Source organism: Bufo gargarizans, chromosome 4, assembly GCF_014858855.1.
Source record: "Bufo gargarizans isolate SCDJY-AF-19 chromosome 4, ASM1485885v1, whole genome shotgun sequence".
Taxonomy (NCBI): Eukaryota; Metazoa; Chordata; class Amphibia; order Anura; family Bufonidae; genus Bufo; species Bufo gargarizans.
In genome coordinates, this window is record NC_058083.1 from 9511933 (window position 1) to 9618145 (window position 106213).

A 106213-nucleotide genomic window follows, 5' to 3' on the forward strand; every position below is an offset into this window, starting at 1 on the left:
GGAGGAAACCGAGGCCCGTCAGTAAGTCCGCTGTCCACTGCAGGTGTTCTAGCAGACCCCCCTGGACTCGTGCAACAGGAGGATGTCGTCCAGGTAAACGATGAGGCGAACGCCACGACTCCTCAACCATGAAACGACTGGACGTAGCAGCTTGGTGAAGCACCAAGGAGCTGAAGACAGCCCGAATAGGAGACAAGTGAACCTCCAGATCTCTCCTCTCCACCAGAACCGGAGCAGATCCCTGGAGAGAGGGGCCACTGGGACCGTCAGGTAAGCATCCTTTAGATCCAGCTTTACCATCCAGTCCCCAGGAGTCAATAGGTCCCGAAGGAGGTGAATCCCTCCATCTTGAAATGACGGTAGCGTACTACCGTATTCAGGGCGCAAAGGTTGATGACAGGTCTCATCTGACCTCCTTTTTTCTGAACAAGGAATATGTTGCTGATGACGCCCCACTCTGAAGGAGGGGCCCGCTCTATCGCCTGTTTCTGCAGGAGAGAGCACAGCTCTGTCTATAAGTGCGCGATCTGGGTATGATAGCGGTATAGGCGGGGTGGAGGGAACCAGGCACGGGGACCCCGTGAGTTCTATGTGGAAGCCCTGACCATGGTCAGTACCCATGGATCTGACGTGATGAGGCCCCAAGCATGAGAAAAACGTTGGAGTCTGCCCCCTACACAAGGTACCATAGAATCCCCAATCTGGGGAAGACTTACCCAAGGGTCTGCTAAAGTTGGAGTTGCCTCTGAAAGAGCAAGATCGCCACTGGCCTCCTCTGGTTGAGAAGAAGGGTGAGGGGTTACGCTGTTCCTGGAAGGGAGGTCGCCGTCCAAAGGAACCTCTTCCTGCGCCACAGGCCTGAAAGTTTGCACGGCCGGACAGGCGGCCCCTGCTACTGCCGGCCGATTAGAGACCCGACCCTGGAACACCCTGCGCATAGATGACTGTGCTTTATCTAGCGCGGTGAAGGTACCAACAAATCGGCCCATATCCTTTTAAAGGACTCGCCGAATAGGAGCCCCTGGGCGTCTTTACCGCTTCCGTGAGTGCCAAGTTGGACAATTTGGGGTCGATTTTGAATAAAATGGCTTTGCGCCTTTCAATTGCCAAAGAAGTGTTGGTGTTTCCGGCAATACAGATTGTCCTTTGGGTCCAACCCCGTAATTCTTCGGGGTCTATTGGGGAGCCTTCCGTTCTAGCAGCCTCGGCTAGTTCAAAAATCTTGGCCAGCGGGCCAAAAATATCTAGCACTTTATCCTGGCAGCTGCGCAGAGCTGAGTCCAGGCCCTTCTTGGGGTTCCAACCAGTTTTGGCCAGGAATTGTGACATTTTGGGGTTCACAACTGGTGTGTCACACACTTTGTTGGGGACTGGTGGCCTGGGCACTCGACCCTAAGCTTGTTCCGTGATTCACAGCTTAGAGGGTGACGCACCCAGTGCTCCAGATAATTACCCACATGTTCAGTGGGAAGCCACTCCGCCGATCTAGGGTGATGCAAGGGTTTCGGGATCGAACATAGGTTCACCCGCTGAATCTAGTAGTGCATTAGATCGGTTAATGGCGGAGGAGGACGCTCCGTCCTTGGCAGAGGAGGCCGCAGTAGCGGAGACTGAGGGGCCCTGAACTGGGGGAGCAACATCCTCCTCTGACACGTAATCCGCATCCGCAAAAGCCTCCTCGTCCGATACTCTGTCCGAGTCAGACTTATTCGGTGATTGCGCTCTAGCGCACTTCCATGTTCGCACCCGTTCTGCCTGGCGTGATGAGGCTCTTTTTCGTGAACTATGCACGATATCTTGGGTGGCAGGATGCGCACCAGTCAAGGTCTCCTGTGGTACAGGAGGTTCATTAAAGGTAGGCTGCGGTGTGGTAGTGGAGTCTTGCAGAGCAACTATAGAAGGCTGAGATAGTGCCTGAGTAATACTCTGTGATAAAATACTAGACATGGAGCCCATGGCCGCCATGATGGCATCTGACACAGAGCGCTGCAGGGCAAGCGCCTGTGCATCAACCTCAGGGGTTCTCTGACCCTCAGGAGAGGAGGGGGGAACATTGTTGGTGGGATTCTGGGTAGGGCTACACATGGTATCTATCACAGAGGTAAATTACCTAAAATATAGCTTTTAATGGAAAATATTAATAATTACCATAAATCCCTCACGTGGGGACAATAGGAACAAGACAGACAAACACACCAACACACGTGGGCTGGATCAAGGACAGGTGGGAAGGATGGTATGACAGGGAAGGGCAGGCCAGAAGGGTCCCTAGTATCACTCTAAGGTGTCCCTTACTTATGCTCAGCCCAGAGATGCACCCAGATGGTGGGAGCACTCTGTCCCCGTACCTGCCCTATCTGTCCTTAGAACAGCCCTAGAACACACAATAGACCCTTATGGATGCCCAGGTCATATAATGTAATAGAATATGAATACCAAAATGATTGACAAAATTCAATTATGGGTTCTCGTCTTGATGCGTTTCCCCATTAGATTTGGTTCGTCAGGAGACCACTAGAGAAAAACCAATGCAGTGTTAGCACACCGCTATGTCAATATATATACAATCCACACAAGGAAAATAAACCAAAATACTGGAGCACCAAAGAAAAAACACCTTCAAACCGCCTGACACACGGCCAAATATACAAAGATAATGCAGCAGACAGGATGATGTAAAACCAAAGCATGCAGCAAACGAGTACAGACATCCACCTAGAAATTAGTAGGTCAACGGTGCTGTATTTGTCAATTAGGCAGAGCATGCAGTGGAAGGAAATACCTATCAACTCCAAAAAGAGATAAATCGTGCTGTACTTATCTTTGAGAAGTGTGTCCAGGCGGTTTGGGGTGCTCCAGGGGGCACTAAGATGAGGCTCCAATGTGTATATCTGCGCCATTACATTTAAACCCTGAGTAGGAGGTTCCTATCAACGCTTCCCCCAATCAACAATGAGGGCTATGTCCACATGATCTATCCTGCAAGTCTTTACTCAGTAAAGGGAGTTTATTATAATGAAATATAACATAATGGTAAATGGATCCCCTGAAAATATAATGATATATAACATAATAGGTAAATGGATCCCCCCAAAAAATGGACCTGGTACTGGTAGGGCAAGGAACTATATATGAACTTACTATTCATAAGAGGTCCAGGTGGAACGCACGCCGAGCGTCAAAGATGGCCGTGCGTTCCACCATAGGCTTACTAGTAAGATGTATAAATGCGCCGCCTGCGTTGTTCCGACGTGTGGAACGCACGCCAGGATCTAAATGGCCGTGCGTTCCACCGTCCAGGAAGCGCCGCCTCCACCGCTCCTCAGCTGAGATTACTGTGGAACGCACGCCGACGTCAAAGATGGCCGTGCGTTCCACAGCACAGGATACATCCGGGGCACAGGGTTATCGTGCCTGGATCAGAAAGCGCTGTCGAGGAATGCACAGCACGATATATGGGCACCTCCCATGCAATTTAAATAGACGGGGCCCCTTAGAGAACTATCAGAAATAAATAAAATGTTCATATATAGTGGTAGTATGTAGATATGACAGGGTCCCATATAAGTTGTTACCCCTACAATATAGTTCAAAGTAGAGGGGGGACCATATTTAATCAAATGGAAGTAGGATTATTAAAGTATATTGATAAACACTTTTTATAAGTCATTAAGTATGACAAACTTCAATATATATATTATTATTATCAGATATGTAAAAGTCGGTATATGCAGGATTTAGAATATAAACGATGTCCTATCTAACTAAAGTGCAGAGCCCCAACTCGGGGGGCGAGTGACAGAGGCGTATCTGTCCATAGAAAATAGCGGGGTAATACTGGACCCTAACGAGATATTTAAAGGGAACCTGTCACCGGGATTTTGTTTGTAGAGCTGAGGACATGGGTTGCTAGATGGCCGCTAGCACATCCGCAATACCCAGTCCCCATAGCTCTGTGTGCTTTTATTGTGTAAAAAAAAAACTATTTGATACATATGCAAAATTAACCTGAGATGAGTCCTGTCCCTAACTCATCTCACGTACAGGACTCATCTCAGGTTAATTTGCATATGTATCAAATATTTTTTTTACAAAATAAAAGCACACAGAGCTATGGGGACTGGGTATTGTGGATGTCCTAGCGGCCATCTAGCAACCCATGTCCTCAGCTCTATACACAAAATCCAGGTGACAGGTTCCCTTTAAAGAGAGTTAATGGCTACTTGAATGTCGATGCCGTCTTCAAGATAGTAAAAGATATAATGGGTCTGTATATTAAGGCAAACCCTAAGATGTGTATATTTGACACTTCTTGTGTCGATGTCGCTTTCTGTCATTTGAGATAAAGGGGACGAATCCCCTATTAAACCGAGAAGGAATGCTGAGGTCTGCTAAAGAAAGCAGGTGAATGTGAGCCGCTCATTCAGGCCACTGGTGTCTGGGACCGCAGTCGGTAGATCCATTCGGATTCCTTTGGAGGATCCTGCGGTCCCAGTCTCCTTTTCGCGGGGAGGGTCTAATCAGCTCTAGTGCTGAAAATTTGATGAGTCGGGGGTCCCCATTATGATACTCCCACATATGATTGGCTAGAGGGGTGTCCTTTTTGTTCTTTATGTCATTTAGGATGTTCTGGGACACGGTTCCGGAGCTCCCTAAACGTTTTCCCCACGTAGTCCCTTTTCGTCAGGTGCACTGAGCTAAATACACCACTCCCTTACTGCGACCGTTCACGAAGTCAAGGACATCATATGTTTTCCTGTGACCGTACAGATGTTCTGTCTGAGTTCCGAATGTTGCGGCACACCAGACAGGATCCACACCGAAAAGTACCCAGGGGCTTACGAATCGAGCCAGGTGCCCCTTGAGTGCGGGCCCTGTATAGTGACTGTGAACAAGTCGGTCACGGAGGCTCCCTACCGCGTCTAAATGTAATATAAGGTTTAGAATAGAGTTTAATCCGCCACGTCCGGGTCCATTAACAAAATGGGCCAATATTTGCCAATAATGTTCCTCACTTCATGGCTCACATGGTATCCCTGCCTTTTGTATGGCCAAAATAGGGGGCACACTGGAAGGCTAGTAATAATAATAGAACCTGTGAATCAAACTGCTATAGATATGAGCGCCGAACGGGCAGGGGACCGGAGCAGTGCGCAGGAGCCGGGGGAATGCGTGAGACCGGAAGCGCTGAGGGGAAAAGGAAGCCGGACAAAATCCCGCAGCATATAGGCCTGTAAAATGGCCGCCGAGATCTCGCGGCCCGAAGACACACTGGAAGCGCTCACTGGAATGGCGCCGTGGCAGCGTGAAGAGGAACAGAGGCCCCGCCTCCGGCCACCGAATTAAGAATGAGGATCGAGGTAATGCAGGGGGGGGGGGGGGGGTGGGGGACGCCACAGAGGAAGGCCTCCGTAAGAAACCGGGAAGCGCTGTGACCGGGGTGCACAGAGCGCAAGGGAGAACATACAGGGAGGAACATGAAAAATTAAACACATAAAAACAATGAAATATGGGTCGAAACCCACATAGGGAGCGCTGCCTGCAAGGGTTAGTCACCCTGGTATGGAGCAGCGCACAAGGCCAATTGTAAATACAAGCACAATAGTAAGAGATAACAGAAACTATAGGTGCACTTAACTGGTGCAGCAGCAAAGAAAGAGGAAGAGCGGCCTATTATAGGGGGCCATAGGGGAGGGCCTTGGTTACTATGGTTGTTTCCTGTATGTAAATTTTTTTCCCTTTGCTGTTATTGGTGGACAGTAAAGAAGGAGAAAGCAATATGAGCCTCCGTGTCTTGCTGTAAAAACTGAGTGTAACGTGATCTGCCCACAAACAATTGAAATGTTTCATTAACACAAATGCTTTCTATATGTCATACTTTACTATGTATTTTAGTTTCAGACTTTTTTGGACAGGTGGACAGCCGGCACGTCGGAGGATAGCTCTCTAGCCGTGGAGTTGTGATTTGTATCAGCGACTCCACGGTAGGTGGTAGTTATTTGACTATCCTGGTGAGAAAGAGTGTGTCTCTGTTTCTTTACGTGGGCCCTTTTTACCTCTCCATCCGAGCGCTTACCAGTACTTTTTCAACTCAGGTGGAGAACCTGGAACCACCCTGGCTTGCCCGGACCGGACAGACGACGTCGGACAACATGTGAGCGCACAGCGGTGTGAAGAGCCACAACCTTGGAGAGTCCTCTGATGCCCTCTGTTCTGTTTGATACTATGTATTTTTTGTTTTGACCCTTGTTTTTTGACAGGTGGACAGCCGGCGCGTCGGAGGATAGCTCTCTAGCCGTGGAGTGGGATTTGTATCAGCGACTTCAGCGGTAGGTGGTAGTTATTTGACTATCCTGGTGAGAAAGAGTGTGTCTCTGTTTCTTTACGTGGGCCCTTTTTACCTCTCCATCCGAGCGCTAACCAGTACTTTTCAACTCAGGTGGGAAACCTGGAACCACCCCTGGCTTGCCCGGACCGGACAGAAGACAGCAGACAACATGTGAACGCACAGCGGTGTGAAGAGCCCACCTTGGAGAGTCCTCTGATGCCTTTGCTCCATTTTCGACAAATTACATTTGCTGTAACAATGTCAGGAACAAAAAAAAATATATATATATATATACATATCATTATATATTTTGATATTTTTTTTATGTAAGTACAATATTTGAGTATTTTAAAAAAAAATGTGTATAGGAATGCACTACTTTTTTTTTTAAGTTGTTGCAAATTAGATACAACATTTATTTATTAAAATAAACTATATATAAATATCTATGACTTTTTTGGACATACTTTATATATATAAATAAAATTTTGAAGGCAAAAGATTTTCTTATGTGAAGAATGTCCCAAAAATTTATGTGAGGATTGGTCAAGGCTATGAGGGGCTATGGAGGAGGCCTTGTTAATAAAAAATAAACATATATTTATATATAGTTATAAATATTTTGGGATATTTTTGTTCTGCTACACTAGTGTATACAGGTAGTATGACTTAGTGCTCTTTTAAACAAACGTTTTTATGGTTCAGTTTACAGGCCGTTTACTGCTTTCTGTAGACGGTCCGTATACGAAAACCATTCCTTTTAATGGGTCTGCGAAAGATGCGGACAGCACTCCGGTGCTGTCCGCAATCCGTCGCTATATTCCGTGGCCCTGCAAAAACAATGCGACGTGTCCTCGTCTTGTCCGTTTTGCGTACAAGAATAGGCCTGTTTATTATGGGCTGCCCCTTCAACAATAGCGGCTAGCACACAGGCTGCATCCCGTGTTTTGCGGATCTGCAAATTGGCGAGCGTGAAAAACCACACGTTCGGTTTGAAAGAGCCCAAGTATACATTTCCAAAATATTTTTAGGAAATGAATTTATATAGTAAATAATTTGTAACAATAGTGACATAGGTTCTTTGGCTGTTTCATTATATTTCACTAATCCTGTTCGTGTTATTGTTATTATATAATAAAAATAAAAAATTCCAGTAAAGGTTATTTTATTAGTGTCATCAAAAACAAAGAAATACAAATGAATTTTTTTTTGGGGGGGAAAGCAAAATAGATACATAAAAGAATCTCTAGGAGAAACGTGGTCGTCGCTGTTACACCTATAGGCTGTGATCATGGACTCTATGTTGCGTCCACTACAATTTGATTGACAATACCCTGATTGATAACATTTTCAAAGTATGGCCATGGCAATCACAGCGTCAAACGCATTGTAGTTGCAGAAAGAGAGCAGAGGTGTAACGACTACACAGCTGTTGCTAATAGAGCTTATTGCATGTATTACAACATAATTGTTAGGTGTATTTCGGACACATACGATCATGGAACCAGTATACATGGCTTCATCTAACAAGTGCACACGTAACAGGTCAGCCAGTGTAATAGGTTCAATTCTGATGACAGATGCCCTTTATCTACTCCATGGCAAGATACTCCGCTGGCTCTTCTCTATACATCAGAAATCCACAATAATCATGCTCTGGGTCGGGAAAAACTTTTCTAATGACGGAAACAGCACAAGATGGAATTGGTCTTCTTTTGTCCACGCCCAGATAGCCATGTATCCAAGCTGTGAACCCCCGATAAGCCGTTTTTCTGAGTAGCCTATAATACATTTTCAAACACTCTAAAATGTTATTTAAAAAAATTATCATGTAGTTTACAGACAGTTGTATAGAAACTGAAATGCCAGATTCAAGTTTTTGGATCAATACAATAATATAATCAAAAGGGAGTGAGAGGTCAGATCTGAGGTATGTCTGCGCTCTTGATTACATGAAGTAAACACATAAATCAAAGAGGATAATCCTAAAACATAACATTTAATTCAGTATGGCAGATAAAATAATCCTAAATATAGTGTGCGAAGACAAACATTGGGATACAGGGTTAATAACCGCTAATCAATAATACTAATGATAATCCCAAGTGAAATAAATGAAATAATTGGAGTGCACGGCGGCACAGAGTAACCAGCGTGTCCTACTGGTACCCAGGGACGGTCATCAGATGCTACACCACACGCTGTGTTGATAGTTGCTCATCCTGTATGGATATCCGGATGAACATCAGGGAAAAAGAAAAAGGATGGCAATAATACACATCTGTACATGGTCCCTATGCGGTCCCTATAGCTGTCTAGCCAATCAGCCCTGATACTAAAAATATGGTAGCAGCCTGACCACAGGGCACTCGTCCTTATAAGGACGACCCCGTCTGGAACCTGTCCCTCAATCTGGAATTCAATATGTCCCTAAAATTGCATGAAAAAAATCCCTACACGCATGTTTCACGCTGCCAGGACATGGAGCAGTTCATCAGGGCAGATGAAAGAGAATCAAAAAGATCGTTCTCTAGATGAAATGATCGATCTTACAGACCAAAAAATGACACGGTCAGTCAGCTGGTCTTGAGGTATGCCAAGATAGTCGGATCCTCCGTGGGCTACCTCATAGATGAGAGGTAAAGGAATAATGCAGAATATGGGTAGATATGCCTGCACATGGGATGTCAACTAACCTGGCGTTCCCTCCTCGTTAAAATAACTACCTGGTTCCCGCTGTTGCCACATGTAAGGTCCGTGGCCAATGAGCGCACCCGCCAGCGCGGCGCATGCGTCTATCGCAGAATCGGAACGAGGCCTGGAACGCAGGAAAAAAGTGCCTGGTTGACCTAGCACTCCTGCGCATGCGCGATCTCGCACTGGACATTGCGAGATCGCGGTAGCCGTCCAAGACGGCGAAAATAATCTGAGGCAACTACAATATCGAATGCTTCATAATATTCGATGGTGGAAAAACGATTGGACATTCGAAAATCCACCCGAATATTTTGAACCACGGTCGGTTCTAATTAGAGGTATTTGAGGCTAATCATCCAATAATGGATAAAATCGACTATGAACAGTGATACACACACAGAGACAGATCACTGTGAGTCAGTACCAGAGATACTCTTGTATCTAAGGGAAGGTCTAATCGGTGGTAAATACCAACCAATGAACATAATTGATGGTAAAATGATGAAACAATGAAAAAAATATATCAAGTGGATGACAGAGACAGTGGCCCCGGGCAAAATACTGCCGACTTAGAGGGGAGGGGCATTATAGGTCAAATGTAGCCAAATGAGCTGGTGGAGACGGTCACCAGAGACAGACACTCGTCTACAGGAAACAGCTATAATTCAGCTGTTCGTTGAGACCTGTCGGAGTGACCGTCTGTAGAAGGAATATCCACGTGACTCGCGCTGTAATAGGATCTTATCCCAATCTCCCCCTCGTTTAGGGGGGCTAACAGCTTCGATGCCCATGACCTTGATGACCCTGGGGTTCCCTTGATGAAACTCACATATGTGATGGGCCACAGCAGTATCGCGCCGCTTTTCTATATCCAGGAGATGTTCTCCTATGCGCCTGCGTAGCTCCCGTTTCGTTTTGCCTATGTATTCTTTTTGACAAATACATGTTATTTTGTATATAACCCCCACAGTCCTGCATGAAATAAAGTCTCTGATGTTGAAGCTGCGTCTGAGATTGGTGCTGTAGAAAGTTTTACCAGGATTGATATTATTACAAGCCACGCAGCCACTGCATCTGAAACTACCCACAGGGCGACGACTCTGCTCCACCGGCTACACCAAATACCTGGCTAAGTGACTGTGTACCAATAAATCCTTAAGACTTTGGCCTCTTCTGAACGTCACCTGTGGGTATTCATGCAATACATCACGGACATCTAGGCCCATCAAGAGGATAGGCCAGTGCTGTGCCAAAATCTCTCTAGATTCCTTGGCAGAGCCATAAAAAGTAGTGATGAATCGTACCTTCCTATCTTTCTCCTGTTTCTTCTTCGGAGTCAGTAGTGTGTCTCTAGGAGTATTGGCCGCCTTCTGGAAGGCCCCTCTCAGAACTTTGTCAGGATAGCCCCTGGCCCTAAATCTCTGTCGAAGATCGGCTGCCTGGTGTAGGAACTCATGCTCATCAGAGCAGTTCCTGCGCAGGTACTGCCCATAAGATATGCCTCTCTTTAATGGCAGTGGATGGCTACTCTGCCAATGCAGAACTGAATTAGTGGGCGTTGTCTTTCGAAAGATAGTTGTAGAGAGCTCCCCCCAGACTTACAATAATATGTTGAACCGTCCTTTTGAAACATTTAATAACCTGTTCAAATCTTTGTCAGGCGGTGGATGCAACACTTGACCTATTGACCTCATCGACACCTCCACTTTTCCTCGATCTTGACAGAATTGATGAAAGTAATCATGTTCGATTATACATCCCATTTCTTCTAAATACGGTTCTATATTTGATACTTCTTTGTAGCATATTGATTCGACTGGCATTGGCATTGGTTCACAATTGTTACAAGTACACCATAGCTTATTTCCAAGTCTGTAGTATGACTCTTCAATTTCAACGTTGTCCTCCGTGTTTGAGGAACAAGTCGGGTTTTCAGGAAAACAGGGTTCGAAATTGTCAGGACAACCATATTTTTCTTGTAGACGCTTCTTTATCCATTCAAACTAGACATGACAAAAATAAATTGGAGACAAAAGCAAAATGCAAATCTAATAAATTTCTTACTTTTTCAGCTCTAGTTGCTGAAGCACACGGTGATACTTGTTGCGACGCACTATCCATTCTTAAACCTATTTTGACGAGTATCACTACAAGTCCAATTTATTCCTGGTATTCAATCGCAGAGGCCAGAATTCCATGTAATTAGGTGTGTGTAACAGTAGTAATGTGATGGTCGATGGGGTTGTTAGTTCTGGCAATACCACTACTGTCCGATAGATAATATGACTATCAGCAAATCAGTGGCGTAGAGTAATTTCTAAAACTTATGATTGCAAGAGGGCAGTTGTTGTGAAGCGTACATTTCAATAAATGTCTCAAAAATAGCTACTATGTATTTGCTCAAAATAGTTGCAGACCTGAGGCAGCAGTAATGTGACAGAGGCTAAGATGATGATTACTAGTGTTGATCACGAATATTCGAATTGCGAATTTTAATAGCGAATATCGGCACTTTGAGAATTCGCGAATATTTAGAATATCGCTAAATATATTCGTAATTGCGAATATTCGATTTTTTTCGAAAATATCAGTTTATGCGAATTTTTATGTGAAAATTTGTATGCAAATTTTAATGCGAATTTTCGCAATCAAGAAAATAATGCCTGGAGATTACGAATTTGCGAATATATGGTGAATATTCGCCCGAATATTCGCGAAATATCGCGAATTCGAATATTGCCCCTGCCGCTCATCACTAATGATTACAAGCTGGTAAACACAGCTTGGAATGAAGATTTCAAAGACACCAGAAGTAAAGTGATTCCTCCATCAACAAGTTGTCCGAACAGCTTGTCTGGGTGTCTGAAAATCGCTTTTCGAAGCAGGAGGGTAAACCATGGAAGATTATGATAACAGGTGGGGCCCCAGGGCTTTTTTTTAAACCAAACCCCCCCCCCCTCCCCCCCCCCCCAAAAAAAATGACGTGGGGTCCCCCCTAATTTTTCTAACCAGCCAAGGGTTAACCAGCAGCTGTGGGCTGCCATTATCAGTGTGAGAAGGTCCATGGTTCTCACAGCCACCCCAAGAGCAAAACCATAAAATAAAATATTTTCACACTTGGCGGCAACCTGGCTCTTCCCGGAACCCCCTGGGGCTTTGGGTACCGGGGTAATTGTCTTGGGGTTTTACTGTCAGCACAGTTATGACACTATACCACACACTGGCTGACAATAAGACCCAGTAATAGTGATAGTAGCGTCTGGACAGATGCAGCCATTACTACCACTGCAAGTACTGAAGAGCAAGAATACAAGTAGCCATGTCTGAAACAAGTTTATTGAAATAAATACTCCCCAACGCAAGCCCCCGTTGACCATTTTAATCAGTTATTTAAAACTTTACTATTTTCTGCTCTTCCTCCACTCAGATGCAGTCCAAGTAATAATCAAAAAAAATAAATAAAAATCTGTGGAGTATGCGATCTATTACATGAATTTAGAAAAACATATGGTCAGACAGGGAGACAGTTTTTGGGAATAAACAGACTAGAATTGGTTACGCCATCGCCCTGCGTAAGATGAAATAGTATAAATGGCTTCCTCAATCAAGTGTTCCTTGGTGGTGAACGTGTTTGGTTGTTGTGGGGTGGAGTATAACCCCCATCATGCTCGTTGCCATAGGGGTTTTGGTGGGGGGAGTATAACCCCCATCATGCTCGTTGCCATAGGGGGTTTGGTTGTTGTGGGGGTATAACCCCCATAATTCTCGTTGCCATAGGGGGTTTGGTGGGGGGAGTATAACCCACATCTGTGACAGGTTTCAGAAGTTCTGAAAGATTATCTACGCATTAGTGATCTGACAGCCTCTTTTGGTTTCACTTTGTCTGTGTGTTGCTGGTATGTCCACACCTGTTCAGGAGAGGATCATGTGACCTTTACCTCGCCCTATTTAGTCTGACTTTTCCCATCACTCCTTGCTTGGGATAGCTTCATTTGGTCTTGGAAGAGCTGGAGTGTGGTTCGTGTTGAAGTCCTGTTCATCTATCATCCTCTTAAGTTAAGTGTTCCGCTTGTTGTGTTTTGTATTCCCCCCCCCCCCCCACATTGTTTACTAGGCCTCAGTGAGACGCTAGGAAAGGAACGGGTGGTCTCTGCCCTGTCATTATCTTTAGGGCATCTGAGGGTCACCAGGTTTTCTAGGTTCCTGTGTATGGGTATTTCTACCATCGAGAGGTGCCCATACGGATAGGAGTTAGGGTCAGGAGCAGGGTTTTATAGGTGGTGACCCTTTTCCTTCCCTAGCGGTGAGGCCTAGTGTCTTTCCCCTTTTTTCTTGTTGTCTTTTGGTGTACTCCCCTACTACATCGGTGACACCATCATGCTCATTGCCATTAGGGGGCTTTCTTGGGGGGAGTATAACCACCATCATGCTTGTTGCCATAGGGGGTTTGGTTGTTGTGTGGGGAGTATAACCCCCATCATGCTCGTTGCCATTAGGGGTTTTGGTGGGGGGAGTATATCCCCCATTATGCTCGTTGCCATACGGGGTTTGGTTCTTGTGGGGGAAAATTTGCCATACAGAACAAATGCTCGTTTGTCTAGGGGGGTACATTTAAAGATTGGAACAACTTGCTCATTGTCTAGGTGTGTTTTACATACTTACCTACAGGATCCGGATGCTGCTGCTGCCTCCGACTCTGCTCCAATGCTCGCCGTGGGAATCCAAGATGGCGCCGGCTCAGGATGGATGAAATTGCTCCAGTTCTTGCGAGAACTGGAGCTTCTTCTCCCTGGCTAAGAGCGGAGCGCGCTGATTAGATGTGCTCCGTGCCAGGGAGAAGAAAGACACGCCCGGGAGAACTTTTGCAAGCCTGCCCAGTTTAGCCGAATGGCTCATTAGCATTGAAGGCAGGAAATATTGCGGGGGCCACCGCGGACAAACGGGGGCACTGAATGCAAAATGAAGAACTGAATAAGCACCACCGGGGGCTGGCAAGTAAGGGTATATCTTTAGTTTAACTTGCATTTTCAGGTGAAAGGTCCTCTTTAACACTAGTTGTTGATTTGCCACAGAGATACTTAAAATGTAAAGAAGACAAACTCATTCCAGTAGCTAAATACCTATAGGTTGAACAAAAACACTATCAGATTTCAGAATGGGAATGCATAAATAAACTTAAATTCAATAAAATTTACCTCAAAGTTAGGTCTCATGCACACGACCATGCCGTTTTTTTGCGGTCCGTGTCACATGCACGTCGTGCGACAAATGTTGTTGTGTAGACCTAGCCTAATAATATTACAGGCTATAGCTACTAGAGATGGGTCGTTGATTCAGGGAGTTATTCTGATTGGAGTCGGGGGGAAAATTGGCTTCTACCTCACAGTTTTTTTTTGCCTTCCTCTGAATCAACTTGCAGAATAACAGGCCGAACTGGATGGACAAATGTCTTTTTTCGGCCTTATATACTATGTTACTATATTCCTATGAGACTGACATTGAGGCTCCTATAGGAATACACAAAGAAACTGGTTTCCTGTCTACACATAAGATGCTGTGTTATTTGGAAAGTGTTGGTCACATAACATGGCTGAGGATCAGAGGGGAGGTTATAACTCACAAATACAGTCATTGGTAAGAAAATTGCCTTCACTACAGTTTACATCATATACCTTTCTAACAAGTCAGAGAATAAAAAAATTGTGGGAGTGCTTCTTTAATATTTTTTATTGGGTCACCACCTAGCTATTTTTAACAAACTCCACCCCAGTGAACTTTAGGCCTCTTGGGTTCATGTTATGGCTGTGTTTGAAGTGAAGTGACACTCTATGTGTTTCTAGGCCCTTCTTTTTATTTCTAATATGTTCTTAAATGTGTGTTTATAATTTTCTTAGTTTGGCCCACATACTGGAGGCCACATGGGCACTCCAGTACATAAACCACTCCAGTATGTTCGCAACTTAGAAAAAAAATTGAAATTATATTTGTTTTTTGTATTTGCCTTTCTGTGGTTGGTTTTTTCAGCCAGTGCAGAAACCGCACCATGTGAACGATCCTTTAGATCCTCTTTCATTTTAACTGCTCTGTATTTACTCCTCACTGTAGGTGCCTTGGAAAATATGACAAATTTTGGGTAAAACTCTGGCCAATCACTGGAGCATTTTTCAGAACCTTCCAATTCATTTTAACTATCCATTTGATTTGTACATGGTTCTCATTTTATTGTGTGATGAAAACATAATTGAACTTTTCCTTCCCTATTTATTGTTTCTGTCAGAAATCCCAAGTCTTGCTGGAAAGTTGGATCTTGATAGGGAGCCTCTTTCAAGAGGTGACGCTAGTGAGATGGTTCGCTTCCTTAGGACATACCTCTTTGCATACACTTCTCTGCTTGAGCACCGTTCCTGTTTCTTTTTGTATGCAACATCGCCCTCTAGTGGCCAGATCTCGCTTCTACAGTCCATAAAATGAATGAGACTGGCATGCCATCCTGGCATATCATGTCACAGCCAGGGGTGGATTGGCCATAAACTCTACAAGAAAACGTCCCGGTGGACCAATGCCTATGGGGCCACCTAAGTCCTACTTTTAGCCAACCAGTGGCAGTCTTTAGGAATTAATTTTGTGCTGCTGGCGGCAGTATATTGAGATGCATTGTGGTATTTTTTGGGGTGGTATAATGTGCTGCAATATGTTATTGCTAGTCCTGCCCTCTGTCAGTTTGGACCCAACTACAAAATGGGGCCACTTTTAGTTTTTTTCCGGGGCCACTTTACGTTCCCAATCCGTCTCTGGTCAAAGCATCAATGCCACTAATTACTTAGGAATAGTTGTGTAAGGATGTGGGGCAAGGGATATTAAATATATTACTCTGCATGTGTAAATCGTATAATTACTGCAATGTCTCACTTTGCTAAAATAAGGAAATAGCTCGCTCTCCCATGTCCAAGGATAGGTGCTCTAGTCCAATTGAATCACCCTTCCAATGGTAATGGTTCATATCTTGCCTATAAGTTAGAAAGTCCATAATCCTGGCCTAATGATAATAGAATCATAAATATTGATAATAAAATCGTAATCAAGCCACTGAAGAAGGGGAAAGCACTACCCGAAACGCGTCTGGTAATTATAGACTGTATTCCATGTCCGAACAAATGTGGAAATAGAACATATACGAAAATTTAATAAGTCTGAAGCGCTTCAGCAAACCTTAAAGAAATCGGATAATTACGATTATACAATTCAAATTTGTTCCCGTGAGATGTAAAGTGGATTACGTGAACCGCCAAAACTGAGCACAGCGTGAGACACCGAGACCGAGTACAGCCGCATCATAGGCTGAAACTTCATGCTGAGACCTGATCCTTCCACTTGTCAACATCGAATATACCAATACCTTTTACAGTGTCAGGTAAGCCCACTGAAGTGGGACACCACAACTGGCTGTAAGTAATCTATCAAGCGGGCATATATTAATACAAATACCTACTTAAGGGACATATCAACACCAAACCAAGAGTATAATCTGCATCCTTGTTTTTTTAAATATATATATATATGAACCTACTATAACATTTCTACAATTGAAGATATACTGCGAAGTCTACAAATATACTGGACTATACGTAGGATATATACGGAGTGACTTTTTACTATATATTTTAATATATATCTTACCATACATCTGGGTATACTTACCTATATACATGTTTTTAGTCTGTATATTTTAGTATTGTTTTAAAGGTGTGTTTTTATTTACTAGATTTTGCAATACTTTAATAAATATATATTACATCCATAGTGTATCCATGTGAATTACCTATGTCAGAGTGCCAGTCCATTTCAATACTTTTAATGTCTCACTTTTGTCAGTAGATGGCAGCAAAGGACAACATGCTAAAAGTCTACATGGAGCTGCCTATAAGGCCTCATGCACACGACAGTTTTTTTGTTTTTGTTTTTTTGCGGTCCACAAAATTGGGATCTGTTATCTGTTTTTGTTTTTGTGTGTCTTCCGGGTTTTTTTTGCGGACCGCAAAAAAACAAGGAATGTAAAAGAAAAAGGGAGATTTAAATATCCCCACCCAGGATACTGGTATATATGCTGGTCACCTGAGTTTTGTTTGGTGGCCATTTTCTGTAGTCTTTACAGGGTACAGAGGTTCGTTTGGTTGCTTGGCTTTGTTGTTCTTGTAAGAGGTCGCACTGCACTGGCTTGTTTATCGGCGATGGGGACAGCGCTCCCTTTTCTTGGACAAGGAACCGAGTAGAAGGCGGCGATTTTGGGTCCATCCCATTGTTTCCCAACGCTACTGGAAAGGACACTTTCATACCCTCTACCAAGATCTTCGGCAGCATCCCGAGAAGTTTTTTTTCGTTCTGTCGGATGTCATTGTCTACATTTGATTGCTTGCTGTCGTCTCTACGTACTGTCCTTACCTTCATGGACACCAATATGAGGCGCAGCATTTCTCCTGAGGAAAGGCTCATTGTCACGTTGAGGTAAGCTATATCTTACTTATAGTTAAAACAGTAATGTGCACTGCTTCTGTCAGGAGGAACATGTTTGGGAAAATGGCTGCTGTTAGACATGTGCTAATGTTTGCTGAAGTTAACTTTTTTTGTCCATAATATCTTTGGCCCATTGTCAAATATATTTTTGGTGTTAAATCCCCGACAGATAACATGGCAAGATTAAAGGAAGTCGTGTATTTTAAACTGGTTTACTATTTGTTTGTTTGGCTAATGTCATCATCATGCAGAGTGTTCACATCATCCTTTAAGTCGCCCATACATTCTGCATGCAAATGGCGTAAACACAGTTGCTCTAGCATAGCTTGTGTGAGTAGTGCGCACACCCCAATTTCTGAAAGTGTTTTGTTCATACACAAAATGACATTAGAAATGTTATTTATAGTAAATTTACATAGATAGTTGTACCCATATGTCTCATATCAAACATTAGACAAATCATATTGTATGTTACCTTTTTTAGCTGCTTACTGATATTTTATTTTTCAACAGATTCCTTGCAACTGGAAACTTTTTGCATCCCTGCATTTTTGTGCGTCACACTTGCCACGTCATCTGGCACCAACTTCGAGAGACTGTGATGCCACAGCCCAAGACGGACGATTGGGTTCTGATTGCTGAGGGCTTCAATCTTTCTGCGCAGTTTCCCAACTGCATCGGGGCAATGGATGGCAAGCACATCCGTGTGAAGAAGCCGCCACACTCAGGGACCCGATTCCTCAATTATAAGCAATATTTTTCTGTAGTGCTACTGGTTTATAATGGTTAGTATCGGGGCCTGTGGAAGCATAGCAGATGCTCGCATCTTTACTGCTTCTAGAATGGGTGAGCGGCTTTGTGCCAACCAGCTTGCCCTGCCTGAGTCCAGAAGACTGCCCGGATATGCAGGTACGCCGGCTCCATTTGTTATCGTGGCCAGGGCCGTCTTTACCAAGGGGCAGCTGCCTCTTGAGCCCTGCTAGCCACTGCCCCAGGTGTCAGGCTGTCAGCTACACAGGGGGTGCTGCCATGCCATGCCTGCCGGCACTAAGTCCAGGCATCGTACTGTGTTAGAGCTGTGATCTAGGACCTTAATGACATAATCACCATGTGACCAGTAACCTAGCAATATTACTGGTCACATGGCTATGAGGTCATCACAGGTCCTAGCAGGAGTGTTGCTGCAGGAGAAGTTTACCTTATCTGTGGAGCTTTTTTTTGTGAAGATTACATCAGAAAAAGGTGACGGGGCTGTTATGCTAATATACTGTAAACTACTGTATAGTGGGCGACTGTATACTGTGGGGGGTCTGTATACTGTGTGGGGGGGGGGGGCCTGTATAGTGTGTGTGGGTGCTGTATAGTGTGGAGTGCTATACTGTATACTGTGAGGTGTTGTATACTGTGGGCTGCTATACTGCATACTGTGTAGTGCTGTATACTATAGGGTGCTATACTGCATACTCTGGGGTGCACTGTAACACTAGGATGAGCCGAGCCCTGGTCTCCTTCCTGCAGAGCGGTGCCCACGTCCAGCCTGAGCCCAGCTGCCCAGAGCACTGATCCTGAGCCGCTGGAGTCTTCAGAACTGGAAGTATTTACAGTAATGTAGATTGTAAGCCCTCACGGGCAGGGCCCTCTCTCCTTCTGTACCAGTTTGTAACTCAACTTGTTTATGATTAGTGCATGTTATGCGGCCCTTCCCATAGCGTGGTTTGGATGTCAGGAGGCATATTTTCAACTACCGGTTGACTCGTGCCCGTCGGTTTGTTGAGTGCGCTTTCGGAATACTCTCTAGCAAGTGGAGGGTGTTTATGTCATCCATACAGATGGATCCGGAGAATGCTACCCTGGTGATTCAAGCTTGTGTTGTTCTACACAACTTCACCAGGATTCATGAGGCTTCCTCTTCTGTTGACATGGAAGATTTTCCTACGTCATCAGGTTTGCCATGGCAGAGGGACGCTATTCGTGGCAGTGTTTAATTTTTTCTACCTCATTTTTTCTTAATTTTGTTTAGTTTTTAACAGAGAAAATAAAGTTTGGTTACTAGAAGCATTGTGTGTGTCTATATAATGTTTACATTTGGTGAAATGTGATATATTGGATCTCAAGCTATAATCTAACACAATAAAAATATTACATTCTACATATATTCCTGTAACATCATATTGTTTTTTTGAAAAATAACACTAAATTCGAAGTGGGGGTAGGAAAATGTATATGTGCAACCACTTGGGTATTAATATTTAACTCAACCCATTAGTTTTAGTGTGTTCATGCATTTGTGCCTTTTAGTGTCGACCAATATTATGTTAGATTTATCCCCGTACAAACAGATGTTTTGACTTCCCCTGATTCCTTTGGCCTATATAATCTGTATTGCTACTTCACCATCAAAAGGTTGAGTTGTTTGTTGAGCCCCGTCCCATAGTTATTTTGTTTGATTCGAGCCACTATCGTTGAACTTTATGAAAAAGTGACACAAATATTTACAAATCAAATAATTCCCTGATGGCGGCCCCAGAAGTAAATGAGTTTACAGGCCTAACCTGGCCAGGTTGTTGTGCTGCATGAGTAGAATGGGAAGGGGGTTGGTTGGGCTCTTGTACCACAGGATAAGCTGGCACAGGGCAAGGTGGGCCATGGGGTTGTGGTTGTGTGTAGCTGGGGGCATGCTGCGAGGGTGCAGACATTATTTGGCAGCGTAGCGTATTTATTTGGCTTACAATGTCTCCCTGGTATGGGGATGCAAACATGTCTAATAACATCGCCAGTCCTGCTATACACGCACTATACTTTTCTGGATGAACACGCCTCAGTAACGGCGCCATCCCCCTCAGCATTTATCCCGTGTCTCCACTGCTGCAGTGCTGTTACAGTTGCATTGTTTTCATTACCACATTGCAGGAATTCCTCCCGTGTCTCCACTGCTGCAGTGCTGTTACAGTTGCAGTTGCATTGCTTTCATTATCACATTGCAGGAATTCCTCCTGTCTCTCCACTGCTGCAGTGCTGTTACAATTGCATTGCTTTCTTTACCACATTGCAGGAATTCCTCCTGTCTCTCCACTGCTGCAGTGCTGTTACGATTGCATTGCTTTCATTACCACATTGCAGGAATTCCTCCCGTCTCTCCACTGCTGCAGTGCTGTTACAGTTGCATTGTTTTCATTACCACATTGCAGGAATTCCTCCCGTGTCTCCACTGCTGCAGTGCTGTTACAGTTGCAGTTGCATTGCTTTCATTATCACATTGCAGGAATTCCTCCTGTCTCTCCACTGCTGCAGTGCTGTTACAATTGCATTGCTTTCTTTACCACATTGCAGGAATTCCTCCTGTCTCTCCACTGCTGCAGTGCTGTTACGATTGCATTGCTTTCATTACCACATTGCAGGAATTCCTCCCGTCTCTCCACTGCTGCAGTGCTGTTACGATTGCATTGCTTTCATTACCACATTGCAGGAATTCCTCCCGTGTCTCCACTGCTGCAGTGCTGTTACAGTTGCAGTTGCATTGCTTTCATTATCACATTGCAGGAATTCCTCCTGTCTCTCCACTGCTGCAGTGCTGTTACAATTGCATTGCTTTCTTTACCACATTGCAGGAATTCCTCCTGTCTCTCCACTGCTGCAGTGCTGTTACGATTGCATTGCTTTCATTACCACATTGCAGGAATTCCTCCCGTCTCTCCACTGCTGCAGTGCTGTTACGATTGCATTGCTTTCATTTTTCGCGAAAACGCCTATGAGTCAAAATATTACGTTTAAGAAGTCACAAAAAGGGGACTTGTGACTATTTTTACGCCAAAACCTGGTGTAAATCTGTGTTTACATCAACTCTGTCATCTTTCTCCTGGAAGTCTACATATGGCCACTGGAGCGCAGCACAGACACAGAGAAGATCGTAGATTACATTTATACAGTCTCCCACAGTTCTAGAATGAAGGGGTCAGCGGGTGGACTATATGTAGCACACCGCCTCAGGTTACATGAGGTGCAGGTGATCGTCCAGTCATCACATCATCCCCTCTGCCTCCTTCGTCACTGTGTGGTCCAGCCCTGCCCCCTCTCCTCCTCATGGCACAGTCCAAAGCTAAACAGCCAGGGGCTTCCTCTGGGGGATTAAAGGAAAACACAAGAGCTCCTGGTAAATGTGACAACTCGGAGACTGTTTACTACGTAGGACAATGCGTATTCCAGCTGCTCCAGGGGCACTGCTATTACACTGGGGCCAGAGTACTCCACACTGGAGCATCAGCCAATCACAGGAGGAGAGACGGTGGCCAATGCAGGAGGAGAGGCAGCCGGCCAATCGCGTCGCTCCTTACAGGGGCCTGCACGAGCAGCAGTTTACTCTGCACATAATCCCCTGTCACTGAGCGATGAGGCTGCAGCCACTGATCCCAGTCACTCAGGAATGGGGCAGAGCGCTCTCCGCCTGAATCCCCTTTGTGTTTGGATATTACGGCACAGTACGAGGCGTAGATAGGAGCCCGCCCTGTGGTGCACATCTGCAAGGAGCTGCTGAGCGTGCCGCTGTGGACGTGCTCAGTGCACAGCAATAGGTATGTGGCATGCATTATTTATCACCCTGCTCCTTGTGCTTCCTCTCCTCATGCACCCCTAGGGTGGCCACTGGCTTCTGATAATGCTGGACATCACAGGCCACGCCCCTGACTGCTAAACCACACCCCTGATTCCACCAATCCACGCCCCTGGAAGAAGGAAGGTGAGATGGGGGCAGCCAGGGTGCTTCTCTCTCCCTCAGTCAGCCATGTCGGAGGACTCTGGTGACTGACGGGGGGGGGAGAAAAGCCTCAGTCAGTCAGTTTGTAGTGGCAGCTCATGCTCAGATAGCACAATGCTACTGTCTGAGCGTGAACTACTGAGAAAGGAGGATATCCCTGCGTCAGTCCGGGCCCTGCGCCAGACGGAGGAGAGGGAGCCAGGAAACCGGACTTCTGTCCACCCTATGCACCCCTGATACACAGTCTGCACCCATGTATTATATCCAGGCTGGGGTGCCCTCATTCAGAGACCTGGAACAGATTACCTACGGAATAAGCCTCATCCCTCATGTTATTCCTCCTGTCAGCCTGCATGCAATATATGCGACAGGGATTTCCATCATCTGCTCCCCACATTCACCCCCCCCCCCCCCCATGCTACGTGGATACGGTGGTGCAAACAGCTGGCAGGTAAATGGTTAATTGCCAGCCTATGGGGAATACCGGACGCCCGCTGTAGGAGGGCCCTGCTCTGACATATAAAGGGTTTCCCCAGCAAAGTCTCCGTTCACATGCGAGAGGAGAGCTCTTCTCACGGCTCAGTTTTCTACAGCACAGATATGCCACCTGGCCTTTTCCTAGGTGTGAGGGGGTCCAGATGGGAGCCCCCCAATCATGTCCTGTTTACTTGTCTTTGGTTGTAAGAATTGTGCCTTGTTGTGACTGGAGCGCTCCTGTCATGCCACCATACGTAGAATATCCTCGCTCGTATGTCACTCCTTAGGGCAGATGTCAGGTCAGGAAACCAGCACCAGCGCGATTATAGCCCTGTGTTTGCATGGAGTTTGTATTTCGTCCTCACCCTTTGTATTGGTTTCATCCAGGTTCTCTGGTTTCCCCTCGAACTCCAAATACATAGGTAAATTGCACACCTTTTATAATTAGACAAGTACCCAAAACTCATGGGTGTAACCAAGACCCATGGGGCCCCATAGCAAGACTTGGAAAGGGGCCCTACTCCACCACCACCAGATTCAATAGCAAGTTTAGAACGTGAGAAGCTTATGATTGTGTTGTTTTCCCTAATGCACAGGGATAATGCACACAGTGATGTCACAATAGTGGGATAATGTGCACAGTGAAAGGGGTTGTCTGATCACAGACAATGGGGGCATATCGCTGGGACCCGCACCTATATCGGGAATGGAGCCCCACAAGGTGGTGGCTGGAGGACTCAGGTCTGGCCACCACTAAGTGCTCTCCCAGTACAAGTGAATGGGAGCGCACCACACATGACCAGCCACCGCTCCCATTCACTTCTGTGGGCCCGACGGAAATAGCCGAGCCAGTCCTATTTTCCCCCATAGAAAATGGATGGAGGGCGGCTGTGCATGCGCAGTGCACCCTCCAACACTTTCGGAGCTCTGTTCTTGATATAGGTGCAGGTCCCACCGGTGGGATCCGCACCTATAAGACAATTGGGGCATATCCTAGTGATATGGGGCATATCCTAGTGATTTCCTGCGGCCCTCCAGCTGTTGTAAAACTACAACTCCCACAATGCCCTGCTGTAGGCTGATACCTGTAGGCTGTTAGGGCATGCTAGGAGTTGTGGTTTTGCAACAGCTGGAGGGCCACAGTTTGAGGATGCCTGGAGTAGATGATCGCAAACACTCAAGGCTACTTAGGTCTCTTCATCAGGCATGGTACAGGACAATATCTAAAGAGTCACATTTTTATAACAAAGGGACATAGGAACAGTATAGTAATAAGACAAGTCATTGTGAAACAACTATCACTATGGGGAGAGGAGTAAAGAGTAATACCAGTAAATATTACAGCAGTTCAAAGATAAGGAGTGTGAAAGATTTATTGTCCTCTGTCCTGCTAACTGACATGGACGCACATGCTCAGTTCCATTCTTCAACTGCCAGCAGCTGGAGCGGAAAGGACACGCCCCATGAGCTGGCAGTTTGAAATCAATCTAGCAGAGCAATTGCAGCAATGAATAGGGAGATATTTGGCTCCATGTGAGGTACACGGCTGGTTCTAAGTTTGTTAGAAAGAGCCTCTGGTGTACTATATGATATTGGGTTTTTATTTTTTATATTACTCATGGGAGGACCCCTTTAAGTATATCACACTTGTTGTGGTGCAGTGAAAGTAACGGGGATCCTGTATTCCTGATGTTTCTTGGGAATCTTTATCTTGTCAGTGGTCATTGTGTATGGATAGGCTGAAAGAGGCTCTTGTCAGCAGGATCAACCCCATTAAACCTGGCATACTGCCTGGTAATGCTAATTAAAACTACACCTTTCCTTTGTCTGTATGCTAAACAGCTGCAGAGATATCTGTGGTTTTATTCATATACAAATGAGAAAGCACCAGGAGGCGAGCCTGAATGCTTGGAGCACTGGTTTCTTACACCTCCTGTGCTCTGCACACTCCTCCTCCACTTGATTGATAGGGCTTGACGTAAGCATGCTGAGGGCGGAGCTGCGTCTTAGCATCTACATATCATATACACTACCTACTGTAGCCTTGCCACATTGAGATAAGCACAATGTATTATAAAGACACCAGTATATGTGTTAGCTTTATGAGTATAGAAAAGCCATCCTTCTATGTGTAAATCCTATAGTTTAGTGATAAGTGCTTGGTTTTGCATGCAGAGACTCCAGGTTTGAATCTTGGGTTTTTTCCCTACACATTTAACCCATAAAAAAATTCTATATCCTTAAAGGGAACCTGTCACCGGGATTTTGTCTATAGAGCTGAGGACATGGGCTGCTAGATGGCCGCTAGCACATCTGCAATACCCAGTCCCCATAGCTCTGTGTGCTTTTATTGTGGAGAAAAAACTATTTGATACATATGCAAATTAACCTGAGTCCTGTACGTGAGATGAGTCAGGGACAGGACTCCTCTCAGGTTAATTTGCATATGTTTCAAATGCTAGCGGCCATCTAGCAACCCATGTCCTCAGCTCTATACACAAAATCCCGGTGACAGGTTCCCTTTAAGATATTGAGAATAATGTTTTTAGGCTTAAAAAGCTAATAAATAGTGCTTGTTTCTTTATAATCATATATTGTGCCTGTGAATAAACTAGTAATAAGTTTCAGGTTTCTAAGAAAAAACATTATTCTCAATATAGTAAGGCCTTTTATTGTTATTATATGATTATAGCCTTTTATTACAGATTACCGTATTTTTTGCCCTAGAAGACGCAGCGGCCCATAAGACACACCTAGGTTTTAGAGGCGAACAATAAGAAAAAAATATTTTTCATTAGCCCTCAGGTCAGAACCCCAATATTAAATCAGACCTCAGCTCATAGTTCCTATCAGACCCCAATGTGAATGACCCCCAATCAGACCTCAGTTAAGAGACTCATTGCCTCTTAGCAGCCCCCATATGTGCTCCCATGCCACAGAAAACTTAAAATAAAAATCACTTACCTCTCCTGCTCCTGGATGCCGCCGCTCCTCACCTACATCGCGATCCTCTTCCTCCTGCTGTCGGTTGTGCACAGCGTGAGATGACAGAGCACACTCACGCTGTGCGCAGCCGAGGACCAGGAAGGGGTGAGTACAGAGACTTCACTGCTTCCCGGTTCTCATGAGCGCTTCCAAAATGGAAGTGCTTCATTAGTATTCACCCCATAAGACGCAGGGGCATTTTTTCCCCCACTTTTGCATCTTATGGGGTGAAAAATACGGTAGTTTCATGGAAAATTCACCAAAGTTCTAAAAATTATATATATATTTAACATAAAAACATGATTTAACCAATAGGTTATTTTCTGATGACACATTTCCTCTAACACCACCTTCTACACATGCTGACATTTGGTTAGTGAGGGCGCCTACACATGGGGGGATTTGTCTCCCGGTTCCTGTACTTTTCGAAGCATGTGCTGTATAATGTCCTTTTTTGTAGACTTTCTGGAAGCCGTCTTGTTGACAGACCAGCAGTAATCTCCGGCCTCCAGCTTTAGGAGTACTGTAGTGTGGGTCTGTCCGTTGTCTTTGTGCTTCCTTAAAGTGGTCCGATGCGTTCATCATGACTACTCCGCCAGCTTTGTCTGCTGGATTTATTATAATTTCCTTATTGTTTTTCAAGGATCGTCTTCCCGGGTACTGATGTTGGATTGATGTTTCTGATTTGTGTCCCGGATGGTGGATTTTATCATATGTCTAAGGGCCCATTCTTACGATCGAATATTTCTGTCCGCATCTGTAATTTTGTGCAAAGGATGCGGATCCATTCATTTCAGTGGAGCCACAAAACATGTGGACAGCATGCTATTGGTCCACTATAGCGGAGGTCATTATTCTAACTGGGGAGGGGGCACCAAGAGGGCATTGGTACTACAAGCGAGCTTTTTCTTTTTTTTACTGGCACACATTAAGGGTACTTTCACACTAGCGTTGTTGGAATCCGGAAGGCAGTTCCGGCAAGCCGTATACAAACAGCTTTTTTTTTTTTTTTCCCGGATCCGGTGATAACAGATCTGGTATTCAAATATCAAAAGTAAAACTAGCCCCTGCTATATCCCGGCGCATGCGCAGACCGGAAAACCGGATCCGGCAATTTCCAGAACACTTGGTACTAGATCCGACATTAATATATCTCTATGGAAATGAATGCTGTATCTGGCAAGTGCGGTAGCATTCTGGGATTTTGTCCAGTCAAATACCGTACAAGGTACGGAACGGAAGACATCCTGATGCATACTGAACGGATTGCTTTCTATTCAGAATGCATTAGGACAAAACTGATGTGTTTTTTTCCGGTATTGAGACCCTATACCTGAAAAGAATAACGCTAGTGTGAAAATACCATAAGAGGCCTTTATTAGTACTGGGGGCACTATAGGGGGCATTAGTACTACTGGGGCAGTATAGACAGGCATTATTACTTCTGGGGCATATTATGGGGGGTTTATTTCTACTGGAGGGTACTAGGTGGGTGTAATTTCTACTTGTGAGCATTTTAATGGATTTTAGTGCTGCTGGAGACACTATATCAGGGGAAAATTTACTACTGGGGGCAAACTGTGGGGGATGTAAGGCTGGGTTCACACCTGAGCGTTTTACAGCGCGTTCCTACGCGCTGTAAAACACTCAACAAGGAGAAACCAATGCTTCCCTCTCGGCATGGTTCTCACCTGGGCGTTCTACAGCGCGTACGATCGCGCTGTAAAACGCCCGACGCCACAAGAAGTACATGAGCTTCTTTGGGGCGTCTTGTCGCGCGTTCCCGTACATAGACTTTCGGGAACGTGCAACCATGGGCGTTCGCTTGTCTCTGTATGCGCAATTGCAAACGCCCGTACAATCGCGCATACAGAGCGCTCCATCGCGAACGCTCAGGTGTGAACCCAGCGTCATACTACAGAAGGACACTGTGGAGGAACAATAGGTGGCCATGGAAAGAAAGAAAGAAAAAAATGATATTATATATATTTTTTTTTTTTTTACAAAGTTGCATTTATTTATTTTGTATTAAAACACAAGAACAACTTGTAATCGTACTGACCCATAGAATCAAGATAACTCGGTTTTACTACATAAGAAATGCTGTAAAAATGTTTTTTTTTTCCCCCATTAACACACCATTTGGAATATAAAGATATAAAGTATATGTTATAAAGGGGGTTGAGTCTGACCCAAGGCAGTGTCGGAAGCTGCTACCGTGTGGAAACCATACTGTAACAGGGATGCAAGAAGCTCCGCTCCCCCCCGGCGTGCCCCTTGTAATTCCTCCCTGGCTGTGTCCACTGCCGGCCTCTCAGTATGTTCTCACCGTCTCCCCCTCCCCCAGATGGCCTTAAGAGCTTAATGCGTCCTCCTTGCTGGGTGATAATGCAACAGACTTATCGCCTGCCATGATAACCCACCTGCCTGTGACTGCTGGGATAGGCCGAACTTAAACCTGCAGTGCCGTAATATGTACCAAAAAACCCCCCCACACACACACAAAACCATAGTTGGAGTAAAGGGGAGCAGCCACAGCTAACTCCGTTAAACCAATACAGTTACCAGTGACTGTCGCTCTCTTTTCCTCCGTTTCTTGCTTCCTGTTTGCTAACGACACACTGACCAACAGCGAGCATGTAGGATCCCAGACCAGAACCTTCAGGGGCAACTCGCCGCCAGCTGTGACATTTGGAAAACAAATGAAAAAATGGCCAGGCAACCAAAAACATTGTACCAAACAATTGGGAAGGGAGTGGGGGATGTTTCTCACGTTGCTGCTGAGGTAAGATAACTGCCCACCACTGCTTAATAAAATGAGCCAGTACGGCTCTTGCATTCGCCCGCTTAACTACCTTATTCAAATTGCTTAATCCCCGCAGTCCCTACCACCTTCCCTATGCGGTTCAGTGGCCACACTACTGCTGGGATAGACCGAACTTAAACCTGCCATATTTTGTACAAAACAACCACAGAAAAACCATAGTTGGAGCAAACGCCACAAAAAGATTGCAACAACATAAAAGACACAGGCCGACGACAATCCGGAGACGTGCTCCTTCCTCCAACATTTGACAACCTGCTAGACAACAAAAGCCTTACTAACATTGAAGTGACCAATTTTAACGTGGAAGCGATACCAGAGAAAGATTTAACCACAGCCGATGCAGAATACTTTTTCAGACATAAATGAGCCAAATAATCCAACGTCACCTGCAAATGACGGGTATCGTTGATGGGGAACTGCGATCTGGCAAAAAGCAACCAACCTTCCCAAGCCTAGCAGTGACTCTTCCACGTAGAGAGTGCCACTAAATGCTCAGACTGACAAGTGTGTCTCGACTACCTCCCACAAGTATTCTGGGCAGGATTCTTCTACTGCACGCGCTGTTGGATGCAATTCCTGAAACGTAAACTATGTAACACTAAATGACGCAACAAAGCCAACACTGGCAAAGAACTGGAAGTCAAAGGCTCCTTCTACACAAGCGAGAATTCCACGCGGGTGCAATGCGAACGCATTGCGTCCGCCTTGGAATACGGACCCATTCATTTAAATGGGTCTGTGTACATTAGCAGTGGTTTTCACACATCACTTTTGCGTTGCGATTTTCACGTGGCCCGATAGAAGTGGATGGGGCTGTGTGAAAATCACATCCGCAAGCAAGTGCGGATGCGATTTTCACGGATGCTTGCTAAAAGATGTTTTTGTAAACATTGAAATTTTTTTATCACGCACGTGCAAAACACAGTAAATCGCATTGCACCCATGCGATAAAAACTGAACGTGATTGCATTAAAAACTGAATGGCTTTGTTTGCGAAATTGCACAGTTTTTAATGAACGCATCCGGACATAATCTAGACACACTCATCTGCAAAGGGCCAAAGAGTTGATGGCCTGAACGACTGCCAAATTATCTAACCAGAAATGGATACGCTGATATGCCGTACTAGATCCCCAAAGCTCCACTGCAACAATAGGAAACATTTCCAAGAGAGTCAGGTTCTTGGTCGAACCCAACTGAAACCAGCCAAGGGACATACCAGTCATCCCCAAAAATTTTACCCAAAGCTGACGCTCCCGGCTGCATCAGTGAACAATTCAAGTTCAACGCTAGAAACCTCTATCTCCTGACACACCGCCCGACCGCTGAAAGAAGCCAGAAAAGCCTGTCACACTAACAAGTCATCTCGCATATTGTTAGTCACCCTGATAAAATGATGCGGAGACCAAATCCCTTGCGATGCAAAATGCAAATGCCACGAAAAAACCCGACCTATGGGAATGATCTGACGTGCGAAAAGCAGCTGAAGTTGTTTCAAAGTGATCTTTTTTGCCACCACAACCTGACTGATATTAATCCTCAAACGCTACAAATTTCGTAAGATGAAAAACCATATCAGAAGAATTTATCTCAATACTCAAGAAAGACAAACTGGTGCAAGGGCCCTCAGTCTTGTCCTTAGCTACTGGTACACCAAAACGCCCCATCAACCAACGAAAACACTGCAGCGCAGACTCCCGTTTTCCAAGGGCCCACGAATAAGAAATCATCCAGATAATGAATAACTGAATGAACACACTCCAAAAGGAACTAAATACTTTAAAGTAACTACAAAAAAAAAAAATAGAACAGCCCATGGAAGACAGGTGTCTTCATAAAACTCCTATCTAAACGACAACCCGACAAATGGAAACAACTATGATAAACTATGGCAAACGGAAGGCAGATTCTATTTCAGATTTGGCCAACAACGCATGATTGCATTACGGACCAACTAATACCGCAACATTGAACGAGGTCTAAGAAACTGCCACAGCATCTTTTGGGATGTCATTATTCACTGATTCCCCTTTGGGAAACGACAATTGATGAATCAATCAAAATTTGCCCTCCTCCTTCTTAGGACAAGCCGAAGAGGAGAAACCCACAGGTTAGGATATGGCAGCTCCCTAAAGGGGCCCACCACGCGTCGACACAAAACCTTGTCTCACAACTTTTCCCAATCTCAATATGGTCGTTGACAGAACGTAATTATCAGATAAAAACCATGCAACTGACAGCTCATGAGGAATAATAAAAAAAAATATACTAAACCCTTCACTTAAGAGCCCTGCCTCTCGCTTCCAGGGGTAGACCTTTACCACTTCTCCATTGCGAGAATGTTCACAGGCGTTCTCTGTCCTTTTCACGCCACCTACTTTGGCAGATTGCCTAGACCGTCAGAAACAACACACACAGAGGAGTGAGTGCCTCCACAAATGGAGCACTCGTGTCTAAATTTACAGTTTGCCAAGAATCGGCAATGACCTTCATTGTAGAGCCAGTAGGCTCCATTTGGACGATGGGCCACGGCCCCGGGAGACCCTCCCGAGACCATGGTTCCCGACTTAAAAGGACAGGATAGTTTTTCCAGAAAACGCTTGCAAATTGCATGCGTCAGGGTAGCAAAACCCTGTAACCAGTTACCGAACTTTTCGCTGGCTTCACTGTCTTATCAGACCCTTTCTCAAAGGAGCGCTCCTTGTCAACAGTTGCCTGGTCAACCGAAATCAAAGACCAGATATCAACAAACTTGTTTTTACGAATCCAAAACCTGATTTCAGGAGACAAGTGAGTACCAAGAGGGGACACACCGCAGAACATTGAATCACGAATGGACAATCCGACGGCAGACAGGGTATTCTTCGTAAGCTGTGGCAAAGCTGAAAGTACCATACCCATACTCCCTTCCAACTGTGCAACCACAATTTTTAACACCGACACTAAGGCCTTCTGCACACGAACGTGTGCGCCCGTAGTCGTGCTGCGGGCCGCAATGCACGAATACTGTCCGTGGGGCAGCCACTGCGGTTTGTGGACCCATTAACTTTAATGGGTCCGCGATCAGGCCATTCCGCAAAAAGATAGGACATGTTCGATCTTTTTGCGGAATGGACGTACGGGACGAAACTCCACGGAAGCACTCTGTAGTGCTTCCGTAGGATTCCGTTACGTGCTTCCGTTCCGCATATCTGGATTTGCGGAGCCATTCAAGTGAATGAGTCCGCATGCGGAATGCCCACGGAACGGCACCCGTGTATTGCGGGTCCGCAATATGGTAACAGGGCACACGCGTTCGTGTGCAGGCAGCCTAAATCCACCTGAGAATTTTCTGAAGTACACCAAGCATGTGCACAAGACAACTCACCGACAGATGGCATTCCTCGGCTGAGAAAAGGATTGCCGGAGCCGGTGACTGTGCCACACCAGGAATGCCAGCCACAGGAAGATTACGGTAGGACTCTGCCAATCGCTGAGCGTCTCCCCGTACTCCACCTTCTCCGATTCCTGCTACTAGAAGCTGAGCCAGAAACTGAAGAAGAGGATGATGAGGACGAATCCCCAAACGAAGATGATGGAGACCTCCTGCGAGAAGAACGGTGATGACTTCCACGTCAAGCACTGCGGGAACTCCTATGACAGCTTCTTCTGGAATGACTTCTCTTTTGCTCGGCTTGCTCAGATCCTACAACACAAGAATTGGAAAGGGGACGGGAACTACCTGCGCTGCCTACATCATGGACACCAGTACCAGTCAGTCCTCCAAGTGAACCAGGTATAACATAAGAATGATTAGCCTGAATTGGTGCAGGGGGCATGCAATAACCTGTGAGCCAGCAGGGGGCTACCTGGACAGCCTGACTGTGCAGCCACACTTCACCTGAGGCTTCCCAACACAGGCTCCACAGTGGAAAACAGCCCTCCCCATATGGCTCTGCAGAGCTGTTATAACAAGGGTTAATTCCTCACCACGCCCCCCCTCCCCTGCACTCAGGGGAAATATCAGTGAAAGGAGCAGTGAAGACAGCCTGCACACTGACAGGCAGCGGAGAGCTGGAGATCTGTGTAGGAACAGAGTCATTGAGGTCACTGTGGAGAGGGGGTTGGGCATCACTAGATACAACTGAAAGAGTCTCACAACTTGTTCCACTTACCAGCCCAGACACCAGAGCCGGGACAGCACAGGCTGCAGCTTGTATCGGGACCTCTCCTGCTGAGGTTTGGAGCTACCATCCAGCTCTCACAGCAGAGAGCACAGAACCAGAGGAGCTATGTGCTTGCTGCTCCATCTGTGCAGGACAGGCAGGCTTTCCTGAGCACTCTGACCAAGGTTCAGGGCTAGGGCTGAGTCTATCAGGCAGGCGAACAGCCGGTTGTGGCCTACCTTGTTGTGTAGGAAGCAGAGCCATACTAACAGGATCTCCAGAACCTGGCGCTAAGACTTCCTGTACCCACCACTGCTGCTGAGGTAAGATAACTGCCCACCCGCTATCTGTACTGCTTTACTGTAACCCCACCTCAATCAATTGAGCCAGTACGTCTCTTGCATTCTCGCTCAACTACCACATTCAAATTGTTTAACCACCGCTGTCCCTGCCACCTTCCTCATGCGGTGCAGTGGCCACATCTCTCTGCAGCAGCCGATGTTCTGAGATATTTTCCTACCCAGCGAACTGAGTATGCTCAGTACAAGTGAAGTCCCCACCCATTATATTTGGTAGGAAAATAAATGAGCACCAAAATGACTCACAAAAGTGAGTACCCGTGCAGAGCCAGCACGTGTGGTAAAACACCAAAAAAGAGAAAATAGGGCTCGCACTAAATAGTATTATGAATATATAAATTTTATTAGTGTCTCCATATGAGACAAATCACAATTAAAACACATAGGAAACAATGGATGGTGAAAAATGAGCACACAGAATGACATGGAGCACAACCAAATTACTAAAAATGGCAAATAGATACAAAAATGAGTATATAGATATAGCACTAGGTGTGCATGTAAATCAAATAGAATGTTAGTAATACATATAATCAGGCAAAGCTATACAGGCTAGGTAATGATATCATACATAGTGAAACCAAAGTCTGCATATAAAGTGACCAGTGCACATAGTCAGAATAGATATATAGCCAACGCTGAGTAAATCATTATAACGCCATAAACCAACTACCTGTATAGTGCTCCAGCAACCCCGACGCACGTTTCACGCAAGGCTTCTTCAGGGGGAAGTGTGTGAGGAAAATAGCATAGCTATACATGTGGTAAATTGCTGCCTATGATATTTTCCTACCCTTACTATATTGAAAGTACAGTATATTAATAATCTGAACTTCTTCAGTAACCCTTTTTAATAATGATCTCAACTTTTTTAATTCACTGCTGTATCTAGTTTACTATTTTGAAAGTATAGTAATGATCTCAACTTTTTTATTCACCGCTGCGCCGTGCTCGCGATCTGATGCGATTCCATTACATGGGTTCCTATTATGATCGCACCGAGATTTACCAACCGGCCCAATCTGGGTGCGATCGATTTTTCACTAAAAGTCCGTCGGATGCAATCACATGCGATTGCTTTTTGCGAAACGATGCGATTTCATTACATGGGTTCCTATTACGATTGCTCCGAGATTTACCAACCAGTCCGATCTCGGTGCGAGCGATTTTTCGCTAAAAGTCCGTCTGATGCGATCGCATCGCATGCAATTGCATCCAACGGCACTTGCCATTTTTCCACGATCGAGCGATTATTCACTGAAATAATCACTCGATCGCACGGGGATTGTACCGTGTATGGCTAGCCTATGTAGTATCCTACCCTGTATTATTTTGCTACCTGATTGTGATATGTTCTTACTCTGTGATGGTGGGGTAGGAAAATATCTTGGCATGTTATATAGAATTCATCCTGCGATATTTTCCTACCCTTATCTCATCCCATGATATGTTCCATGAAAGGTGCATTTCAGTTATCACTAGTGTTGATCACGAATATTCGAATTTCGAATTTTTATTGCGAATATAGGTACTTCGAAAATTCGCGAATATTTCGAATATAGTTATATATATTCGTATTTTTGAATATTCGATATTTTTTTTCCGATATTTTTTATTTTTGAAAAAATCGGCAAGGTAATGATTGTGTAATATGCGAATTTTCGGAATCAAATTTTTATTGCAAATTTTTCAACTTTTAGACAAAGAAGATTATAGCACTATATTAGCAAAATTGCTCTATATTCGTTTTTTTCAAATATTCGCTATATTGCTATATATTCTTGTTTTAGAATATTACAAATATTCGAAAAAACTAAGTTATAGCAATATAGCGAATATTCGAAAAAAAAAAAACTAATATAGAGCAATTTAGCTAATATAGTGCTATAATCTTTGTCTAATAGTTGTAATTTTTTTCTCATCTGAAGTTCAGATTGGAAAAAAATTACAACTATAAAAAAAATTATAGCACTATATTAGCTAAATTGCTCTATATTCGTTTTTTTTCGAATATTCGCTATATTGCTATATATTGCGAATATTCGAAAAAACTGTTATAGCAATATAGCGAATATTCAAAAAATCGAATATAGAGCAATTTAGCTAATATAGTGCTATAATCTTTGTCTAATAGTTGTAAGTTGAAAAATTTGCAATAAAAATTTGAATACGAAAATTCGCATATTACACAATCATTACCTTGCCGATTTTTTTTTTTTTAAAGAAAAAAATCGTGAATTTTCGAATATTCAACGAATATTCTAAAAAATATTCGCGAAATATCGCGAATTCGAATATGACCCCTGCCGCTCATCACTAGTTATCACATCATGTTTGCTACATCCTGCAAAACACTTTATATGATTGAAATTAATTAGGACACATGTATCTATAAACTTTCTTTTATTACAAATTCCCATAACAAATAACAAGGTAAAAGTAAAAAACTTGTTTGGCCACGTGCAAAGTCGTTTTAATTGGGGGGGGGGGGGGTCTTCCTTATCTGAGGCATAGAAACTGTCAGAGGGAAGATCTGTCCGCAGAGTCCTGTCCGATTGAGGACCATGCATGCCACCCCTCAATTACATTTCTCACAAAAGAAGGGTTGCTCTGTGTCCTTCAGTGCAGGTGCACATTCAACATGGGTCCATCGATTGCATCTGTCACATTGCACCTAAAATAGAAAAATGAAATCTATTATAGGCTTTGAAACCATGCACAGACACATTTGTTACATACAAGGGCCTCATGCACACAGACGTTTTTTTTTGCAGTCCGCAAAAACGGTTTCCGTTGTGTTTTCCGTGTCCGTTTTTTCTTCCGTGGGTCTTCCTTGATTTTTGTAGGATCCACGGACATGAAAAATTAAAAAAAAAATCTAAGTCAAGTTTGCCTTTTAAATTATAGGAAAAAACGGACACGGATCACGGACGCGGATAACAATCTTGTGTGCAGCCGTGATTTTTCACGGACCCATTGACTTGAATGGGTCCGTGAACCATTGTCCATGAAAAAAATAGGACAGGTCTTATTTTTTTCACGGACTGGCAACACGGACGCGGATGCCAAACGGAGCATTTTCAGATTTTTCCACGGATCCATTGAAAGTCAATGGGTCCGCGGAAAAAAACGGAACAACGGCCGCGGATGCACATAACGGTCGTGTGCATGAGGCCAAAAGCAGCATTTATTTTACAACATTCTCAAATCTTACACTTTAAAAGAAAACAAGTACAACTGTTCATTCTGAGAATTGTTGTGGAGTGATGTGAAGACTAGTAAGTATTTGGTCAAAAGTTGGCATAGCACACAATTAGTTTGAATATATTTACTAAAACAGTGGTTTTAAGTACCCTATCCTCACACATTACACACACTCCAACTTGGTAAGGATCTTTCTATCCTGTTCTGACAGATTGAACACATTCTCTAAAATATATACGGGTCATGAATTTATAAACTTTTTTTCACAAGGTTTTACGTTGCCCCCTTTTTGGGATTTTATATAAACAAAGTTAATTTATGAAAACTGTTTTTGAGTACTTTTTTCCTGCATGATGACTGACAAATGTTTATTTGTGATCGTATCGGCTAGCAGATAATGAGCCCTAACCTTAGCAGTGGGGGTGTGGCGGAACTGCTTATGTGAGGATAGCCTAAAGGGGGCCACCTTAGGAGGAGGATATGTGAGTTGAGGGCTGTGGGTGGGAGGGTGAGATGAGCTGAAGACCGCGTCGTTTCAGAGCTCACTGCTCCCACCTTTTGTAGCTGCCGCTGGCACCTCCCCTCACACAAATGCAGTGTCTGCCCCGCCTATACTTGTGATCGGATCGGCTAGCAGATAATGAGCCCTAACCTTAGCAGTGGGGGTGTGGCGGAACTGCTTATGTGAGGATAGCCTAAAGGGGCCAAAAATGACGAGTGAGACCCGGATGGTACAAAGGACTCATGTTACGGACTTACAGTAATAACTTCTGGAAAGCACTAGACATTTCGGAGCGTGGATTAGGAATGTACCTGGTACAGCATGAGGACTGCCAACGACCTAGTTTCTTTATGATGTGTGCCGGGGTGCCATTTGTTGATGCTTTCGGAGCCGCGCCTATCCTAAATGAATGCCCCATGATTGACCGCGGGTTTACCTTCAGCTTGGGGAGGAGGATCCGTACATGCTTTAGAAAAACTTGAATATTGAGGGGAACGGAGCCAGGAGCTAGTAGGGGAGACTGAGCCGGGGCCTGTATGATGGTGTCAGACCATTCCCGTAGGACCGCTACCAGGCACCAGGCATTCCCGGTGGGGAAATATCTCACTTTTACGGTTTCCCCCGGCCGCGCCGTTATAGAATGCTGTAGGGAGAGTGAGAATAAGGAACCCACCTGGACGAGATGTCCCTTCTGGAGGTAACCAGGGGAGGAGCCAGAGCATGTGAATTCGCAACCGTAGAAGCTGAGATATATCGCTGTCTTGATGAGTAGACTGGTATGGTGTCCGAAAGGCTCGTTGTCTAGCATGTGAGACAGGGATTTGAACATTTCTCCTGTGATGGGTTCCCGTGACGCCTTGGGTCTGACCGTTGTACATAGAATCCCCTTTAGGATGGCTTTGATGGGGTGTGCCAAAAATAACGATGGTCTGTCGGGGTACATGCTGTACCAGAAATGCCGGTTAGGTATAATTTGATTGTGCTATGGGACAGTCTGAGAGTCTTGTGGCAGTATGCTATGAATGCTAGGATGTAAGACACATGGTCTAAGTGAGATTGTGGAAATAGGCGTTGGAACGTGATGAAGTGTCCCCAGGCCGTGTTGTAATTCCTCTGCGTGTTTTTGGACAGTGACTGATTAATGAGGGACCTAGCCACTTCCAAGTGGTGCCTCAATCCATGTGGAGGAGGTTGTAAGCTGGTGTTGGAGTCGGGAATGGGTCTGCGTCTGGAGAAACCTGGAAGAAAGACTGCATGCTAAGTCTTGACAAGGCATCTGCGGCCAAATTTGCCTTCCCGGCAATGTGCGCAACTTCATAGTTAAAATGATGTTGTAATGCCAACCACACGAAGCGCCTTAGGAACGCCATTACCTGCCCGGATGCTGATCTCCCTTTGTTGACCAGATCGACCACTAATATGTTATCAGAAATGAATAGTACTGTCTTGTTGGACCAATGACTACCCGAGGCCTGCGCTACTGCGACTATAGGGTAAATCTCGAATAGAGGCGATGACCCTGAAAACCCCGGGATGCTGGATACCTCGGCCGGCCATGCGCTAGATATCCAGTGCCCACCATAAATTGCCGCAAACCCAACCGATGATGAGGCGTCTGTGTGTACGACAGGAGAGTTGTTGGAGACCATGGGTATGAATAATGAGACTCCGTTCCAGTGTGTCAAGAACTGATCCCACATTACCAGATCTGCCTTGGCCTGGTGATCGAGATGAATGATCGAATTTTGATCTGCTGCCTCGGGCAACAAGCGAAGGAGTCTGGAGATTAATGATCTACCCTGGAGGATGATCCTCATGGCAAAATTGAGCATCCCTAAGACACTTTGCAGATTGACTCTGGACGTGACCCCCCCCCCCAGCCGCAGGTACGTGAAGTTCCCTGAAAACCCGTATCAGAGTATTGAGGTCAACAGGCGATCGGGACTGGGGTTCGATCAGCAGGAAATCATCTAAGTAATGTATGACGTGGCATGCATGGAATTTGTGCTGCAAGATCCAGTGCAGGCACTTGGCGAATTGATCAAAAAGCCATGGACTAGATCTAGACCCAAATGTTAACTTGTTGGCGAAATAATAACTACCCTCCCATTTGACTCCGTGCCACTGCCATAACTGAGGTGATATAGGGAGGAGTTTAAAGGCATCCGTGATGTCAGCTTTGGATAGCCATGCTTGTTTACCTAAGGACAGAATGACTTGGATGGCTTAGTCTATGGAGGAATATTTCATCGAAAATTCTTTGGCTGGAATGAGCGAGTTGAGACTAGGCGTGGATAAAGAATGGGGCGCTGACAAGTCATAAATCAGTCCTTTTTTTATTAGAAAACTTCCCAGTGACTACCCCTATGTGGTTGATCCTGAAGGTTTCAAACGGGGGTTTGATGAATGGACCAATGAGGTATCCCTTGCCTAGCTCAGCCTGAATCAGCTGCGACACCACCTCGGGTTGTTTAAGGCAGATTGCAGGTTCCTACATTCGAAGGAAGCCTGGGGAATAGCAACCTGTCCCGTGTGAAAACCTGATGAACATCCACCAATTACAAAATTGACCCATGCTGTGTCTGGATGACCCGACAAGTGACGCGCAAGCATATCAATATTAACTACGCGTAGTCATACGGGGTTGTTCCCTTTCTGTGGGCAAGCGATGCGGGGGTGTGCCCTGAAGCAATTTGCGCAAAGATGCAACAAGCGGCATTGATTGTAGAAGCAGCTGCCTGCATTAAAATTGTTGCAGATCTGCGACTTCCCCAAATATCTAATGGGCCGACCTAACTTGTCCACCCCCGTGGCTGTTTTGGACTGAAATGCATCCGGGGAGTTTTTAGGGATGGGAAAGTCTTGCCGCGCGCTGGCATTGGTACACCATTCTTCTGAATGGGAATAAGACCCGCAATTGACACATGCCTGCGATTTCAGCCCGGCGAAGTGTCGACAGAACAGCTCAGTGTCCACGACTGCCCAATCCACGGTATGCTGGAACTGGGCGAGTAAGGCGGACGCTTTGGCGGAGAACGAACAATGATATTCGTAAAAGGCGGTGCCCCCGTACTTGTGACCAAGGTCCACCACCTTATAGAGGTACAGATCTAGCTCTTCTCTGCGTGTTGGGGGCACTGAGCATATAACGTCTCTATATAAGCTGAAAGCTAGAACGAATTCGGTGACACTGAGCTTCCTGTTCAATCGGTTGTCTCTCGATTTCAATATGACAGACACTTCGCCGCATGCGATCGTTTTGTTGTCTGGTACCTCGTGGGTGGCTATTAGTAATGTCCTTATCTAGAATGTCTTTCCTCAGATTAGCAGGAATGAAGTGAGACGGGATTATGCTGGGGAAATTGGACACCGTGCCGGCGGAAGTAGATGGAACCACCGGACCCTGACTGTCATCAGTGGGATTGGATGGCCTGCTTTCGATGACCTCGAGTCTGGCCTGAAAGCTGGACATGGAAGAGGCCATGTTATTGATGGCTGCGTGCAGCTGACTGATAGAAGTTTGTATGGTGTTCATGGTGACCACGTCTTGGCTGGGGCCCGACTCCGCCTGTAGGAGACGAAACAGTTCGGCCTTCCTGGCCGATGCGGGAAAAGGGATGCCTCTTCGCAGGAGTTCTGCTGATAGTTTTGGAATGGTCCAGGATCTGAGGGAATGGGAGTGATCCCTCTCAGACAGTAGATCAAGACTTCGCTGGGAATCGACCGTGCCTTGGCTCCTTTGATCCTGTGATGGTTCCATCTAAAACATTGTGAGACATAAAGGCCCTGTTGCCCGAATGTAGCCCTCATGCATGCACTAGTGTGCCCGGGAACTAATCACCTGTGAAGTTCTACCAATTGTGCGCCCGTACTAGGTGGTGACATGGAACATGGTGAGTGGGGTGACCCAGGTATCAACTGCAATGGATGCGACGTGACATGAACTGATGGTATGGCGTTTTTTTTTTTTTATGCGCCTGTAGTCGTGACAGGACTTAAGCTGAGTCCTTAGGACGTGAAGGACCGTCTTTGCCTGTGGACGTGACAGGACTTAAATCGTGTTCAAGATCGTGTGGGACTGACGTTTGCCTGCAGACGTGACAGGACTTAAATCGTGTCCTGAGTGCGTGATGGACTTATGGTGCCTGAAGACATGACAGGACTTGATTTTTGGATCCGAAGGCGTGACGGACCTGTGCGCGAAGCGTACTTAGTTACCATGTGATGACAGACGGAGATATCAGACTGCCAAGTGATGGTGATGCAGAACTAGCGCCCCTGTGAAGAGGGGGTACCAATGGTTGGTATGGAGGACCCGAAGCTGTGCTGCCCCCCTACGGAATTGACCCCTATGTGGAACTGTCATGCAACAGGGTAATGTCACCATCGCCGGCATTTCTTTCTCTCTCCCCTAGACCCCCCCTAGAATTTTTTATTTTTTGTTTTAACTTGAAAATTAGCACTAAGACTGCCGCCATGTAAAAAGAGAGTATTCTTGAATGATAGAGTCCCAGATTAATTGGTGCCACGACCCTACCATCCCCAGACAATACCTTATGACACACACAACAAGCACTCCTGTGAAGATGTCGATCTGACCGCTTGCGACAACCTGCAAATGAAAATATGTAAAGAGGCGAGTTGATGCGCCGAAAGGACTGGGCGTGCGTGCCGGTGATCAAGCTACCTGCCGGTGAGTATGGCCGTATGCGCGTTGTGGCCTGCGCTGTCTCGCCCCCCCCCCACTTACCCTCCGTGTGTACCGTTGTACCGCCGCTCACCTAGGCTGACCGCCTTATACTTACCCACCGGAGGAAGTTTCGGGGAAGTCGCGCTCCACGCCGACGCCTGCGCAGAAGAGCCCCGGAAGTGACGTCATGGAAGTGCTGAGATGAGCTGAAGACCGCATCGTTTCGGAGCTCACTGCTCCCACCTTTTGTAGCTGCCGCTGGCGCCTCCCCTCACACAAATGCGGCGTCTGCCGCGCCTATACATGTGCATGAGACAAGTTTGTTTTTACACATTGCTCGCCATATACACTCACCTAAAGAATTATTAGGAACACCATACTAATACAGTGTTGGACCCCCTTTTGCCTTCAGAACTGCCTTAATTCTACGTGGCATTGATTCAACAAGGTGCTGATAGCATTCTTTAGAAATGTTGGCCCATATTGATAGGATAGCATCTTGCAGTTGATGGAGATTTGAGGGATGCACATCCAGGGCACGAAGCTCCCGTTCCACCACATCCCAAAGATGCTCTATTGGGTTGAGATCTGGTGACTGTGGGGGCCATTTTAGTACAGTGAACTCATTGTCATGTTCAAGAAACCAATTTGAAATGATTCGAGCTTTGTGACATGGTGCATTATCCTGCTGGAAGTAGCCATCAGAGGATGGGTACATGGTGGTCATGAAGGGATGGACATGGTCAGAAACAATGCTCAGGTAGCCCGTGGCATTTAAACGATGGCCAATTGGCACTAAGGGTCCTAAAGTGTGCCTAGAAAACATCCCCCACACCATTACACCACCACCACCAGCCTGCACAGTGGTAACAAGGCATGATGGATACATGTTCTCATTCTGGTTACGCCAAATTCGGACTCTACCATTTGAATGTCTCAACAGAAATCGAGACTCATCAGACCAGGCAACATTTTTCCAGTCTTCAACAGTCCAATTTTGGTGAGCTTGTGCAAATTGTAGCCTCTTTTTCTTATTTGTAGTGGAGATGAGTGGTACCCGGTGGGGTCTTCTGCTGTTGTAGCCCACCTTTCTTTCCCATTCTGACATTCAGTTTGGAGTTCAGGAGATTGTCTTGACCAGGACCACAACCCTACATGCATTGAAGCAACTGCCATGTGATTGGTTGACTAGATAATCGCATTAATGAGAAATAGAACAGGTGTTCCTAATAATTCTTTAGGTGAGTGTATATTGTGCTTGTTCTTGTTAGACGTTTTGTGCTGCACTTAGTACAATAGTCATCAACATTTCCTATGAAAGTAAAAGAGATCAAGTAGATTTTGAAATCGTAACATATTTTTCCAGGTCATATATAGCTGATCAATAGGGTACTGACCTGTGTATGCCACTAATGTACAGGCAATCTGCATCCTCGCTTTCATGATCTCTTCTGATGATGTTTTCACATTGCAGATTAAACCCGCCTCAAGGAAATGTTCTGCCCAAAAAATGATCAGTTTGCCAAAGTCAAGAAAACATACACCGCCACAAAAAGTGTATTTTCCTCCAAACACAGTTGAAATAGGAAAATATTGATATTAAGGTTTATGAGGTACAGAAAGTCATGGACACAGGGTATGTGACAGGAAAGTGAAGAAGAGAGAAAGGCAAGATGAAAACTAAAAAAAATACAAAAAGCATTAGTAAAGTAAATTGTTGTAAATGCTGCATAATGCGCAGACAATAAAGAGAATACAGATGAATTAATTTAAATATTCAGTACATTTAAATGAAATAAGACTTCATTACCTTTAGTATTAGGACACCACAGCTACTGCCATCTATTTGCAACTCATGCTCCAAAGTATTAACTGTCCATTTCTTCCCCGTGCTTGGACAGCCTCTATTTATTAGAAAGTTCCTGGACAATTCATAAATATTTTAAGCACGTCTAAAATAAAAATTCTACACGGCAAATACAATTTCACTTACCTCCAGTTACAGATAAATCTCCTCTTGTATTTGTCCTCGTTTCCTATGGGATCCTTTAGCAATAACGTTTTCTTTGTTAAAAGAACAATCTGAAGATATAGAGCAGTTCAAGCATGGTTAGATCATGGAAATGTGATTTAGATGCTAAGGTTACATCCAAAAAAGAGCAGGAAGAACAGCTTCAGCTAAAGGAAACTTTAAGGCAGTTCTATATGAGATTGTACTGTAGACTTACTAAAATTATCCAGTGTGCTGTTGTATTAACAGGACAAATCCAAATGGATTCCTCTGGTAACTTCATCTGAAGGTAGGAATTAAGGAGAAGATTTAACCAACAATTTTTAGATATTTGTCACCTTCACCTTTAAGACTATTTTTAGGAGTTAAAAATAAACCTAAATAGATCGATTATAAAAATAAAATTGCTACATCTCCCCTTTCCAAAACGCCTGAATTGCCCAGTAAACAATGCTGGCGACACACATGCGCTCATATGGTAGATGGGTTTCTGTGAACGAAAATGCACAACAAATGTTCCGAAAACGCATCCTTACTTTGGGTTAGAAAATGCAAAAAATAATTGCAAAAAAACAATATAGTTAAGTACTGTAAGCCCAATTTCTTACTTCATCTGTCAACCAGTTGCTGTTTTCAAGGGCTCTAAAATTTATCATCGAGCTTATACCAGCCAATTATTGCCTCCAGGCGACCTGTATCTTTCTTGCTCCAAAGGCTTTTTACTTAAAAAATAAATAAAAAATATTAAGTTAGCATTGGAATGCTGTCATGTTCACATCAAATAATTTTTAGGGCCAACACCTAATGCTGTGTACACAAGGGCAAAAAATGCGTACAAATTTCTACTTTTGGCTCAAAAGTATTTGTTATATAATGTGTATTTTTCTCACCTTACCGAAATTTGAACGCTCAGCTCGTTCACACAGACCAATTTGGTTTTTTTGCCAGGTCAAGACAAAATTATAGGGTTTGTAAAGGGCGCATGAAATTCTGCAGAGATTATCAGTGTGCATGCTCACATTATCACTGTACTCGGAAAAGAGAGCTAAGAGAGCTTGTGGTTTTCTGGGTACCACATTTCGAAAACGGAAGAAACTCGTGCACATTATATTGCCACTATATAGTAAAAGTTTATATGATTCTTTTTCCACAAGTGTGTACTAACCATAAGTTCTATTAAAAAAACAGGGCCAACGGGGCCTCTGTTCATGAAAATAAAACACCTTTGGCTTCTCTGTGGTCACATTGATCCACCAAAGCTTTTTTTTCCTCCATGTCACAACATTCGGCACAGTTGACAATTTGCTGCGTCAAATCTTCGATTTCTTGACTTTCACTACTTACTGACAACGTATGTTGCAGAGGTAAAACCTCTTCAAGATTAGTTGACGTTATCTCAGAAGACCTTTCTTTTCTCAACACACCACTTATTTCTTCCAGTTTTTGTTCAGGGATGTCTTTGTCATTCAGGGGCAGTAAAGATCTTTTATAGGGTTTCAGATGTGAAATGTTGAATGAAGTCTTCAATTCCTCACCACTTTCATTGCACAGTTTAACATTTTTGCTCTTGATTTCTGTAATTGTGTATGAGCCAGAGAAGTCTGCCTCCATTCTTCCACCCTTTCTCCCCTTCTTCCTCATATTGTAAAGGAGTACTTCATCCCCAATTGTGTACATTAGATTACTATATTTTTTAAGAACCTTCTTTATATGTGCCTCATTTTGTCTTTCTTGGGAATATTGCATATTGTAATCAACTTTGGCCCTGACCTGTTTACTTTGTTCTAATTTTGACTGAAAAAAACCTGTATAATCTTGCTCCTTTGGCAAAATAATTGAAGCAAGCTAAAGTGAAAGAGAGTATTTGTTTTACATTGTAGTCAGGACAAAATTAGGGGGGAAAAATAAGAATAAAGATCTCCATTACATGTTGCTAAGCACAATAGTTATGAACATTCTGAAGTATACTAAAACTTTTAAGTTCTATTCCAGAAATTGTATATTTTGAATAATAAATAACCTATGGATGGATATACCAACACCTTTCAAAAACCATTCTATATTATCCTTTGTGGACCTTTACTTTGGGCACAATCTGAAAGGACTATCTCCAAAAAAATAAAAAATGTTTGCATTGAACTGTCCTGATGTGGCACCTTTCCATAACTGCTTATGTAAGTGTACAACACCACAGTCCGCTTTCCTTCAGGGTAATCCTGCTGTATGACTTGCCCATTAATGTAAATCCGCACTCACCGCATGTTCAATACATCTGAGTCTCCACAGACTTCCCCTATGGCTACTGATTATGCTTGGACTCTGGTGCTTGAACTCTCCTTTAATCCATCTCTAGCTTTCTGTGCATCCCTATAGTCCATACGAAAGTTCCGCACAGTTTTGTAAAAGTCTAAAAAGTTTATTATCAAACCATCACATACAACTCCATCTGACTCGGAGGTCCCCTCTTATGCGTTTCACCTACCTGGTGGGCTTAAACGTAGAGCAATACATAATCGTGCGGTATCTGCATTCTCTGAGTGTGGTCTTAATGAGAAAAGGAGGTCAGTGCCTACTATAGCTATGTTGGCTGGGAGCAGTCCATCCCCTCTCCGCAGTGACAGCTGAGTCCGGACAACTTTCATAAGACATCAGAAGTTGATGAAGCCACATTCGGAAACCCACAACCTGATATCATGTAGGCCATTTCGAGGGGTGGTGGGTGAGAGGGGAAAAATGAGTCTAGAAATCTTTTTGATTAATTTTTTATAAAACATGTATTTCTTACAGGAAGTTCAGTTGATACTGCCTCTCTCCCATAGAGCAGAAAAAATTGACTAAATTTGGTCCCTGTATGGATATTTTGGACCGTAGTGAAAAAAGGGTGGCATCTAGAAACACATCCCAATCATTTTGCTGATTGTTCACTATTTTTGGAAGGGCTCTAAAAAGGCAAAGAAATATAATCAACTATACTGATGGATAAATAAATAATTTCCAAAGGTTACGTTAATGTAATATTTTTACCGCTTTATATTATCATTAGTTTTTTCATCCAAGCCATTGGTTTGGGGATGATATGCCACAGACATACAACGTTCTATTTGCAGAATTCTGCATAATGTAAAATTGATCTGGAAAAGACAAAGTGTAGTAAATAACTTTTTAAGGCTCTGAGAGCAGGTTTGAAAAGGACAAATACAATCAGTCTTTATGGAAGAACTACAATGTTTCTAGGGCCCTCTCTCCTTCTCTACCAGTTTGTAACTCGTCTTGTTTATGATTAGTGCAATTGTCTGTATTATGTATGTATACCTCTTCTCGTATGTACAGCGCTATGGAAGGAATGGCGCTTAAATAATAATAATAACCTAAATCCCCCATTCAAAGCAGTAACTTACTTCAGTAACAAATTCTCTGCCTTGATCAGATAAAATCCTCTTCGGGCATCCACGCCTATAGAACATACTGCATAAATTCTGAGCCACTTCCACAGCAGATTTAGTTTTTAAAGGATATGCTTCAACCCATTTTTATTATTAATCCGTTGCAGTCAATATGTATTGATTACCATTTGAAGTTACTGGGAAAGGACATGTTCGATCTATCCCAATAAGTTCCCAAACTTCGGAAACCTGCAATCATAAAACATTTGTATTGTCTTTTATAACGCTTTCATAATGCCATAATGCAACCAGATCTGCTTTCCAAATTGTCTTAAAGGGCAACTAAAAGTAAAAATAAAACAAATAACACCATAACACACACACATAAAATACATATAAAACATAACTGCTTGGTCCCTATTTTCCGCTGCCCCCTCCACCCCTCCGTACTGTCCGGTCTTCGTGCCCCTGGACGACGCCACCTTGGATCCATCGATGTGTCACTCTCCCATCGTGGTCCGGCCTCCTTGTCTTCGGCTTTTTCCGTGGTCTTCGCTCACCATTCACTGTGAATGAGAAAGGGCGGGATTGCGAGGTAAACACACTGTGATCCCACCCCTTGCCATTCATAGTGAATGGTGAGCAGTAAACCACGGGAAAAGACGAGGAGGCGGGACACCGACGGGAGATTGACAGGCTCATCTCCCATCGTGCCTTGCAAAGGTTCCCAGAAACTTTTGAAAGGGCCTAGGCCGCTCGAGACGGGGGTGGGACCAGCAGCTAAAAAACTGCATATCTTGATCAGGTTATTTTTTTTTTTTTTTTTTTTTTTAAATTTAAGGATACATGTTTTGCTTCTATAGCTTTAGGTGCCCTTTAATTTTCACACAGACAAAATGCTACCCAAAAACAGAAAAAAAAAATTATGGGGACTATCAAAATATTTTGGCACAATATATCTGTGTTTTGAAGATAAAACTCTACAATATAATGTCAGTATTATTATAGTTTAGTGTTATTGTAAACTATTTTAAACCTTTTCTCGAGCAAACCATATTAAAAAAGCCACAAAAATAACTTTTTATATCCAAAGTCATGCCAACCCCCAAAAAACGGGTGGTTAAAGCTATTGTGGTCTTTGTAACACCACAGTGTCCACTTATAGGGGATGCATGAAATTTTTTGAACAATTTCATTGCCTCTATTTGGGTTCTTAGAACTCTCCTCTTGGATCCATAATAGACTTCATCCTCTGTATTATGACAGCATACAAATATTGACAATGATTAACAAATATTCTCACACCCCCAGCCTGTCCCCATCTTAACCAAGTAATTGAAATACAGACCTAGGAGGTGAAATTTTGATGCATGACGTCTTAGACTCTGTCGCTGTGACTTGTTAAATCCTTGTGGATATGAACCGCTCAGAAGCAGGTTGTAAACATCATCATACTTCTCCATGGCTGCAATATAACAACATATTTTTATGACAATTATAAATAGCTAAAGTCAAGTCAATTTATTTACGAATACGCAATATATTTATGTGTTTGTTTTTTCACTCCCTAAATTACAAACTGTATTTATTGTGGTGCAGTGTTCCTGTGGGTGTGAGGCTATTGTATTTTATATACTAAGCTCCAACATACAACGGAGCGCTGTACAATAAAATGGGGCTCACAATGTAAGATGTTGGGGAAGAGAGTATACAATGGGTAGGGGAGATGGAACTGGCGAGCTGGTGATGTTAAGCTCCTCTGCGGCGCTTCCCCCGTGATGCTCGCACGATGACAACAAGTCGCGGGCGCCACAACCATGGATCTCTCCGGCGTCAGCGATCCCTAGGATATGGTCCCACGCTAGTGATGGCTGTTCGCTGTCCTCCACGGATAGCGAACAGCCACACCGTTTACCTGTCCCTAGGCGCGTCATCACGATGAATACAGATACAGTCACGGGGAGCAGGGAAGTTCCGAGAACAGCCGCCGGGGGCCTTCATCGGAATGAAGCGCCTTGCGTGGCCATCGCGGTGTCGGAGTTCCGGCAGCCGGTCTTCAGACCGGCTACCAGGACAGGCACAGGTAAGGGCTCACCTGTGCATCGCCGGACGGCTTCACACAGGTGAGTCTACCTTTACTAATGATGGCAGCCCACATGTGTTCAACTGGCAGCGAACACAGATGTTCGCTGCGGACCGACAGTCACTAGTGATAGCGTAGGATGATGTGGGTCACAATGATCGCGTGAGCCGCGCGCAACTATCGTTTGTCACTTACCGGTCACGTGATCATTGCTCTGTCTGTATGGAACTTTAGGAATAAGAAGATGAGTAGGCCAGACTGAGTAGGGGGTTTTCAAGCTTCGTTGGAAGTTTTTGAAACTAATTGGACAAGGGAGTGACTTTCAGAGAGTAGGGGGGCCCCAGAGAAGTCTTGAAGCTGCGTGTGATGGGCCTGCATGTGATGATGTTATAAACCGGGACATCATTAAAAGAGCTGGTGGCTCGGTTAGGGGTATATTTATGTACAACGTTGGAGATGTAACAATGATGGGAGTTGTGGATTGATTTAAAAACAAGGCACAACACTTAAAATTTGATTCTCTGGACATTTTGGGAGTCAGTGTAGAGATTTTCAGAGAGGAGCAGTAGGTGAAGAGGAGTAAACAAGTCTCGCAGCAGCATTCATGATAGACTGGAAAGGTGAGAGTCGAGTTAGTGGAATACCAGGTAGGATGGTGTTGCAGTAGTCAAGGCGAGAGATGATGAAAACATGGAGCAGGACTTTGGTGGTCTCTGTGGATAAGAACATGGCATATATAAAGGGGGACTCTCAGGGGCGTAGCTAGAAATGACTGGGCCCCATAGCAAAAAAAAATTATGGGCCCCCCCCCTCCCGGATCTCCATATGTGTTTTGCAGATCCGCACAAAACACTAACACTGGCAATGTGCGTTCCGCATTTTGCGGACCGCACATCGCCGACACTATATAGAAAATGCCTTTTCTTGTCCGCAATTGCGGACAAGAATATGAAATGTTCTATTTTTTCAGGAACGTAATTGTGGATGCGGGCAGGACATAGTGTGTCCCCATAGAAATGAATGGGTTTGCAATTCCGTTCTGCAAAATGCAGAACAGAATTGCTGACGTGTGAATGGACCCTTACCCCTACACCATGCAGTACAGAATGCATTATAAAATCCATACCCCATCCCATACAATATACAGTATAGTTCATACACCATGCTGTACACAGTATAATCCATACACCATGCCGTACAATATACACAATAACCCCACAGTGTAGGTTTTATACTGTATGGTGTACTGCATGGTGTATAGATTATACTGTAACTAGAGTGTTATGGGCCCCAGTGCAAACTTTGGAATGCCCCCACACCCCCTATTTTTACAAAGAGGTGTTAGATTTTCTTTACACTAAGGGCTCTTTCATACAAGTGGAGACGTTTTGGGTAATCTGCTGAGTGAAAGAGAGCCAAGCCCCGTTCCGGACAGCAGAGACACGCAGCACTAACATGATTGATAATTCTCTTTGCCTCCCTGTGATCTTTTTACTACACAATCGCTGTGAGATAAAGTTGCCAAAGTGATTTTGCTCCGTGTCTCTGCTGTCCGGAACGGGGCTTGGCTCTCTTTCACGTAGCGGATTACCCGCAAAGGATTCGCTCGTGTTAAAGAGCCCTAAGCCCACTGCATGGCTACACTCACCCAGTCCTAATAAAATCTGGTCCTACCTCATCCAGGCTGTCGCTGGCGTCGGCGTGATGTCCGCTGGATCCAGAACAAGGTCCCTGTGGTGAGAAAAAAAGAATAATCACATAAGGAAGGGATGGTGACTGCCCCTCTGAAATCGCCAGCAGGGGGCGCTGTAGTTATGCCCAGATACTGTATGTGCCCCTCACAGTAGTTATGGCCAGATATGTTCCCCTCACAGTAGTTATGCCCAGATATGTGCCCCTCACAGTAGTTATGCCCAGATATGTGCCCCTCACAGTAGTTATGCCCAGATATGTGCCCCTTCACAGGATCTGAGAACCTGCTGCTGGAGATTTCTGAAGTCGCTATCTTCCAAGAGCAGGCCTCCGAGGCTAAAGTGAGCCGGGCAAGCTCTATTATGGCATAACAGACATTTAATAAACTGGAAGATGCTCAGATGCTAAGCACAGAATCTGGGGCCAGGATGTACTGGACATCACTATGGCTACAAGTTACCAGACGTTGGGGATACTCTCCATAGGCTGCAACTAAGATAAAACTAGGAACATTCATCCTGAAGCTAGCATGGTGGTTAAGGCTACTTTCACACTTGCGTTTGATCGGATCCGTTCTGAACGGATCCGATCATATTAATGCAGACGGAGGCTCCGTTCAGTACAGATCCGTCTGCATTAATAACTTAGAAAAATTTCTAAGTGCGAAAGTAGCCTGAGCGGATCCGTTCAGACTTTCAATGTAAAGTCAATGGGGGACGGATCCGCTTGAAGATTGAGCCATATGGTGTCATCTTCAAGCGGATCCGTTCCCATTGACTTAGGCTACTTTCACACTAGCGTTCGATCGGATCTGTTCTGAACGGATCCGATCATATTAATGCAGACGGAGGCTCCGTTCAGAACGGATCCGTCTGCATTTTATTGGCATATAAAAGCTAAGTGTGAAAGTAGCCTCAGACGGATCCGTCCAGACTTTCAATGTAAAGTCAATGGGGGATGGATCCGCTTGAAGATTGAGCCATATTGTGGCATCTTCAAACGGATCCGTCCCCATTGACTTACATTATAAGTCTGGACGGATCCGCACGGCCAGGCGGACACCCGAACTCTGCAAGCAGCGTTCAGGTGTCCGCCTGCTGAGCGGAGCGGAGGCTGAGCGCTGGCAGACGGATGCATTCTCAGTGGATCCGCCTCCATTCAGACTGCATCAGGGCTGGACGGAAGCGTTCGGGTCTGCTCGTGAGCCCCTTCAAACGGAGCTCACGATCGGACAGCCGAACGCTAGTGTGACAGTAGCCTTACATTGTAAGTCTGGATGGATCCGCACGCCTCCGCGGATCCATCCAGACTTACAATGTAAGGCTACTGTCCATATTGTCCCGCGCTATCGCACCTGCTAAACTATGCCGCTGGGATCTTTCTGCCGTCACAGTACCTTTTTTGAAGGGGCTGTGTCCTCTCAGATGATGGGGGTATATAGCTAGGATAGTTGCGGGGCCCAGAGGTGTTGTTAACGGAACCAGCAAAGATCCTGGGGGCGCACCGCACATGCACGGCTGCTCTCCCTTCATTTATATGGAGATGCTGGGTTCGGCCACCATTTTGCTGGCTGTGTATTAGGCTTTGTTTTAGAAATAGGTGTGGGTCCCCCCTCTGGGACCCACACCTATGAGACAATGGGTGCATATCCTAGCAATATTCCCTCATTGTCTGAGATGGGAATACCACTTTAATTCCTCCGCCCTTCTACTAATCAACTGTACCCAGGAATGGACGGAATATTGTTCTGTTGAGGAGCTTATCCTAAATTAGCCCCCAGATGTCCCAGGTGCAGCAAACAGAAACCAAAATGTTTTAGATGCTAGTTTTTATTTAATATTGTTCTCTTCCTCTGTCATGTGAGTAATCAGCTTTGTATGTATGGATGTCTCCTCACCTGAGGCCCCCGGGTTGATGTGTCCTTTTAAATAATAATAATAATAATCTGTATATAGCGCCAACACATTCCGCAGCGCCTTACAATCTGGGGTTCATGTACAAACAGTCATAAATCGCATAGCAACAGACATGTCAATAACTATAACAAGAGAAATGAGGGCCCTGCTCGCAAGAGCTTACAATCTGAGTTTTAAATCATTTGGTGACAGTAATGACCTCGGCTCTTCACTGGTAGTAGGAGTAGCAGCACTGTGACACGCTTCTCTTTTCTGACCCCTCTATACCCATATACCCAGTGTAGCGTGTGCGTTACTTAGTACGGCCGTTGCAAAAATGATCTGTCTTGGTGCATTCCTAGGGGAGCAAGTGACCCACGTCGTCTTGAAACTTTGAAAGGTGAGGCTTAGAAAGTGCTGACGTGTCATCTGAATATAGCAACCACACGTTATACTAGTAATGAGCTGGAATGTATGTTTGGAGGACAGACAGCAGCCCTGTATTCTTCCCCCACAGAGACGTAAAGAAGTTGTGAAGGTCTGTACCTTTATAGTGTGTGGACACCTGACATCTTACATCGATGAGACATCCCATTCTGAAGCGGTGGAGTCTGTCTCCTTATGCAGCCTCAACTCTTTTGAGAGGGGTTTTCATAAGAATTTGAAAGCTGTCTCTGAGAATGAGGTCAGGGGCTGATGTTGGGTGAGCAGGTCTGGCCCATCCGATACCTAAAGTCATTGGACGAGTTGAGGTCAGGGCTCTTATCAGCCGCATAAACTCCTTCAATCCAACTCCTTTCCACATGTCTTTATGGAGAATGTACTGCACGCAAGGGCACAGTTCTCCTGGAACAGGAAAGAACCTTCCATAACAGAGTTGTCATAGATGGATGAATCTGGGTTTGGCACATGTCCTAAAAGCAATATTTATTTAAATACATAGTACCGACTGTAAAATTTGATGGAGGAGGAGGATTTGGTAAGGGGCTGTTTTTGGGGTTAAGGCCTCTTATTTCCAGTGAATGTTATTTTATGTTGATGATCTATCCTCAGGTCAGATATCTGCCACTGTCGTAGCGTAACAGTGGCAGATACTGTACGTTATTCACCAGGGTGGAGCATTCGTATTGTAGTGTTTTTTAACATGATTTTAATATATATTTTTTTCTATTCACAGATGTTTTGCCCAAAGAAACCATGGAATTAGGAAAGGGTAAACTTCTCAGAAGCGGCCTCAACGCCTTGTACCAAGCCATACATCCGATACATGGCTTAGCCTGGACAGACGGCAAACAGGTTATTCTAACAGCCTTGCACCTTCATAATGAAGACCCCAAGTTTGGCAACTCCGTAGTGATTGGGCAATTTGAACACGTTCATGGCCTCTACTGGGGTACAGCTCATGCCAATGACCTACCCGCTCTCCTGGCCGTTCAACACAAGAAACATGTCACTGTCTGGCAGCTGTATTACAACAATTCAGAGAAAAACAAGTTGGTGGTTTCTCAGACTTGCGAAGTCGGGGACCCCCTGCCCGTTCTCCCACAGGGCTGCGTGTGGCATCCAAACAAAGACATCTTGGTTATTTTAACCAAACGCGATGTGTCTGTCTTGTATTCTGTGCGCTTGGACAATTCTAGTGTTAAGGCGGACATTAAAAGCACGGGGGTTGTCCATTGCGCTTGCTGGACCAAGGATGGAAGTCGGTTGGTTGTCGCCATCAGTAGCGCACTTTACTCCTATATTTGGGACGGGAAGCACAAAATGTTAAATCCCTGTACTTTTTGCCCTATATTTGACGTTGGTGGATACATTTGTGCAATTGAATCAACAGTTGACTCTCAGGTGGCCGTTGCCACCGAGCTTCCCCTAGACAGGTTATGTGCATTGAATGCCGGCATTGCATTTGACGTGCCAGCAACCTCCGAAATAACCCCCTCCGCCCAACCAGCCTTGCTGCTCATGGATGAAGAATTTTCTCTAGATGTGGGGCGAAAATCAACTGATTCTGGCACTACCATCTCCACAGATTCCCCAGTTACTTCCCCTGGGACTATTGACCTAACCCATATCTTGATCAACCACTCGAAATCTGATCTGAGCCCGCTTCTTAACCTAAAACCCAAGGACTACTTAACAGGAAGTGGTCAAGACTCCTCACATCTGATCCTTGTGACCTTCGAGAAGAAAGTGACGTCCACCCGGAAAGTTAGCATCCCATGGATTCTAGTTCCGGACATCTTGGCATTTGATCCTGGTGCACATATCGTTGCCGTCGCTTCAAACACATGTAGCCATGTTCTAGTTTATTCATTGACTTCTACAAACATGCCCAATATTCAGCAAATCCAACTGGAGAAGAATGAGCGGCCTAAAGGCTTGTACTTCCTGACAGATAAAATGTTGTTAGTGTTGGTTGGAAGGCAGAAGACATGTGACCCAGCATTCCTCCCTTCTTCTAGCTCTGATAAATACATCATCCGTTTGATGGTGAAGGAGGTTATGTTTGATGAAGACTCTGAGATTCCGAGTGCACACTCGAGCTTCGACTCTTCAGCTATATTACCTGGGAGAAAGAAGTATGTGGACTCCTACAAATATGAGCAGTCTCCTGCTTGTCGTGAACTTTTGATCCCAGGAAGTTCCTCGGGACGTCCATCTTCAAGCAAAAATCGACTCATAGAAGAGATTCGAAGCTATAACTGCGATCAAAGCCCAACGTCCAGCGCTAGTGACTTTGAAGAGAAAAAGACTACAATGACTTTGCACCACTTAGACGCCGAACCGAAAAATAGGTCTGTAATACTAGGTTTAGAGACACATCGTAAACCTTCCAGCAGACCAACATCTCCAAAACTGCAATCCCAGGCGTGCAACAACCTGACAAGGAACACCACTGCTGTCCCGGACCATGATTTCCTTCACGTGTCCCGGAATCTGGAGCGACTTTGCTGCAACATGTCCAATCTACAGCAACGCCTATCCGATCTAACAGAAATGGCGCAAAATGGAAGGAAGTCTTATCTGTCCTATGCATCCTCTAGAGATCCTCCATATGTTACCATCATATGCCAGGTATTTCACTTGATTCTAACTTAAAGGGGTTATCCACAAATGTTTTTGTATTCATTTATTTATTTATTAAAGAGGACCTTTCACCACTTTATACTTTATTAAAACAATAACTCAATCTGTAGCTTATAATTAGGACTTTTTACCTGTAAGAGGAATTATGTATATGTAGTGTGTGCTATTATATTCACATGTGTTTTATACTACATAGGGAAAACTGTCAGGGTGATGCAGGTTCGCTTTGGCAAGCATTCACGCTCACTTAGGACTAAGGTGGGAGCACCGAGATTGATACACCACATGTACAACAGATAACGAGGAGGAGATAGAGAAAAAAATGTTACTGCAAAACGAGGCAGAAATTATCAAAAAAGCAAGGGATTTGGGTCCTCTAGGGTTAAATGATAGTAATGATCTCCGTGTGTTTTTATGAAATATCTCTCCTGAGGAGGCACAATATTGTAAGGTCAGGGTAAAGTTCCCGGTCTCTTATGTACACCTTTTTACCCTTATTTTTAGCACTGGGATTTGTATCATGTGTTGTATAATGTGGAAAGGCCAGACGAAGTGCAAGCGTGCACGAAACAGCCGTCGCCTTGATGTTCATGTCCATGTTTATATATACCTGCCTGAAGCAAAAGACAGAGAGGATTCTTTTACTCTGCTATATGGAGTTCACACGGCCAGTGCCCGTGTTTTGTGGACCACTTCTTGCAGTCTGCAACACTGGCACTGTGGCCATACGGTCGTGTAAATAGACCCTTAAAGTCATTGCCGAAGACAGTTGAGAGTAGGAGGTGGTCTGGTGGCCTAGGTAACTATATGATGTTGAAAGCCTCCCCAGCAAAATGAATAGACTGAATGGAGTTGTATTGCAGTAGGAGCACTACTGTGTAGGTGAAAAGAGGAACATAAAGAGCATCTGTCGGCATGGTCAGCCCTATAATATAGCCTGGTTGGGTTGATCATGTTGGTAAAAAAACGATACCCTGGTTATGTATCTCTTTGGTCCCATTCCCCAGAAATGTATGTTTTTACGGATATGTTACTAAGCTAACTGGAGCACTGTGGGACTGGCTAGAGCCCTCGGAGCACCATTTAGTAACACCGCTACAGCTTGAGTCCCTCCTCTGTTCCCCTGGATTGACAGGGCTTGACATCTAGTCCAAACAGCACAGATTCCAACTTTCAGAAGGTGAGCAGTTTTTTTCTCCCTGGCTGTGAAGCTCTCCACTGCGATTGGACCACACCAGGGAGAAGGAGACGCCCAAAAACAGCGGGGAACTCGGCGTTGGAATGGAGGGGTATTTAAGGGGGAGGGACTAAAAAAGTGCTGGCATATGTAGGGGCCGCCCTATCTGGTAAGCATACCAGTTTCTAACACACAATCCCATGAAAGGTCCTCTTTAAACCACTTTTATCATTTTGATTTTGTATTTTTAATTTTCCATGTCACTTATTATTATATTTAAACTAAAACCCAAAATCCTGCAGTTTTCGTCTAATAATTGGCTCCACTTCTTGGTTTGTACAGATTACTTTACTGCAGTTAACTCATTCTTACCCTGCCTGTAATTATATCACCTCTGTGTATAGATAAGACAGGATCCTGCATTCACAATAGGTGATGTCACAACTTATTTCCTCCCTCCTGACCTCTGCACAGGTCACAGAGCATGCCCAAAAACTCTCCCATAGAAGTCAATAGGATCCCCTCCTGACCATTGTGTCTTTGGCCCATGGGGCTGCCGTAAAGCAATATTTTTTTATTTGTTTTTTAAATGCTTTGTAAAAGCTCAGGCAATAACTCTGTTCAGGAAATATAATAAAAAAAATCTACAATCAGAAAATAAAGACATATTAGAAAAAAAGGAGACGTGTCACTATCTGGTTTTAACCGGTAGATAACATTTTTGGTGACCTTTCCTTTAAGCCTGTATTAGACAGGCGATTGTCGGGAGAAAAGTGTTCCCTCCCGGCAACCGCCTGATAGCTAACGGAGGAGACCACTGCTATTACATGCATCGATCTCCTCCACAGCATGGGGAAGAGCGATCACTATGCCATCACTCGTCCCCATACTGTCTAGTGTTTTGCCGGAAGTAGATTCTTATTAGACAGCACGATTTGCCACCCGCAAGCGCTGATTTATTTATTTTTTAAGCATGCTTAAAAATTCACAATTTCTCGATGAACGAGTGTTTGCTCATTAACCCTTTTGTTACCAGCGCCGTACATGTACGGCAATGGAGCAATAGGCAAACATGGCGCCCGCTGCACATGGCCGGAAGGTCTCTGCTGTTTCAAATGGCAGATTATAGAAACTACAAAAAATAGCGTGGTGTCAAAAGGAAGGAAATGCTCAACCCCATATGCAGTTGTGCATCTATACCCAGGGGAGGAGATCCTGCACTTGTGGCCCGTTGCTAATGGCGATCCCCAGCAAAAATGCATACAGTGGAGGATGCCCGCAGCGGACCACACAAAAACATCCTACACAAGAAATAAAATGTGTGGATGTAAATAGCTATATGAAAATAAGGAAGGTGCACTACTGTGGTTACAAACAAGTCTGACTAAACCCTCAAACTGGTGTTAAAATTAAGAATTTAGCCAATATATCCTTATATAAAGGACATATCTGAGCCTGAGCACCACACCAAGGTATTTCAAGTATCTCAGGACCTAACGCTAACCTACCTGTGCCATATGGGCAATACCAGGATCCAGTGGGCGAATTGCGGGAGCCTAAGGTCCGTCTCACAGCAAACTCCCAGTTACTTCCCGCATGTAGTAGGATGTCTAGGGCTGTATTTGTGGTCTGCTGCAGGCGTCCTCCACTGTATGCATTTTTGCTGGTGATCACCATTACCAACAAGCCACAAGTGCAGGATCTGCTCTCCTGGGTATAGATGCACAACTGCGTATGGGGTTGAGCACTTCCTGCCTTTTGACACCACGCCATTTTTTATAGTTTGTATATAGATATGCTTGGAGGTGTATAAACTCCATATTTAAATGTGCCTGATTTTCATCCAGAGGCAACATTTAGGTGCACCTGTGGGGCCTGGGCCTTATCAGCCAGTCTTGGGTGGGATTGGCAGCCTCCTCCCATTGCAAGCATGGCTGCATGCTGGAGGTAACTGGGAGTTTGCTGTGAATCGGACCTTGTGCTCCTGTAATTCACCCAGTGGCTCCTGGTATTGCCCATACGGCACAGGTAGGTTAGCGTTAGGTCCCGAGCTACTTGAGATACCTTGGCGCGGTGCTCGGGCTCAGATATGTCCTTCAAATAAGGAATGGATATTTTGACTAAATTCTCAATTTTAACACCCGTTTGAGGGTTTAGTCAGACATGTTTGTTTGCATCCACAGTAGTGCACCTTCCTTATTAATGTTTATTTCAAATAGCAGAGACCTGCGGCTAATTGCCGCCACCGGCAATAATGTCGATTGCGGTAATTAAAGGCTTTAGATGCCGTGATCAAGTGAGATCACGGCATCAAAATGCGGGAGTGTTACTGGTAACGCTTGCGGCCAATGGGGATGCCGGTAATTGGTTTGAAAGCGCTCCGCCTCGCTGAAGAGGCTGAGAACTTTCAAACTGCAATTCTTATTTTGACCACCAGATTGCAGGCCAACATAAGAAATGAGCAATTCTCATTAATAAGTCCAGTTTAAAAAGATATGATTGTTCAAAATAAAAAAAAATTGATTTTGTAGGCTCAAATACAAGCTTCAAAATCATTACAAAAAATGAGAAAAACAAAAAAATATATAAAAGTTTAAATCACACTTTCTGTATAATATATAAATACCTAAATAACAAAATATAAACATCATGGGTATAGTCGCAACCAATAACGCCCGTACTATTAAATTATAAAAAAAAAAATCCAATATGATGAATAGTGTAATGGGGGAAAAAGGGTCAAAATCGCCAATTTGCCATTTTTATATTGCTTCTTTTCCCCATAAAAAGTAATAAAATGTGATCAGAAAGTCACACACACTCCAAAATGGTAAACATTTATTTTTACACTATTTATACATAAAAAACCTATACATATGGGGTATCGTAATTGTACTGACCCAGAGAATGAAGGGCGTGGGTCAGTTTTGACGCAAATGGAACGCCGTGTGAACAAAACTCGTAAAACACTGGCGGAATTGCGTTTTTTCCAATTCCACCCCATTTGAATATTTTTTTATTTTTATTTTTTTACCTCTTTCCACTACATTGTATGCCAGAATTAATAGCGGCATTATAAAGTACAACTTGTCCCGCAAAAAAATAAGCCCTCATACAGCTATGTGAACGGAAATATAAAAAAGTTATGGCTCAAGGAAGATGGAGAAGAAAAATGAAAACACAAAAATGAGAAAACCTCCAATATCCTAAGGGTTAATCTGGCAATCGGCGTCAGTATTACACTGCAGGATGATCACGAACGCTCGTTAGCGATTTATTGGTCGAAATATTGGCAGATGTAATACAGGCTTTACAGTATCTGTGTAGTAATTACAGAAGGTCTTCCGGTGATCTACCTGCGAAAACCTCTGAATACCGCGGACTTGCTGATTAAGAAACCGAATTCGAACCCTAAGCAATGGTATTGACTCATCATTTTTTGATTATATATAATGTATATCTTCCACACATACGTGCTCCACAACAGCTCCTGAAGAGACTTCTTTTTACGTTCCGCAAAAGACTCTAAATACAAGATTATCCTAAAAATAAGGCAGCGGCTGCACATTTTTCCCGACATAGGCTTCTCGGCTTTGTCCATCAGTCGTGTCTATAAACTACAGCATGACGGTACGGAGTTACTGGTCCCAGTGGGAGAAATCCCAGATTACTACGGCAAGATATCCGAAAAGTAAAAGTCTGAGGATAAATGTTCCTTTAAGAAGGCACTGAAGAGCTCAGAAGAGGCTCTGACTGATTCAGAGGAGGATGCAGCTACTTCCAAAGATTACAGTCTAATGAGATTAACTCCGACTGCTCCATTATCTCTAATGTTACCAATAGGCTTGTTCCTAATGAGCGCTCCTTAAAGGGAATGTGTCACCAAAAATATTATCTGCCCATTAAAACCATTTTTCCTAATCTGTTTTTATTTTCTGATTGCAGATTTTTTTTAAATTCTATTTCCTGAACATGATTATGGGGGCGGCCATCTTACCTGACCTATTCGTAACAATATATATAACATTGCTTTACGGCAGCCCCATGGTCCATAGACACAATGGTCAGGAGGGGACCCTATTGACTTCTCTGGAAGACCTTTCTAGGCATGTTCTGTGTCCTGTGCAGGGGACATTGTACATGGAATGGATAATCTGTGGCAATCACCTCTAGTGAATGGAGGATCCTGTCTTATCTATACACAGAGGTGATATCATTACAGGCAGGATTAGAATGACAGATAAGGAGATAACTGTAGTAAAGTAATCCCTACAGACCAAGAATTGGCGCCTATTATTAGGCTTAGTGGCCGGAGCGAAAACTGCTGATTTTATGGGTTTTGTTTATATATAGATAGTACCATGGAAAATTAAAAATAACATCATAGATGTTAAAAACATGTTAAACATGAAAACGTGATTTTAACGGTCATATTCTGATGAAACATTCCCCTTTAAAGATAGCCTGTCATCAGAAAGTGTTTGTTTAAATGAACTGTCTATGTTCAAATATTAGAACTGTTGGTAAAACATTTATTTTTTTATTTTCCATTGACCTGTAACCTCCTGACATACCTGTTTTAGTACCTACCTTAGTAGCTAATTGTAATTCTTATCATATAACTCTTTTCATATAATGTTGTTCCATTCCTTTATTACGGTATTCCTTTTAGAAGTTTATGAATGAATTATCAGCAGGTCCAGCGGTGGGATGTGGAGTCCCTGCACAGTCTGATACTGGCATCACTAGTAGAATAGGGTCAGTCCATAACCCCCCACCCTCCGGACCTGGGGGAAATCCATTCATAAACTTCTAGCAGGAATAATAGAGGAACAGAATTGTTATTACATGGGGGATGCAAGTAGTCAGGCATGGCAGGAGAACGGTCAGACGCTCATGAAGTCGCTAGTTTATACGGGATGAGCGGCTCCTATTCAATGGGAGGTTCTGGGAACTGGAGGAAAGTAAAGTAGGGATCATGGAGGAAGGGGGGCAAGATTGTCTTTGAATTGTTAACTTCTTGGCTTAAAAGGCCTGACATCAGACAATAATAGATATAGTGTCCCTTCACACAGATACACAGCACCCCGCAGATGATATGGCGTGAAAGCTTCCTAATGGGTCATTAGAATTTTCAGAAAACTTTAGATATGTCGTAGAGAAGTATCAAAGGTCTTGATTTGTGGAGGTCTCTGTTTTGAGATCCCCCAACAATCGGTAGAATGAGGACAGAGAAGCGCTCCCAAAGAGCTCTCTCCTCAATGCAAGAAATGGAATCTAGGCGAGCCCATAGACTTTCTATTGCCTCCGTCCTCTGATGCAAAGAGAGGCCGCCATATGCGAGCACTTCTCTCTCCGCGTTCTAGTGATCAGTGGAGGTCTCAGCACCGATCTCTACGACATATCAAAAGTTTTATAAAACTCTGTGACCCTTTAACTCCTGTCCTCCCCAGGTGATCTTATGGTGGGGGGTGGGGGACAAAATGAGGCAACAGCTCTGTTTGCAGCTGGATGAATGATGGATGCAGAAAGCCATAGAGTTAAATTCTGTCTTGGGCCCTATTTTATTTTCCAGTCCTGAAGAAAATATATGCTGCTGGACCCAGTGGCTATAAAGTGACCGCTCCCTGGGTGCCATGTTCTGGTGTCCAGCGAAGTTTCAGACCAGGAGATACGTTCTCTGGGTCCAAGAAAACACCACAAGGAAGACTTTTCTGATCACCTCTATTGCTGTCTAAAGTGATCACCTAGGACTGACTTCCTCCACGTTGTGGCTCGCAGAGTGTTCGCAGCCAGCATCCGTGCTGTAGGCCCCCTTTTAAAAAATAAACAAAACTTTTTACCAGTTTTTTCCTGCCTTTTGAATTGCTCAGCACTTTTCTTGGTGATCAAAGAAGTCATCCACTAATCGCTCTAGTTCTGACCAGAGACATTCGAGGACCGGCCATGATAGGCCAGAAGGCAGGAGGACGCTCGGCCGGAGCTCCGTCTGGCTGAGTAGTTCCTGCAGTAAGTGGATTTGGCAGCTCAGGCTTTTATGTCAGACTGACCAAGATTCAGCTGCAGCTCTGGGATCTGGACAGCAGAGAAATAGAGGAGCCGCCCTGTAGATATTAGAGCGTTTGGCCACCAGCAGTCAGGAGAAATGTGCTGCTTTAATTTCTTCAGTACACCTGCAAAGTTTATATATATATATATATATATATATATATATATATATATATATATATATATATATATATATATTATTATTATTTTTTAAATAGAAACACCTTACCCTAAATGTTTCCGCAAAATCCTCCAGCTGAGCTCCTTTAAGGCAAAGACTGCAGATACACAAAAGCTGCAGCAGAAAGGACAGTTCCCCAGTACACGGCTGGCTCACTCTTTTAGAAAGAGATTATCATTTACTAAATTGTGTCCGATTTTAATTTTTTACATTATTCTTGGGAGATCCCCTTTTAAAGGGTTTCTACCACTTCAGTTTGACCAAATTAGCTTTCAGACACTAGCGATCTGCTAGTGTCTGATCTCCATAACCATGCAATTCTTAGACCTTTGTGTGGAGCCGTTTCATTAAAAAACTAACTTTTATTCCTATGCAAATGAGCCTCTAGGTGCTATGGGGGCATCTTTTCAGCACCTAGAGGCTCGGTCTACTCACACTGTATGCCCGCCCATCTCGTCTTGAATGCCTGCCTCCATCACAGCCCCGTTCACTTCTGTCTTCGGCACAGGCGCAGTGAGTGAAGGCCACTCTCCTGATACCGGCTTCCTCACTGTGATGTAGTCGGCGCAGGCGCAGTGAGGAATCCGGCACCAGGAGCATATCATTTGCTCACTGCGCCTGCACCGATGACAGAAGTGAACGGCGCAGGCGCGAGAATTCATCCGATGGCTGTGATGGAGGCAGGCATTCAAGACGAGATGGGCGGGCATACAGTGTGAGTAGACCGAGCCTCTAGGTGCTGAAAAGACGCCCCCTTAGCACCTAGAGGCTCATTTGCATAGGAATAAAAGTTAGTTTTTTAATGAAACGGCTCCACACAAAGGTCTAAGAATTGCATGGTATGGAGATCAGACACTAGCAGATCGCTAGTGTCTGAAAGCTAATTTGGTCAAACTGAAGTGGTAGAAACCCTTTAATATCAGATCAGCAGGGTGGAGACAACACCCAGTGCAGTATAATTACAGCTTTCTCTGATGTTCATTGAATGGTAATAGCATTTGTAATTACACAACAATGGAGGTGGCACGAAGAGCACCGCTGCCCCTTCAAACGACTGGGGGCCGGACCCCTGCCGATGTGTTGGGTACTTGTCCTGAGGATAGGTCATCAATATCTGTAGATCGGACAACCCTTTTAACGGGTGTAATGAGAGGCCCCTCTAAAGTCTCTCCTTATTTCTACAGAGGAATCACTCGGACAGTTCGTCGGTGAAAAAGTCGGTTTTGCTGTGTGACAACAAGCTGCGTCTCGGGACCATCCAGGAGCTCTTCTGTTTGTCGCTGGTGGAGATGCAACTGGGTGAGTGAAGAATATATATTTTTTGTAATGTATAGGGGCAGTAATATTGACTATTTTTGTAATATACTTTAATTACTGAAATTGCACATTTATATTGGAAAAAATAGCTCTAAAGTCACCCATTTTGAGCCTTAGCGATGCTCCTCTGTCTTCTGTTTACATAACTGTGGAGACTTGTGCAACACTGACTGCTATGTAAACAGAAGACAGAGGAGACTTGCTAAGGCTCAAAATGGGCCACTTTAGAGCAATTTTTCCAATATAAATGTGCGATTTCAGTAATTAAAGTATATTAGAAAAATAGTCAGTAGCACTGCCCCTATACATTACAAAAAAAAAATGAGTTACACTTTAATATATTACTAACAAATTCACAATTTCAGGTTTAGATGCTGTTTAGAGAGAGACTACTGACACCACTTTAAGAATAGTAAAATAATTAAGTTAATTTATTAAGGGAATAAGGATAATTAGGCAAATATAGGTCCTTTTTAGCTAAATTAGGTAAGTACAACAAATAGAAAACTTGCAAACAATCAAGGTTAGATAAGACAACACACAACTACGTATTGTATAATTACAACCACACTTCATCTAGAGTCCAGAATGAAGGTACATACATCACCAATTGAGTTAACATCATCTAACAGTAACAGGTCAGCTGCGGAGCCCCGTTCAGCGAAAAGCCGTCGGAGACTCGATTGGGAACAACACAGATGCATCTATCTCATAGATGAATTCCAACTTTTTAACTGAAAAGGTCCAGCTTTAATACTATTCTAACCAAAGAGCTTCACCCCCTACTGGAATGTATCTTGGTTTTCTGGTATTATTTCGGACCTTGCACGGGCCAATTCTCAGTTCCACAATAAATCAGAATCCCAAGACAAACTATGCAGACGATGCTAACTCCTCTTGTACACATATTTCCAAGCAAGTCCTTGTTCATTTACACACCCTGAAATACATAGGATAGTACCTTGTACACATGTTTTCTGTGTCCAGTCTATCACATAAAATGAACAAAGCCTTCCACAAACCTTTCCACACCAGTTTCTTTGCCCATTCCATCTGAGTACGTCACACATTTCCATTTCTGATGTGAACACTTTGGCAAAAGGAGCCATGACTAAATAAACATTTTTCCCGGAGATCGTCCTGAGGATCCTCGCTTGCCACCACCATCCATTACCATACACGTGCCATACAGCTCCCATATAGATATAGTGTTCTACGGGAAGAATGTATGCGACTTGTGATAGTTTGGTGGCCTGTAATTGATGCAAGTTTTTTTTATTTTATGCCACCCCTGTTTTTTTTTTTGGTCGGTTGGGCTTGACTCTAGGGATGCAGTCAAACACATTTACTATAATTCACACCAGACACTTGCATAGTTATGGCACATCTTATTCCATCGCTGGTGTGTAAAATGCCAGTTTTAATAAATTTCCCCCTCAGTGCCCAAATTGACTCTGCCGTGCCTCAAATTATATATATTGGTGAGCAGGGGCAGCACGCTGAGCAAATCATGGGCCTATAGGGACGGGTGGCACTATACAGACAGGCTTTTGTGTATGTTATTTCCGCAAAGCAGAGTGAAGATGAGTGGCTGCCACACACCACTGGTGCCACTTATCTCCAGGGTTTAGGACATGAAACCAATCAATCTGGCATCGTTTGTAGCTGCAGGAGCTGACGACTAAAATGTAATGTCTATGGGCGGCTTGAATCGGATAAGAGTAGGGATCTTGTATCAAGAAATGCAGAATTAAAGGGGTTGTCTCACCTCCTGATTTCAGTCCTCAGTGCACGGCTCCCGGGGCACTTCCTGAGCTGTAGTGGTGGCGGTGCCTCTGCTGGGAGTGATGGAGCAGGCAAGCGGTGCTAGGATAAAATAATCCTGACCCTTGCATGTGTGTGTGCTCCTGAGGCTGCTAGTGTATCAGAATCACTAGCAGTCTCAGCAGACCCTGTACAGATCCTGAAACCCGATGGTAAGTGGTTGCTGCAATCTGTTTCTTTCAGGAGAGAATGACAGTGGAGATTGAGAGGCCGCTTTTTTTTCTTGCTGTGCACAATCGTGGCCACCGCTGCTGCATTGCAATGGTGGCCGTAACCCCTAGAGACAAGCAGTCTATAAAGAGGAAAAAGATAGTGGGGACCAGACCCATAACTGTAAATGCATCTACATTAATAAGTTACTTATATCAATGTTATACCCATAATTAATATAACTTCATGAGGTGAGACAACCTCTTTAAAGGGGTTCTCTCACTTCAGCAAATTGTATTCATCATGTAGGGTAAGTTAATACAAGGCACTTACTAATGTATTGTGATTCTAAATATTGCCTCCTTTGCTGGCTGGATTCATTTTTCCATCAACTTATGCACTGCTCGTTTCCAGGGGTTACGACCAACGCTGCAGCACAAATACGAAGTAGCCGGGACAGGAGCTGCAGCGTATGCATGCCTATGTGCGCTCCCGTGATCCCACTCACCAGGGAGCCCGACTCTTTTTCCTATAGTCTGCAAGCATGACCACTGCTGCAGCTTAGATGTGAGGTGGTTGACACAGGAGCTGCTACCATGCATGGTCCCGGCCACCAGAGAGGGCAGCGCCTTTTCCTGTTGTGTGCAAGCACGACCACTGCTGCTGGATTACACGGTGCTTGTAAGCCCTGGATATGAGCAGTGTGTAATGTGATGGAAAAACAAATCAAGCCAGCAAAAGAGGCAATATGGACAATCTCAATACATTAGTAAGCTCCTGCCAGGGATGGACTAACAATTTAAATTGGCCCTAGAAAAAAACTAAAAGTGGCCTAACCGAAGGCTGTGCAACACAAGTAGGCAGGGCCAACACAAGTAGGCAGGGTCAGCCATGCCATCTGCAGTGCAGGCCACATGAGGCCTTAGACGCCCCCAGTCATCTGTACACTACCTCAGAGGCTTCAAGCCCCGTGCCTATTTCCTATGAGGGTGAATGACATGGCAGGAAGCCATGGGCTCCTGTGTCTGCCACAGTATTCTACTGTATCACCTGCCTGATGATGGTGATACAGTTAAATTGAGGAGGACGCCTGTGGTACCCGGCCAGGTACATAGGTACCTGATCCTCCCATCATTAACGCTAGGACTATCAGATCATTACGTACCCTGTGGTTAGAGAAGGGCTCAGGTGTCCCGCTGGGCATCGGCCCACTAGGAAATTAGGGTCTATGGCCAGTCTGCCCCTGGTGCCTGGTATTACCTTTCTCTACATGATAAATGCCATTTGCTGAAGTGAGACAACCCCTTTAAATGTATGTAACTTCCCCCCAAGAAGAACGCTAACCCCATTCCTTCTCTCTTTCAGGCCCCTCTTGTTGGATTACTCTGACAGCCGATAACGAAGGCTTCATCCCATTGACATTTTCGGCCAATCAGGAACTCTTCATCAGAGACGCCAGAGGGCCTCCAGCATCAACCATGAGCTCCGACGGAATCGGTCCAGCACAGCCCCCCAGCAGCATCACATAATGTGCGCTGTCCGCTCGGGGGGCTGTTCTGCTTTCCATCTTACCGTATGCACTGGGCTTGGGGGCTCCACCGCTCCACAGTACCCTGTAAATATCCACTTATAGGCAGCTTCAGATTGTTGTAAGGATTCCTTACTTACCTCCGGTGCTGACGGGATAGGATCCCAGTATTTTGTGCAATATACGTCCTACATTTCTAGGACTTCCAACGCCCTGGACCTCAAGAGTAATACATTGTAGGGTGTCCAGTACCAGACCCTTGATGCTGCTGGAACATCCATAGATTTTTATCAGACGGTGATGACATAGAGAGAGAGACTTCCCGGTTATCATAGTGATGTGATTGTGCCAGCGCGTTTCAGTATTTGCAGTATTTATCGCTAGATATTAAAGTACTGGTGGACATGCATGAGGAATGTATTTTTTGGTAATGCATGTTCCTGCCCTGATCGTATCTATAGTATGTGCGCGGCATATTAGATACCTGCGGGACAATCTTTGTTACCATTGAATGTATAAAGTAAAGGCCACCATTATGTGGGCAGAGCCAGTGTTATATCCGTGTGTACGTGCTGACAGATGTGCATTTCATTTGCAGTGATGTCCATGTAGTAGAGAGATTCACCACCTAAAGGTTTTATTAGAAAAATCTGATTAATAATGCAGGCTGAGATAGGCTGAAGTCAACACCTACAGTCACTGGCTGCAGCAGTAACACGGCCATCTTGCGTCACGTGACCAGTTGATCTGAGGCAAAGGGAGAATGTCACCACTGAGGCCAGTGATTGGCGGATGTTGACAGTGGGGTACCCAAGCGAAGCAGCCGAAGACGGGGAGCGAAGGAGCCAGGACCCAGCAACAGGGAGAAGGTATTTTTCCCTTTAGTAGGTCTTCCCAGGAGGGGGTTTGCCAAAAAAAAAAAAAAGCTAGCCAACCCCTTACTGTTCAACCATAGTTCAGGGGAGGATTGGCCATAGACCCTACAGAGATATTTCCCAGTGGGCCAATGCCCAAGGGGCCATCTGAGCCCTCGTCACGGCTGGCCAGTGGAATTTTTTGGGGATGTATTTTGTGCTGCTGGCATTTGGCTCTGTTGAGGTGGTATAATGTGCTACAATATGGTATTGCTGGCCTCGCTCTGCTTCCATCAATTTGGACCCAACTACAAAACAGGGCAATTTTATTTGTATTTTTTCCAGGGCCACTTCCCAGTTGGCCCCTGCCCTAGTTTAAATGGAGCAGTGGTTGAGTATATGTTCCGCCACGGTATTCAAAATCTATGCGACTGATGTAGATAGCCAATAGCCAAGCAGAGAACTCGCTATCTCCATTAGCCCCATAGACTTTTATGGGGAGGGGGGCAGGGTGCTCAGGACCCTCATTTCTGGAATTGTTGGGGTGCCAGTGTTGGTTCAGGCGAGAAATATCAATTGTGAGAAAACGTTTAAAGGAATATTCCCATCCCAAGATTTTTTGCAAAGTGTTTAATTTTTTTGAATTTAAGATGCAATAAAAAGCACCATCATAGAGCTCCGATTCCTCGTCACTAGGCGGGTTACTAAGCTCGCCTGCAATCCTATTTTTGGACATCGTACATAGTCTAGCTTTATCTTTGGAGAGAACATGGAATCCTGCTCACAATGTAGCCTTGTCACAACTAAACAACTTTGACTCTGTATGAAGCGATCTGGATTGGCATGTGTTACGTGTCCTAGTACATCTCGTGTGGTGGGTGTGCTTGGCTGAAACTGACTTGTCACATTCTGCAGTGACAGTTCCGTTCCCATTCTCAGATATCTTCATTGTCACAGTAACCATAGATATGGGACTAATGGCAGCAGGAAAACATGAAGTTAGTGACTGCAGCCTTCGCTTGGAAATCTGCAAAAGATTAGGTCTCTGTATTTCGATTTGATTACTCAGGATAAGTAATGTAATGTATGTACACAGTGACTCCTCCAGCAGAATAGTGAGTGCAGCTCTGGAGTATAATACAGGATGTAACTCGGGATCAGTACAGGATAATTAATGTAATATTCAGTGCATTCTGAAAATTTTCAAACCCTTTTACTTTTTTCACCTTTTGTTATATTGTGGCCTTGTACTAAAATAAGAGAGTTTTTGATATCAATCTGAACTCAATACCCCATAATGAGAACAGAATGTTAGAAATGTTTGCAAATATAATAATAATGAATAAACAAAAATTTTGCATTGACATTCGGACCCTTTCCTATGACGCTTGACATTTAGCTCTGGGGCTTGCGAGTTCTCTTTATCATATGTGAGATGTTTCTATATCTTGCTTTGAGTCTACCTGTGGTAAATTCAGTTGATTGGACATGAGTTGGAAAATCACAGCCCTGTCTATAGGATAAGGTCTTGCAGCTGACAATGCATATCAAAGCAAAAAACAATTTGTGAGGAAGAAAGAACCACCTGTAGAGCTCAGAGACAGGATTATGTGGAGGCACAGATCTGGAGAATGATACAAAAATCAAGAGCACAGTGGCCTCCATAATTCTTAAATAGAAGAAGTTTAGAACGACCAGGACTATTCCTAGAGCTGGTCGCCACACCAGACTTGCCGTTTTTTTCGCCCTAAAAGACGCACCTAGGTTTTTGAGGAGGAAAATAGGAAATAAAATATTTTGAACCAAAAGGTGTGCTTTTTGTGGGTTTTGAACTAATGCTGGTCTGTGAAAGACACTGTTATGGGGGATCTGTGGATGACTCTCACTGTTATGGGGGATCTGTGGATGACTCTCACTGTTATGGGGGATCTGTGGATGACTCTCACTGTTATGGGAGATCTGTGGATGACTCTCACTGTTATGGGGGATCTGTGGATGACTCTCACTGTTATGGGGGATCTGTGGATGACATACAGACGTGGACAAAATTGTTGGTACCCTTTGGTCAATGAAAGAAAAAGTCACAATGGTCACAGAAATAACTTTAATCTGACAAAAGTAATAATAAATTAAAATTCTATAAATGTTAACCAATGAAAGTCAGACATTGTTTTTCAACCATGCTTCAACAGAATTATGTAAAAAAATAAACTCATGAAACAGGCATGGACAAAAATGATGGTACCCCTAGAAAACACAGAACATAATGTGACCAAAGGGACATGTTAATTCAAGGTGTGTCCACTAATTAGCATCACAGGTGTCTACAACCTTGTAATCAGCCATTGGGCCTATATATATGGCTCCAGGTAATCACTGTGTTGTTTGGTGATATGGTGTGTACCACACTCGACATGGACCAGAGGAAGCAAAGGAAAGAGCTGTCTCAAGAGATCAGAAAGAAAATTATAGACAAGCATGTTAAAGGTAAAGGCTATAAGACCATCTCCAAGCAACTAGATGTTCCTGTGAGTACAGTTGCACATATTATTCATAAGTTTAAGATCCATGGGACTGTAGCCAACCTCCCTGGACGTGGCCGCAGGAGGAAAATTGATGACAAATCTAAGAGACGGATAATCCGAATGGTAACAAAAGAGCCTAGAAAGACTTCTAAAGAGATTCAAGGTGAACTTCATGCTCAAGGAACATCAGTGTCAGATCGCACCATCCGTCGTTGTTTGAGCCAAAGTGGACTACATGGGAGACGACCAAGGAGGACACCATTGTTGAAAACGAATCATAAAAAAGCAAGACTGGAATATGCCAAACTACATGTTGACAAGCCACAAAGCTTCTGGGAGAATGTCCTGTGGACAGATGAGACAAAAATCGAAGTTTTTGCCAAGGCACATCAGCTGTATGTTCACAGACGAAAAAATGAAGCATATCAAGAAAAGAACACTGTCCCTACTGTGAAACATGGAGGAGGCTCTGTTATGTTCTGGGGCTGCTTTGCTGCGTCTGGCACAGGGTGTCTTGAATCTGTGCAGGGTACAATGAAATCTCAAGACTATCAAGGAATTCTAGAGAGAAATGTACTAGCCAGTGTCAGAAAGCTTGGTCTCAGTCGCAGGTCATGGGTCTTGCAACAGGACAATGACCCAAAACACACCGCTAAAAACACCCAAGAATGGCTAAGAGGAAAAAATTGGACTATTCTAAAGTGGCCTTCTATGAGCCCTGACCTCAATCCTATTGAGCATCTTTGGAAGGAGCTGAAACATGCAGTCTGGAAAAGGCACCCTTCAAACCGGACACAACTGGAGCAGTTTGCTCATGAGGAGTGGGCCAAAATACCTGCTGAGAGGTGCAGATGTCTCATTGACAGTTACAGGAAGCGTTTGATTGCAGTGATTGCCTCAAAAGGTTGCGCAACAAAATATTAAGTTAGGGGTACCATCATTTTTGTCCATGCCTGTTTCATGAGTTTATTTTTTTACATAATTCTGTTGAAGCATGGTTGAAAAACAATGTCTGACTTTCATTGGTTAACATTTATAGAATTTTAATTTATTATTACTTTTGTCAGATTAAAGTTATTTCTGTGACCATTGTGACTTTTTCTTTCATTGACCAAAGGGTACCAACAATTTTGTCCACGTCTGTATATAGCATAAGATGCTATATATGTGTCATCCACAGATGACCCCCAATACAGGGAGCAGGGCCCGGTGCAGTCACTGTATTCGATTTGTTAAACGATAGCAATTCTTTGCAGCAGTAGAGAAATCCACTGTAGTACTCACTTGAAATTCCCATAGTAGGCAGACCGGGCGGCAGCGTAACGTCACTCACTATGTCACATGCCTGCTCATACTGCTGCATTCATAAAGTGGGAGGAGCAGGAGCGTGACATAGTGAGTGACATTACGCTGCCGCCCGGTCTCCCTGCTACGGGAATTTCAAGTGAGTACTACAGCGGATTTCTCTACTGCTGCAAAGATTTGCTATAGTTTAACAAACGGCCCATGCCTACACGTTAGATATGAATACTACAGTGAGCGGGGCCTGGTGTAATAGAATACAGTGACTGCACCGGGCCCCGCTGCCATTCCAATATCAGTTGCCGTCCCCCAGCCCCTTCTCCCTCTCTGCTGATACATCGCGGCCGGCGATGTATCAGTGTTAAATGGCAGCATTCGCTCAATAAGATGCACTACCATTTCCCCCCCACACACACTTTTTTTTGGGGGGTGCGTCTTTATAGGGCGAAAAATATAGTAAGTAGTTATGGGAGAAGGGTCTTGGTAAGAGAGGTCACCAAGAACCCAATGGTCACTCTGGCCGAGCGCCAAAGATCCTGTGTGCAGACAGGAGAAACTTTGAGAAGATCAACCATCATTGCAGCACTCTTCCAATTTATTTTGACTGAATGGCCAGAAAGCAGCTTTTCCTCAGTAAAAGTCACAATAAAGCTCACCTGTAGTTTGCCAAAGGGCTCTCAGACTGTAAGAAACCAGATTCTCACGTCTGATGAAACAAAGATTGAACTTTTTGGCCTCACTTCAAAGAGTCATGTTTGGAGGAAACCAGGCACTGCTGATCACCTGCTCAATACCATCCCTACAGTGAAGCATGGTGGTGACAGCGTTTTTTAGCGGCTGGGACAGGGAGACTGGTCAGGGTTGAGGGAAGCTCAGTGGAGCAAAGTACAGAGATTTTCTTAACAAAAACCTCATCCAGAGTACCTCAAACTGGGCAGAAATGTTTACCTTCCAGCAAGACAATGAGCCTAAGGGGTGGCTTATGGACAACTGTGACTGTCCTTGAGTGACCCAGCCAGAGCCCTGACTTGAACCCAACTGTAAGTCAGAGACAGGGGAAGAAAAAAAGAGGGTTAGTCACTGGGCCTTCAGGAGTGATGGTCCAGGGGTAACTTCACAGGGCGCCAAAGGTAGGGCAGACTAGGTATAGTACGATTGTGTATTATATATTTAAAAATAATGAAATAATATATCTTAGGAATATATATATTGATCAAAAGATTATGGTACAGAGATAATGGTAAAACAGAAAGGGGCAGGCTGCCGGTGGTCTCAACCCACCCTGATCTCTCAAGGTGGGCGATTGGAAAGAAAACAGTGGGGTTGCGTGAAAGCGCAATAAAAAGGACCACAGGAGGGCGCCAATAACCCTAAAATCTATGGTTATGATTGTGTAAAGCACAACGATAGAGGCTTATCCTTTTGTGTACACTCACCGGATAATGTAGTTGATTGGTATACAATGGGTAAAAAATAGGTTGTTAGTGGTTAGGAATAAGATAACAGTATTGATAAAATATATAAAATCAACTTATAAGATCCCAAAAGTGGGTTGTAAAATCAAATCAAAATTTTAGTGACTCACTTCACCCAGGAGGGTAATGTGGGATAAAGCTCAAGACACCCACATCACACCTCCTGCGCCTGGATCGCCAGTAGAATCTCAGAAACGAACAGTGATCACTCTGGAGTCCTATGTTCTTTCTTTCAATCTTTTATTTCAAAGCCAGAGTGGGGGAGTGAGGAGCTCGACCCAGTGCTGATGTTTCTAACAGGCCAACATTGGGACATCAGCACGAACTATATAGAGAGGAAAAAATTACCTGTAACTATCAGGACGTCACTTCCGGTGCGCTCCACAGTGGAACGCATGGAGATACCGGAAGTGACCATCTACAAACCGTTTTTGGTGGTCTTTTCTTGTTCCTTCATTACTATTTAAACCCTATGTTTACCATGTTGTCATTATCTTTGCTCCTGATGAAGGGGACCCATTAAGAGGCCCCGAAACGCGTCGAGCTCCTCACTCCCCCACTCTGGCTTTGAAATAAAAGATTGAAAGAAAGAACATAGGACTCCAGAGTGATCACTGTTCGTTTCTGAGATTCTACTGGCGATCCAGGCGCAGGAGGTGTGATGTGGGTGTCTTGAGCTTTATCCCACATTACCCTCCTGGGTGAAGTGAGTCACTAAAATTTTGATTTGATTTTACAACCCACTTTTGGGATCTTATAAGTTGATTTTATATATTTTATCAATACTGTTATCTTATTCCTAACCACTAACAACCTATTTTTTACCCATTGTATACCAATCAACTACATTATCCGGTGAGTGTACACAAAAGGATAAGCCTCTATCGTTGTGCTTTACACAATCATAACCATAGATTTTAGGGTTACTGGCGCCCTCCTGTGGTCCTTTTTATTGCGCTTTCACGCAACCCCACTGTTTTCTTGAACCCAACTGAACATCTCTGGAGAGACATGAAAATGGCTGTCCACTGACTGTCCCCATCCAACCTGTCAGAGCTTAAGACCTGAAGAGAATGGCAGAAAATCCCCGGATCCAGGTGTGCAAACCTCGTGGCATCATACCCAAGAAGACTGGAGACTAAAATAGCTGCCAAAGGTGCTGTAATTCTGTCCTGAGGAAAGGGTCGGAATACAAGATATTAGTTTTTCCTTTTCAATGAATTAGCAAATATTTTGAATATTCTGTTTTTACTTTTTAATTATGGGGGAATGATTGCAGAATGATGGGGGAAAACGTTAATTTTTATTATTTCTGCGCAAATTTGACCTAAAACTAGTGTATATCAGATTTTCACACAAGTTCTAAACGTAGATAAAGGTAACTAAGGGTACTTTCACACTTGCGTTAAAGGTTTCCGGTATTGAGTTCCGTCCTAGGGGCTCAATACCGGAAAAAACTGATCAGTTTTATCATAATGCATTCTGAATGGAGAGCAATCCGTTCAGTATGCATCAGGATGTCTTCAGTTCAGTCCCTCTTACGGTATTTGGCCGGAGAAAATACAGCAGCATGCTGCAGTATTTTCTCCGTCCAAAATTCCGGAACACTTGCCGGAATGCTGGATCCGGCATTATTTTCCATTGAAATGTATTAATGCCGGATCCGGCACCAAGTGTTCCAGCAAAATGGATCATGTTCTCCGGTCTGCGCTTAAAACAAGCAAATGAGTCAAAAGTCAAAAATATTAGACCTGGTCATTTATTTATTGAGGAAAATAATCCAATATCACATATCTATGAATGGCAAAAGTATGTGAACCTTTTGCTTTCAGTGAACCCCCACTTCCCTCTTCCCCTTGGGCAGTAATAACTGCAACTAAATGTTTCCGGTAATTGGTGATTAGTCCTGCGTATGAACTTGAATACATTTTCCATCCGTTTCACTCTGTTATGTTGGTGGTTTCCTCCCACAACTGCTCACTTCAGGTCCTTCCACAACATTTCTATTAGATTAAGGTCAGGACTTGGTCATTCCAAAATGTTAACTTTTTATTCTTGTTAAATTATTCTTTTGTAGAACGACTTGTGAGCTTACTTTCGTTGTCTTAACTGCACGACCCACATTCTCTTGAGATTCAGCTCACGGACAGATGTCCTGACATTTTCTTTTAGGATTTGCTGGTATAATTCAGAATTCATTGTTCCATCAAAGATGGCAATCCACCCTGGCCCAGATGCAGCAAAACTGTCCCAAACCATGATACTACCGCCACTGTGTGTCACAATTGGGATGAGGTTTTCCACAATGGAATGCAGTGTTTTCCTTTTTCCAAACACAAGCATTCTCATTTTACTCCTTCCTGACATGGTTCGTACATGTATGGCACATATCGGGTCTTTAAAGGTGGCACCCTCTCCAGAGTATAGCAGCCGCCATAGCCGCCAGGTGCTGGCTGTTTTACACCCGGAGCTAATGTCTGTGGTAGGCAATAATGCTAATCACAGATGTGTGATCCCTCAAATGCTTTGGTCAATTGTGGCTATAGCATCGGAGGCAGCTTTCCCCAGGAGCACTGTGTGGCCAGGGCATGAATGGCTCCCCTGTGTTGGGATCCATTGCCATCTTGCTGTTAACTATGATGACCTTTAAGAACAGAGGTGTTTGGCTGATAGCCCAATGCAAACGCCTTCTGATAGTTTCTGTAGACACTTTGCCTCCTTAGGCTTGGGATGTGAAGTCCACGTTCACTTGCAGTACAGAATGGATCATTATGTGGCATTCTTCTAATCAGATGATCCATCTCTGCAGAGGTTTGTTTACGTGCTGACATTTCAGCATAGCCCGTCTTTACCTCTCAGTTCAAAGATTCTGTCCCTCTCAGTTTGTGCCAAGTGGGGATAACTGGCATGAACATTAACGAACAGGAGGCATTTCACAATCATCCCACATGATCCAATTTTTTAGGTTTAATTTGCTTTCAATATGGCTTTTATGCTCCTCCCCATTGGAGCTAGGTGCTTAAAAATTTGATAAACTGCAGATATTAGCGACACCTGCAAACTTCCCCTTAACTCCAAGATATTTATTCATACTTGGGGTTGTCTGGGATTTGGGACATTTGTTTAAGTGGACTTCAGTCACCTAAATAGTCCATACATGCGTGTGCTACCTTTTTTATATGCTTTTTGTAATCCCCCGTTTTCAAATCCGAAAATTCTGAGCCGGAAGTGAAGATTTTCTCCAAGTCAGTGATGTATCGGGCCCATTTGTGGAGAGCGAAGCCTCTTTTTTGTTGCTTCGCATGGAGCCCAGTGACGTCACCAGCAACCACAGTCATTATACAGAGCGCACGGAGGGCGGTAACACACAGCGCTAAGCCATGCCCCTCTGGTCTGGTGATGTCACCGCCACAGAAGCTAACTATGCAGAGCACATGAAGGGAGGGGTTGTATGCAGTTACAGGCAGCAGTACGTAACGCCCCTCTGGTCCGGTGACGTCACCGGACATTGCGCTGTGTTATCAATGAAGAAGGCAGAGAACTATGCTATTTAGCATAGTAAACGCATCCAATGTAAAAGACAGAAAAATGGGGCGGCAGGCTTGATAAATAAGCAAGTACTTGCACCTAAGCATGTCTCATAAGAGTACATGGCCATGCTAATTGCCTATATTGCATCTAGACAATGGCATGTTGATTGAGTAAAACAACATACAATAAAACAATTGTTTAGTTGCAATAAAAGGTAATATAATTTATGTAATCAGTCTGCTTTTGTTTAGCTGAAAATAAATATTTTTAGCACTGTACTGTGTCTTGGACTGAATCTTTTTTGCTCATTCTACTTTGGGAGTCGCAGTGTGTGCATTTCTATTTGCTGTGGTTATACATCTGTTCCAAGGGATTGCCAGGTCAGTATATTTGGGTTACCTTAAAATATTTAAAAAATTCTTTATTCACTTACATTTTTTTATTATTTTTATTATTATTTTTTTAAGTAAAATCGCTCAGTCCCCTTTCAGCGGAATACAAATAGTGTTTCCCAATATTCGTGCACTGGTAAGGCTACTTTCACACTAGCGTTCGGGCGGATCCGTTCTGAACGGATCCGCTCATAATAATGCAGACGGAGGCTCCGTTCAGAACGGATCCGTCTGCATTATTTTTAGCATAGAACAGCTAAGTGTGAAAATAGCCTAGTACGGATCCGTCCAGACTTTCAATGTAAAGTCAATGGGGGACGGATCCGCTTGAAGATTGAGCCACATTGTGGCATCTTCAAACGGATCCATCCCCATTGACTTACATTGAAAGTCTGGACGGATCCGCACGCCTCCGCACGGCCAGGCGGACACCCGAACGCTGCAAGCAGCGTTCAGCTGTCCGCCTGTCCGTGCGGAGGCTGAACGCCGCCAGACTGATGCAGTCTGAGCGGATCCGCCTCCATTCAGACTGCATCAGGGCTGGACGGCTGCGTTCGGGTCCGCTCGTGAGCTCCTTCAAACGGAGCTCACGAGCGGACCAGCGAACGCTAGTGTGAAAGCAGCCTAAGATGGATGCAGACCCAGAAACGGACATAAGAGGCACAAAAATCACTTTAGTTGGCTTTCCATTAGTTCTTATACACACCAACAGTGATGGCCAGTTCGCAGCGTTCGCCAACAAACACATGCGATCTGCCATCTTTTTTCCCCAAGTCCAGCGATGCAGAGGTAAGTCCTTACCTGTGCCGCGAGCCGCTCTGAAACGCAGGCAGTTCATCGGGCTGTTCTCGGAACTGCCTGCTCCTGGTGACCGCATGTGTTTCAGAGCGGTGCAGGCACAGGTAAGGACTTACCTCTGCATCGCCGGACTTGGGAAAAAAGATGGCAGATCGCATGTGTTCGTTGGCGAACACTGCGAACTGGCCATCACTGCACACCAAGAGATTGAATAAGTCTAGTCTTCATCCCGTGATCAGCATCCATGATAGAAAGTGCACACGGCCAATGCACATATATTGTGGAACGTTATTGGATGCATGGCCACTAATCGGTTTTGTATTCTTGAATGTTTATGGATACATGTGGGAGCGTGCCCCTCTGAGTGTGATGCAGTCTGGTATGTTTATGGATACATGTGGGAGCGTGCCCCTCTGAATGCGATGCAGTCTGGTATGTTTATGGATACATGTGGGAGCGTGCCCCTCTGAATGCGATGCAGTCTGGTATGTTTATAGATACATGTTGTCGGGTTGTAATAATTCAATTAAGAATTATTAATTATGGTCATAAAAATAATTAATCATAAAAAAATTAATTTTGTAAAATTTGTCATAAATTCTTAAAATCATGACCTGATGAATTGTAGACAACCAAATCGATACAATTCACATCTGAGTCCGACTATTTCCTCAGATAAATAAGTTCTTTTTGACGTGAGATGACGTTAATGATAAAACATGTAGTTCTGCATTATACAATAATACACAGGTTTATAAAAATATGCAGATTTATTGGATACAAGGTTATAAACATATATAAGTAAATAAACACAATGATACATGCAAATGAATATATATAGCGTTAATATAAAGCATTACAAGCTTAACAATACATGTGAGTGGAAATAACTTGTCACATTATAACCAAGCTATTATTAGGTTAGGATATCAAATTATAAACATAATTTATATACATTACTCCTGTTCAGAGAAAACCTCATGATATCAGGATGGGTATGTCTATTCGTAGACATCAATATGGAATGCTAAATACATTCCACCCCCCTCTAACCAACTACACATCACATGACTTCAGGCATGGGCAAATCCATTCAAGAATATAACTTAGAAGAGATAACTGTATCCTTCCGCCCCATCCTGGACTATTTTCACACATATGACTTTGGTAAGACTATTAAGACAAATGACAGGGATATAGGATCTTTGCTAGACCATATCTTAAATGGAAAGGACTTGAAATAAGTCTTTCCTGTGGGAATCCATCACTTAGCTTGGCGAAGAATGTTCTATCAATATATATATATATATCTAAGCAATCATTTAATGCTTTGCTAGATTATGAGTCTTGATTCTTCTGCAGGTAGAATGAAGCCTCACAATACCCTAAGACTACATCTCAATATGGAGATGATCAATTAATTTAATTATGTATTTATTCGCCAATCTAGATGGTATAATTTCACCCACACTATCAAATTAGTCTTAATAAAATGAAATCTCATTTTCTGTGTCTCTTACCAAGTCCTAGTAGAAATCTCACTTCTGCTCCTAGGAAAGCTGGGTGGTCCATCATAGCACATCTCATCATGGCTTTCATCTTGATGGACCCCTCTAAAGAGCTTAACTTCTCTTTCCTCTTTCTCTTGTGTGTCTCTCTCTGTCCTTTTCTCCCCCCTGTGTATGGTTTATGATCACAAACTTATCAGTTAGACACACCTTCCTAATTTGGAGCTTTCCAATCATTGTCGGATGGGTGTGATCATTGATAAGAAATGACATCATAACCTTACCCAGAATGCACTTTTGCTACTGTTGTAATGTCACCATGTGGGAGCGTGCCCCTCTGAATGCGGTGCAGTCTGGTATGTTTATGGATACATGTGGGAGCGTGCCCCTCTGAATGCGATGCAGTCTGATATGTTTATGGATACATGTGGGAACGTGCCCCTCTGAATGCGATGCAGTCTGGTATGTTTATGGATACATGTGGGAGCGTGCCCCTCTGAGTACGATGCAGTCTGGTATGTTTATGGATACATGTGGGAACGTTCCCCTCTGAGTACGATGCAGTCTGATATGTTTATGGATACACTTGGGAGCGTGCCCCGCTCAAATCTGTATCTTATCTCTAGCTCCTCATCCTCTGCGTCACTAAATCCTGGACTCTGCCCACATTTGAATTGTGGTCCAAAACTGCAAGCGTTGTTCGAGCAACCATGGCATCATAATAAAAATGTACCCGTTTTGGCCGGTACTTGATTACACTTGAATGGAAAGCCTCTAATTCTCCGGTATGGCCAAAAAAAACAAAGATGTTCAATGTCCTTCAGAAGTGATTGATTTGTCATATGCTGTGGAGTCGGCACTGAGCCACTTTGTATCCTGTATTTTGGTTTGATGATAGCACCTTGAGTAATCATTTTCAGATACCCATTTATAAATATTTAACACATGTTTTAAAACAGACTTCCATCTTTCTACTAATGCAGCTGGGTCCGCATCGCCGTTTCTTGAGCACCACCAAAGAGGATTTTTTATGGTTGGTATCCATGATGACAGTGAGGCACAATGTTTGCTTTTCGAAGCAGTTAGGAGCTTCTGTCCAACCGGTTTGGCCAGATGCATCGAATTGATGCCTGATACAGGGATATTCTTCTTTGATTATTTTTTTTGTATGCCTACATGCCGATCAGTTGCCACTATTCACACATGTACCTTGCTTTCAATAATTCGGTCAATAGTATCTTTAAAACCTTGTTTTTCAAGGCTTACAGAAGTGGCAGGTGGAATTACTTGTTGAACACTGAAGTCCAGTATTTTTCCAAGGTCTGTCTCCATTATTGTGTAGATGCACTATTTTGCAGAAAAACCAGGGCTGTTGAATTGACCGTCCCCTGACAAGCATACCTGTGTTCTTCCCAGTGAGGATATTATTTGGGCACGTTCTTTTTGCCATTCTTTGCTTATGATCGGAATTATATATACTTGCCTGGTGACGGTAATTAGTTGACTTTGAGTCCGTAGTGTACCACTTTCTTGAAGGAGAAAGTGTCCTTTGCCTTTAAAATAGACTTTGCAACATTAAATTTGGTACACTGATCCAGTTGACTTCTACGTGAATAGTGATATTAAAAAGTGTCTGTACAGCTGTGTATAATTCCAAACCGCACTAGCCATATGCAAAAGAGAGCTGAGCCAGAAAGGTTCTATTATTCTGAAAAATCGGAGGTCCTTTTTTGTTTACAACTTGGATTAGTTCAGGTTCACCTCTGTGAATGAACAATTATTTTAAAGGGGTTTTCAGGGTTCAGATCTGAACCCAGACATACCCATTTCAACCAGACAGCCCCCCTGATGTTAGCATCGGGGGCATGTCATGCTCCGATGCTCTCCCTTACACTGCACAGGGCACGGGCTCTTTTATTTTCAAGAATACACTGCTGGGGGAGGCTTCTGCCTAGCAGTGTATTCGGTGACGTCATCATGCTCTGATGGGCCGGCTTCAGCGCTGCCCTAGTCCTTTTACAGGCTAGGGCAGCAGTACAGCCAGCACATCAGTGCTGGTGACTAGTGATGGACGAACATCTGCTGGGACGGTTCGCGAACGTGATCAAATGTTTGCGAACCGCAAGTTGTGGCGGGTCTCATTCATTTTAATGGCCAGGTCATATTTGCAGCCACAAAATACTTACTAACTGCGCACACACAGTCCCACAGCATGGACAGTGACATACCAGAAGTATTAAGCCAATCTGCGATCTACAAGCATTATTTTTTTCTATGCGAAATTTCGGCAAAGTATTAATCGCAAGAGCACATGCGCTCGGAAGGCGTGGCCTACAGCAACTGGTTTGCACCGACTAGAAATTACATTGATGCGATGGTTGGAACCAAGTTTAGCAACGAAGAGGAAGAACTCCTGGTGACTGTAAGTGATCTTACATTAAAGTAGTGCATTTGGTTACATTTCACCTGCATGTCTGAACAATCGCTTCATATGCATAAAGAGTGTTAGAAAAAAATCGCCAGTGCGACCTTCTGCGATTCTAATATTTGCACCAAACTTCACATTTTATAAGGTCTCACTAGATATTAGTGATTATAAATAAAACCAACCACAAAAAAAGTGGAATGAAGATATTAGCATTCGTAAGAAATTGTTCAACAATGAAAAAAAGCCTTGACCTTGGTTTTCAGAAAACCACAGAAATCCTGTATAATGTCCGTGCGGGTCTGGAAATTTACTGCAAATTATATTGATAGCACAAGACAGTATTGGTGCGCGATTGTTGTGGCCATATACACTTGCTGTAAATTTTCAATAAGCCACAAGGTGTAGGTTTCTATAAAAGAAAAAAAAGTTTTGTTTCATTAGACGCATAATGATAGGTATAACTAAATTTCAACTCACTAAAACGTTTGTATAATAATAAGGGCTAAGAACATATAAAATCTTACACAGAAGAGACTGAATCAGAGCTTAACCCCCGACATATCATGACCATGAATAATTCAACTAGAATTACTTGACGCAGGTATCTGGCTTGCTTCCAAGAACACCCCCTACCTACCCCTGCCATGTCCCAAAAAAACTACACTAAAACCAGATTGGATTGAATCAGCCGTTTTATTATTACATATTTAAATTTACCAATAAACAACTGTACAACCAAACCATATGCAACGGCATATGACACCACCACCCCCAAAAAATGTATAACATATTAACGACGAGGGAGGTCCTCGAAGCACCAACTGTTTGTTAAACACTCCTCCGTGGGGTACTCCATCTTGCCCCCAGCCGATGAGCGCCAGCTCGGAGGCACCACCTATGGACCTAAAAACCTGCCCTGAAAATACAACCATAGGAGTCCAGCCCTAACTGTGGAGCCCTCCTATCCTCCTGAACCTTTTATTGCAACAACTCTGAGGACCTCCCGCCGCCAAGAACGCACAGGTTTGAGCCCTTACGCCTGTGCGTCCCTCCAAACTGCCAAAGCAGTTTCTATGCCCCCTTGTAGGCCGAGACACCAGAGATTGATTCCAATTGCATTGAGATGCACCCCATCAATACGCCAAAAAGCCCCTGAACCTTGTTCCAAATCTGCGTCTCTTACTGCAACAGCCCCATTTTGTGACAAACCTTCCCACTACCCGATTCACTTTTTATCTTGGCTTTGTTCAAACGGTCTGCTGACCGTGCCCCCCGCCACACATGCCACATCGGATCAAACTGTTTTATAGTCCTAATCAACTCTCGGAAAGGTTGTGCCCTCAAATAGTTTCCACCTACATGCAAAACCAACACATCGGGGGGGGGGGGGGGGTCTATCCAAACGCACAAACTTGTGTATATCCAGTAAAACACTACTCCATACCATACCTCTCTTTCCTAGACAACGGATCACTGCCATGTCCCTCCCGCCTCACCGCCGCTCGCAAGGCACCCCAAAAAACAAACCAACGGCCCATTATCCAGACTAAAGCTGGCCGCAGATCTGCAAAGAGAAGGAAAATAAAAACAGTGACCCCCCCCCCTTCATTAGCCTAATTTAGAAATATAACTGCCCTTTAAAGTCAACAAAAATACAACATAATTAAATATATTCTAGAGAAGCTCCACCAGCAAGCTACTGGAGCCCAGCCCATCAGTTACCAGCTGATCAAAGGGAAATAAATCAATAATAAATCAGGCTGGCTCACAGTATTTTTGCATACACAAAATTTATTATCCCAATAAAAATATAATTAAAATATTGAAACATAACCTTATTCCATATCAGCATATATACATATATATAAATATAATGCGGAGCTCACGCATGTATCTATATAACTGGATTACTTCAATAAATGTGACCTCTTTACTTTCGAATATTATCGATTTTTATCCCATATACAAAGTAATTCGACAACTTAAAAACAATCTTATAGCTTTGTGCGATTTTTACCAGTAGTTGGAACCTAGATGGTTCGAAGGATTGTCCTTGTTGCGATTTTAGAAGATGGAAGATTCGCTCTCCAACAGCGCTTACAGATGGTGGATACCTCGCTTTCGGCCCGTGCTTGTTCACTGCCGCCTCGTTCACAGTGATCCCTTGTGTCAGTCTAACTACTTGTTATGTGATATTGATTGCCCACCCTCAGGCCAGCAGTAGCTGATTAGCCAGGTTCTGACCCCTGCTGATCAGCTGTTTGAAGAGGCGGTGGAGCTCTGGTGAGTCTGTGCCTGCCTGGTAAATTATGCGGCTTCAGCGTTCACCAGAGTGCCACAGCTGATCAAGAGTAAGTGGTGGTGCCAGGAGTCAGACCCCCACCAGATACTGATGACCTATCTTGGCATAGGCCAGCAATATCAAAATCTCAGACAAACCCTTCTATGGCACCCTGCTATAATAATAACACAAACTAAAACATGGCCTATTGTGAAGACTGAAATGACACACTAAGCTGGGATTGGCAATTTCTTTGCCTGCCTGAGGTTCTTAGCCAGTTAAACCAGTGTGTTAATATGGTCTTCAGTCAATCTCATTGTTCTTGGACTGCAGATTAGGCCCGAAGTACTGAATACTCGTTCTTATGCACAACTATAGGCGGGAATGCATAGATACGCTTTTGAAAAATGGCAGACTTGAGGCATTTCTCTTCCACCAGGCTAGTGGGTCTTCTTCTGTACTAATTTCTTTCATCTGTTTGTACAAGAAGTCATTGCAAAGCATTTCTGTAGAGCTTTTGTCAGATGATGCATCTTTGGTACCCACAGACCCACCTGCTGACCCCCTTTTTTCCATCACAATGTTAGTCAACAAGCTTTTGAGATATTTTTTTTTCTTAGTGACTTGTGCCACTGCAAGGTCATCTTTCTGTTCTGCTCCGCCACTTGCTGGTAGCTGAAGAATGGAAGCTCTCTGCAGAAGCTCTTCTTTTACTTCATCTTCAATAGACGCAAATGAGTCCTTAAATCTTGGATCTAGATATCTGGCAGTGTTGAGAATGAGCTGCAACTTTCGTACCTCTTTTTTATGCCATCTTTGACCCTTTGTTTCATTTCTTTGGCAAGGATGCTGTCAGATTCCTCCTCAGTTGCACATGCATGTATTTTCCATGTCAAAGGAAGAACATAAGACAGGGTTGGATCTTTCTCTCCACTTAACGCATCAGTAAAATCGCTCATTGGTGCGAGCACATCTCTGATGGTCTCCAGAATGGTGACATCATTGTCCTTTTGCTTAAGATACCATTTTTTCCCGCTTCTCTGCCAGGACAGCACAGACAGCTTGCTGCTGTTCACAGAACCTCTCCACCATATCATAAATGGAATTCCACCGGGTCAGTTCATCGTGAATAAGCTTGTGTTCAGGTATCTGAAGTGCCTTTTGTTTTTCTTTCAGAGATCGGCTCATTTTATTTGATCGGCAGAATGCAGAGCCGTTCTTGCGTAACCTTGAGAGACACGCCGCCACTCTGTCAATATCCAGGTGCAAATTGTGACCAAAACATGGGACCCAGCTGTATTCGGCAAACGCCCTGATGTTGTTAGAGGCATTATCTGTTGTTATTCCAGACATTTTGGTTATGTCCAGTTTCCACTCTTCAGTTAGGGATTCCTCAAATCAGGGCTGCCATGGGCAGAGGGCACTGTGTGTCAATCACCAGGCATGACGTCAACAGAGGCGTTGTGGCCTGAGCCTAATGGACCCTGGGCCACGCCTGACACTTTGGCATGCTATAAAGCACTTTTTTTTATTGAACCAAAACTATAAACAAAGGTCTGCCTGGCAATGTCATATACTTGTTAACCCCTACTATATAGTGTCGTCGGTTTAACCACTATATACAGGCACTTTAACTTTCAAGTATTACTGGAATAACAGACATAATAGAATAACAATTAAATAAGGAAACAGGTGCACACTACAAAATAAAGTGCAACATCACAGCAAACAACAAAAATGCAAGGTTATCAAATTTACTGCAACAAAATGTGTCACTTAAATGCAGTCATTTACACTAATAAAGGCTTAAGCGTGAGTTTTTATGGATTGATGCAAACCTGTTACTACAAGATCCATATCTACTTTGGATGCAAGGCTGCACTCTATTGCCAACGTGGCTAGATCTGACAGCCTTTCTTCAGTCATTGTTGTGCGTAGGAATGATTTTATTAATTTTAGTGCAGAAAAGTTTCTTTCACACGATGACTGGCAAAACACAAGCTATTTTACACAGTTTGTAAAGCTCAAGGAAAGAAACAGAGTAAGGCTCCAGAAAGTTGGTGAGCTCTAGAATTGTGTCCACTTTAAGGGCATCTGATGACTTTTTTTCTTTGTAGGGTTAGCAATGCCTGCTTCAGCTCAATCTCCAAGTTTTCTCTGTTTCATGCATAGAATTTGGGCATTGGTAGCAATTTCTCAAAATGAAGAAAGGAATCCGATTGGGGATTCAAAGACTGTACACCTTCCATGATCTCCATAGAATCTTTGGAGAATCGAGATTTTAGCACTGAAATTATTCTGTCAAGAACAATATACATGAACATTTTAATGAAATCTTTTTTGAGCAGTTGTTGTCTATGACCTACACTTTTCAAAATGACGCTATTTCTTAAATCGAAAGGGGGCCGGCGATCTTGCTTCTTGGAAGGCGGCTCTAAAGGATCTCCAGTGGGTGATGATATTCCGCACTTTATGCTCAGATGGATTGTTTCTGCCCACACACTGTTGCAGAATAAGCAGAATCTTCAGGTTCACCCTCTGGATGGCGAACTTCTTCAAGCTCTTGCATGACTGTTCGCACAAGGAGGACAGCTGATGCCAAGTCAAGATCTTTGGCTTGTAACATGCTAGAGCAGGGATCTCAAACTGCGGCCCTCCAGCTGTTGCAAAACTACAACTCCCAGCATGCCCGGACAGCCTACAGGTATCAGCCTACAGCAGGGCATTGTGGGAGTTGTAGTTTTGCAACAGCTGGAGGGCCGCAGTTTGAGATGCCTGTGCTAGAGAGAGTCTGGGTCCTTTTCAATATATTCTCAAAAAAACACAAGTGCCAGAATAAAACCAAAGTCAATGAACTGGTGAATGGATTTTGCCTCAACTGCTCTCTCAGTATGGGTTCCTTCAGCTAAAATATTAAGCGTTTCTAGCAGAGGGTCGAGCGTTTTAAGTACGGCATTGCAGGCCGCATGTTGGCATGTCCACCTTGTGTCACTTAGTTTCTTGTTGCACATTACAAAATACTGAGTGAAGTACTGAAGTACTGCAAAACACATACAGCTTTTCTAGTTTTACAAAAAACTCAGATGCTGACTGTACATTCTTTACAGTGTCCACAAATGACCAGGTTGAGGCGGTGATTCATACAATGAATATAAAGTGCACAAGGCACCTCCTTTTTAATGCGTGCTTGCACGCCATGCAGTCGGCCACTCATTACAGACGCTCCATCATAGCCTTGTCCAACACAGTCATTTTTATCAAAATGTTAGGACATGGAATATATATCCTGTTAGCCTTAAAGGGGTTGTCCAGGTTCAGAGCTGAACCTGGACATCCCTCCATTTTCACCCCGGCAGCCCCCCTGACATGAGCATCGGAGCAGTTCATGCTCCGATGCTCTCCTTTGCCCTGCGCTAAATCGCGCAGGGCAAAGGCATTTTTCTGAGTTCCAGTGACATACCGGGCTCTCTATGGGGCTGACAGGCAGCCCGGTGACGTCACCGGCACTGATGGGCGGGATTTGGCTCTGCCCTAGCCAGTAAAACGGCTAGGGCAGAGCTAAAGCCCGCCCCTCAGAGCCGGTGACGTCACCGAACACACTGCTGGGCGGAAGTTACCGCCCGGCAGTGTGTTATTGAAAACACAAGAGCCTGTGCCCTGCGCGATCTAGCGCAGGGCACGGGAGCGCATCGGAGCATGAGATGCTCCGATGCCAGGCTCAGGAGGGCTGACGGGGTGAAAATAAGGGTATGTCGACAACCCCTTTAATGCCGAATCTCTATCTGCTGCATACAATTTTAAAAACCGTTCATGGACTGTCTGATCATGAAAAAATCGTACTACGACAGACAGTTATGTTTTACTTAGATCTTTTGTTTCATCGGCAATGATGGAAAAGGGACTTCCTTTAATGCTCTGGGCAATACCTTCTCTAACAAGAGCAGCCATGATTGACAGCAGTTCATTCTGAATAGATGGGTGTAGATATCTTGTATTTCTTGGTCCACTAATTTTTTTTTCTTACAATGCTATCTTTTTCAGCAATTAAATATAAAATTTCCCGAACATTCTCATGATTGATATTATCTGCATTGTACCGATGCTCTCGCTGGGCAATTTTGGTCTTAGCAGTTAGCAGCAAAACTTGTGCTATTGTTTTTATATAATACCTATTTTCGTTAACTTCTCTTGTATGAGCTTTAGTCAGATCCTTCATGATCGATGTATCTTGGGTTACACTTTTTTTTGAAATCCTCCCATCTGACATATGAATCTTTGTGTGATGCAGACTTCTCATGCTTTAACATTCCCTTTCCACTTTCAATTGCATTTTTCCAGTTCGTGTACGCCATGTTGACAAATGGTACTTTTTTCACATGCCCATGGAGATACATAGAGGTTGAAAAAAACGGCATGGGAAACAGTATGCTGCATCCTGGGAAATAGAATACTCCAGCCATTCAAATGATTTAGAGGGATATTTTTTTGATACAGGCTGTCTTGGGCCTTCTGTGGTGCACCGGCTGATATCATCTGGTCCTTGCACCTTTGGTTTTTCACTGGTAGCAGATGTTTGTTCACTTTGTGGCAGTACGGCTTCACTGAAAACCTCTTCATAGGCACTGTGCTGGATCTTGCTTTGTGAGGAGGTGCTTCCTTCTTCAATCTGGAATGAAGGTTCTTTATCATCATAATCATCTATTTTTCCAGCAGTGTCGCACTTATATTCAGCTTCATCCTCAAGCTCTTCACATCCCTCAAACAAAGAAGATGGACCAGGCTGACTTTTTTCTTCTTGTTGCCTCTCTTCAGCCTTCTTGGCCTTAACATTAAATACTAAATAAAATGAACTGATGTCCATTTTCAACTAATGAGTTAAATCTAAGATTTTTTTTTAAAAAGCTGTTAACCAGAGTGAGCTCACACGAGTATATAGACATTTTGTGCCTACTTATTTACTTCATTTTATTCTAAACAAATGCTTTCAACAATGGACAAATCATGTATATACTAGTTCTCCTTCTCGTTCTTTGCCCCGGCTAGGCCTCCTTCTATTCCCCTCAGCGGCGGTGCAACAGCCGGTTCTGCCTTCACTTCTTTCTCCCACACTGCCCTGTGGCGGCGGCGCTGACTCCGGGGGCCGGCACTGACTGAGGAGGAGGCACCCCGGCGCTACGCACCACATGCACAGTCTGGCGTCACAGTGCTCAGCTGGTGAGTTGCCCTGCCCTGCGCCCGCTACACAGCCATCGCAGCGGGCGTGCGGGGCAACGATTGTGTCCACATACACCACCAGGAATTGAAATGAATGGGGGCACATCTTACCCCACTTTTACATATGTCCAAAGTCACTTTTAGCTAAGTCAGATTTATTAATGGTCTTTTAATACTGTGATAAATGTGGTTTGATAGTAGCAGTTTATCCTTCAGTAAGCGGCTTTACAAAAGTCACACGTCTTTACAAAAAAGTCGCATGTTCTATTAAAAAGTTGCATAAGATAAGCATAGTCCTCACTGGAGTGAAATTGCGCAATTCTTTACGACTTTTTAAATTGTCGCAATAGTAAATCTGTTCAGAGATTCATTTACATAAGAAAACATGCCCACTTTCAGAAAACTGGCGAGCATAGCACAGAGCCAATTCACTGCGCCTAGAACAAGTGGAACCATTACAGCATGTAGAGGTGCATTACTAGTAAATTCACACTTCACATTGCTGCATTGTTTACAGTCACAACTTCATAGCGGTCGTCAGTGTGGTTCTAGTTTAAAAAAAAAAAAAAAAAACGATGCATATTTTTCAGTGGCTTCAACCATACCTCGTTCACTAGGTGGTGGTTAGGAGCGGGGGAATGGGCTTCATAAAAATCAACACAGATTGGGGTTGTAAATGTGTGAGCAAGGCTGTGAAGTCATAATAACCCTATCAAGTATCAATATTCTTGCATAATGGGCAACATGAGGTTAATGCATGAGCTACATGAACAGTCAGCCACTTGCTATTTGGCACAGTCTTATGAATTCAATCCATGTGCCTCTTATTAATAAGGCTACTTCACACTAGCGGTAGCCAGGTTCGGTGCTAACAATAGCCAACCGTGCTGCCGGAAGGGGGCAGGCTGGAGGTCCGGCCGCAGTACGGCAAACCGGCAGAGAGGCGGCAGGAAAAAAAAAGGAAAATCACCCCTCCGGCCATCTCTCTGCGCACCACTGCCCCTCGCAATAGACTCCAAACCCTGTCCCACCTGCCACATCCGAGAATAATTCAAAATCGAAACAATTCACCGCCTCACTCAAAAATTGCGACCGCCCATTGTAGGATGCCAAAAATGAACCCCAAACTCTTAAGTCACCACGCAATTCCTTTCCCAACTGAATATAGTGATGAGGTGCCGACACCTTTGCAATTGCCATTGACAAACGCAGTAAAAAAAAACCTGCCCATCGGCATTATCCAACAAGCAAAGTTTAGTTTACCCAAAAGCGACTGCAAATCGCGTAATAGTATTTTGTTCTAATGTTGCACCCGCTGCACCGTATTTTTTAAATCCTCCAGTTTCTGATGGCAATCGACATTCCATCCTTTCGGTATCAATAATGATACCCAAAAAGCATAGCTCAGTCGCTGGGCCCACCGTTTTCTCTAGTGCCAACGGGACTCCAAAACCCGCAAACAATGTTTTCAGCGTATGTAACAATAAAGAGCAAACCGTTGAGTCTGACGGACCTATGCAAAGGAAGTCATCCAAGTAATGGACGATAGAGCTCCATCCGGTCACGTCTGCAACTGCCCATTCTAAAAAAAGAACTAAAGTTTCAAAATATGTAAAGGACAGCGAGCACCCCATAGGGAGACATCGATCCACGAAAAAGTTCCCTTCCCAAAGGCAACACAACAAATGTAAACTGTCAGGGTGTACCGGCAGTAACCGAAAAGCCGCTTCAATATCTGTTTTCGCTAACAATGTCCCTTTTCCAAATTTCTTAATCCACCCAACTGCCACGTCAAATGATGTATACGCCACCAAACACAGTTCGGGATCTATCCCATCATTGACCAACGAACCCTTAGGATACGACAAGTGATGAATGAGCCGAAATTTATTTAGCTCCTTCTTAGGCACCACCCCCAGCGGGATGTTAAAGCAAATATGAATTATTAATATTTTGGTTAATATTGATAACTAATCATAAATAGGCGTAAATTCGTCTAGTGATGACTCCGCCTATTTATGCTATAAATACTAACTACCTAACTATGTTACTTGTTGCCCTTACTTTGAACCGAACTACGTGCACTATGTTACTACTACTACGGCGACTACTAAAATAAATGACTATACGCTGTACTATAAATAATAAAGTATTTGTTACATAATAACAGGTCTACAGTCTAATTATTGCTATAACTATATATATATATATATTTATATGGACATATAAATATATATTTATAGTTGCACACAGTAATATATTTACAAGACACCTAAAAGATTACGCTACACACAGTACAATATCTTACACAAAGGCATATAATGCTGGGAATGCAGGAGTTAATGCAAGGCAGACTGCAGGGGTTAATGCAGGGCAATGCAAGGCAGAGAATAATGCGTTGGTGGCAGTGGGATAATGGCAGTGATGAAAGGGTTAATGATAATATTGCATGGGTTAATGCGTTGGTGGCAGTGGGATAAAGGGTTAATGATATCAGGGAATCATTGGTGGTATAGGGTAGGGTTACTCAGCCATCCAGGGTTAATGCTGCTCATCTCCAGGGGAAGATCCCCGCTTTTATGCTAGTTTCTCCTGGGGATGATCCTCACTTCAATGGGGCATCTTCCCTCTACCTCTGTGGGGCTGCTCTCTTGCTGAGTGCGCTTTTTCCTTCCCTGAACGCAGCGCTGCTGGGTTATTTAAACCCATCCACACTCGCTCCCGAGCTGCAAGCCTGCAGCCAAGTCCATGTGGGCTGGTGCGGTGATATCACGTCACCGCACCAGCCCGCACGTCCTGGCGCGCGTTTCCAGGCGGGGGATGCTCTGATCCTTCCGTCTGTCCTTGGCGCTTTAATTTCAGCACCGGAGGTACATGGCATACAGGGGCAGTGGAGCTTATTGTTCCCTTATCTCTGTTATGTAAAACATCTTCAGCCCTGCTGGAGATGTTTAACAAAAGGCACAGGATCTTTTATATATATATCCCTATTGGCCATATAAGGGGTCAATATATATCTAATATATAAAGCTGAGTGTGTGTGTGTGTTTGTGTATGTCCGCTAAAGGAATATGCACTGTCGCATTTACAATCGTGAAATTTGGCACACAGGTACATCAGGTGTCCGGGAAGGTTTTAGAGTGGGTCTCAGCTCTCTAACACATACCGTTCCTGAGATATTCCCAAAAATACTTCAATTACTCTTACCGGTAATATGTTTTCCATGAGCCCATGACAGCACCTGTGAGAGATCCTCCCCCTTCCGGACAGGAAACAGGAACTCCCCAGATCTTTAAATTGGTCCACTGCCTTCCACCACTCAGTATTTGACAAGATTCCTGTGACCAGCAATACACCTAATATATAGTGAAACTAAAAAAACAAGCAAAAAACAAACAAGAAAAAACTGTGCCAAATATATGCCAGGCATATCTCCTCTTTGGCACAATACTAAAATATAGATTTCTCTCTTTTCTTTTTTTTTTTTTTTTTTTTTTAAGGGAGGGAATTATGTAGGTGCTGTCATGGGTAAGAGTAATTGAAGTATTTCCATTACGCCCCATGACAGCACCTGTGAGAGACTAGACTAGATAACTATTAGGGAGGGACTACAGCCTGCAGCACCTTTTTCCCAAAAGACATATCCTGCACAGATGAAAGGTCCAACCTGTAGTGCTTGTAAAACGTAGAGGAGGAACTCCACATTGCTGCCCTACAGATTTGCTAAATGGTAGCGCACCCTTTTTCTGCCCTGGTGGAATGAGCTGAAAAATCTAAAGGTACCTGACAACCTGATTGTGAATATGCCAGACCTATCGCTCTCTTGATCCACCTGGCTAAGGTACGGCTTGTGACTTTCGAGTTGTGGGGTTTTCCCAAAGCCCTTCGTAGACTCTAAATATGCACAGACACACCTTCTAACGTCTAAAGTTTGAAATGACTTTTCCCCCTGGTTCTTTGGGTTCTGACAAAAAGAGTGGAGAACTATTTCCTGAGATTTATGAAATACTGAAACTACTTTGGGCAGGAATGCAGGATCCGGTTTGAATAAAATTCTATCCTCCAGAATCTGAGTATATGGTGGGGAAGATGACAAAGCGGATAGTTCTCCTACTCGTCTGGCGGATGTAATGGCCACTAAAAATACAGTTTTATAGGATAGCATCTTTAAGGGGATGTCCCCAAGGGGCTGAAACGGAGCCTTGGTTAGAGCGGATAGAACCAGGTTAAGGTCCTACAGGGCTGATTTAGATTTAACTGTAGGACATAGTCTAGAGGAACCCTTAATAAACCTTTTGACCCAAGGATGAGTAGCTAATCTAAAGTCGAAGAGAGCACTCAGTGCCAAGACCTGGACCTTGAGAGTGCTGGGTTTAAGTTTTTTGTTAAGGCCTTCCTGTAAAAAATGTAAAATTTAAAGGGATGTTGGGCGAGCTCAAGTCTAGGCCTGGCCCTGCAAACCGAAGGAAGGTCTTCCATACCCTCAGATTTCGGAGGTGACCTTTTTCATACTGGCTAGAAGAGTCCCAATGACTTGTTCTGATAGGCCTCTAGACCCGCAGAAGGTCCTCTCAAAATCCAGGCTGTCAGGTAGAGGTTCTTGACTGCCGGATGATGTAGAGGGCCCTGATATAATAGGTCCTGTCTTTCTGGAAGTATCCATGGATCGGCTATTGATAGTCTTCTCAACCAGGCAAACCAGACTCTTCTCGGCCAAAACGGTGCTATTAGTATCACTGTTGCCTGCTCCCCCCTGATCTTCTGGATCACTCTGGGCAATAGGCTGATGGGAGGAAACGCATAGACTAGGCTCTTCCCCCATGGCTGTGAGAGCGCATCTGTGCCTATCGACTGATCCTCCCTGCTCAGAGAAAATAAACTTTCGCACTTTTTGTTCTCTACTGAGGCAAATAGATCTATTGTGGGAGATCCCCATAGGGCTGATTTGGTGAAATACCTCCTGATTCAGACACCAATTCGCCTGGCTGAATCTGTATCTGCTGAGAAAGTCCGCCTGGTGATTCTCTGAGCCTTTCAAATGAATCGCTGAGAGAGAAAGCGCTTTCCCCTGTATTAGCAAGAAGATCCTGGATGCTATCTGCATTAGTTGAGGAGTTGCACTTCCCTTCTTCCTGCATGATGATGATGCTTCAAGGGGGGCAATGGAGGGAAGATCTGGCCGTCCAGAACGGTATCTGCTTGCTGCTGCTCCCTCCATGCTGGCTGACCGGCGTTCCCTTTTTCAAATGGGCCGCGCAACGCCTGCCATGTTTAAGCTCCTCCCTTTCCGGCCGGTGGAACACACGAGTCCAGACTCGACCTGCCGCAATGAGAGGAGAAGATCCACCTCACGCCAAACTTTGCCGGCTAGGCAGGGACAATGAGGCAGCTATAGGCATCCCCCCATGGCTCTGAAGAAGGGAGAGAAAACACCGGGCTTCTCAGCGGCTCCTAGTGGAGACTTACGCCGACAGGTACCTCCACTAGGTTTCCATCCTTTTAACCCTAGAGGTCCTGCAGCCCAAAAGATAGACCTGAGAAGAAATCCTCCTGTCTCTGGACAGGAACCAGGAAAGAACTGAGTGGTGGAAGGCAGTGGACCAATTTAAAGATCTGGGAAGTTCCTGTTTCCTGTCCGGAAGGGGGAGGATCTCTCACAGGTGCTGTCATGGGGCGTAATGGAAAATTTATTAGCCAATAGAAGCTTGGTCATATGACCCTTATCAGCCAATAGAAGCTCGCAGGTCCTCCAGCATCCACATACAGTTTTACTCCAGGTTTCCATAACAACCCAGCCATTTATTTTCACTGTTGTAGGTCAGTTTTAAAGGAAATCTGTCACCAGGATAATCGCTATTGAAGTAAAGCCATGGCCTAATAGCACTTAGTACCTTATTTCAAGACGTGCCTTTGTTCTAGCAATAGATGTTTTTATCCTCTGAAAATTTGGAAATGCAAATGAGCCAGTAAGGTGCCCAGAGGGGCGTCACTCTTGCACGAAGGAGCTCAGATACGCCCCCTGCCACAATGTGTCCATCCTCAAAAGACAAACTTAAAACCACACCCCCAGATCCCACTAAGCCACACCCCTGATCCAGTTAGGCCCCCACCCACTCTTTAGCTGACAGTGATTGAAAAAATGAAGTTAAAAATAAACTTCTAGGTCCCGCTAGACCACGCCCCCTATTCAGTTAGGCCATGCCCCTCCCACGTCTTAGCCGACAGAGATTGAAAAAATTAAGTTAATAATCAACTTCTGTCAGCTGCAGGGGTGTGAGGGAAGGTGACTTTCTCCCTGCAGCTTACACTGAGACAGCACAGTGCTGCTGTCTTAGACTGAGCTGTTCAAAAGGACACGCTCCCAATCCAGTTAGGCCATGTCCCCTCCCACTCCTCAGCTGACAGGGATTGAAAAAGTGAAGTTAAAAATCAACTTCTAGGTCCCACTAAGCCACGCCCCGGTCTGGTTAGGCCACGCCTCTCCCACTCCTCAGCCGACAGGGATTGAGAAAATGAGGTTAAAAATCTACTTCTGTCAGCTGCAGGGGTGGGAGGGACGGTGACTTTCTTCCTCCAGCTCACACTCAGACATCACAGTGCTGCTTTATGAGAGTGAACTGTTCAAAAAGACATCCTTGTGTCCATCCAGGCCCTACGCCGAATGGAGGACAGGGAGTCCGAAAGTCAGACTGTCCGGCCTAAAACTGGACCTATGGCCACCCTAGGGGAAGGCTGCTGTGGAGGTCACAGTTAAAGGGATGTGAAGAAGAGGACCAGCACTCGCGATTGAAGTTTCACTGCTGTAATTTATTCAGTCACTTATTAACACATAGTGACGCGTTTCAGCACTTAATCGTGCTTTCTTCAGACCATATATTACACTACTACCATTGTGTCTTATATACATTCAAAAGGTAAAGGAACTGACGTCATGAGATGTAAAGCTCCTCCCACATGGAGGCCGATACAGGTTCTGTGATGTGTATACCATAGACCATGGAAGTCAATGTAAAGCGGTGGAAAATTCAAGTCCGCTGAAAATCAAACATAAATCAAAATATAAGCATTATGCAGACATGATCAAGCATTAAATAAAGCCAGAGATATTATAGTCTCAGTTGAGGCCTCTTGGTTCCACCGTTTGTAATCGGTGGATCCAATACGCCTCTCTCTTTAGAAGCATTTTATTTCTGTAGCCACCGTGGCGAGGTAATGGCACATTTTCAATAACTTGAAATCGCAGTTGGGATATTGTGTCTCTTTTCTCATGAAAGTGATGTGGTAAAGGAAGCAGTAAATTCTCAGTGCGAATAGTGGATTTATGCTTGCTTAATCTGTCTTTAATTCGCATAGAGGTTTCACCTACATAAAGCAAACCACAGGGGCATTTGAGGATATATATGACATGTTTACTGTCACATGTGAACATGCCCTTAATTGGGATCTGTTCCCCAGAATGGGGATGTGTTAGACAGGAACCTTTAATAACACTGGAGCAATTATTACAATTCAGGCATGGAAATGTGCCCTGACATGGAGTGGTCAGTGTAGTTTGTCGCAGGCTTGGTTTAATGGTGCTGTGACTTTTAGCCATAACGCAATGTCCTTGTGGTCCCAACGAATGTTGGGACGCACAGCCTTCCACTGGCAAAATTGTTCATCATAGCTGAGCCAAGCTTGGCCACCATAAATCCAGCATGCCTCTCCAATCGCATCCAGATAGACGAACGACCTTCGGGCCCTTTTTTCCCTATAACGCTAGCTAAAATAGCAAAGGCTTGCAGCAATTAGCAAATGTGGGCGGGATCAATCTATACCGGCGCTTTTCTTCCTCCTCTCTTTTACCGTCTTTTCTGGCCCTGTCCAGATTAAAACGCTCAAGGGGGAGCAGTGAAAAAATTTCAAATACTCCCCCTTCCAGATCCGCTCCCTTACACCCTGTTTTAAGTGTGCTACTAAGGGAATCTCAAAGCACACATAAACCTCTCCCTGTGCCGCGTCATCAATCCTAAATGGCTCATCCTCACACGAACCCCCAGCCTGTATCTGAACTGACACAGAACCCGATCCTGTAGACGACACGGCGTTCCCACCCGTAACGCACCCAACATGTGTGTGTACTGTTCCTACCCTCACGCTATGTAACGGGTTAAACCCAGTCCCCGTAATACCCTTGGCAGGAAGCGGTGACCACCCACACGGCCCACCCTGCTGCAATCGACGCCAAACCCTCTAATACATTGACAAGTCCCCCGAGGGTCCGCCAACCCCTCCGTCCCCCAAAGCTAAGGATAGATAAGAAAGGTCCCTATGTTAACTCTCCAGGCTGCCTGGGCGCTGTGATCCCACCAGCCGCAGATCCTGTATCTCGTCCAGACGTAGATCCCGAGACCAATACATCCACAGATCCCGTATCCAGGTGTGGCATGCCAGCGCCAGCGAATGATGCCGATCCAGTGGGCCCAGAAGAGGATGTGCTTTTTTGTAAAGAGGCGGGGCCAGCGTCCTGCCGCCCGCTTATATGCTCCAGCCTGCCCTCAGCACGGCTGCAGGGAGAAACAGTCCCATCCACACTCCTATACCTGTGCCGGGAGGCCTACCCTGTAACTGGCAGGGGATCCGCCGAACCTGGACCTGCTCCTCCATTAACACCAGCAGAGGGCGTGCTGGTGAGGATCCTGGTTCTGTTGGAGTCCCACCGTGCACGTGGATTCCTCCCACAGCGGGACGAACGAGCAAGATGTTGCCGCTCTGATGCCCGGTCTGGAGGGGCTCCTGACCTGGCGCAGGACTCTGGGGACCAGCTCTGGACTGAAGCGCACTGGCGGCCGCGCGCGCCGTGGCCGGCGCGTCTCATGCTGCAGGGGCCTGTCCCCTACCTCCTCCACACTGAGCAGGCCCTGAAGCTGGGCCTGTAACCACTCTGGACCCTGCACCTCTGTCTTCGCCCGCAGCTGCCTAATTAACCCCTCAATGTTAGCCATTTCATTTAAGCTGAGCTGTCTGCTCTTCACTGTGCCCCTTGTCTGTCAATTTATCTTCTAAAATGGCCCCTTCTTCATCCCCTGCTATCCTATTTAAAACCTCCCTTTCTCCACCACTAAGTTTAAACCCACCAATCCCCCCTTAACCTGTCTCGCCGACACCTCCCCTCGTCATGCTGGCCTGCCCCCAGACTGCACCCTTTTGTCCGGTCACACTGGAGCATTGTACCTTTTTACACTCTCTTTTGACCCCTTACCAGACTTTTTCTTCCTTCTAAAATCTCAAAGTTGGATGTAGACAATCACCATATAAATAAGCCTGATGATGTCAGACCCAGTAACGAGATAACTACTTCCTGAAATTATCACCATTGAAATGATAATTAAAAATGTATTGCCCTTGCCATTTGGGAAGCATCACAGGGAAAAGTTGACATAATATAGTAAGAAATACTCACATACTTCACTTCCTAATATTAAACAAGTCGAATAAATAGATATATCCATTTACATATAATAAATCGGTTTATTTCCGATTTACATTTTTATAAAATTAAATATTTTTAAACTACAAAACTTTTTTAAAATTTCATCTATTTTAAACATTTATTGACCGATTCTCATATCGTTCAAATTCACAGGGAACCTCTACCAAAAAACAAGACATTTGGTTGTAGTCATGGCAACATAAACTTTCTTCCAATCTGGGCATTTTTTCCAGGCGACCTTTGGGATATTCGAGAGGACGTGGACGTTCTTCATCTGGACCCCATTGTGGGTCATTTTGAAAAGATAATGGATATAGTCTGTTTTCTATCTAGACACCCTCCCTCAGTCTTGCAAGGAGCGCTGTCAATTGCTTAAACATAATATAAAATTAAAACGACTATACTTTTCTCACTTGACATGCATTTAGAAAATAGAAAGTAAATTGAAGGGGGTTTAGATTTGGCCAAATAATGTAATACTTACCGGTCTATATGGATTTGTGGCTGCTGGACTAACTAATTATTTGCTTGTCTCATCTGAACTTTCCTCCTGAAAATAATATAATCAATAAGTAATCTTTTTATTGATTTTGGGAGCTGAAATTCTAAAAAAAAAATTACCTCAACATATTTTTCATCTTCACTTTCTAGTTCAAACTCCTATGATTTCTCTCTGAGAAAATACATTTGTTGATTCTGAAATAGTATATAGTTTCACACAGTGTGTAGTCTCCAAATCAGATTTTCTGACGGTACGTACCACAATGTTGGTTATTTCTCAAGGTAAGTAAAGCAGAGTTTTAGCGTATTTCATAGCGCAGATGTCGGTGCAATTGTGATTTGAGCAACTATCATCTGCCTTAACCCTGTATTTGTTGATTTAATATTATTTCACTGGGACACTCTGTGGTTTCATCAGGCTGCTGCCACCCCACCACTATGTCATTGGGCCACTCTGTGGTCTCCTCATGCTGTTCCCACCCTCCCAACTTCATGACTGGGCCCCTATGTTGCCTTTTTAGCCTGGATGGCATCATCATTAATTTGAGCCTTCTGATCTGTCACAAAGAAGGAAAAATTAGGTGCACAACGGATCCTGTCTGTGTAGCAGCTGTAAGGCCTGTATGGTCCCATCAGAATTGGCTTATAATTTGGTAACAAAAAGCAGGAGTGGGTACAAATCACAGAAGATATGCAAATATTCCATTCATGTGTCATCTCTGTTTTGGATCCACTCCTGTTTTTTTTTGGCATTAGCAATACTGATGGATTACTGACCAAATGCTACCCAAGTGAAGGCGGATGCTCCACAGATAGGATTAGTTTTGTGGGGATTATTGTTCTGACAGATCAGAGGAAGGGCAAAATAATCAGTGACATCAACATAAACTTACTGCTGACACCCTCTCCGCTCTGTCAGGGGGGTCTACTTGTATAAGTGTAAAACTGAACAGGTTCTGTAGACATCTATGTGGAATCAGCTGACGATGGTGTAAAATAAGTGCGCTCTATAGTAGTATCTTGGGCCTCTACACGGGTTCTTTATACCTGACGCTAACATCGACCTGTAAGGCTGAGTTCATACAGGAGTTATTTCGTCAGTGTTGGCCCCGTGACTGCCCAAATACGTGAAGTGTGCAGTGATTCTAAGAGCGACGCCTGTCATCTGCATGTCATACGGACTCACAGTATTATTTCACTACCACAGCAGACTCCATTGCGTGTTACTGCAAGGTACAGTGTTCTACACCACTATAAAGGCTCTCTGCAGCCAGGAAATGGCAGTTTTTAAGACTATTCGCAGCAAATAAATTCGGATTGAAACTTTTTGGAATATTCAGCGAACCGATCTAATCAAATTGTTGACAAAATACCTCATCTATACTCAACACGATCTAGCTGTCTGCATTTCTATCTTTCTATTTCATGTCTATCTGTCCACCAGCATATCTGTCTGTATATATCTATCTTTATATTTATAGAACTCGTGTCTGTATAGCCATCTGTGTATATATCTATCTATTTATCTAAGTACGCCATGTCTACTTGTCTATTTTTTCTTCAATTTATCTCATATCGATCTATAGATCGCATTGCTTTCTCTCATTAAGAAAAATGTATATAAATAACTATTTATATTACTATCTACTTTCTGTCTATATAGCCAGCAAATTATCTATTTTTTATCTAGATTTCAATCAACCTATATATCCAACGAATGTCAATCGATTGATCTGCGTATTGATCAAATGTTATTTCTTTCAATCTAGTTAGAGTTTATTATACATATCTATTTATCTACTACAGGTTTGTCTTTCTTAGTAGTTATCCTAGTGAAATGCACTGCAGTGTAAAAAATAGGTATGTTTTTTTATTTTAAAAGATACTTATATATATTATTGTACAGTTGGGGGATGGGGACTCATTTCTCAAATAATCATTGTTTAGATTCAGCTTTTTTTTATATAGAGCTTTATTTCCATCAAATTATCAACAATTGATATAATTATATTAGTTGTTTGTATTACTCTATAGCAGAGCATAATTTAGAATCTTTTGAAACGTCCTTTTTTCCTTGTTTTGATATAGTCATAAAAATTTACAACCAGTAAATATTATGTACCATTGTAAAAGGATGAAGCGCCTCCCCGCCTCTCAGATCGCTCGCTGCCTTTGTTGCCTCTGTGCAATGTAAACACTGAGCGCATGTTAGAAGGGAAGGACTGAGCTTTGAGGCATAAAATAGGGTGGGTTTAGGGGCATAACTAAAGGGGGAGCGATATGTGCGGCAGGAGGTGGAATATCAATGAGTGCGGGGGATGCACAGAGGAGTTGTGACTAATATGACGGACAGCTCAAACTACGCGATGCTGCGCTGCCCTGGGACCCACAAGGCAGTGCAGCAGGAAGTTACCGCACACGTACACATACATGTAAACAATCAGTGGGGTACTGTCGGAGCCCTGGAGAAGTGGTAAAAAATACATAAAAACATCAGGGAGGGCCTTGAATCAGCTATATATGGTGAGATAACATGTGTTTCATTTATTTATTTTTTTATCCTGGACAACCTGTCACGGTAGGTAAGATAAGGGAAGGAAACAGAGCATGGCAAAGCAAACAAAACAACTGACTAGGCCCCAAATGCTAGGGAACAAAGGGGTCACCTCCTAGCAATCCCTAAAAGACTTTCCCTAAGCTGCTATGCCCATATGCATATCTCAATGGTAGATATGCACATGCCCACATACCTAAGGCTATAACACACTGAACGAAATCCTCAGCTGTAGGGAAGAGGGAAAGAGACACCCAGCTCCTTCTACAACCGAAGGAGCCAGCGTCTCCCTAGAGGCCTAGACTAAATAGACACAGAAGGGAAAAGGATCCACCAAACTTCAGAGCTCACAAAAGGCAGAACTATACCCCACAAAGGCTATAGGGAGAGGGAGGAATATATAGCCTCACCAATTACCTAAATAACAACACCTGGGAGGAGGTGGGATTCTGCTCAAACCCACAACAAAACAAACTGTCATCCTAAACATTACAATATTTTTGGGTAATGTAGAGATTAACCCCTTCCTGACCGCCCCACATAAATTTATGTCTGGGCTAGGGTATTTAAAAATGGTGTCTGCTCGCAAATAGAGCAGGCACCATAGCCGGCACCCGGGACTAATGTAAGCGATTGACGATAACATTGATTGCATACATTTAACCCCTTAGATGCCGTGGTCAAATGTGACCATGGCATATGGGAAGTTAAAGACTGGGAGGGCGCACTTGGCCGTGTATCGGTTACCTCCGGCGAAGATGGGGGGAGCCGGATGTAGTGAGCAGCAGCCTCTGTACTCAGGAGTGGTACTAGGCTGGTGCACATTATTTCCTTTGGAGCCCCTGCTTGTGGCAGGGCTCCATAGGAACTTAGGGGTGATTTATGATTTGAAGTATGCCACTCTTTGGCGTATTTTGTAGCAGAGTCAATCTCCAACGGGATTTGCTGCTGAATCTGCGAATTTTCTCGCCCGTGCCACTCTTCCAAGGTGGTGGGAAAAGGGAGCATGGAGTGGGTAGAGAAGAAGGGCCGACTGTTTTTGACATAGAAAATGACTTAAATCTACACCAGTAAGGGAGCTGGCGTAGATTTTAGCAAGTCGCACGGCCAGTGCCTAAGTTATGTAGAGGCCAACGCCTAAGTTATGTAGAGGCCAGCGCCTCTACATAACTTAGTTGCATCAGGCGCCAGCACAAGGTTAAGACCAGCGTCTAAAACGACAATCTTAATTGTAAAGTCTATGTAGAACAAGGAAGAAACAGTATAGAAACAGCATGGCGGATCTGCAAATGTAAAAAAAAATCTTTTTGCGTTAATGAAAATTGTGCAACTATTGTTTGAAAACTTCACTTTTTTCCCCTACTAAATAATGATGACATCAAAGTTAGACCTTTTAGATCTCTAGAAGACAGAAATAGATTTATCTCCCAGAAGAGGAATTTACAAATTGTTCAATGAGAAACAGAGAGAAATTGTTCCAGAGAAAATATTTGTACAGTTTTATGCCACACTTAGGGTCCATTCATACGTCCGCACCTTGGGTCCGGATCCGTTCTGCAATTATGCGGAACAAGTGTGAACCCATTCATTTTCAATGGGGACGGAAAAGATACGGACAGCACACAGCGTTCTGTCCGCATCCGCATTTCCGTTCCGCAAAAAAATAGAACATGTCATATTCTTGTCCGCAGCGGACAAGAATAGGCATTTCTATTGGGGCGCCGGCCCGGTGTTTTGCAGATCCGCAAAACACTGCAGATGTGTGAATGGACCCTCATAGCTTGAGAAAGACCAGAGATGGTTGAAACGTTGCTATCCATATGCTGCTGTTGCCAATAAAGTAACCGGCTTTTTCACCAAAACTGAGGAGTGCTGTGGATTTTGTATCTATTTGTAACTTTATGGGACCCCCCAGCCAGGATCCCCATCCGCGGGCACCAACTTATCTATTTTTTTACTGGCAACTGTCCCCAGATTGGGACCTGGAGTGCTGCTTAACCCAATTTTTTTGTCTATCCGAATGGACCCTTAGCCACACGTTTGGAATAATGGATTTTTCCTTTGCTCTTCTTTTCCTAATTGACCCACTTCCCGCACCTGCCAGATGTTTTCAAACAAAAAAAAAACTTTGATACACAACATAAAGAGAAAAATCATAGTCTATGAAATTCTGATGCACAAAAATAAATAAACTAGGAAAAAAGGGGCCAAGAGATTAACCAGTCTAATGCAGGTCTTTTCTCCCCTCCAAATTAAATCGCTCAATAAAGAATTAAAAGATCTAAACATCCGATCATCAAGCTGGTCTGGAAAATTAGTAAACGAGAAAAGAATTTGTGGAAATGTGATCATTTTAAAAAGTCAAATCCTATCCGTTCTGGGCACAGGCACAGCTTTCTATCTACTTGTCCTAGAAAAAGATTTGCCTATTAATGGGTGCAAATTTAGATCCTCAGATTTCCTCACGCTAGCTGATGCTTTGGATGCCCAGATATTTAAAGTGAGAGCCAGGTTCAAGTATGTAAGTGGTGTAAAAATGCTAAACTGTCACAAAAGCTTTGCACAAGTGAGTCCAAAAAGTCACAAATCTTTAGTTGGGCCTTTTTTTTATGCCAGAATTCTGCAGTGCAGGGCTTGATAAATTGCCCCCAAACACTTCTGTTGTGAGATCCTGCACTACTTTCTACACCATCTCTTTACTGGAGTAAGGCTCATGTACACAACCGTATAGCCATGGTGCTCGTATTGCTTCCCCCAAACAGTGGGTCAGCAATACACAGGCAGTGGCTGTGTGCACTCCGTGCTGCGGATTGACGTGAATGAGTCCGCGATCTGCAAGATACAACCAAAGATAAGACTTGACCTATCTTTTGCACTATGAATTGCTTTCGGGTCTGTGACTCCGCACCGCAAAAAGATAGAACATGTTCTACCTTTGGCTGTATCTTACGGATCTAGGACCCACTCAAGTCAATGGGTCCACACCGCAATACGGATTGCACGCAGCAAATAGTGGTCCGCAGCATGGGCACTGAGTCAGTACAGTCTTGTGCAGGAGCCCTAAGACAGAGTACATTTTTGATACTTAAAAAAAAAGTTTTTAGTTGATAAATCTAGTTTAAATGGTTCTCAGGGCTTTTCATAAAATCCCTGCATCTTCTGTCCTGAGAGCTTGGTCTTCTTCGGCTCCTGATTTCACAATCTTCACTGCGCTCACGATTGCTGCAGACTCTTCTGCTTGGGTCCTGACTGCATGGGTTCCTGAGTCTTCCTGTTCGGCTGCGTGTGCTGTAAAAGCAGCTGAACAGGAAGGCACAGGAACACATCTAGTCATGACCCGAGCAGAAGTGCCCACAGCCAGTGTGAGAGCAGCAGAGACAGAGGTATTGACAGTTCAACAAAGGGAGGGGGGGGGCGACAGTGTAAAAAAAAACTAGAGTTGCTTCTCTAGACCAAAGTGTTAGATCTCTGTGCATTTTGCCTAATTAAATCTGGATAGGTTATCAGTATCTGATCAGTGGGGGTCT

At 44.1% G+C, this 106213-nt stretch overlaps 1 protein-coding gene across 2 annotated transcripts; it reads left to right on the plus strand.

Annotated features, from left to right (window-relative positions):
• Positions 1-21884: 21884 nt before the first annotated feature.
• Positions 21885-70069, plus strand: LOC122935859 (WD repeat and coiled-coil-containing protein-like). Of its 2 annotated transcripts, none has more exons than XM_044291769.1 (4): positions 21885-22104; positions 53717-55614; positions 64217-64331; positions 67689-70069. In XM_044291769.1, exons 2-4 carry the CDS (start codon positions 53737-53739, stop codon positions 67850-67852), a joined length of 2157 nt encoding a protein of 718 aa, XP_044147704.1. In that variant the 5' UTR covers positions 21885-22104; positions 53717-53736; the 3' UTR covers positions 67853-70069. The 2 variants fall into 2 exon arrangements, with proteins under 2 accessions (XP_044147704.1, XP_044147703.1); XM_044291768.1 differs by lacking the exon at positions 21885-22104 and adding an exon at positions 32147-33043.
• Positions 70070-106213: the final 36144 nt, after the last annotated feature.

Excerpts from the sequence above, each read along its gene's own strand:
- LOC122935859 (XM_044291769.1), top strand. The coding sequence starts at position 53,737 with ATGGAATTAGGAAAGGGTAAACTTCTCAGAAGCGGCCTCAACGCCTTG. Across the intron at positions 55,615-64,216 it reads ATGTTACCATCATATGCCAG|AGGAATCACTCGGACAGTTC; the intron begins GTATTTCACTTG and ends TTATTTCTACAG. Across the intron at positions 64,332-67,688 it reads GCTGGTGGAGATGCAACTGG|GCCCCTCTTGTTGGATTACT; the intron begins GTGAGTGAAGAA and ends TCTCTCTTTCAG.